Genomic DNA, 122,817 nt, shown 5'->3' on the forward strand with positions numbered 1-122,817 from the left:
AAAACAGTAACTGCACATACTATAAATAATCGCATATTCATCATACACCCACTACGCACAACATGTTTTATAAAACACATTTCTTCATTTACTTGCGAACGAATATCTAATTGATCTCCTCTATTCCTTCTCTCTTATCAGGAAAGTATTTTAAAGTAAAATATTAGACTCAATCACTTTAGAAAGAAGATTAAAAATCCATTAAATTGTGTATGCAAAGCAAGCAAAGATGCACAGTAAAGAGATCATATTTAAAGAAGCGATATATAAAATCTGAATTACGGCCAATCGTATAAAGTTTGAATTGATTCCTGTTCACCAATACTATACATATACGGTTCACTTTCATCCACCGGATCCAAACTTAGCAAACCATATGAATTTGCTGCTGTTTCCTCGGTATTTGAACTTGAAACTACAAAAGGATTTATGAAAAGAGATCTGAAGTTAAAAAAAAAAAAAAAAAAAAAAGTATTCCCAGCATATGAAACATTATAAATTGAATACTTACAGAGAAAACATAGCTACACTCTAGAAATAACTAAAAACACAAATAGTTTGAATTAACTAATTTACTAATTTAATTAACTAATCATAATTTGCTAAGAATACACTTGGAACAAGTAACTAATTGATCTTAAGCTACTATATATGCCGGAAAATAAAGATACGAAATATAAACAAAAAAGTAATAAAATGAACGGAATTATGTGAGTGATCTGAACAGAACATCTAGTGATGTAATAGCAATAACCGATCGTGCAAAAATAGAAATATGAATAATGCATTACTCACCTCCTTGCTGTGAAGGGCCTTCAACAACCATTTTCAGCGGAGAGGTATGTAAATTTCGTGGAGCGTAGAAATTACTCAATGTATTAACGGGTAAAATACTGGCGTTATTGTCGTTACTTGCTGAAAGCAATAATCAAAATGACCAATGCACTTTAAAAAATATCTATAAAACTACATCTACAGAAGAAAACTTCAAAAGTAAAAATAATGAAAAAAGTTGTAAACTTACGTCCTGGAATTGGAACTTGCTCTGCATCTCCACTGATTTCTTGAAATACATTGTTTGTCGACTGTTCAGACCAATTTGGCCGCTCTTCTTGTGCCAAAGCGTCATGTGGTTCTTCTTTCTGAAAAATAAATCACACCACATGAAATTCCTGAACAGATAACAAAACGGCTTTTGATGAAACAGCAGTGAATAAATTCAAACGATTAATCGATTATTATAGCACTGATATATTCAGCGGCTTCCAAGACAAGAATAAAAAATCACATATTTCCTATTTCTGAGATATTTTCCAAATGAAGCTAATATATATTATGGACAAACATGAAATGCAATCAAAACAGTTTCGTTCTTTAGACTTAAAATCAATACCTACCCTTGATTTTAATAACTTATGTATAGCACTGAAAAATGTGTTATCATTTGTCCTTTGGACTCCAATAGTAATTACTGCTTTAACAATCGTACTAATTTTGAATTTTCAATATATCATATGGAATTTTGAAGTTTCTTCCCATACTGTAACGCGAATGAAACGAAAAGTGGCTTATTTTGTATTGAAAACAAAAGCATTTGAACGCAAAAAAATCATAAACCAAAACGGGAGGAATCCAACTATGGAGTATTAATATTAGAAATAAGTGGAGAGAGAAAATAAATGTTCAGAACAGTAGTAAAACTACCTGCATATGAAACTGTTCGTTTTTTGGTGAAAGATGTGGGCAAAGATAGGCCTCTAGCGCTTCCTTTTGCGAATTCCTGATCATTATTTCGAATTTCTGCAGTAATCATATGTTAAACTGATAGTGGTTATGAAAATGCACTTGCAATTAATAAAATCCCAAAATTTTAGTATAAAAAGATTACTCCTGTTTCCACTGGATCTGTTACATCGATGGACGAGTATGAGTCCTTAGGAGCTTTGATTGCTATCAGTGTCTGATCAGACATTCCCGGCAACATGCGAAGATCGGCGTATTTCACATAACTGCAACAAACTGATAAAAACAATGTTTAAAAACTATGCAACAATTTGAAAGGTTGGAAAAGAAGTGAAACTGACTCAGTACATAGTCACTTCTTAATGTAACATGAAACAAAATATTTATGGTACTTTTGAATATACCTGTACACACGATCGGTTGGATCTTCTTTAGCTAATTTCAGCGCATTCTCAATACTTGTAATCAATTCATCCAATGATTGTTCATATTTATCTAAACTTTTAATCTCCTCCTTAAGCCTTTGTGCTTCAATTCCACGTGAACCAATTTCATCATTGCTCCTGAAATTTGTGTTCCCAAGCAGATAATTTACTGAGGATTGAAATGATCTACATTACTAGGCAAACTTTAGTCTCTTACGTTTTACAATTTAGGTCTCTGGGCTCATATCGCAAATTTACTTCTAATGAAGAAGATGAGAATTTTTCATTCATTACAATGTTCAGCAACGTACAATCAAAAATCGCTCAAATATCTCACTCTTTCTCTTTCTCTCATTTGTTCAATCTTTTGATTTCATACCATTATTCTGATCTAATTTCAGAATAAAGTACTTGCCTTATTTTCATTACTTTCATAGGGAAAAGAGCTAAAAATGCATATATTTCAAACCACTGAAATACTCACTTCCATCGTATACTGTTCTTCCCCATTTTCTCAATCATATCAATTCCTTCCAACACATTCGTTATATCATAAAGACGTCGCTTCTGCACGCCTAACCGCATAGCTGCTTCATTCAGATTCAGTAACTACAAATAAGACACAAAAAATACTCGTAAATATGATACAAAAACAGCCAGGCTGAACATTTTGTACTTCCAAATGTTATATTAAGTCTAACAGTGACAGCTGTTTGACATAAGAGATAAATGTCAATAACGAAAACACTCATTGAAGAAAAGCAAACAGCAATAAAACGGATTATAAAACTCAAAGTGAAAAACATGAGAAAAAGCTCACTCCATCTTCATTTGCTTGAGGTTGCAATTGCATGAATTTTTTCGTCAAAACTAACAATGAATTATCAACACGACAATTCAGCGGTCCAAACTGAGCGGCAGACAACGTTTCACCAGCTGTAACTATCAAAAATGAAATATTAAACACTTCTATAGTAACTGTATTTATATTAATTGTAAAATACAATAAATCAGTTTTGACCTTCAAGTTGTGTCTATAAGTTGGATATGTTTTTGAAAATTTCGAATACACATTTCCCCAATTTGAGATAAAAATAAACATTACAGGATATTCTTCAGTTCTTATCTAATACTTAATATAACTCACTCGGCATTGGCATTGAATATGAACATGGAAGCAAATTTTTCCATGATCGTTCAGGCGTTCTCAAATAAGGACTACTGAAGGGAGGTTTGAACTGGTAAGTATCTGAACGACTCGATAATTTACTATCAGAATATTCCTTTTTATTATCACTTAGATTTGATGAAGCTTTCCACATAATATCACAATATTATATTAGCAACACAAATAGAATACAGCACTACTAGCAACAAATACAGCACACATGAACTGCTCAACCGAAGTCGCTCAGCACAATCGATCACTGAGGAAACTTGGGAAAATAATCCTAACAATAGTGAGATGTGAGGTCTAAAGTTGTTTACCTGATGTGACATTACCCATTCTCTAAGCAGCTGTTATTATTCCCAAATGAAGGTACTGAATAGTTGTTGTGCACATACATACATACACAAGTGAACACACATATATAGGCATTATTTTCAAGTAACGACTCTTAAGATTGTCCTCTCTCCTTTTCCTTTCTCTGCTTACATAATGCATAAAACTAGCAAAACAATGACAATAAATGACACAGGACACAAAAAACAATAATTTCTCACCTGAATGTCTCTTTCGACTACTTGTAGGTCGAGGATGAGACTCTAAAAAGATACATTTAGGTTGTGGGTTTCATGGTTAGATATATGAAAATTTTGAGCAATAAAAATCATATGAAATGGAGTATGAGCATAAAGACTATTTGACTTTTGACCAGTTATATACATACAGACAAAACCTTGTTTTGAGCAAAGAATTTTGACATGTTCTCGAATAGTAATTAATTCAGTGTTTGGAGGGGAACTAACTACAGTGACTCACTTTGTATTACTTATTCTGCCTACTTATCTATATTAAAACTTGGCAGATTTTTTTTTCTGCAACTTACCACATTCCGACTGATGTAAAGCTTGTGAACTGGAAGAACCCTGTGAATCAGTAAACCGTGGAATCACGGGATTTGGTTCTGGATTTCCGACAGCTGTTGCAGTCGTCATTTCCGACTTTCGCCTCTGAAAATACGAAAAAAGTGGTTTTTGACATCCCTAAAGAGGAAAGTAAGCATGGTTTCCACAGTCACTAAAAAAGTAGTTTCTGCATTATCTTTTGAATACTATGTTTGAAATTTGAAAACAATACTTTCGATGTTGTAGGAATTGTTTTTTGCGAAGTGTAACGGTCAGAATTGGATATGTAATCACTACTCCATCCACCGTAATTGCCAACTGAACAACAACTATTTTGACCATCAGTTGACGATGGCATGAAACTTGTCGCAGCCAAATTGTTTGTCCATGAACCGTCTTCGGTCCTTCCATTTCTTAAAAAATTTCATACAACCTTTACATATAATTAGAAAATCTGTAAATAAGAAAAGTCATTGACTCTTATTCTATTGTTTTAGGTGCAACATATTTTATACAGCATAAAAATGATATTCATTGATTAAAATAATTAATAGGAATTGAAGACATAACCAAACCAAAATAATAGTGGGAAGTATTTTGGTAATTATAAAGAGATGAGCATGCCAGCTATTCAATAAAAGCTTCTAAATTTCTACATATGTTATAATGCAATTATTTTTTTTAAAAAAAAAGAAAAAAAAAATTGCATTATGACAGTACTTTGAAATCAGAAAGATAAAATCTCGCTAAATAGGGAAGATAAATAAAATATTCTTATAACCTGAAAAGCAAAGATAGAATCACATATTTCACTGCTCTTAAACGGAAGAAATAGATAAAAACATAACAATGCAATTTAACAAGATGAATCATTGGAGAGAATCGTGATTTACGAATTTGATTCCACTTTGCTAATTCATTTAGGAAATAATCCCCACTTATCTTTCTTTCATTTTCTTCCGTATATCAAAGAAATACAAAAAAAAAGGTATGATCATAGACGATTACGATTAGCTTTTGTTACTCTACCTACATTTTCAAATATTTTTGAATCATTAGCTGTAGAAATGATAGTTTAATTGATACAAGAAACATAAACTTATTCTTTTTCAACATAAATTTTAGAAATTTGATTGATATCTTAATAACTTACCCTGCAATGGAAAATGCGAGAAAAGAAATAATAAATGAACGAAAAACACAAGTTTCTTGTAATACAAATCATCACATACCTTACATTCATTCCGGAATCTTCATTAAGCTTCTGTCTAGTGACCGGACTACTACAAGCAGCACTTTTTGCCTGTAAAATAATATCATTGTGAATTTTCTCGTGTTGAAAATTAAACCATTCTTTGATCATTTCATTCAAATGTTCCTTTATTAAACTCTCGATGGTATACTTTATAACAAATTTCAAAAATGTAACTTTCATACAAACCCCTTCTAGTACTTACTTCCTTTACTGAATTTCTTCAAGAAACAACTTAACACCAGTAATATCAGAAAATGAAAAGTAAAATACTTCTGAACTCAAGCTTGTAACGTTGTTTACAGTAATCGATGAATTACTCGAAAGATGTCCAGTGAAATAATGCTGATATAAAGATGGCTGCGTTGAACTTGCAGCTGCCATGCGTCTATAACCTTACCAATAATTCATCAATTATTGTAAGTCACCTCATTAGAAGCTGAAATTTTATAAAAAAACTTTTACTTTTGTATGATGAAAGGCAAGATACGCTTTATAAACGTTTAGGGACATAAAAAAACTTCAGTGGAATAATTTTACTACTAATAATAATAGAAATAATAATAATAATAATAGAATAATAATAGAAATTTTCCATTACTGGAAAATTTCCAACAATTTTCCAACAGAATATATTATAAATAGTATCCATTAGATCAACTGATAAAGAAAAAATGATGAGCAGTGATCTACTTCCTTACATTTCATTATTTCCAAATGATGCAAATTTTTTTCAAATAATATTTCCATTTACCTACAACAGTTATGTCGAAATTTTAATATATCATGGGAGTGCAATTAGGAAAATGATTAATCAATATTAAATTCGATTCATTCGTTGCATGATATACTCAAATATCATTGCTAGAATTTATACTGAGAGGATGGTCAAGAAGTATCCTAAGAATAACTAATAATCAGCTTAGGCAAAAAAGATATACACTATCAATTGATATTACTCAAGATATATCAGTAATCATCAATCATTTACTGCCATCATTCCTTTATGAACATCAAATAAGCACTGCAATTTGAATTTGAAATCTGTTAACGTAAATAATCAATGCATTTAAACATAACACACATCAATAAATGAAAAATGAATGAACAATGAAGTTGCGCCAATAACGTATAAACGTGAAACAATAGTAACTGATAATATCTAACGAAAATTTTATCAATAATTAAACAACACAACAATCGACACAGATATGCATGAAATTGAAATAATCCTAAAAAATGCTTTCACTAACATTATTTAATTTTAGGATTATATCAAAAGACATACATACATATATACATATTTATAACGCGAAATGGGTAAAATTAAACATAAACACTTCAGTTAATTAATAAAATAGATCTATCATTAAAGGGTAGCATAAGTCATACTGGATATTAATCATCTGTTGCAATTAGTTTCCAGAAAAATCCTTCACTTCAACTTTGAAAGAATCATTTGGACAAATTTATTTATTTGCATGATTAAAGTGTGAAAGTGTGATGATTATAGTTTGCTGATAAAATACTAACACTAGAAGTGTCATTATCTGTCAACAAGTGAAAAAACAATGAAGAAAAAAAGCAAGCATTACACTTTAATTTTCGAAAGAATATCATAATTGTAAATAGTGATAATGATATTAATGATGACAAATTATCAAACTGTATGGGGGGAAATATGGGATATGCATAAGATATGTTAAGATGAATGATATCATCGTCTTAGAATAAACATTAATCATATTACAATACTTCAATGTTAATACTCTATGAATTGTATTTAGTTTAGTAATTATTACTATTATTAATTACTAATAATTACTTGTAATTATACTGAAGAACAATTAAACACAAAGTACAAAAAACCATTTTACCAGTTTGCTTTCCTTACCTTTAAGATTTATCTCAAGTACTAAGCAAGGTATCACCACAATACTGAATGGAAGTAATCGTTATAGGACCTGTTGCAGGTATAATTCCGATCTGAACAGCTCATCTTCCCCAGTATCCCTCAAAGCGGGTGGTAGTGGTAGTGGTAGTAGCAAGGAAGTAGCTCAATGAACTGAAATTGTCAACGAATGCCAAAATGCACCTAAAACCAACCCCTTCCCTCCTTCTGGGATACGATCGATTCCATTACGCCCTTCTCTCAGGAATAGTATAGTGTACATACATACACATACATTCACACGTAGACATACATACATACACACATAGGACACACACAAACACACAGACATACACACGTACATATATACACGCAAGAGAAAAGTGAGGAAAAGGAAGCAGAACGAACAGGTGAGGATGTATATATGAAGTGGAGATGAGGGATGGTCCCTTTAGCAATCGCATTTTACATGCGGCACTGTTACATTAAAGCTGCACGCTGAATCCCATACAATGCTATTACTTGAATTTACAGCTAATAGAACGTACGTATCGCTCCGTGTCATCCACTACTATGACTTTACTCTTCATGTTCTCTAGTCCTGTTAAATTAACTCATCCATCAGTAGTAGTTTAGATCGCAACCATTTCTCTCATTTTTAACTAAACGATCATTTGCAGACTGATAGAATATATCTTCCGGTATGGATGGATAACCCGATGCTTTTGTCCTGTCAATTGATTCATTTATCAATTGTTTTCTTTGGTTTATACTATACCAATGAGTGCAATCTACCATTTTGCATTTCTTTTTTTTTCACGTTTTCTCATTCATTCGTTATGACTAACCGTGATGCTAAGTGTTCAGCATATGTTAATTAATATTAAATTCAAGAGATATAAGAAAATCTTTGTTCGATTCAGATTGTTTCTTCTATTATATCACCATATGTAGTTGTCGTTTCAAAAATCCGTTGATCAGAATCACTTTATTACTGATTACTTACTTATCAGTTGCCAACTAACTGCTACCATATTTCGACACGTTCACTTAAGTAATAACTACCACTAGCAACACCTATAAACACCTATAATTAGCAAAGTGAAGCGTTTTTATGACTGATCTTTCCATGATCATTATTAAATGAAAGAGTCATGGATGTATAAGAGAATATCAACTGCTTTGTTGCAATTATTGCGTGATCACATTTATGCAAATATCTATTTATGTTTTGGTCGCTTAAACAACCAAGCGCATATTTTCGCTCCGTTTGCATGCCAAAAATTGTCAACATTGGAAAATTTAATACTTATTTGTATGATAAAAATTTGCGAGGCACTATTTGTCATTCAATGTGGAAAATGCATAAATTTACTACGTTTAAGAGATACTGATCGAAAGGGCAATGGGCTCTTCATATCCTCCATTAACTGACCCATTTTACCAATCACTTTACAATCAAACCATCAACGAAAACGATGAATATACCAACATCTAGTCTTACTAAAATAACTAAGTTACGAGAAAAGGTTCGTAACCCGTACTCGTAAAAAATATGCACCTAATAAAACATTTCAGTAGTAACACAATTTACAATGAAAATGTCATACATAATCAATGATTTATAATAAGTTAAAAATTTACAATGAAGGAATGAAAAAGACTATCGGTGGGGAGAATAACTGTTAAAGAACGTTTTTTTTTTTTTTAAGATTAATAGCAGCTGCCAGATGATATCACATACTATGCTATCAGTACTAGGATTAACATTATATTATTACGGATAGATAAGGTATAATTTGAAATTTCGACGGAAGTTATAATAAATTCACAATAACACAGAATTCCATTTCAAATACAATTTCGTACCTAATGACTTCCTATCGTTATCACTTAAAATACTAACTGGTACCATTTCCACTGCATCCCTCTAGTGCTTTCATACGACACTTCGTCAACAGCGTCCAGATTTCACCCCTTATCCATACAGCTGCTTTTTCATCAAGCTTTGCAATTCCTCGAATATAATCAGCAATTGACAGGCCTACAAAAGACTATCAATCGTTAAATTTGTCCTCGAAAAAATTGAAGAACTAGGATAAATTGAGTGGATTCATCAAAAACATTCATTGACTGTTATTGATAGATTAAATGCAATAGTCTGACGATTCCGGGAGAAGGTCACGATTGCCTCTCTGGCATAATCAGAAAAACTATGGTGATGATTTTTGATTTTATCAAAGGTTTATGTCACTATATGTTTCATGAAATACGAGATCCACTGTATATATATAAAACAATTCCTTACAAAATCAACGAAGTCACAAACCAAAATGATCAAATTCATCCATCCTAGAGAAACAACTGTCTTCTCTATCATGTGTTTTTGAGTCAATATCTTTTTGAGCTTTGTAATCTGATGACCTGCCATGTTTTCTTTTACGGCGGATTGGTAGTAAACTTGTAGAAGTACCGGGGACTGAAAATTCAGAGCACGATTCCTTCGACGAAATATTTTCATTCAAATTTTGTAGACCATTTTCTTCGTTCATCATAATGCAGTATCTAAATTTTACTAAAAAATAAATTTGGTCTCTGAATAATGCTAGAAAACTTTGACTCGAAACGACTCTGTCAACCAACAGTAAAGTGTTGCATTTTATTGAGACTTCGTAGATGATTCCCTATAAGTTAGCCATATTTCCTAATCAAAATGCCTATATATTTTACTGATGCATGATAAACGAATCATTTTTATTTCAAATTGTGAAAGAGCAAAATTTCTCGAAAAAATCAGGAATAAAACTTTATAATCTTACCGAGACTGCGGCAATTGCTTGTAAGGCATCAGAAATTTCAGTTCTTCGGAAAATTTGAATGATGGAAATCGGCAATCATTAGGCTCCATATTTCTGATTTTGTTGATAAATCGTACATACTGATCTCTCAAAGACTTCCACTGCCTCGCTATATCATCCGCTAAATACTATTTTTGTGCTTATTTTTAGAAATGGCTTTTAAGTTATATATTAATTCATAATCGTCCTGACTTATAGGTTTTCGTTTCGTTTCATAGTTGCTTCCTTATTTAATTACCAAAATTATCTATAAGAATGCAAAAACAAAAGCTTCTAAATCCTGGAATGGGAATACTATTCATCATACCATAAAGCGCTCGTATTTTCACGAATATAAAGTTTGACTTACATCAAATAATTTATTATACGTTTCAAAAGCTTTATATTATTCATATTTATCTATCAATTATTTTGAAGATACCATTCAAAGCATATCCCGTTCGATGATAGAAAGATTCAATGACTTCGTTCCTTTCACTTGCCGCATACTGTAAATCTCTATATTTTGGATGATTATGATCCCATAAACAGGGTCGTTTCTTCATTTCTTGTATTAAAATTTCACGCAGATCATCCGTCCATATTACTGAAAATATTTTTGTCAAATCTAAAAAATTTTGATTTGAGCTGATTTTTGATCATTTTGTTGTTTTTCACCATATCTGAAGATTTTAGCTATGCGATCTTTCTGTTTGGTGTATGGCTTTGTACACCCTCAAGTTTTTTATTAGCTCTCATCATTTCAAGTCTTCAATGAAAAACTTACTTCTTGCTTTTGCCGTCCGATCTTCTACAGCTGACGGTGACTTTGCACTTCCACCCACAACCACAACATCTAATAAACTTTATATTTGATTTTTAAAATGAAATTTGACAATAAAATCTTCATTGTTGAAATGAGTCAATCACGAATACTATTGATAGCATAAAAACAATAAGTAAAATACTGCATACCTAATTCAGGTTTAACAGATGAGTCCGATGTCGTGGTAATTAAATTCGAAGGTGAGTAAATGTGATCACTGAATGACATCGCTGTTACCGTAGCATGTTCGTTATGAGTATTAGCTGTACTATCATCAGTGTTGCCATAACTACGTTGGACCTGAAATTCTAATGAAAAAGAAGGCTATGTATACTACAGTAGACAGCAATTTCCCCTTTACAAACTTGTAAGTTGTAGATAGTACACAAGTGAATAAGTTTATTTCTTTGATCTAAATAATGTCTTTTATCAGGTGCTTATTTTATCAGAAAAAAAAAGGAAAAGAAAAACTAAATGAATTAAATGAGTTAACACTACATGCTCATGAAATCATATTTTTGATTTCACAACGGTTAGGTTTAAATATTCAAATTAAGAAAAATTCTTTTTCTCAACTTGAAAAAATTCTAAGCACTAACTGTATTAAAGAGGTTATAACATTTCATACATTATTAAACAAACGCAATAAAAAATATTAGAAAAGTAACCTTTTCCGTAGAAGCAAGCAATTGTTGTGTATTACTTTGGTCAGTAAAATTCACATCACCAGCATCACTATTATGCCAAACATTCGTTGAAACAGTTCCTGATTCTGTTCCACTTCCTGAATTTGTAGGACCACTGACCAGTGTAATGAAAGCGTTTGATGATCCTAACCCATTAGTCCACTGTAACGTTCGACCATTATCGGTCGCTTGTTCATTTCTGCAAAATAAAACAATGAAAAGTGAAATAGGACTCATAAAAATTCCTTGGAATATACTGAAAGCCATATCGTTCTTTTTTAGTTGTATTTTTTCCATTCTGTCTTGCTGTACCGGTTTTTGCCACCCTAAACAGCCGCAACAGTGCAAATAATATCCTCGAGTTCATGCGGACAACCGACAGAAGTGCGGATGTCCTAACGGTTAATGGCGTAAATGAATGCCACACCGACAGAACGAATGAAGTACAGAATATTTCAACAGGGGTACAAATACATATCCGATGTTTACATATGGCGTCAGAAGTTATGTGATTTATGCCATACGTTTGCTTATGGCATAGTGCATACAGAATGAACCGAAATACCGAGATTACGGGCACGACCGCACCATATATAAACCAATACAGCATGCAAACTCTTGCTAATTTTGTCGTTATTATATATTTCAGTAACTTCATTATGAACTTGTCTACAGTATTCTCTTGGTTTATTTCAAACTTCCGGTATCACATTGCTACTTTCATATCGTAATTTAGGAAATTAAACCGGATTACAACATAAATGTGAATTTCGATTTTTTACAAGTACATTTCTATAATAGCAGTTTTGATAGCAGTAACGATAGGATTAATGTGAAGTGACTGCAGTCGAAGATAGTAGTGAGATAGTGATTAGATAAATGAAGTCGTACAGGAGCACATAAAAATTAATTGAACTTACGAGGTATTGCCAAATTGACCGGCCCGTTCATCGGGAACTTTCCTTGTTGGCATCATCGAAAGCTAACTCACGCAGCAACAGCAATTATTATTAATAGTGACCTATAATAGTAATAATGTCTTCAAACTTTAAATTTCAAAAAGTTGTAAAATTCTGCAGAATTTTTAAGATTCACAATTAAATGAAGTCATATAGCCACAATAACAACAACAATATTAGTAGTAATAACGCCCATTACTACTAATACTGCGCAACCGCATACGCGACGCTGTCGCCAGCCGCATCAACAGCATCGCCATGACGCGTACGCTGCACACTGCAGCTGCATCGCTGCACGCCCAACTACCAACATTCCAATCGCAGCATACTCCGCCCTTCATTTAACGATTACTGGTGGGACTTAGATATGGCATTCAGCGTCCAAAACGCTTTTCCGAAAATAAAATTTGGAAATTTTTTCGGGATTTTGGCGGCTTCTTGAAATGGATGTGTTTTCACGTGGTTCAGCTGAGTCACGTCTGTACAGAAATACAATTAGCTTAACTAATTTATATATATAATTCAACAAGAGGTTTTGGAGTAACCTTCCCTCACACATGCATGCACACACAGTTCATTAAAATTCCGTAAAGGTCATAATTAGTTTTTATGATTCAAGAATGGCTGAAATTTATGAAAACTTGCGATATCTCAAATGTATAAAATGTAGCAGAAGGACTTATCATCATCGATGCGAGCATAAACTATTAAGAAACATAAGCGAATATTATCACAATGAGATGTCAGTTGATAGCATTAAACGAGATTTCTTTTCAGTAGCATTTTTCACCTGTAATTTGTCATTTTCTAGCATAAAAACAATGGAATCCACTTTACGAACGGTTGCAGAAAAACGTATATTATCGGTACGAGATGTTGAGAATGATAATCGAGATAGTATTGGACGAGAAATATCATCTTTGGAGCGTCTAATAGCTACCGGTAAAATCGTTAATAAAATTTAAATTTCATCTTAATTGTGTATAATGAGATTCTATCCCAGTATCTCCATTGCTAATTATATTTGCTTTATATCATTGCTTCTTTCTTCGTCTAATTTATTTTAGCAGTGACTGATATCGCATCAGAAATAAATAAGAAATATGTGGAATGCATACCTGATTTCGTTACAACTAATAAATTGTTAGATACAATTCGTTCCGCCTGTAGTATCGTAAATCATTCTGTCGATTCTATTGCTGATAATGTAGAAAATATGGCGAAGGAAATTGAGTTAAATGTTAGTTGTAAAATTGGCTATTTATTTGAACTGCCTAATATGAACATTCATGAATTTCATGTTTACCAGTAATTGTTAAGTTATTAATTGAGAAGCATATAATATTTTGAAGCAAACAAATGCATCATAAAATATAGCTTATAAAAATTATGGAGAAACAAAGTGTACAATTTAATGTCAAGTTATCTAGCGTCAGTTATCTTTCCAGGGATAGATTAAACATTAATCCTGCTTGATTCTCATTTCATTACCATTAATTTACTCCTGGAAATAGCGGAACTCTTTTACATGTTTTTAAAAGATTTATTCTTTAAGAAAAAAGAATTGGAACGACTAGAATCTATAAAAGATTGGAAACTGAAAATGCATTCGCTAGAGGAAGTTGAATCACTGATATGCCAATTATGGTATTCACCAAATGAAGAAAACTCTTTGGCTAACGCAGTTCTATTGGTAGAGTTAGAAGGGAAATTAAACGATATCTTGCAAGTACAATTTTTCACTTATATTGTAATAGGGACTTAGTGTTGAATTGAGAAATATAGGTATAGTCATCATACAATTTAATTAGAGTAAAATAAATTTACATTTCAGAGTTTAAACATAATTAAAATATCATTATTAGCAGTATGGCAATTCATATACTTCAAAATCTTTGTTAGTTTACCTTGATTTTCATAGATTTGGCTGAAGTTCTGAAGATACTATAGTCATGAACGAACACGAGAATTGTTTTCAATAGATATATTTATCTTCAAACAAAGTTGAATGGAGTCAGCATTACTGTAAAGGCATTTTTATATAAAACCGTCGTTGTTAATAATATGTTAGCTATAATAATTACAGAGGAATGAAACTGCTGATCAGGCATTCGCAGAACGCATTGGCCCAACATTAAAAACAGAAATTGTAACGCTGCGACAGAGCTTAACCTACATGTTGAACAGTTTCTGGGATCAGATATTTTCTTTGCGAGAGTTTAATAACAAAATTATTTTGCATTTGACGGTATCTAGCTGTGATGCTTTGAACGAAGTTTGTATTTCAAAAGTTTGGAACTCAGTTTTAATTTTTTAGGTCATAACTCGATTGTCGAAATAAATGGAGATTTTTTAGATTAATTCTAATTATGGTGTAAAACTGTAAAACCATTTTAAGATTAGTGAACATTTTATGAATTATTTTGTATCATTTATATCCATACTTATATTTAATATGTTGTTGCATAACGTTTATTTTGATGATTATGACAAAACATCGGAATGATAGGATGGCCCATATAGATTTTAAATGTAAAATTATTGCATGCGTTAGTAGTAGCTAAAATATGTTTTCCGTACTACTATTTATGAGTTTCAAAAGAAGCTAAAAAACTTAGGACTTATTCCTAGTGTTATTACTTTCTTCAAATAGATCAGAGTAATAATGTCCAAAAATATTTTACAAAATATTCTGTTTAAATGAATAAATAAGGGAATATTTCAGAAGTTGTCTGCAATGGATATTTTAAATTTAATTGATGCAAAAATTGGCAAACTATCATCTGCTCTGATGCACCATTTTTGTAAAAGGTTGATTGCCGCAAAGGATCCTACGGAAATTATTATTTATCGTGATGGCACTTCCTTCTCGGGATATGAATATGTGATACGGAAAGAAAAACCAATAGAAAACGAAAAGAGAAAACGCTCTGATCCAGAAAAAGTTCTCCGGTAAATGAAAAACGTCACTTTAAATTTATTTCCTAGAGATTCACTTTCTTTTTTGTGATATAAATTTGAAATATTTGCCCTTGCATAAAATCAAGTCAGATTTTTATTTTAAATCCCAGCTATCCGTGTTCGCGAAATTTCAGTAGTGTGCAGTATCAAAATATGGAGCTCCAAGGAGATATTTCTTTCCTCTTTATTATCAGTCAAATTGATTTTATGTGGGAATGAAATAAGCAACGGCGAAAGGAAATATTATTTTCTGATGCATTAAGTTTAAGATGCTCGAATTGCAGTGCAATGCTGGACTTATTCAAAAACTTAGGCAGAAATCTTGGTGCAATGAAAGTTAGTGGAAAAAGTATGGTTCAACTAATCGGTGATAAAATATCGAATGAAGTCGTCGAGTTGCTGGTGCATGAATGCCTTACACCAGCTATTCCCTACGATTCAAAAGATATACCAGCATTTGAGGCCCTTCTGGCATCGACAGATCAATTTGGCGAGGAGATGAAGGTTCATAATTTAGCTCCTTTTCCACTGTATATTATTACTTTAATTCTGACCAGAAGATGATTTATTATTAATTTTAACAGTTCTGCTTCAGAAACTAGGATTCTTCACAAACTTGACTGAATCGTTTCGGAAATTTGCTGAAAATTACGAGAGTACGTTTATTAATCGACGCTGCAGCAAGATTATTGACGAAGCACGGACTCTTATTGAAGCGCCATTAACGGAATTTGTTTCAGTATATTTTTGCATTTTGATTAGTAGATCTGATAGTAATAGATCAGAGATGTTTCTATAGAAATTGGTTACTATCATTGCTGACTTTGGTTTACAGGATTAAGTAATGATAACCATTTGTTAATGGATACTGTAAGGAATTCCACCCATGCTTTTCAGCTCTTCCTCCGTGTTATATTTCTGATTTATTAATTCTGGATTTGCACAAAAGGATCCAGAGATTTTCAGTACTGGTGATCCGAACTATCTTATAGGTTGGTAGCAGTTCGGATACGGATGAGGATGAAGCTGTTGAAGAATATGTTAAAATTGGATTAAACAAACCGACAGAAACCGATAGAAATGAAGAACATTATCCGAAACTGATGCGGTTGGTGAACTGTCAAGTCAGGTGCGCCATTTTATTTCTCTTCTAGAAACTTTTTTGAATGTTTTTGTTTAAATAGTATTATTGTATTTATTTTCTCATATGCATTACCTTTATCGGATATAGGGTTTATGTATTTGTATGTTTCTGATTCTATTCAGTTGTGCCGGTTCGTTGTTTTACCCGTTTTTATTGATAATTCGTTGGACTTCAGCACGTCATAGTCTTAAATCATGTAACTGTTATGTTTTACAGGATTATGAAATCATTAACATAACAACATAGTTGCACATATTTTAGTAAGACTGTTACCGAAATAGCAGATTTAATTGTAAAAACATTGGATGATGCAGCGAAAGCAGATTCTGCTTCAGCTATGGGTAAAATTTTACAAACAGCTCGTAATATAGTTGAACTCTATGCATGGACCGCACCTCGAAAGCATGACTCAGAAATATCTTCGGTCCCTGTTTTGGCAGGTTATAATTTATTTTTCAGTAATATCTCGTTCTTGAATATTGTATTTTACCAGAGTTATTAGATACTCATTGTAATTTGCTTATCGTTAGTACAGCCATAATCAGATATAATGAAATATCAGTCTCTCTGACACATTACCTCTATTGATGCGCTTGTTTGACTTATTGAGAAGTATCTTTTAATAACAACATCATTTTAACTTGATAAAATAAGTGCCGAATCATATTTTATATTTAGTCGTAGGTTTAGAGCGACTTACTTTACATCAACTTACTTCGGTGTAATTATTTGATTCATAGTGACTGAAGATATTGTTTTCAAGTTTTTCGAATCTTTTCTATCAGTCTTTTAAGAATTATGCATCAATTTATATGAATTTTTCCAGCAATATTTTACAATAATTGTTATTATATCTGCCATCGGTTAATGATTATAATAGTCGAAATATTGCCGAAAATGCGTGACACTATGCAGGTTACGTTATTACTTCATTTAGTAAATATTCTAACTTTGAGCTTTAATCCTCTTATTCTTATACTACCAACATTTTAGTCTACCTATAGTCACCTTGTTTTTTTTATTTGCGACTTCTTTATATGACCATAACTGAGCGAAATAAAGGAATAGAAGCAAATGTGCTTAAAAAAAGTACAACTTTACAGGCCAAAAATCTATCTATTTCCTTCACGGATTTCATTCCAAATCTTCGACAAATTGCTGCTGAAACAATGGAAAAGCAGTTAACACATTGTCGTCGTCAGATTTCTACTCTCTTGACGAATGACACAAGTTAGCATGTTTACACATTCTTTTTATATGTTGTTGTATAGAATATATTTTCAGTCCATTTTCACATCTCTCAGCGATTCAACAATCCAACCTTTTTTGAAAAAATTTCCAGTCTTTCTTGGCTTGGATGACGTTTCTCAATGTGAAAAATGCATGAAATGTTTGGATGGCTGTATGATGAATCTAGAGCAAATTTCTGGGATTTGGAAAAAGGTAAATTTATTAGCCGTTTTGGTTTTAACTACTCTTACTTTAATATTATTTGATTTCCAAGGAATATGTGCTACATCGCGGGTGGTGTTTATTCGTTACATGGATTTATAATATTTTAGAAGTATATTTCTAAACTGAAATGCAGTTTTTATAGGTTCTGACCAAAACAGTTTATGCGTGCTGTCTTGGCAATGTCATTTCTTTTTTTTTCAACACACTGATCAAAATGTTGTTGTCTACGGAGGATATTCGATCATCTGATGCTGAGCTAAGTGTCATAACACTGAGGAAAGTTTTGAAGAGATCGGAGATGTTATTTGTTGTAAGTTTCAGAACTGCGTCTATTTTTATTTGATCATCTGCGATAAAACAAGAAAATGCAAAATTCATTAAGTAATGCTAAAAATTTTTTGTGGGTGATAAACATCTAGTGACTTTATTTCTCAAACGCTTTCTAATTTTTTTTTTTGGTTTTTTGGTTTCTTTTTTTTGTCAAAAGTGCCAATAGTTATTATTATCGGAACGCTTAATTTTCAGTAATAACATTATGCTTTGATAAATTTATTACAGTAAAACTGCGGAAGTTTCATTTTAAGAATAGTTTCGTTGTCAGTGCTTAGTAACATTCGACACCAAGTAAATATTTTTTTAGATTGAACAGTCGAAGCATTCTCTCATTCATAAATATACCGGATCTTCATATTTCCGCATCAAGGAGTTATTGTTTTGTCTGGATTCATCTTTGCAGGTCTGCATTTTTAATTTGTCCTTATGACCACTTTTCATTCATATATGAATGAACGGATTGATAAAATTTGATCGACACGACCGCTGTATTTCGTCCAGTTCGTTAACATAATTGATTAATTTAGAATATTTATGATCGTTGGTGCGATGGAAAAGGACCTCTGGCACTGTGGTTACATGCAGATGAAGTGCGCCATTTGGTGAAAGCTTTATTCCAGAATACTGAAAAAAGAGCTCATGTGTTATCAAAGATTAACTGACTTTGTTAATGAAAGTTCAAGTGATTTAGGAAAAGTGGTTCCACTACTTGTGGGGCTATTTGGAATGTGATTAGATAATCAAACTCATGTCCGCTCTCATATCCGTTTTGTTGTATTTAATAATTGGAAGCTGTTTTTGATGAATCTTGATAATTTGAAAATTAACAGATTTTTTCTGGTTCATCAATAAGTAGTTTTCTGCTTACCATGCATCATTTTATGGAGAATGTATGAATAAATATTTATTGTCCATTTATTCAGTGAGGGTAAGTTGTTAAATGTTCAAGTATCTTGTTTTCTTGATTTGCTGGGAAAAGGGAAATGATGAAGATTTTAACTTCTGTACTTGAAGTTCTGTAATTTTGGACTTGGAAAAGGCTGTCTTTTGCTATCGGTCTGTGGTTCTTTGCATTATTTTAGGTTCACTAAATGTGATTATAGCTATCACGAGAGTAATATAAGTTGAAAACAGCAACTCATAATGGTATTAAGTCGAAGTAGACGTGTTACGCTGGATATCAAATCAGTAAGATCAGATATCTAATTGTTTAATCTCACCAAGCTTTTTTTTTATACTTTTGAGTTCATGTTTTTCCCGTTCTTTGCTTTTATTGGCGGTGCACTTTTGCGGCTATAGTAATTCGACATTAGGAAAATAGCATTAAAAAAAGCATTTAGTAAAGTGTTTGATGGAACAGAGCAACTAAGTTTATTTAAAGAAATTTATATCTTTGGGTCTTCAAGAATTGTTTTATATTAATTTTATTATATATATTTGCAGCTTATTGTGAATTGGAGGAATTTAGCTACGGCACGTACCGATCCTATTCCTACCTGCCGAACAAAACCATTGGAGAAAATTCGAAATATAGGTTTGTTTGTTTTTTCTTCATTTTTTCATGCAGTTTACTTTTAGTCTGAAGAAAATTAGTAAAGGAAATGCGACATGATCTATGCGATCGACAGATTGGCAGAGTTTTCCCAGTTGTTTAATTTCACAAAATTTCCAGGTATATCTGCTCATATTGACTCCGGAAAGACTACTGTTACGGAAAGAATTTTGTACTATGCTGGTCGAATTAAGGAGATGCATGAAGTACGATTTTAATAAAATCATTTAATTTCAAAGTCATTCAATAGTTATGTCGTACATTCTCAAAGAAACTGGTGTTTTATCTCAGTAGAATATGATGTATAGATATCTATTCAGTTCAATAAACCTTAAAGAATTTAGTAGCTCCAGGCATATTTTGTAAATGGCATATTTCCTGCTAACTCGTTTTTGCTATATGATCTTACATTGCTTGATTTTTACAGCAATATTATTCTGTTGAGATAATTTTCCTTCTTTGCAATTATTGCAGCATTCCAGCATCATGAAAATTACGACATAATTTAGTAAAATATAAACTGATACTTAAGAAAAAAAAAATAAAACACAGCAAATTCATTTCAGGTAAAAGGAAAAGATGAAGTTGGAGCAACAATGGATTTTATGGATTTGGAAAGGGAACGAGGAATCACCATTCAATCAGCTGCAACTTATGTTGATTGGAATGGTGTAAATATTAATATCATTGACACTCCAGGTTTATATTTCTTTTATTCTGATTGTGGATCGTGCACGAGAAGTGATTTTGTTTCTTTTCTTTTGATATATGGATTAGAACAGTGCAAATAACATAGGGATTGTAAGCTCATTCATTCTACTCCACATATTTGCAATCAAACCTTACATAACTGATAACACCGATAAATAAGATCGATTTCTTAATCTATTATACGGATTTGAATGAAATTAGGACATGTTGATTTTACGGTGGAAGTTGAACGAGCATTACGTGTGCTGGATGGTGCTGTATTAGTACTTTGTGGTGTTGGAGGAGTACAAAGCCAAACATTCACTGTCAATCGACAGCTAGAACGTTACAATGTACCGTTCATTACATTTGTCAACAAATTGGATCGAACCGGTGCAAATCCATTTAAGTATGGTGTTTTAAATCTTTTTTTTTTTTTCAACATTTAGGCATTACCTTATAAAAACATTGTGATTTGTTACAGAGCATTAAATGATATGCGAACAAAATTGAAACATAATGCAGCCTTGTTGCAAATACCGATCGGAAAAGAACACGGCTTCAAGGTTTATCTAGATCAACTGATTATTTATAAAACATATTGGCGGTAGATTTCTAAATGGAATCGATATTTTCCTGCTTTTATACAATTATTATTTCCTAAATATAGCATTAAGTGATTAAGTGGTATGATTTCCGTCGATCGTCTTTGACTGATTTTTGTTCTCATTGTATTCAGGAGTTCTTGGAATGTCCAAGACAGCACGACACCAAAATCAATATTCAGTAAAGAGATGCTTTTTGTTCTGAGTATGAAAAGACATCCCTTTATTATTCAACTTATAGAATATTTACTGTCACTTTTTTCTTTTTATACATTATCTCTTTTTGACCTTTATGCATTACCTTAAGGGTATCGTAGATCTGATCGACGAACAAGCAGTGTATAACGACGATTTGGATGGAAGCATATTACGAAGAGATGAAATACCGATTGAATTGAGGATGCAAGCTAAAGATATGCGTCAAGAATTAATAGGTGAAACGATCAATTCTTATTTCTATATATGTAGCCATTTATCCTAACTTTTTCATATGCTAGTCTTCCAAAATTCAATTCCATATTTTTATGATATAAAATGATTAGTTGTAAATAGAAAATTTCAACATTCTGTGTACAAGAATCTGATAATTCTTTTAATGACAGAACTCTTTACGCATGTAAAATACATTGTTGTTATTGAACTTCTACTTCTTTGATTTTTACAAATAAGGAATAAGACGTTGTTTGCTCATTTGTTTGATTCCTTGGATCAATGAATCATTAATAAGTCGTCTTGCATCATAAAATTACAGAATATCTTGCAAATGGTGATGATCTTATTGCGGAACAGTGGCTTGGTGATATTACACCAACTATGTGTCAAATTAAAGAAGCTATTCGTCGAGCTACAATCAAGAGAACCTTTGTACCAATGCTTGTTGGCACCGCATTAAAGAATAAAGGTGTCCAATCGATGATTGATGCTGTTGTTCAGTACTTGCCCAATCCATCAGAAGTGGTGAATCATGCTTCGACATTAAACAGAGTGTAAGTACTTACAAAATTACAAATATTAATTTTTAGGAAATTAAATTTAAAGTTTTATGGGGTTTAGAAAAATAGATTTAAGGTCATGGCTTTGAAATTTCTCTTTTTACTTTCACTTTCTGATTTATTTATTTTCGCTGACTTTGACTTGCTTGTTCTTTTCATAACTGTCGTTTTCTTAAGCTCTGTGCTGAAAGGCATTAATATTTTAGGACCAGGAAAGAGGAACAAATTGTGCTAAATCCAGAGCGCAGCAACAGTAAGCCGTTTGTTGGTCTTGCATTCAAATTAGAGGTTGAATTCTTCATATTTTTGTGTGATCATTTGATTAATTTATTCAAAACAGATTTAAAAATTGTTACAACAAGTTTCTATCTTGTTTTTCTTGCAAAAAATCTCGTTTACAAAAAAAACGAAAGCAAAAACAAAAAAAAAGAAAAAAGAAGTGACATTTATAATTAAGATATTCTATAGGCTGGAAAATTTGGGCAGTTAACTTATTTCCGTGTATATCAAGGGCAGTTATGCCGCGGTGATACTATTTATGCTTCAAAAGATGGTAGAAAAGTACGCGTGCAAAAATTGGTTCGAATACATGCCAACTTACTGCAGGTAAAATTTTTATTTTTTGGTGACTTGCTTTTTTTTTTGTAAAAAAGCCCTATGTTTTTTTTATGCAGGAAATCGATACTGCATTTGCTGGTGATATTTGTGCCACGTATGGTTTAGAATGTTTCTCAGGTGAAACATTTTGCGGCGAAAGTGATTGCGAGGTTTATTGCGTAAGTTATTTCCTTGCTTAAATGCATGTTATCTCAAATCCATTGTAGTAGAGAAGGTTATTTCACTTCTGCATATGCCCATTTTAAGTCTGAAGAATTGCACTTTTCAGGAATCAATGCATATTCCGGAACCAGTAATTTCCATGTCTATTCGATGTGTAAATAACAAAGATGGTGACAAATTTATGAAAGCTTTAAACCGTTTCACTAAGGAAGATCCAACATTCCGTAAGGAATATAATACTGAAGCGCGAGAAACCGTAGTCTCTGGAATGGGCGAATTACATTTGGTATACTTTCGAATTCTTTCATTTTAACATTTTCACTCTTTCTTTCAGTCCTTCCTTTTTTTCTTTTTTTCTGTTCTTTCTTTCCAGGAAATCTATGCTCAACGTATGAAAAACGAGTTTAATTGTCCTGTTATATTAGGTGCACCAACGGTTGCTTACCGTGAAACTCTTGCGAAGCCGTACAGGTATATTTAATTTTCACTCATTTTATTTTTTCCTTCATTACTCACCGAAATTACGCATACATGAGAAAATATTCGATTAGCAGTAGCAAAGGGAAACTATTTGTTTGGAACATAAAAGGAGCTTTCGACAATTTTCAATTGCAGCAATATCAGTTTTTCTATTAATATTTTTAATTCAGTATATTTGAATATTTTATATCGTCATTATATTTTGCTGTCGTATATCAAATCTATCTTTTAAGATTTTATTATCGACATAAAAAACAAACTGGAGGTCAAGGACAGTTTGGTGAAATTGAAGGAATAATAGAACCATTGCCACCGAATCGGAATATGGAAGTTGAATTTACTGATGAAACAATCGGGAATAACATACCGAAAAATCTTATTGTACCGCTGAAGAAAGTAAGTTTTACTAACTCTAAATTTAATGGTATATTAGTGATTGATTTAAGATTATAAAACATGTGATATAAATAAATTACGAGTGTACCATAAATGATTGATATAAACGAACGAAAGCTAAGAATAAGTGGGAAAAAGCATAAGCGGAAATTAGAAGATGAAAGTAGTTGGAAATTTTCAGGGCTTCAATATGATGTTAAATGAGGGTCCACTGATTCATACCAAAATTGCTGGAATCAAAGTTCGGCTTCAGGATGGTAAAACGCATGAAGTTGATTCGACTGATATTGCTATGATAAATACCATGCAGAATATGATGAGAGAAGGTTAGTAGTTCTGCTACGTGATTGATAGATATCCGATCAAAAGAATTGGTTCCTATTTACCGTCTTTTTTGAATCAAAATTTTCATTGCATTAGCTTAGTTCAGCATTTTGATGACAATTCATCACAGTAAAAACAGCTATTATAAATATTAGCTGTTACAACTGTTAGAAATCAAAATGTTTGACATATCATTGCGTTGTTACATTATAGGCATACATTTTTCAGCATTTTTGAAAGCTGACTGGAAATTGTTGGAACCTATAATGAAAGTGGATATAACTATTCCAGAGGAGTTTCAGGTAGCGTAGGCTTACCATTCCGATTTAATTTTTCTTCTTAGTTGTTGAACCAATTTCTGCAATAAAATAATTGATATGTTTAGAATTCAATTTCGAGCACACTGTCATCAGGTGCTATCCTGTTGGATTCATCACTTTCTGGTGGCTATTTGACACTAACATGTGAAGTGAGTTTGCATATGGTGAAATTAAGTTATTTCGTTTCATCAAGGTCAATGCAGAACATTACACAAATTTTGATTTGGAATTTGAAGATTGTTAAAATCTAAATTCTTGTTGCATTTTTGGCATTCTTTGAAAGCATTTTCTAGGCCCCGCTAAGATCAATGTTTGGTTACTCGACGAAATTGCGGACAATGACAAAAGGAAAAGGGGAATATGTAATGGAATTCGCCAGGTAATTCAAGCAAAGTAACACAATTTGTTACATTATCTATGTCCTTTACTCTAATAATATTCGGAGTGTAAATGTAAAATGGAAATATTATATCAGCTGGAAAAAAAAGTGCTAGTGCAGAGGTTTTTTGGAGACTGAGCAACATAGATATTGATCTTTCACCCTTTTCCACACGTGAAAGATTAGAAAGAAAGGACGAATAGTCGTAAATATTGCAACAAAAACTTGCAAATCCCTATTTTACGAGTAGTACCATTTTTTTTTTTTTTTTTACAATTACTGTAATATTACGAGCTGTTTAATTTTGACCATTATGTTGTGCTCATTTGGTTCAAAAAAGTCACGCTAGTCTGACCAATTAGTCCTACTGCCTACTATTATAAATGCAACTATCGTCGAGAATTTATTTTAATCATTCAGGTATGCACCATTGGCCCCAGATATTCAACAACAAATTATTAAAAAATGGAAAGAAGCGGACGAAAAAGAAGACGATAAAAGAAAAAAGAAATAAAAATAGAGAATAATATATTTTTTTGTTAATTGTAGATTTGAGTGTAATTGTTCTTAAATTTTTCCAAATATTATTTTTTTGAATCTGATAGATATTGTAATTTGTACATTCTCATATTTTTTGGTGTATTTATTAATGCTATGAAAATGTTACTGGTGAAGAATGATACGATTTAAGATATTCAACTCTTTCATTTTAGTCTATCAAATATTTCGAAATATTCTAAAAATTACCGGTATTTGATTAAATGGTAATCGATAAGATATAAAGTGGAGAAATAATGTGACATGTTATTGTTGTTATCATATGTTGATCTGTTAGATTAGAGGATGAATGTTCTATGTTATTTTTTTTCACTTTACAGTGGATTATGCATATTTTAGATGGTCAAATATTTGCTCAATCAGTCAATAAAGTATGTTAATGTTGCAATAGTTTTAGAACAGAATCTATCCATGTATTTGTGTGTGTGTGTGTGTGTGTGTGTTTGTGTTATGTATGTATGTGTATGTGTGTATATAATATACCGATTTCAAAAGTGCTCTTTCGTCAAAGTATTTCTCATAATGATACTTCTCATAATATAATTTTCTGGCCAATAAAATTAAGTATTTAATTATCCAATTTATTATTTTATAGTTCACTAGCAGTTGTAGTCTAAGTGAACAATAGATAATGTTAGCCTGGAAATGATTATGAATGATAGTTGATGATTTTCATAATCATTCATATTCATTTGATATGTTTGATTCCATTTTAGCGACGTATATCCAATATTCGTTTTGGACGATATAATTGCCAGATGTCGTATTTTGGCACAAATTCAACGACCATTTCATCTAAAACTAAATTACTGATTGTACTTTTTTACTGATTGTACTTTTTTTTTGAATTGCAAAGAATTTAAAATACTTTTTTTTTGAGAAAAATGTTCAAAACACGAGCAGTGTATGATCCTTAGAAAAAAAAATATTTCTCAGTTCTAGAAAAAAAATTTACTTTTTTTTAAAAAATACTTTTTTATGTGAAACGGAGAATATATTATTCTTTGATAGTGACATAAACATGACAATATCAAACGTTTGCTAAGAAATGAACAAAAAAAGAAATCAAGTAAATTCAAAGTTTTATCAAAACAACTAGACTTCATACATTTTATGACTGCTAAAGATACTATTTTGAAAAATTACAAAAAAAGGAAACGTCTCCAAATGTCAATATTTTGAATATATGCAAGTTAATTAGCCGATCTCACGGCTAATATAATTAAAATAAAGGAAAAACTTTTTTTTTCACGTTCAAGTAAAAAAAAAAGAGGAAATAAAAGTTAACATTTGTTGATACAAAGTTAGTGAATAAAAATTACCGCCAATCATATTAAAATCCATTGGATGAAAATCCGTGAAATCTGCATAACTGCTTCGCTTTAATGGTCGTCCAGGACGTAAACTGTTACCTGCAATTATTAGACAATTACCTGTAATATGGATAATATTTTCCTTTCCTTTTTTTCTTTTTGTTTTTTAAAATAAGTTTAAATAAAATACCTTTCCTTATGCCAATGTTTTTAACAGTTCGATTTTTAATCAAATTAAAAAAAAAAGTTTGATTAAAAATCTATTAACAATAAATGTTACAAAAAAAAAAAATTAAATTAATCCTTCAAAAAAAAAAGGAATTATTTAAGAATTGTTTATGTTACAGCAATTGAATTATAATTATTTTTCTAAATCATAAGTTTATGATAATTACTAAATTAAGTTAAGAATATTTTTTAATAATAAACTGTTTTAAAAGGGCAAAGAATTACTTCACTTATCTAATGTAATGTTGAATTTTGTTCTTACTATTTGACACTATTGCTGCATTTTGATTATGATTATAATTTAATTCTATTTGTTAAATATTACAGCATGAAATGCTACTATTTGTTGTACAAATATAAAACAAACGCTAAACCTCAAAAAGGAAGAAAAAAAAAACACTTAAAAGTAATCATATCACATAATTATCATTATAATTTAGTTTCTATCACTTTTGAGAATGAGCAAAGAAAAATTTTCTTTTCTTAAATTACTTGAAGGCATGCAGCGTTTCTATTGCAGTATCATTTTGAAAATACTCATTTTTTTAAACTATAATAACAATAACAATAATAATAATAATAATAATAGAAATAATGTTGTTTAATTTTAAAAATAAAAAACACACAGATTTCTACAGATGCGAATGATGATGCTTAATAACCTTAATTAAAAGCGTTCCATACTTTCTTAAAGTTTCTCAGTTATAAAATTCATGTGTTTTGTGGAATTTACAAAGGTTAAATGATTTCATTTATTAAGTTCGAAAAAAAATTCATTTATCAAACATTTTACAAAAGCTTGAATGAATTCTGTTTATCAAGTTTGAATCAAAATTTAAAAAGAAAAACTGATAACCTATATATTTAACTCTTTCCGCCGATAATTTAGGCTTCCATTCATGATCCAGCGGTAATCCATTAATGTTACTTGTGATGAAGAATAATAGAAAAACCGTTGACAAGATTTTTGCCATAAATATATATCAATTTTAGTAGAATTTGTTAATTATATACCCTTAAAAATTATTTATTGTATTATTGTAATTACAAATTAATCATTTTGTGTACGTGCGTGAAAATTTTCTTAAACGTACAATTAATTTGATATCATTTCTATTATTTTTCATGAGTTGAAAATTTAATTTACCATATTAGTATGCAATTTAATTTGCTTTGAATTGTTAAAAAGTAGAATATTTTTAATAATGAATTATTTATTAATAGTTACTTTTTTATTTAGTCAGTCAATTAGGAGTTTGCTTTTTGAAAATTTATTTATCACTATCAGTTTAAAATTAAAATATTTTTCGAAATAGACACCAAAAAAGAAGAATAAACAAATCACAAATGATTATAAAGATATAAATAAAAAAATGTAAAATAATCGAAATGATAAGAAGGAAAGCGCTTTCAATTTCCTATTTTTATTCGCATTTCATTTCACTTTCACTGAGCTTTGAAAATTTTTGCAGCAGTACAATTTCATAAAATTTATTTGAAATAATTATGAAAATTAATTGGTTAAATTTCTGTACATTAGGTAATTTCAGATTATCTTGCTCCATTCTAAATAATCAAAAGAAAAAAAAAAGAAAAGGAAAATGAAATTACGAATGTTACGAGTATTACTAAATTTATTCTATTAAATTATGAAGTTAATCGAAGCAATAATTGACGAAAACGAAAAATGTTATAAAAATATTTTGTTGACATCAACTAATGAGCTAACTATTTTTAAAATAAGTTTGTTTGAAATGACTGATATAGGAATATCATTTGCCTCTTTTTTTTTTTTTTTTTTTTTTTTTTTTGGTGGGCTAAAATGCTTAATCGTTTATGGCGTCATAATTTTACTTAAACATGCATATCTTAAAATTTTTTCACGCTTTACAAATTTGCTAATTGATAAAAAAAATTTTTTTCTTTTTAATCGAAACTGCCATTACAGCTTGTTAATAGATCCATTTCCTGAAATTTTCTTTTGAAAATTTAACACGAACTTTTATTATTATTGCAAACGGTTTTTTTTTTTTCTTACTGCTATTGAGAACATTTTAGTTGCATAAAATATTAAAAATTTCATTAGAAAAAAAAAAAAAGCACTGAAGTATATTTTTAAAAAAAGGACAAAAATTGTTTTGAATTCAACTTTAATTTTGTGATTTTAATTATTTCTTTTTTTTCCAGAAAAAAGGCGAATAAAAGATTAATATTATGTACAAATTAATGAACGCTAAAAGTATAGTGAAGCAGTAAATATATGAAATTTTTTAAAATAAGCTTCCCAAATTAATTACTTTGCAAGGCTTAAGCAGCGATATGCATAATTAGATTAAATTAATAATATATTATTGTTGTTTACAGCATAATTTATTCATAATATTCTAATTCTGCCCGAATATGAAGTATTTCTTACAGTATAATTGATTTTTTTGTTTAGATTTTGATTAATTGATTTCATCAATGATAATACAATAGTACCTGAAATGTATTATTTATACATACAATCTTTTTATTACTTTACCTCTGATTATTTTTTTTCTTAACCTTTGCACAATTATAATATAGATACAATTTTGCTTTTGTATACACATTACTAAATTTGAAAATTATTTTTTCCATTAAAAATATCAAAAACGTTGTAAAAAAAGGTACAACGATGAGTATTGCTGAAGAAGTTTGTAATCACTGCAAGAAATGTTTAATTAGTTGATAGTGCAAAAAAAAAAAAAAAATTCGGAATTCTTATGAAACAAATTGTAATTACTAATTTTATTAGTGCTAATTATTTGCTAATTTAATCTGACCAAATGGATGTTACTAATTATAAAGTAAAGTCCTAATTTTATTGTAATTCATAATATGTTTGTTTAAAATTTTGAGCTAAAATTACTCTAAATTACGATAAAATCATTTTAAAAAAAAGCCCAAAATATTTTTAAAACTAAAAAAGTTCACTTGAATTGGTTGGATGACTTTTTAGTTACACAATCTGAATTGGCCAAGATATCTGAGAATTATTGTGTCTAAGGAGTATTGCACAAAATACAAAAGCTGATTAAACTGATAGCTTACTTTAATCCATTGTTTACAACGAGTTACCTATTCCGTTTATTATCATCTCTTCTTCTACTTTTGTTTTCCAGATCGTTCTAACTGGTAATTATACCTTAAGCAAAGTTACAAAGTGATATCATATAGTCATTACATGTTATTACGGAAACTTGTGAGATGACCGACTCATTTATGATTTATATGAGTGAAAAAAATTGGGGCAATAAAAACAAATTTAAGTATTTCTTATTACTTATTTATTTATCATAAATGTCCACTTTTTACATATTTTTCAGTTACATTGACAAAATAATTAACAGAATTTTCAAAAGGAATTAGATAAAACTAATGAAGATTCCATTTTTTTTTTACTTTTGTTAATTTAATACTTTTCTTCCTACGCTGATTTCCACTGATAACAACTGATAACATTTAACGGATAATTTATCTTTTGTTTTGATTAATTGCATTAATAATAGCTACTTCATTTTGAAGATGGGTATTATAAGGATTTAGAACGAAATAGTCATAAGATTGACAGTTTAGATAAAATTACTCGGTTACTTCTACCAGGAAACTCTGCTACAATAATTTCAAATTCTAACCTTCTAACTAAAGAAAATTTAAAAATTGTGAATTTGTCAATATATACATGAAAATTTTGTTCAATGAAGGTATTTTTACTTCAATCCAATAAAGTGAAAACAATTATTAACTTATGCATTTAGCTATAAATTATCTTTGTTAGAGTCTGTTTATTGTTATCAAATTCAACTATTTTCGTTGATGTTAAAAAGTACCGATAAACTGTAATTATTTCATTTCATTAAACGAAAAAAAAAAATGTACCAAAATTATTTCTGTAGTTTAATTCCATCAAGAAATCTTCATTTCTTTTCTTGCTTTTCATTTTGCTTGATGAATGTTTTTGCAAAATTTCTAATAATCCAACAAAATCAATTAGTTACTAATTAATAAGAATTATTCAATAATGTAAATGTTACAAGCGAATTTTGATATTTATCATTGTCCATTCTTCTGTTGTTTGTACATAATCATTAGGAGCCAAAAATAGGTTTTGCAATTATCTTTGAATGTCTATTTAATTTAAAATTATTCAAACACCACATTACAGAATTGAAAAAATGCTTGAAAATGAAGCGAAACATCTTTTCACATTATGCGTCTAGTCAAAAACGAATTGTTAATCCAAGAAAAAACATTAATTTACTTGCAACCGTGTAATCTTTTAGAAAATATTTTGTCACCGCTGCACTAACAATGATTCAAAATATGTTAAATGTTTGTAATTCAAAATATCAAATATTGCTTCTTGTTTCAACTTTTTAGCACATGTTCTTTATCACCGTAGTAACTAATTACTTTCTTTATCACTTAAATCACTTGTGAACGCAATTTTTTAATTTAAAATTAAAAAAAAAAAGAAAAACTACCATTTTGCTTTCGAAATTTTTAACTGAAAATTTCACTCTTTGGAAAATTTTCGTCTTTTTTTCATTTTGTTTTTGTTGATGATAGAAAAATCTACAAGTTAAGATATAACAAGGTAATATAACTTCTTACATACTGAATATACCAATGAAATAATGGCTACTCAATATGCACATACATTTTACTATTAGTGAATATATCGTAAATACACCTATTACTCATATACAAACATGTTGTATCCGTTGATATATATAGCACGTTCATATATAAATAAACTTACGTACATCTTTAATATAATAAATAATCGAATTTTAAGAATAGAAGCATTTATTCATATATGTATCCGTTTGGTTTAATGTAATATTCGCATAATTTTTAAGATTATCAGCTAGATCTAATAATGATTATCACTTCGCCAAATTAAATTATGAATTAGATATATCTAAAGGGATTACTAAACTTGATATTTTACAAAAATAAAAACAAGAAAAATAAACAAGAACAAACTGCACAACAACACTCAATGTAAGTAAGTAATTGCATAACGAGATAAATCAATTCAATTTGCTTTCACACTTTTTATCCTTCATTTACGTCCATTTAAAAGTAAAAATCATTTCAAGAAAGGACATAAGAAATAATACTGGACCTAACGTTTGGCCTCGTGGCGCAATGGATAACGCGTCGGTCTACGGAACCGAAGATTGCAGGTTCGACTCCTGCCGAGGTCGGGGTGGATATACCGTTTTGTTGTGATTGGGAAACCCTTACTTTTCCCGTGTTTTTCACCCTGAACTATGATTTAAATTTAATCATTGATTATTTTAGTAGAGGAAGCATATACTCCTCTAAAGTTACTATCAAATAATTTTATTCGTTTAATTTCCATCAAAATATTCATATCCGATACGATTTGTATTAGTAGCCATATCGGGCCGTATTATATCGATGAGTGAAACGAATTGGTTGCTTACTGCGAGATTCCTTTTTTGTTCTCTTTTTATATGCTAACTATTATTTCTTGTCGTATAAATTGTTTATTCAAAGTTTTATGACAAGTTTCACTTCCATTTGGTAGCTTTATTTTTTGCATAATTGTTAAATCATCGTCAAATATCTCATGATTTGATTATTTATAAAGTTTTAAGTTTTCTTACAAATATAATAAAATGAGTAATTATTTGGCTTAAATTTATATAACTATAATAGTTTGAAAATAAATTTAGCTGATGTTTACATAGTGTATTCTATAGACAAAATGGGACATAGAGAAAAAAATAAGAGAAAAAGAAAACATGAACGTGAACGTGATAACGAGAAACGAAAGAAGAAAAAGCAACAGAAACATCATGATCATAATTCATCAAGCTCCGATTCTGATAAGGTATTGTTACTGTCTTGATCTGTAACTTCTTAATACGCTTTCGCTTTTTTTTTTCCTCACTAATTTTATTTCATTGTTAGCGTTAATTATTATTATAGATTTTGGTTTGGTTGATATGATAGATATGGTAGACTGTATTCTAAAAGTGACTTCCACAAAACAGACTTAATTGCATGGTTGACGTATAATACTTCTCATTATTTTTAGGACAATCGATTCGATCGACGTTTGAATGCATTACGAGAAGAGAAGAAACGAAAGAAGAAGAAAGAAAAAGAAAAGAAGAAAGAGATGGAAACTTCGGAGGAAAAAAAAGCCAGACGTTTAGCAAAAAAATTGAAAAAGGTTTTCTGGTTGTGATTTTCTTATCCGAGTAAGAAAGTGATTTTATTCCTATGAAACTTGAAGATCTCAAATCTTCTACGTTGTGAAGTGACACATTATCTGACTTTCACTTATGATTTTGAAGGCAGAAAAGGAGTCAGGTTTTACGTTCGATGATGAAGCCAAATATACTAACACAAATAATCCATTTAACGACCCAAATTTAACGTCTACTTTTATATGGACTAAGAAATTGGCAGCTGAAGGCAAGGCTGAATTATCCCTCAAACAAATTGAAAAAATGTGAGTTAATTGGTTAGGTTACAGTAAGCTCATGTTTCAGGTCATTTGGTTAGTTATTTATCTAAAGAAAGATACAGTTTTGATACAAAGCTTGTTAATTTTTATGCAGTTTTTGTACAAAGATTGGAACATTGGACGGTCAGTTATCATAATTAAACTTTATTTTTTCTCCTTTATTAATGTCATTCAATATAGGAATAGAGATCGTACTATGAAGAACTTAGCAGAAATGGAAGAGCTCAAACGAAATCGAGAAGCACGAGATGCGGCTCGGGAAGATCTAGAAATGATCAAAAGGGATGAGGAAAGACGACATAACTCGGACTGGTATGCAACAGAAGAAGGATTCTTACTTAGTCAGGCTAAATTACGTACACAGATCAGGCTAAAAGAGGGACGAGCAAAGCCTATCGATTTTCTTGCCAGGTGCTTTGATTTTGCCGGTTTTTACTGCTTCATTTCATATTCTGAAACCATTTTCAGATTAACTGCATTTTTTTTTCACTAATTGCTGGATGATATTTTCGTCAGCTGCTAGAGTTTTTCTTTTATCATTCTAATATTTATAGATATATTAGTTATGACAACGAAAAGATTGAAAATATAAAAGATGAAGAATTCGAGCTTGTTGATCCAGTAACTTATCTGAGGGGACTTAAAATTAGAGATCTGGAAGATTTGCTAGAGGATATCAAGGTATTTTCTGTCTTCTTAACTCCATTCGCTTTATATTTTCATAATCATTGCAATTTTTAGTGTCATATCTTATCGAGCTACCTAGTGACATCTTTTCTTATTTTTTCTGTGCTGCTTTTTTGCAGTCCTTTTTATAGGTTTATCGACGAGTGGATCCAACTGATAATTCAGTCTGGTGGACTGATTTTTGTACAGTTGTTCGGCATGAAATACGAAAGCTGTCTAATGATGTTAATTCAACTTACGCGAGAGAATCAGTTCATAATTCTGTGCAGAATGATATTACCAAGCTATTCAAGGTGAGCATGTTTTGCTTGTCCACAATTTTGTACGACATTATGACGAAGTGAATTATCTTTGCAAATTAATACATTTTTTGACAAGCATTTGGTAATGGCAGCATAGATTTTGGAATTTTTTGAGGAAATAAAATACCTTCATGTTGTTTGCTTTAATATATCACTTGCAAATGATTTCGGAAAAAAGAAAAATGATCGAGCAAGGGATAGCAATAAAACTGACTCAATACAAAGACTTTTTGCGAAACAAAATATTATCAAATAGTATTTCAGGGCAAAACTCATCAAGAATTAGCACTGTTGGAAACCCAGATCAAAAAAAAGATTCACAGTGGTGAACCTGGCGTAGATGTAGAATTCTTGGAATTTACACTACAGCATCTTCATGTATATATGGCAAAAGCTCGTATTCATGAGCAACATCAGGAAATATTGCGGTGTAGACTAAAAAAAATAAAAGAAGAGCAAAAGACTGAAAAGGACAGGCGTGAATATGAACCAGAACAGGTCTCCAGACAGGTAGTACTTAGTTTGATTTAATTTGTATTAAGGATGAATATCAGAATTTCTCTAATGAAATGATTCTAGGAACGTGGAGAAGGTTCGAATGGAGTGAAACAGTCAGCTAAGTTAAAAACACTGTCTGTACAACTGGATGAATTGGATGCTATGGACGATGATGTTAAAGAACAGCAATGGCGGTATGTTTCAATGAAGTTTGATTATGTTTCTTTGTTCTTCTTGAAATTGATATGTTAAACTGGAGGAAATAAATAAAAAGTATATTGCGCATCAAATGGTTTTGTTCATTGTAGTATTATATCATGATAGAAGTTGATCAGAGCCTATGATGGAATGATCAGTTAGAGGCTTCCATGAATAAATTTCATGAATAAATTTTATTGAGTACTGAACTGTTTATGAAAATTTTCTAGTACTGAAAAATCATAAGTGAATTTAGGCTTCTAACAGAGGACGAAATGGAGATTCTAACACTAGAAATGTATGAACGTGGTTTGTATAGTCCATCGTATGGTGACGAAAAAGAAGCTATGCCAGGTATCGAGATTTTGGATGAAGCAGAAGATATCCAGAAACGTGAGGAAATGATGGACAAAGCCGAGAATGGCTCTGCAGCTTCTACATCGGCTGGTCTATCGGTAATTTTTTTTTCAAATTTTTGTCAGGTGGTTGTTTAATATTTTTATCAGTCAGCAATGCTAAGAACGAATGATAGAGGCATCGCTTTTCTCTATCTGTTATTTTCAATTAGAAATTAAAATTGAGTTTAGTCTATTTCGTTACTTTGTTATTATTACTGTAGACGGCAGAAGCAGAAATGGAGTTGATAGCTCGCCGAGGCATGACGAATGATGAGGCAGCATTTTCTGTAGAAGCACCACTTGAAGCACAGACTTTTCTTTGGTCTGAAAAATATCGACCACGGAAACCAAGGTAATTCTCGCCCAATTTCTGTCGCATATTGGTTCTTAAAAAACTCGTTCTCGTTTGAAGTTATATTTTTCTTTTTCCATGAATTTCAAGATTTAACAGTTTCAAAGATATTTAATATCTTTAGTGGTTTTTATCTTACTAGGATTAATTTGCTTTTCACCTGTAAATCAAAGCTTTTCACTTGCAAAATTTGCTTGCCACATGTAAAGCTTTTGCGACCTTTTCAATTACAGATATTTCAATCGTGTACATACTGGATTTGAGTGGAATAAATATAATCAGACTCACTATGATATGGATAATCCACCGCCAAAAATTGTGCAGGGTTACCGCTTTAATGTAAAACTTTTTTTGATCAGAATTTTGAACTGTTTTTGAACTTATGTAGTCTGTTAAATTAACACCATTTAAGAGCTTTTTTTTTTTTTTTTATCAAGTTAAGATTAATATTAACATCTGGTAAATAAAATATGTCTTTACCATAAGAATGCTAGAATACTTAGTAATCTAGTAATATTATTAGATAACTTTAACATTGGCTTACCGAAAGTAATTTACAGTGCCATAATGGAAAATTTCTAGTTGTTCCGTTCATTCCGCAAACTAAATTAAAAATTTCGGATTGTTCTCTTTATCCCACAAACTGAATTGAAAATTTTACCTGAAAACTCTTTCTGTAATGCAAACTGAATTGACTTCAGATATTCTATCCCGATTTATTAGATGTCACAGAAACGCCTACGTTCACGGTAACACCATGCGATGACCCAGATTTTGCTGTGATAAGATTTCATGCCGGGCCTCCCTACGAAGATATAGCCTTTAAATGTGTTAATCGAGAATGGGAAATTAGCCATAAGCATGGCTACAAGTGTCAGTTTGTTAATGGTATATTCCAGTTATGGTTTTACTTCAAGAGGTACCGATATCGACGCTGATTGATAATTGATACAGTTCAAAATGTTTTCGAAATGTTTTATTTCTATATTTATTCAGCATATTTTCGCGATAGAACTTCCCTTCTTGACCTATATTTTGTTTTTCGTGAATTTTTTTTTTTCGTGAATTTAAGCATCAAATTGTTAGATTTTGATCATCAAGTACTTTGATTATTCTTTACTAAACCATAACAATTTTGTCTAGATACTGTTGTTGATGAATTCGTTTTATTGCACTGAATAAAATCAATACTAAGTTGAACAGTTGGAAATGAAGTTATCATACTGAAGTGCAAAAAAAAAGCTCATCATACATAAATTTGTCGCATTCGAGCATTACGTGAGTGTTCCGTGATGTCCACACGTTTCACATTTAATTTTCTTTCAGCTTTACATTCTGAGACGATCGAAATGGCCTATACAGGCCGGTGCAAATGATGCATTGTTATAAGGCTTGTCGCTAGTAAGTCATTCGGGGTTCGATTCTTGGGTGTACCAGTGATGAAATGACGTTAATCTGCTGTTCACGTAGTGATCATACGTTTGAAGTGAACGTTTGTCATAAGTCTGAGGTCGTATCATCCAGGGAGATTCATTCACCGTACGCTAAGTCAAGCTTCATTAAGAAAGGTTGGAATGAATGTTTGTCACGAATCGTCATGTATTACTTTCTCCATTAATTGCACATATCATCAGATCAAGCGTATTATCAGATAAGATTAAACAATTTAACACAAAAATAAATGAGCGAACAAAATGAAGTAAAAACGCAGAATTCATGCAGACAGTTCTTATATCAAAAAATTCTTTTATAAAGAATTTTGTATGAGAAAACGTTTCTGACTATTTCTATGTATTTCTGACTATACTCAAAATATTAGACCCCACATGCAATAAAAAAGTTTCAGCAGTTAAACTCAAACTGCATCCTGAGTTGAGTATTAATCTTCCACAAGATTTGAAATTCTGCGAAATTTTTTCATAAATCCGCTTTTTTATGTCGATTTCTTTTTTCAGCTGAAACATTTGGATAGTTAAAAATTTCTCCATAAGTCACAATAGCCCAATTACAATACTGGCTATACTAATGATGTGTAAATAGCGGTACTGCATTAGCAGCAACTTTTTTTCATTATAGTGAAAATAATTTAAACAATATTTTTCCAATTTATTTATTTATTTAATTTTATTAGTTTGTCACAGTTTAATTTCTTTACTTGTTTTTTTTTTTTTTTTTTTTTTTTTAATTTTCTTTGTTTGCTTATTTATTTATTATTTATTAGATAAATGAACCAAATAAATAAGTTACAAGTGCATGTTTTCATTTTACATTGTAAAATATAAATTTTTGTATTTTTTATCGCTGTATAACTGTTATGGAATAATTTGTTGAAAAACAACAGTGTAATTTAAATGTTAACAAAGATTTTCAACTTATTATTCCTAGATGAGTGAGTAAAGGTCAAGAAAGGTTATGGTCATGTTCTTTTAATAATTGATATAAATAACGAATGCAAAAATCTTGCGATTACCTATTAATTTCTAATGTATTTTGAAATTAGCAATAAGCGAATTTAAGCAAATTTCAAAGCGGTTGTTTCTTAAAAAATGACATATTCTGTATTTTTTTAATTTTTTTTAAAATAGTTATTATCTGAATAGCTTGTAAAGGTTGACGTTTCATAAACATATAGGATAAAAAGTTAAAAATAAAGAATTGATAAACACTTTACTAAAATTACTAGTATTTTTTATCGAAAGTTGCTCAACTTTAATTTTAGATTTCTGTAGGAGAACAGGGTGGGAGGAAAAGAGAGAGAGAGGAAGAAGGAAGATAGGAAAGACGACATTTATTTGAAAATAAAATAATGGTTATTTGGAATGCATGAATTTAGATAGATGCATAAACTGCATTTACTAAAATGCATGCGCTATCAAATCAAACTGATTTAATTTGTATGTTATAATAGTTATAAAATTTTTGATTAGAGTACAAAAGAAATTACTATAGGATAAGCAAATAGGAATTTAAAATTAAAATTTTAATTATTAAATGATTTATCAGCAACGAAAACGATAGTCAAACATTTTTTAATTTCTTGTCAAATTTAAACTGAAAGTGTCAACTTAATAAATGAATAAACTATGCCAAAAGAAAGCAGAACAAAATGAAAAGACAATAGAAGTGGAATTCATTTTAAAAAATTTTTTCTTAATAATCTATGAAATTTTAATTTTAGCATAGTCGTAGTAAAACAGAACGATTACTACGATATATTCTTCGACGACAGCAGTGTGTCATAATGCTATCTATGCAAATTATTTTCTTTATCTTAATTATTACTGTTATTTTCGCACAATTTCACAGTACTGCTAATCTTAATGTTTGTTTTATTGCATTTCCATTTTTTTTCATTTCGTTATTTCTAACATTTTTTAAAACACTTTTCTTAGAAATTTTAATTATTTTTAAGTTTTTAAAAAAATCTTTTTTTCTTTTTTTTAAATATTATTTTATAAAATCAAATGATATGTTAATTTTTTTTTTTTTTTTTTGCATATTAACGTTATTTCCTTCCTCTTTTTAATGGCATTTATTAATTATATTATTTTGAATATTAACCAATTTAGTTTCAATAAAGAAATAAAAAGAAAAAGTTAAAAAACTTCATTATCACCAATTTTTATTTTAGGAAAAGTATTTTCGGTTAATTCATGAAAATGATATATTAGTTCAGTATACAAATTTTTCGAACTTCTTTTCATGCAAATATTATCCGCCTACTGAATATGATATTGTAAGAAAAACTGCTCAATTTATATTTCTTAATTTCTAACAGTTTTTTTAATTTTACTATTTATTTTATACTCAAAATTTCCCAATAAGGATAATAAGCTTAATATAGGTAAGAAATTCTAATAAACTATGCTTAATTTCGATAGAGTTAGCATTGACGAAACATGCGAAACAATAAAAGTTTTTCAAAATATTTACATATTTTCCCCACTTATATATAAGTTCATAAAAAAAAAAATTCTTTTTGTAGAAAAATCATCTAAGTTTGGGAATAACTCATAAGTTATTTTTTTGCATGTGCAAAAAATTTAATCGGGTTTTGTTAATAATTTTGTTTAGTAAGAATTGAAGTGACTCTAAAAATTTTTGGAAAAAGGAATTTCAAAATGAAAGAATTTTTGAGGAAATTATCTTCGTTTTATTCTTTTTTTTTTTTTTTTTTTTTTTTTTGGGGGGGGGGGGGGGGGGGGGGTGAATTAAAATGGATAATTCTTTTTTTTCTGTAGTCAGAATGTGGATGGGGAAATGATGAATCGTCTTTTATGATAAGATTTCATCGGCGACGAACTGGTACACACAAATGCGCCTCACGGCTTGACATGGTTTATTTGTTTTTAATTTGAATCAATCAGTACTTTTTATTTATCTTATTTTGTTAATTTCATTTTCTCTTGGTTAACCCGAAAATTAAACTTATTTTACGAAATAAAACAAAAATTGCTTAGCTTAAATTTTCATACTAGACCAAAATTCTTTTTTAATTGTTTAATTTTCTTATTTTTTTTGTTTTTCTTGTTCATATGAAATTTTTGATATTAAACTTTTGATCTAACAGTTATAAAATTTTGGATACTATGAAATTTTCAAATTTAATTTTTTTTTTTTTAGAAATTAAAGTTATTATGGCTTGAATTTAGTATTCCAGATGATTTGAAATATTCAAAGCAAATTTTATATACCCTTCAAATATACAGTAAATTTAATTAATTTTAGATCCCATGTGATCTAAAATATCCAAAATCATATAGACTATGGCAAAATGCACTGAAAATAGCGGTAAATACAAGTGATTTCGTAAGTGAATATCGTCCCTGTCCAGGTATTTTCAATAATTCCATCGGCAAATATGGGATATCTCCACAAACTTCAGTTCTGGTGAGTTATTAGCTTTTAATTGCATTCAGCTACTCAATAACTTCATTCCACTTTTATCAATCAAAATTTTTTCCAATTCTCATTACACTTTCAGAATTATAAGAATTTAAAAAGTGTATAAGAGTAACAATTAGTGATAAACTATTAAACTTGTATGATTAATTTCTTATCACCTAAAGTTTTGTAATGATTTTTCAAGATTCTAAAATATACTGGAAGAATGGTAATAAACTTGCAGGCCCCAACAATCAGAAATATAGATCAATTCGGTAAAGGATTTATGCTTCGTCCAAAAGATTTTATTATGCGTTGCCCGATTTGCATGATTAGCAGTAAATTTTCTTCGTAAGCTTATTTGTGTTTTTTTTTTTTAATTAAATAATTCAATTAAAATGGAGAAGTATAATTAAATCAATCATTTATCTTCTCTTTTTTCCTTCTAACACCTATTACATAATATTGTAATTTGTGAAGTTCACTTTTCATTAATTACTTCTGATAAGATAACTATCAATCATTACTTCAACTTAATGCAAATATCTTCCTAGTATAAAAAAAAAAAAAAAAAAAAAAAAACAACTACATTCATTTCAATCAGAAAAAAAAGTTGATATAAAATTCAAATTTCATCTTATTAATTTTTAACTGTTCAATTTAACTCTCCAATTAATTTTTCAAAATAATATCGAACAAATATTTATATTAAATTCAAAAGAAAACGAAAGGAAGAAAATCGTCATTAAAACAGTCATAGTTGAAATTATTTAAAGAACTTTTTTTGCTAGTTATTTAAAATAATTTTTAGAATAGCTGTTTGAAATGTTATTTTAAATAATTCTCACATTCTTTTTTTTTTTTTCTTGACTCAAAATAGGTAATATAGGGAAGAGATAACAATGTTAATTAGGGCGGTAAATAAATTCGATGATAGGAATATGCGGAAAAATTATTGCGCACGAAGTATGGAAACACTACGAGAAGGTTGGCCACAAAAAGCTGCACTTTGTGATGAAATTGAAAATCATCCATTTCAACAATTTTGCAACACATATGACGCTATCATGCATAAAATGCATGATATCACAGCACCTATTATCAATAGTGAAGCCAATTATGATCAAGATATTGATTAATCAACTTTATCAATGATGAAAACAGTGAAACAAAAATCAGAATTTTTGTCTAATCATTTATCAGTATAAAGTAGTTATGATCACATGCAGAAAATACACAAATACTGTAAATGTTATTAATGCAATGTTTTTTTTTTTTTTTTTGCAATTTTGAAATCGTTTAATTTGAATATATGTAATTATATTCTTTATTATTACTTTTTTTCTTTGCATCCATAGATTTAGGACTACATATAAATTTGTTGAAAATGAATTTTAGACAACTGCTCACTGATTTTAGTTATCTAAATATTTCGTGCTAAGCAATCACTGATTAATTCAAATTTTTGCCTGATCTAAGCAACCATTGATTGAATAATTCAAATTATACATTTTTTTGACTTTAGTCAATTAACTAACTGATTCAGCCGCTACACTTGCTTAATCTTAGGTATTGTTTGGTTTAAATCAAGATTTACTTGACAACAAGTTATTCTTTTGATTAGTTAAATTGGATGATACCAAGTTGTTACACGAAAATAAGCAATGCTAATAGTAATTATAATCTTATTAGCATGACAAACTAATGTGTTAAAATTTAAGTAGGAGCTAAATAACAACTTTAATTTTAATCTGTCATCCCTTAAAGACTGAACACTACCACATATACGTAAGAATACAAATGGATGGAAGGGTACTTACTATCAATTGTTTTCGCAACGCTCCAGTTATCGTGATCTACTGTTATTGAATTTTGGCAAACTGGGACCAGTAGTTGCAAATTATCCCGAAAGCTTTGATGGCGTTTGAAGTAGAAGGTTAGAAGCTAAAGTTGGGGTTAGTGAGTTGGCTGCTTAATTTCTTTTTTTCTCCTCAGTTCAATGCTAATTTAATATCATTTGATTTAGAAACGGTATTTTTATGAACGGTTTGTAATATTCTTATTTTGTTATTTGAGTATTTTTTTCTATAAAGATAGCATACCAGGAGTATTAAAATTTCCAGATTCTTTAGTTGTAAAATTAATAAACTGTTGGGTTTTAGTAGTCGTTGGTATCTGAAATATTTCGGGGTATGGAAACGTTTAAGATTAATAAAAACTTTTGTAAATGATGTTTTGAGAATGCTAGTAATTCTTGTTTAAAGGATTCGTTGCATCTTTTTTTCTTTCCTTTAAAAACTATGTTTTCAAATATTTATAGGCGAACATGACAACAGTAACCATCCCGGGTTCCCTCGTGAACAAACGGAAAAAACACTTTTTGGGCATGCCAGCACCAGCGGGCTACGTTGCTGGTGTTGGTCGTGGTGCAACTGGTTTTACCACACGTTCCGATATCGGACCGGCTCGGGACAGTACCGACTTACCAGAGTTACCACCAGCTGGTCCGACAAAAAAGGCCCGCGAGGATGATGATGACAAGAAGGATGATAACGAAGATTTAAATGATTCCAACTACGATGAGGTCTAGCTAGCACTACCTAGTCTTTTTTGGCGAATTAGAAAACCATTAATTTTATTTTTTAGATGAAATATCCATTTGGTTGGATAGTGTTCTTGTTATTGTATTGAATAACTTTCTGTGAAATTTTTGTCTTCGTTGACAATTGGCATTCTTTATCCATGCTATTTATTGAATTTTAGTTTGAAGGTTACGGTGGGAGCTTATTCTCGAAAGATCCTTATGATAAAGATGACGAAGAAGCAGACGAAATTTACAGTGCTGTTGATTCTCGGATTGATGAACGTCGGAAAGAATATAGGTAAGCTAGCCGATTAACTGGTGGCTGTTAAGTTGCACTTTTCCAGCTGTCATTGATTTGATGGATTGATTGACATTCAACCTTTATGATTAATTGCAATTTGATTTAGAGAGAAGAAATACAAAGAAGCTATTGAAAAATATCGTAAAGAACGGCCAAAAATTCAGCAAGAGTTTTCTGATCTGAAGCGTCAATTGTCCAACGTAACGGAAGCAGAATGGTCGGCAATTCCAGAAGTTGGTGATATTCGGAATAAAGCGAAACGTAATCCACGAGCAGACAAGTATCTTTTTCTAATTTTTATGTAGAATTCTTTATATCAACCCTAATTCTTATTTTTTAATACTTCTTTTAGCACATCAGTAGAGGTTTTGCAAAGGAAAATAGAGAATTATTTAACGAATTATGGTTTTTAGAATTACTCCAGTGCCAGATTCAATAATCGCATCTGCTATGTCATATGGCCAGATGAATAGCCAGATGGACAGTCGTATTCAGTCAGGTCTCTTAACACCAATGGGTTCCGGGATTACTTCAACGTTTAATGGAATGACTTCTACCTATGGTAGTGGTTTTATGTCTACACTAAGCGGCATAAAAAGTGGTTTGTTAACACCAGGATGGAAAACCGGAATACAATCCGGCTCTTCATCATCTGCGGATCTTGATTTACGAAAAATTGGCCAGGCTAGGAACGCAATTATGGACATCAAATTAAATCAGGTACCGTCGATTTACGCAAGTTGCTAGATTCACCTAATATCATGCAGTGAGAGTATTGTTTTAAGATTCCATTCATTTGTTGTGCTTTATTGGTTGAATACCAGAACTTTAATTTTACTCCTGTTTTTCTGCTGAATAACATTTGAACATGGAAACGACATTGTTTCGTTTTATTTAAAAGAAATATATTTTATTAGAGATCGTTAGCTTTATTCTGTTTTTAAATGACATGCTGTTCATTCAGGTGTCGGATTCCGTTACGGGACAAACAGTCGTTGATCCAAAAGGTTATCTAACAGATTTACAATCAATGATACCGCAATACGGTGGTGATATTAATGACATCAAGAAAGCTCGTTTGCTTTTAAAATCAGTTAGAGAAACCAATCCACGTCATCCACCAGGTGAAACTGTCTTCTTTGTCCTTATTTTGCTCTCTTAACATTCTATGAAATATATTTTAATTATCTAATCCAAATAATACCGCACTGTAATAACATTCTTTCCCTTGACTTTTTCTACAGCTAATCGCAGGTACAATTAGGACTTAATCGAATTTTTAACTGCTCATTTAACCTCGTACAAATTTTGTTTTATCCATATACTTTTTATCTTGAAAATTTCAAATCAGTGTTGTTTAGCCTGGATCGCTTCGGCGCGCTTGGAAGAAGTGGTTGGAAAGTTGCAGGTAGCCCGTAATTTAATCATAGAAGGTTGCGATCGAAATCCAAAGAGCGAAGATTTGTGGCTAGAATCAGTTCGTTTGCATCCTCCGGATACAGCAAAAGCTATTGGTAATAAAGAATAGCTTTATTTAACCGATTTAAACTCTCTAGATTCATTCTTGAAATATCAAGATTCTTCTTGCAGTGGCTGCTGCCGTACGTTCATTACCAAATTCGGTACGCATATGGATGAAAGCAGCTGAACTTGAGGAAGACTTAAAAGCAAAAAAGAAAGTGTTCCGTAAGGCACTAGAACAAATTCCAACTTCGGTGCGTTTATGGAAAGCGGCAGTGGAATTGGAGGAGCCGGAAGATGCTAGAATTTTACTCACGAGAGCCGTGGAATGCTGCAGGTGTGAGACGAAATTTATCTGAATTTTTTTTAGAATGCTTTGAATTTTGAACTCTTTAGAAAATATTAAAGTGCTCCCTTTGATAGGGAAATTTCAGTACTTCAACAGAGCTGTGGTTAGCATTGGCACGTCTAGAAACGTACGAAAATGCGCGTCGTGTTCTAAACAGAGCGCGTGAGCATATCCCTACTGAACGACAAATTTGGATTAGCGCTGCAAGATTGGAGGAAACTCGGGGACAAAGTGATATGGTTGATAGGATTATCGAAAGGGCTATTACTTCTCTGAAAGCGAATATGGTTGAAATTAATCGTGAACATTGGTTGAAAGATGCCGTTGATGCTGAAAAGGTATTTTCCACTATGTTATGCATTTCAGTGTTCTGAAAATCCTTGTTTTTGCGTTAGAAAAGAATTGGCAAAAGAGACGTAAATGGATAATGGAGGCATTTTTAGGCTAACTGTAGACTCACTTCACAAGCTATCATTTCGCATGTTCTTGGAATTGGTGTTGAAGAAGAAGACCGAAAACATACATGGATGGAGGATGCGGAATCGGTAATCTTAGATATTTTTGCGATTGTATGTATCAACAAAAATTGTGTGAATATTTGATATCTTTTCATTTGTCATTAAAATTTCATAAATCTAGCATAAATTTCGGAAATTTTTAATTTTCAGTTTGTTGCTCAAGAAGCATATGAATGTGCTCGTGCCGTATATGCTCATGCTTTGCTTGTTTTTCCAACCAAGAAAGGTATCTGGTTTGCTGCAGCACACTTCGAACGCAATCATGGCACCACGTAAGTTTGTTTAAAGGTTGCATTGACTGGTCAGGTTAACAGACAAGTATCACACATTGAGAGGGATAGACTCTTTATTAAAAGGGAAAAAGCTATCGCCGGTAGTAGCATTTATATTTTAAAGCTTTTGGAATAGTTCATAAGAAAACTACGCAATTTTTAGGGAGAGTTACGATCAGTTGTTACAAAAAGCGGTAGAAAAGTGTCCAAAAGCAGAAACTTTATGGTTAATGTATGCGAAAAGTAAATGGCTGGCAGGTGATGTAAAAGCTTCTCGTGAAATTCTTGCAAGAGCTTTTCAGGTTATATTTTGACTCATAATAATATTAATAAGATTTATGATAGTTACTAATTTTTTCCATTACATCCGTTTTTCGCTATATCGATAGAGATTTTAAAGAATTTTTTAGTTAATCTGAAGTCAGGTAAAAATTGATATGTGATTTCAGAATAATCCAAATTCGGAAGAAATTTGGATGGCTGCTGTAAAGTTAGAATCAGAAAACAATGAATTCCAAAGAGCTCGTAAACTGTTAGAAAAAGCTCGAGAAATTGCTCCTTCTCCACGCATTTATCTCAAATCTGTTAGGTGCTATAATTTAAACTACTTTTAATTTCATGTTTAACACCATTATATTTTAGCTAAAATATTTATTGTCTTTTTAGATGTGTGTACATTTTGTTATGAAAACATGAAAAATTGTAGCTGCGAAAATCTGCTAATTTAAATCAGTTTTATTGATCGATTTTACTCGTTGTATTTTCAGATTAGAATGGTGCTTGAAAGATTTAATTGCTGCTAAGAAGCTTTTGATGGAAGCATTGGAACAATTTCCAGAAACACCGAAGTTGTATCTCATGATGGGTCAAATACTTCAGCAAGAAAAAAATTATAGTGAAGCGCGTCGGTATTTCTCTGATGGTGTAGGTTTTTTAGTATTTTATTTTCACTAGCTTAAAATTTCAGCTTTGTGATCTGTAACTTTTTCCACTAGTTTCTACTTCAAAATATTCCTTTTGGGACTTTTTTCAGGTTAAGCATTGTCCTACCTTTATTCCACTTTGGATCTGGTTGAGCCGTTTGGAGGAATCACAAAATCAGACAATAAAAGCTAGATCTGATCTGGAAAAAGCTCGTTTGCGTAATCCGAAAAATTCAGAACTCTGGTATATTCTATTTTTTTTTCAATTTTCTATGCAACAATAGAAACAAGAAAACCTTATCTGCATCCACTTTTTATGCTTGGCGTATTAAAAGAACCTTCCATAATAAGATTAGAGTTATTTGTGTTTAAGACATAAGGGTATTCAAAAAAGCGGGTTAAGAAAGCATGAATTTTTCTTTTCCACAAAAATTTAGGTTGGAAGCCATACGAATTGAGGCACGAGCTGGTTTGAAGGAACTTGCGCAAGAAAGATTAGCTCGAGCTTTGCAAGAATGTGAACATTCAGGTAGTCTTAGGCCTTTTGTCGGGTTTCCATTAAATCTTCGGTTTTTATTTACTAATTTAATTCTTTTCTTAAAATAGGTATTAGTTACATGTTGAGCACTTTCTGCCTAAATTTTTTCAGGTCTTACTGTCTCTTGTTGTTTTCCAAATAAGCAAGTAAAGCTTTTGTAAATAAAACTTTTTTGAATTTTTACGTTCTTAATTGATGCTTTTTAGTAAATGATAAAGAATAAAGGACTTCTAGAATTTTAAAATCATACGATTAACTAAATTTCCAAAATTAGGACGTCTGTGGGCAGAAGCAATTTTCATGGAAGAACGCCACGGTCGACGTACAAAATCAGTTGATGCTCTGAAGAAATGTGAACATAGCGCCGATGTTTTATTAGCTGTAGCGAAACTGTTTTGGACAGAACGGAAGATCAGAAAAGCGCGTGAATGGTTCCAGCGAACTGTCAAAATTGATCCTGATTTTGGGGATGCTTGGGCGTTCTTTTACAAATTCGAACTGTTGCATGGTTCACAGGTAAGTCTATAATTTAGTTGTTGAGAGTTTCTGAAACAACTGGGATACATCTCATGTTCAAAACCTTTAAAGGAAGAACAAGATTTGGTGAAGAAAAAGTGCTTGCAAGCTGAGCCGCGTCATGGTGAATTGTGGCAAGAAGTGTCAAAGGATGTGGAAAATTGGCGTAAACGAACGGATGAGATTCTGATTGAACTTGCTGAAAAAATGGATATTCCAAGATAGTAGTGACGTTATAATAACTTTTTATCATTTTTGTATAGAAGTTGAATGTCCATAAATCAGTAACACAAATTTAGCCCCTAGTAGAATATTGAATAATTTCGCATAATTTTGTCGTATAAAAAAAAAAAAAAACTTTGTTAAGTCAATTAGTATTATTTCTCCTAAGCTAGCTTAAAATTGTTTAATATGCAATTAAATCGAAAACCACTTCATACGTGCTAATATGACATAATGACGTAATGAAATTATTCATATAAACGATTTGGTCATTTCGTCCATTGCTATTACTAATGTTTCAGTTTCTTTCCCTTTTACCAACCTTAATTTGCAATATATGCTTAGTGTGTTCTGATTTATTCTATATATTTGTTTATCGTTGTTTTTGTATCCATTGATTTTTCTTGTATGTTACGTGATCTAATTTCGTATTAAGATTAAGTTAGTTGGACTCAAGTCAGATCTTTTAAAGTTTAAATTGATTCTCTTCAAACTTCAAATCAATTTTATTGAAAGAAATTTCCTGTAATTCAATTTCGAATCCTTTCAATGAAATTAATTTGTTTGTGCTGATAAAATCAAGTAATTTTCGTTTTATTAATTAATGTGATAAATTGTTTTCGTATTTGCTTCTCATGTATACCTTTTTTTTTTTTTTTTTTTTTTTACATCAAACAGTGAATATCTACTGGTCCAGTCTTTTTTTTTTTTTTGGAACGATAGATTTAAATATCTATAAGGAGATATCAGTTATGATTTCCACTGGTGTTGGGGTCAACTTTGCTATACGTAATGAATGTTAAATGAATAAAACAGACGGAACTCAGTTTTGCCCTTTGGTGCTTACTTCAATCTTTTCATACACGAATAAATTATTTAATGTAATTTAAATATGCTTATTTACAGCGAGTAAAACACCAATGGTTTTCTGTTGTAGCGAGATGAAATTCGATAAATTTATTCAGTTTAAATTAAAGAATATTGTTTAACATTCAACCATATTTTCATGAGTGTTATGAACGTTGTTGATATTACAATACTTCGACTTCAGTCCGATCTCATTGAAGTTCCAATGTTTCTCATCATACATTGTAAATTTGATTTAGCAAATTTCAGGCATTATGCTTCATAGGCATATTCACTTGCTATTCCAGAGATCGAACTTTCTATCACTGAATAAGAATTATCGACTGATTGGTTGTAATTATCATAATTCATCGCAGTTCTGGTGTGCTTCAAAAGTGGAAGAAGGAAGTTCATCGGAAGAGAATGAAAGAGTAGAAGAAGCTGTTGGTTATGCCTATAATACTGTAGAAAAGAAAAAAGGTCTTTATAAGCCAAAACATACATTAGAGGAACAAATAGCGTATATGAATAGTAAAGGTGTGTTTCTTTTTTCTTGATGTGTGTAAAAAATATAACGTCAGTTTTGTTTCAAATCAGTACATATCGATTTAATGGGAGTGAAAATTTTTTCTGTTTATTTTTAGCATAGAATGGAGAGTTTTTTATGTTTTCCAGTATATGCAGATACGTATAAAGGAATGCCAGTTTATCATTCCTACAGACGAAATTTCAAGGGACAAGCTATTTTTATGCCAAAGCCTCGGATGTTTTGTATTGACAAAGAAGGAAGGTTCAAAGTAAATCATGCATGCCCAATCTGTCGAGATGAATATTTATTCTTTGATTATCGGGTATTTTTTCCTTCTCTGGTCATTATTTATGTTTACGATGTATTAGGATGAGTTAGATATAACATAATTACTATTTATTCTCTGATCAACTTTTTTTTTTCATTTGTTCTGTGATTGAATATAAATTCTAATTAAGGCATCCTGAATCAGCATAAATTAAATAAACGATTTTAAAAAAAAAAAAGATTGACTTTTGTTTATGAAAGCAAAAATTGAGTCTTCATTTGAATTAACTAACTAGACTTACTAAAATTGTACTATAGAAGGTTTATGATAATTCAATATGCTAAGCTTTATACTGAAATTATTTTTGCTTTCCATTATAGAATGAAATTCCATTATAGAATGAAATGTGGTTTTTTGCTTGATATTTATGGCTAGTAGGAGATGCAGAGTGAGCAAAAAGAAAATTGATCACAGATTCCTGTTTTTTATTTACAGTATTAAACATTTCAGAATCCTGCTTTAATTCTACAATTTCTTTTTGACCAGACTGATCGTATATTACCTCTCAAAAAGTTGGGTCTATGTTTTGATCAATATGCGCAGCTTCGGGCACAATTGTTAAAAGCAAAGGAGCATGGTTTGTTGATATTTCACAGTGTTTCTTTATTGCTTATTATTATTATTATTTTTTTTTTTTTGCATTAAATGGCATGGAGTAAATTCAGCACTTCGAGAAGAAGAAAAGTTAAATTTGGACTGAGAAAACTTTAAGAATTTACTGCTGAACCATTTCACTTCTTTTTGTTGATTTTTGAAATAGTTTTATTTTTATAAATTGAACTTCTCAAGGTTGAAAGAATTATGTATAAAGCAGCTACAATAATAATTTAATACTTGTGATTTATGCATCTCAATTTGAAAAAAGTTGATGGGTAAATATTTTTTGGGATGATAACAAAAGCTGCGAAATCATGTTTTGTTTTTCTAATGTCACCGTTCATTTCAAATGTGACAAAAAATTTAGGTTGCAAAGTAAATGAGCAGTAATTCTAGTGAAGGTAACTATCTTATGTGAATTCTTTATAGGTTTCATTAAGTTCGCTGTACCATTTCAAAATTTCAACTATAAGAAGTGGTACCCATGGTGGGATAAAGAGGATGACCATGTATATGTTCGTCGCGAAGTACCGGTGGATGAAATTCATAAACAGCCTCTGGTAAATTTCCCAGTTCATAATCGTGATTACAATAATGATTGGGATCAATACTGGTTACGGTATGATGAATTTATACAACGATCCAAATAAATGTTCAAATTTCATTGCATGTGTACATATACGAACCTGATGCTATTTTATGTTTATTTAGCAAGATGACAAAGTTTAATTCACAGAGTTCTTCAATGTTATATTAGCTCACAACATAACTTACAACTTTAGACATTCTTCGTTTTGATTATTTTCGTATTGTTTGGGATATCTTAAATGGTTTAACATCGTTTTAACCCACTCTGTACGGAATAGTATTTCAAATTTTTTACAACAAAGTTATTTGAACATTTGGATAATGAACATAACAGTACTAGTTATAAACTTCACATGACATACTGTGATGTGAAATCTAATTCATTCAATATTCGGTTGTGAATCAAATCCAAATTTTTTGTATATTTCTTCCAGTTTTCTAACAAATTCGACCTTGCTTGTTCGGTATTCGCCACATGCAAGAACCTGAAAATTTCTAAAATTTAATTTAAATTTGATCTCATTTAATTAAATTTTTACATTTTTTGCAAAACTGCTCTAGATATCTGTTAAATATTAATTGCAGAATTTTTACATCATATTCCATTAATATAAAGAATTTATTGACAATTCCAAATTAGTTCTAATTAAATAATTTATAAGATGACCCACATGATTGACAAGATTTAAACTGTCAGTAATCAGGCGACAGCTGCCAAATGCATTTCTGTACCTCCTTTCCACCTGAAACAATTGATTTAATCAATAAAAAATGCATGACATAAAAATAATAATTGATGATAATAGTAATAATGGTAGTGATGGTAATAATAGTAATAATAATAATGGTAATAATGAAACAATATATATTAATAAATAATAAAACATTGGCAACAATAAATAATATAATGTTAACGCGTAATTGAATTTGAAGTTACACCTTTCTGAGTTCTTTTTCGTCAAATGTCAAAATTGATAGAACAACGATACCTGGAAAATTGACTGTGTCCATTTTATTAATTATTCAAAAATTCAACAACCCCTTTGTATAAGCACAAAGAGTTTAAGTTTTGAATTTTTGACTTCATATGAATTTTTTATTGGCAAGCAATAGTGACGTGGGGAACATCGAATTCATTAAAAATGATTGGACGTATTTTAAATTGCGCAACAATATAACATTTTCAAAATATGCAAATACGTTGATAATTTCAATTTCAATATATTGTGAGAGTAACAGGCAAATTGATGGTTTACTCGAAATTTTTTGGTTTTTTTAAACATTGAAATATTACAAAATTGTTATAAATTGATAATTTATAAATGCAAAAATTATAAAAATCAAGCAAAAATGAAAAACGAACCGTTTTTGGTTAATGCTTTCTTGACAATTTTTAAATTTTGTTTTAGCATGAATGTTTCAACTGGACATATTACATCAGCAATAATTCTGTCATAGCAAGCATCAATAAAAATTACATCGTATTTAGGTTCACCTTCAAATTTTATTTGTTTTCATTTTGATGTAGAACTATTAAAATATTAACATATATTCAAAATTAGAAATGATAAATAATAATTAAAGTCTAAGGATAAATATAATCTTTTTCAGCGAATAATTAAACCTTTCTAATATTTTTACTATTGTCTTTATATATATATATATATAAATTAATTATTAAATGTTAAATGTTATAAAATCATGTGAACTTGAAATTCGCTGCAAATATTGTATTCCATCTTCAATGATAACTCTTTGGTAATTATCTTCGATTAAACCAAAATATTTCTTGGCTATTTCATACATTCCTCGCTCCAATTCTATTGCTGTTATATTCATCTGAAATTTTCTTGTTTTCAAAAATTTTAATTAAATTTTGAAGGATATTGTATTTTTTAGCAATGGAATGACTGATGGGAACGGACAAAATCGTTTTTGTTTTTTGTTTAATGATATAATTAATTCATTCAAGTGCAATTTTGAAGATCAACTTGAAAATTTTAAGAGTAAAAGCAGATAAATCTTGAAATACTTAACGTTTCATTTAGTATTTTGCAATGATATACTTACAGTTCATACTTTCAAAAATCTTCGTTGCTATTATTGGTTAAAAAGACGCCACTAAAAACTGTCTTGCAAAGTCGCAAAAATTCCGTAAACTTTAAGTTATCAGAACAAAAAATTCAGATGAAATACTTATTAGAATGGTGTTTGAATAATAAACATCACAGATTTTAAATCTTAAAAAATTAAATTCTTATTTGTTGAGGAAAAAACAGACAAACGAACAGAGCTAAAGATATTATGCAGGAAGCTGTTCAAAATTCCGGTACCAAGACCAATTTCCAAGATATTCCATATTTTGCCATTTTTCTCCAATTCTATCGCTTCAAGCGCAAATGGTGCGACAACCATTGCTTGAATATATGGAATTAAAATTTTTGAATGATTCAGTGGTAATAGTGTGGTGTCCACTTTTGTTGCATTTTGTTTTTCTGAAATAAAAGTGAAAAAAAAAAAAAAAAAGAAAATTATTCAGTGATTAAAAAGTGATTATCATTTGCTAAATGTAATATAATCATTTTATATTACCGATAGATGCGAAAAGCGGGAATGAATGTAAGGTGTAAACAAAAAAAGATGAAAAAAGTTAGATCTCATTTATCTCATTTAGATCCTATAAAACTTTAAAAAACGGACGAAAATTAATTTTAGTGGTTATGAATTAACTTAGGTATAAATCAATGAACTATAATTTCCTACCTGGTGATATTTCCAATACCATACTTGCAACTGCAAATGGTCCTATATCGGTAAGTTTTAGAACTCTTTGAATAAATAAGCTGTAAATAGAAGCTGCATTAGTTAGTCTTTTAATTATACTATTGTGGTAAGATTTCAATTGTCCTTTGAAAATAAAAGTTAAAAAAAATGTTGTTGTAAATTAACATTTCAAATTTCATAATTAATTTCAACTAGCATCAATCAGATGCCATTTAATGCAACAGCATAAAACTTGAATAGTTTGAAGTTCAAAACAAAAAAAAAAAAAACAAAATTAGTTTTAATGACTATAAACAATATTGATTGGTTGTATTTAAAGAAAACAATAAAGCGATATACCTTCCATCGTATTCTCTTATCGCTATATCCTCAATTCTGCGATGTCTCCCGTTGATTAATAAATCATCTAATAAGATTACTTGGATAAATTGGTTGTTATTATAATTTTTATCACTGAATACCAAAATGCATGATGTGAGAAGCTATAAATTTTTAAGATTTCTACAAATTTTTAATTAATTTTAATTAATAAGAAAATGATTTCAGTTTTGTATAATGATCATAATTAGGGGAAAAGGATAAAAATGAAAGCTGTGAAAAAGAAAAGGAAAAGATAGAAAAATTGAAATTAATTATGCATGTTTAAATAGTATTTCATACAAATTTAATCACATTGAGTGTTTTTTTCTTTAAAATAGATAAGTATTACTACTTGCTGATATTAGTTTAAAGAAATCTTTTAACAAATTTCATGTTAATTGCAGTGTGAAAAGTGTTAGGTTACTATTTCAGTTAGAATTAGGAATGAAATTCTTCTCCTTTTTTTTTGACTTTTGATTATTCGGAAAAGACAATAAAATTAAACTAAGGTAGTAAATTTGCTTATCCAATTCAAATTTATTATGATGCAAAGAAATAAAATCATGCGAAATGGTTTTTCAGATTGAAAAACTATGCTTTAATGTTATCAGATGCAAAACTAATTATTTTAACTAAACCTACTAATTAACATTAAATAACTAGATTGACCTTAAAAAAGAAGCATCATCTGAGAAATATATTGGAAAGCACGAACAGCTCTTACCATACTGATCTGCACCTAATCTTTGTTAACCTATTTATATTTTACACGTATCAAAATTCATTATTACTTTTCCGATAATTGTAACTCATTCAAATGTTAACCAATATTTTTAATTACCAAAGATAGTTCTCCGCCAAGAATAGTACACTAAAATTTTTTCGCTCTAGTTCTTATTTTTTATAACAATAAATAACAATAAAAATTAGTTTAACTAGTAATAGCAATAGTAGTAACAACAACAATAATAATAATAAATAAAAAATAATAAGTTTGATGACTAATTTAATTATCTGATAACCACTGCTCCATTTAATTCAAGTTATCTGATTATTACTGCAAAATTATAGCAATAAAACAAACCACTGCATATGTCCACCAAAACATTATCATTTCTCGAATATCGACTGTAACAACGCTGGGTAAAATAATTGAATGATTTGATTATTTTGCCTTCAAAATATTAAAAAAAAAAAAGAAAAATGAAACGTTTAATAGTAAGAAAGAAGCATTTTATCAAGACATTCATCAACACAAACCAATTGAATCGTTGTTTTCTTTCCTTTTTTTTTCTTTTCTGAAAGATTTTTACAAACAATCATTTAATCAATCAGTTTTTTCCAATCATTTGATCAAAAGGAAAAGAAAAAAAGAAAAATGAGTGCGTTGCGTTTGTCAAAACATTCCTTAAATGCGAAAATATTTTACACAAAGAAGCAGCGTATAACATTAATTGTTAATTTATTAATTATTGCATTAACTACCATTGACATTAAGTATGTTTATTGCATTCGTTTTTCTCACATTCTATTAATTAATTTTTTTCTTTTGATTTTTTATTTAATTGCAAAAATTAATATAATTGAAAATTATTATAATTTTAGATGAAATCATTTGAAATTTGTTACAAACATTTCCCAACATTCTTAATTGAAATTTTTTAAAATTTGTGTTTCTTCAATACTTTTTAATTTAGAATTAATTTTAGATTCCATATAAAAGTTGCTACTTTGCTTGATGAAAAGATTTTGCAATATTTTGCTGGTTGAGATTGACGTATTCAATTAATTGGCAGTAAAATAATTTGAAATGATTGAATTAATTGATTTCAAAATTGATTATATCAGTTACTTTATTTTTCGTGTCATTTTTTACAAATTAGCTTTCTATGACAAATTAAAAACAAAATATTTTAACATTTGTGAAATGTATTTTTCGAAATCATTTGCTCCATACTCCATTTTAATCTTTGTATATATATATCACATTTGTCATTTCTTACTTGATTATTTCATTAAAAATTTTAATTTTTTCATTGATGTATTTGACGATTTTAGAAATTTCTTTTTTATATTATCATTTTCTTTTACTTTTCCACTAATATTCCCACATCATTTGCTTATATATATATTACTCAATGAAAAAACTTGAAAAAAAAGAAAGAAAAAAGAGTTGGAAAAGCAGAACTAAAGAACAGACAAAAACTTAACATTTATTTTTTGCAGATATCACAACAATTGTATACCATCTATATTTATCAATTAAAGAATTTGAAAATAATAAAACTGTTTATTTTCTATTTCAAAAAAAAGCTAATTGAAAAGCATACTGAAAAACTTTTATTACTTTGAGCCTAATAACAGTATAAGAAACAATAGACATAGTAAGTACTTAGGTAAGTGTCGTAATTTTTTTTTTGCCTTTTGAAAAATTCTAGCGATTTTATAGTTTGTAAAAAATCACGAATTGTGGGAAAAATATTTTTTTTGACTTATTTTGTTGTGAATATGGAAATGATTATAACATTATAGTAAGAGTATATCAATATATCAGTGATTGAATCATTACTTTCACAAAATTGTTCCTCTTTAAATTATATCCTTTTCATCTTTTTTTTTGTTTAAATACAAATTGTTGCAATCTTTGCAGATTAAATTTGCCATAATATTTTTTCATTTTGAATTATTAACACTTTTGGATAAGATTTTCTAATATAATACATTTATTACTATTAGTATTACTTTTTATTTTCATTATTATTATTAATCATTACTATTATTATTATTATTGTTATTATTATTATCAATATTGTTTTTGTTATTATTATTATTACCCCATTTTGTTACTATTTTTTCTTGTTATTAATGATTATCTGATTTTGTTTATATTTTAATTTGTTTTTTGATCGATATTTTAACAAATATCAATCAGATTGCTTCAAAAAACCATTTCAGCTGGATAGAGGAAACTAGCAAAATAATCGCAAAAACGAAAGGAACGAGGATGAAGTGTAAATGACGTGAACAGCAACATACTACTTTAAAAAAAAAAAAAGAAAAAAAAACCACATAACACGAATCAAAAGGAAATGAAAGTATTAGAAAATAAGGAATGGAAAACAACTAGGGCAATTTTTTTTTTTAATTTATAAATAATGCTGGGAAATCAATTCGCCATCGCAGTAACATAATGATAAAAAGTGATAAACATCTTTTTTTTTAAATTTGGCTGTCAAAATTACATTTATTTAATAAATTGGTTTCAAAAAATTTTGCAGCATTTAATAAGTGGATCAAGTTTCCTGATTTTTCTTCCCAAGAAAATACCATTACAATATTACATATGTAGTCTTTTTTTTTTTGATTTCAATAAGTACATTATTAATTTTGGAAAGTTTAAAATTTTTAATTAAACTTTATTGTCTTCTTTCAGAACTTGAAGAAGTAGAATTAAAGCAAATTAGTGCATTTTTCTTCATTCTAAATTTTTAATAATTCGTTTTTTTGCCTATTATATTATTATGAAATTAAGTGCGTTTCAAATATGGTGTAGATATAAGCTTTATATAAACGCAATACTTCAACGTAACTCTTTGACGTAACGTTTTATCACTTCATTAAACCAATTTTCAAAACTTTATTGTTATAGAACCATTGTTACTATTTTAATATATAATTACTGTAACAAATTTCAAAGATTCTGGAAAAAGTTTAAAAATAATATCAAATTCAAAGCAGAAAGAAAAACGATTGTTTAAATCAAAAGGGAGATGTAAGAGAATGAGGAAAGAAAAAGGACAAACCTTAAAATTCCGCCATTAAATTTAACTTTTATTATTTTATTAAAAATATTTCGAAAAAAAAACTTGGCATCATATAAACAAGAGAGAAATAATGAATTAAATTTTAATGATCTAACAAATATGTCAAATTATTTCAAATTATTGTCGCAATAATATAAATAATTATTTGCAATTAAATATTAAATTTGTTTTTCTTTTTCTCAACAGAGGATAACAAAAACAGCAAAAAATTCTTTATTCTTTAAAAAAGAATTTAAAAAAGAAAATTTATTCTTTAAAAAGAAGCAGTTTTTCAATTTGATATAATGAATAAATTTTTAATTTAATTGTTCAGTTGAAACGAAATCATTTTGATATATTTTTTAATTTCCAATGATGTTGCTAGCAACAATAAACAATGTTAATTAATGTTAAAGCACAAAAAAGGGAGCAGGAAATTTTGAAAGGCAGGAAAGTTTCAATTCGATTGTTTACATTTTTGTATAAAAGTGCATTGTTTATGCAATCAACATTTTTTATAATTTTTGCATATTTACAGTTTTTTTTTTTTTTGTTTCTCAAAGCAACCAACAAAATAAGATATCTTTGAAATGAAGAGAAAGATGGAAATAGTTTTTTAATAGGATTTCAAAATAAATGACTATTAGTCAATTACTGATTAAACATTTTAATAAATTACTGCTTACTTATAAAATAAATACAGAGAAATTTATAATTGTTGCTTAGTTGATAGACAAATGACAAGAATATTTTTAAATTTTGGTATAAAAACTTAAACTGATAATAATAATATGTAATGCAAGGAATCATATTTTATTACCAAATAATTATGCATAGTAGTATATTTTTACTAATGAATTTTTATTTCAAACTTTTCAATTTCAATTTTATTTCTCCTCGATTTATTTGTATTAATGCATTCAAGCATATTTCTTATAATCTTTCATTGATTTATCATAAATTTTAATTTAATTTCAATAAAGATTGTTACCGACAAATATGTTTTTAACTGATTTTATTAAATATCACTAATACTGCTAGCATTTACTCATATGTCATTCATAATTTTTTTATTTAATTTGGTTACTAATAATACAGTCCTCAGAGCGATATTATTTATTATCATTGCTGCAATAAATATTTGATTTGCAATATTTAATTAAATATTTTGACTCATAAATTGTGTTCTGAATACATTAAAAAAAGGATTAAAACAACTAGATTAATTTATTTATCAAAATTTTCCAAATTTCATTTATGAACTGCAAAAGTTTATTATGGTAGCATTAGCAAAACTATTTTGTCCATCAATTGTCATGCATACCTAAGAAGCGACAAACATAATTACCAATGCAAAAAGGTCTATGCACCCAATTTTTTGCTTAAATTTACCTACTTTTATTGACTTTGAAATGTGATTTAATTCAATTAATACATTATGGTACTCTAACGAATAACCCAAAAATGAATTATTATTGCATGAGAATAGAAATTGGATGAAGTCAAGAAAAGGAATTAAAAACGATTTCTCATGGTTAAGTTAATAGTTAGTTAAAACATTTTCAAATACTAATTGTTAAAATGGTCAAATTTCACACCTAGTCTAAATGACCAAATTTATGAGTTCTAAGTAAGTATAATTTACAATACACGATTTACAAATTTTATTAAGTAAACATAAATAGGTTTTATTCATATCTGTTTCTAGCGTTAATATTTAACAAATGTCTAATTCAATAATTCGGTTTTTTTAACAATAAATAATTGCTTTTATTTACTGTAATAGAAAAAAAAAAATTTCAAACAATACTTTGTGATTTTAATCATCAATTCAAGAAGCTCACTTTATCATAGTTTATCAATTTCATCACTCTTAAATCTCATCATTATCATGTCAAAATGGTTGTGGTCTTTATCGCTCGCATAAATTGCTTCCTATTTCCACTTACGCTTCAATTATTGATTGCACCATAAGCATATAATTAACATTTCTTAATTCTATAAGAAAATGAACCTAATATAATATTTATAGTAAAATTAGTAATTATAAATTTATATTTAAAATTGGAATAATTTTTTTAATTCAAAAAATAACAAACAGAAGGAGAATATTTATAATTGTGAAAAATGAACAATTTAATAAATCTTTTTATTAATTATTTTAAATTGATCTATTATAAATAGATAGCATAAAAGATAAAACGTAATTATTTCATTAATAACGCCTCTAAAAACATTTGCATTTTCATCAAATGTAATTCATTATAATTGTTTCATAATGATTCATTATTTTTTTTTCCTTCGTTCATTGTATATTGTTGCGCCATAGCTCTAATATATAGGCCTTATAAATGTTTGTGATATCAAGCATAATAATAATTCGCAATAATAGCAATAATAATAATCACAGTAATAGTTATGGATGATGATAATAATGATAGCTATATATGTGAATTATTAAATATTATTACTGCACACGCTTTATTATCATTACCTTTGACCTCAAAAAATAAATTAAATTAATAATGATTTAATAATAAATAGAAAATTAGTAACAATTAATGATAATAAAAGCTAAGTAAATATGATTTTGAAATATATTACTCTTTCTTTCGCTCTCCCTCACTCTCTTTTTCTTTATTTCATCTGTTTGATTATTAATGAGAAAAGGAAGAATCTTTCAGTATTTTTTTTTTTTTTTTTGAAATAATTTTAATAATTACAATCGCAGTTTTTTCAAATCAAAATTGCTTTCTTTTTTCTCTCAAAATCAGAAAAATAAATAAAATTTAGCTTATTTATCTTAATCGTTTCCACTAATAATTCATTTCATATTTTTACTAATATAATTTTAATACATTATGGTACTATCATATCTTTTATCATATCATATGGTTTCTTCAAAGATACTTTCTCTTATTTATCAAATTTGATACATCACATTATATCATATCATATCATCTCTCTTCATTGCTTCTTCCCAAATAATCTCTATTTCATTTTCTTTTTCAGGCAAAGAAAAAAAGAATTGTAAAAGTAAGAAGACGAATGATAAAAAAGAAAAATAAAATTAATAATAAAAAAAAAAATGACAGAAATTTTTTCTAATTTTATAAAAAAATTTAATATGCTACTTAATATAAATATTTTCATCTTTTTTCTTCTTTTTCTTCTTTCATTGATTGATAAATAGCAAAAACAAAATATGTCATTTTTGATCACTGGTATTTTAAGAGGCGCTAATTTGACATCATTGCATCAAACGTTGATGCCGCACAGAAGTAAATAATGTAAGCCCATTAGCGCTCAACTACAATATCACAAAATAAAGTCTTCAATTATAAATGCCGCTAAATGATCTCTACAAAACTATTATCTTTTCTTAAATTCTACTCCAATACCTATTTTCTTTTTATTGCTATTGTTATCGTTGCTACTATTATTAACACTGTTGTTGTTGTTATCGTTGTTGTTGTTTGGCGGTAATAGCATAGTAACACTTAATGATCAATGTCATATAAGTCTGTAAAATATCGCAAATATAACTAATTTTTTTTTTTTTTGAGTTAATAAGTAATAATATGCAATCCCAAGGTAAACTTCAAATAATTCACTTGATTTAAAAACCTATAATATTTTAATGCCGTTGATAATTCAAATTGTTTACTACTTACAGCTTCAGAATTAACTTAATAAAAGGAGTGTTATCACCCATTTAACTTATCATTATTACTGACAGCGCAAAATTTTTTAAGAAAATTTTAAATTTCCATTGAAGATTGACTTTTCGCATTTTGAAATGGATTACAAACAAAAAATGTTTATTTGGTAATATTTTTTTAAGCTTTAATTATTTGTAATTAAATTGATTGTGATGAGATATTGTTTTATTTCTTTACTATTATTTAATAATATTCATTTGGACTTAAGATTTCAGTCATTTATTAAGTAATATCTAATTATCAATGCAAGCCTTAAATGTTTATCAGCACGAAATTTATCCATAATTTAATTATTTCATTAAATATGAACATCATTTTTTTCATATCAGAAATTATTCCTGTGAATTTTCATGTTATCAGATATCATTTTGATAAATTGCATAAACAATTACAATTCACTAATTTTTTTTTGTTTGTAATTAAAAAATATTAGGCGATAGATTTTCATAAAGCATTTGAAAAAAGCTAATATTGAAACATTAATCGCTCAGAAAGAAATTTGTTGATTTCTTTTATTTTTATTTAAAAAAATTTTTTGTGGCACTTATAAACAAATACATTAATTAATACATAGCATTAAATGAAGAAGAGAGAAAAACTTACAAAAAAAACTTTCTGATTTGCTTCAGTTTTTTTCCTCTCACTTTTAATTTATCATTCGCTATTCAATTCAGATATATTCTATTATTCATACAAAATATGATATAAATCAAATAATCTACACAATAAAAAATGAATAATAGATGGTTGGATTAAATAATTTTTTAATGTGAAATAATTATGAATTGAAAATGAAGTTATGCATATATATATAATTTTTTTGATGTGACAATTTTTATATGGTAGCATTTTTATGAGGTGAGAGAGAAGAGAGAAGGTCATCAGCAATCAGAAATTATAAATTACAATTCAAAATGCATTGAATGGAAATCTTTTTTTAATTATAATATGATAAGAAGCTGATTTTTTTTCTTTGATAACAAAATTGATCATTTCAAAAAAAAAAAAAAAGGAAATAAAAAGAGGAAAAGAACAAGAGTAGGTCAGAAGAAATGAAATGATGACAGGAAATAATTAAAAGTTTGAAAAACAATAAAGTAACAATGGCGAATGAAAATTTGGTGACAGCCTTCAGGCCATCTGTGGTCATCACAATAATCCTTCATTCTAATGTCATTAATTTGCATGCATCTTTCCTTATCAGCTTTCTGATCTAAGTAAATGTCCTCTTAACACGAATATGTGAATTGTTGGACGACGGGTAATGTCAACAGGTGTCATATATACCTGTTCATTAATTGCACAATACAATGACAATCGATCTTATTAACAATTTTCTTTTTCTCTGAAATGCATTTATTGTTAATTTAATGGTTGAAATATTTTGCAAATTGCACAAATATTAATGTTAATTCCAAGTGGAATAATTTAACGAATAAACAAATCAATTCTCTGATTGTTAATTTTTGCATAAAAATGGACTTTTATAGAAGTGATGATGCAATTTGAAATAAATGGACTCTTGCAGAAGTAAGAAAATGATAAAATTTAATGGATAAATTTAATTAAAAATTATAAACAGCAACAATCAAAAATTTCGGATCATTCGAGTCAAATTTAAATTCTATATATACACTATAAGGTAAAAGTAATACAGATGAGGTAATAAAATTGATACATTTATATAAATATAATGATGTATCGATCATTTAACGACAGTTTACACAACTTGATTGCAAATGATGTTCCCATAGATTTTTTTAAAACTTTATCCTACAATTTGGTATTTCACTCTGGAATTTCTTTTTTTCATCTTTTTTTTCGATTAAATTAATTTTCAGATCCTTAAAATTGAAAACAAACTGCAAAACAATTTAAGAACTATCATAATTTGGTTGGAATGAAATCATTAAAATTGAAAATTATTTATAAGACGAATTGATAGAATCATAATTTGGGTAGGATGAAAAAAAAAAAAGAATGGAAAACGAGACGAAATAATCTAATTAACTATGAAACTAATGCAATGAATCATTGAAGTAAATATGAGACGGAAAAATGAAAATAAATACTTTCGGTATTTAAATGCTATACTCTTCATCTAAAAGATTGCATAATATGAATCGATAGAGCAATTTTGAGCGGTCAATAAAAGGTAAAAAGGTTATTGTTTAGCAGTAACTGTCGAATTCATCTAAAATACAATTGTATTGTAATTAATTTAATCAGTAATCATAATTAAATTTTCGCCTATTTCCATTCTATTGTATTATTTGTAGTATTTTTGCTAGATTTCGAATTTTGCTACTGGAATTAGTCAAAAAATCTTAAGAAATGAGCCTTCCATGTTCTAATTAATAACACGTTTATTATACGATTAATTTTAATTCAGAGAAATAATTAGTTAACAAAATTTGTTCCAATATTTTTTCAAAATAAAAAAAAGAAGAAGAAACTAAAAATTTAACATATGCAAGCATGTAAATTAATTATAATTATTTCTGTTATCAAATATTTTACTTTTCAAATGCGTCTATTAATTTCAAGAAAAAAATGCATAAAATAAAACTGAGAAATTTATTCAAATTTTGATTTTTTTTTTCTAATACCTATCAATTAATTGTGGTAGACTAGAATAATTTAAAATTTTATATAGAAAAAATCAAAATTTGTACCTTTTTTCTTTCTTTTTTTTGAAAGATCATTCATTTTTTTCCCAAGAGAAAGTAATGACTCGTTTTTTTTTCCTTATAGATACCGCTTTAAAACGGATAATTATTTTTGCACCTGTTTTTGATGATAGCATCCCTCACACAATGTACTCCTCTCTTTTTTTTTCATACCTATCTATTCAAAATGAACCATTTCAGCCAAAATATTTCGTGTCATACCAATTGAGCTTTAGTAACTATTTGTTGTAAATATGAGAATATTTTCCTCTTTCTCTTCCATTTCTTTAGTTAACTTTTGGTAGGATGTATATATGTGTATGAGGCGGAAAACGGTCTTTAAGTCATTTTAATTATTGCTATATCGGCACTAATTGAGGAAGGTTAAAAGGGCATAAGATGATGACAAAGAAAAAAATGGCGGTATTGGTTAGAATGAAATGAAATGATGAAAAAAATGGAAGTATGCAACAGTTTGATTTCTTGATCATCGTTATTATTACTGTTATTTCAGCATTATCATTATATATCCTTAATTAATTATAATTAATTTGACGAATCTAATTGGTATTTTCTTAACCTTTATAGGTTTGGAAAATAATTGATGATGTTTTAGAATATGATCAGATATTAAAGGTCATTAATTTTTAAGAAAAACAATTATTTAGTGGATATAATGTATAATATGGACGCTGTTTTTTTTTTTTTTTTTTTTTTTTTCATTTTTTGTTTTGATAATAAAAATTGATTGGTTAATGAATTTTTTAAAATAGATTTATTTTAATATATCTTTTTTATTTGTTTCAATGAATCATGAACTATAAAATATATTAATATAACTTGCTCAAGTCAAAAAAGAAGTGCATGAATTTTCAACAACCATACAAAAAAAGAACGATTGAAGCTGATTAATTATTAAAATAAATTTTTTTAAAAAGCCTTTCAATTTACAATAATCAAATAATGTACATTTAAATTTGATCTTCATTGATACTGTGGTAATTCTTGAATGGAATTTTTTCCTGTTTTAAAAAAATTAAAATAAGTTGATGGAGAAAAAAAAACTTTTAATTAACTCGTAATGATAATAAATATCAAAATACAACGATAATTTAAACATAATTAAACTAGCTAATATCCGACGAAAGAAATAGTATTGTGCGAACAACATTTCCTGCGAATAACGAGAAATAAATAAAAAAAGGATGAGAAAAAAACAAAAATTAAAACGAGTAATCATGGGCATATTATTTACCAATTCTTACATATTTATCGTACTCTATAAAAATAATTGGTGTTGTTATTATCATTATTATTGTTTCACTAATAAATGGATTATAAACAACAAGTAAATAATATTGTTATTCTTATTATTGTTACTATTATTATTGTTACCATTATCATTATTGCTATTACTATTATCACTATTATTGTTATCATTACTATTACTGATTTAGTAAAAAATGAATTGCAATTAATAGTTAACGAATAAATAAACATTATGAAGCTTTTATAAATAAACGAAGCTTTTACCTAAAAAAATGGAACGTAAGTGATGAATAACTAAAGATTAGAAATAAAGTTAAAGTGTAATTTAATAGGTGAATAGATGGTTAGATAGCATAATAGTGTAGCATAACAATTATCACAACCTTTCATTGGTGTATATATATTATTATTAACTCACTTCATGTTTTTACTCTTCAAGGTCTTTTTCTTTTTTTTTTTTTTTTTGTTAACTTTCATACCATCACATACTTCCTTCTCTTTTCTTTTTTTCTACCCTCATTTTTACCCATTTTCTCATCTACGATTCATTTACCCGTGATTTTTCTTTCTTATTAGTGAAGAGAAGAAATATTTAAAAAGGTCTTTCATAAAATATAGCTCGTATGAACCAAACATTCCATACTATATAAAATTTCCTTTTTCTTTTTCTTTTTTCTTTCCCTCACTTAAAATTGAAACAAAGTAATCACAGGAAAATAAAGTTCATTCATTGTCGGAAATAATTACTACAACAGCAATTTTTATCATAAAAAACAATAATAATAAAAATGGATGGAAAAAAAGAAGCATTTGAAAGATAAAAAATTACTTTAAGAAAAGTGGAAAAAAGAAATAAAATTCTTTAAAAAAATTGGAAAAAAAAGAAGTTATATATGTCCAGTTTCCGGAAAATACTCATTTTCAAACCGAAAATTATATACTAAACGATGGGAAGATTGTAAAATTGCTCAACAAATTTATTATCACTTTTGACAATTTTCCTTTTCATCAGTCTTTCACTCTTAAAAACGGAAAAAACGATAATTAGTGCGAATTAATCGATTCCTTTTTAGCACTTTCATTGCAAAAACAATAATAGCAGCAACAATAACAGCAATTACTACTACTGCTGATGTAACTGAAAATTTTTTATTTTGCTGATAATATTTAATGTTACGGTGCTTTTTCTTTTTGGCAATAATACCAATAAATCAAAAAAAATCAGTAATGGAAATTGAATATTTAGAATGTTTTTCATTGAATTTTCATATGTTTGACAAAAGTGAAAAAGCGAAAAGTCTGGTAGATTGTTAAAATTCGTGATTTGTTTTAGTTGAATATTATTGATTGAAATAAAAGGAAAGAAACTAACTTGTTATCATCATCACTAGCAGTATCATTACTATTATCATTGTCACTATCGTCATTATTGAACAAAATATCCTTTAGTCAGTTTCGTATATCAGTGGCTTTCAAAAACACTAGTTTGAAGTGTGAAATTACTAAAATCTGAAATATTTTCAAGAATTGATCTAGGAGTACATTGTATGTATTGCATGTGTATGTGTAGTCGTGTCTGTGTGTGGGCGGAAATATATGTGTTAATGCATATGCTTACATTTGTGTGTGTATATGCTTCTATGTTGTTTATATGTATGTGCGTATATCTATGTATGTATGCTTGCATTTATATATGTGTAAGTATGCAAAAGTATATGCATGTATGTGTATGCGTAGATTTCCGGAATAAAAGAAAAAAAAATTAACAGAATCAGTAAATATTTAGAAAAAAATGAGGCGAAAATCTCAATTGTACTTGATTAGAAAATAAAAGAAATCCAAATATTCATGCTATTAGAATTGTTTTTAAAAATTAGCGAAGAGAAATCAAGAAATACCATAAAAACTGTTTTTCATTACGGTAAATGTACAATTACGGTAAATGTTTATTTAGAAAATAATCTTCATCCATTTTTTTCTTTCACTGAATTTTTTTTTTTTTTAGTCTCGTTTCTAATATGTAATACAACGAGTTAGGGAGAAAAAGGGAAAAATGAATGCTTTTTTTTATATTTACTCAATTTATTCAACCACAAAATTAAATGAAAAAAAGTAGGTGGAAAATAAAATATAACATTTAATATCAACAGTAATGATTGAAAATGATTTTGCAATAAATTAACAAAAAAAGAATTTAATAAAATGAAAAAAAAGCCTTTTTTTCGAATTATTTTTAAATCTTAATTCATAATTAGTAATATTAAAAGTTCAATAATTTTCTTTCGTTTTCCCTTTGTTCCATTTCTCTCTATCTTCTTACCTGTCCCAATTAAATCTTAATTAATAACTGTATAATGTGTTAAGGTGTGATATGTAAATGGGATGATATATTTGTATGTGAAACATATATATATATATATGAAATATATCTTTTGATGCCCTCTTGTCCACCTCTGTCTCACCTACGCCTCTCCCCGACCCTCTATAATTGGATTTTAATAATACCACAGCACACCTCGATGGGCGCAATAGTGAATCTTGCCATTCACTGATGCATGTGCATCTCTGTGAGTTAATGTACGTAAACGTACGTGAATGTCTATGGGAAGTTAGTAATGTGCACCCCCGCATTTAATGATGGTTTCGAGAGAGCTCCACCCTAAAATGAACAAAACAGCCAATGAGAGACATTATAATGGCTGTTTAGTTCCAAAATGATGGCAATCAAAGCTATTCGTTGCCCTATTAGATGTGCGCTACTGTCGTCCAACCCCAAAACGTCCTCTCTCAGTCCCATTACGGTGACTTGATTAGCTTCTCTTCAAATAGCATTCTCTCCTTCCCTCTCCCTCTTTCTCTCTCTCTCTCTCACTCATTGTTCATATCCTTATTGTACATTGTTGTTGTTGTCGTTATTTTTGCTGTCGTTGTTGTCGCTGGTCGTTGTTTAAAGTATATTTTATGTTCTTATCTGGTATTTAATTACTTCATCCGGATTTTTGTTATTTATGTTCATAAATGCTAAAACATACTTATGAATAGTTAGGCTTTATTTGTTATTTCCTTGATAAATTTAAATCTTTAAATGTTTCTATAAATGACGATAATTCGTTGTTTTTGAAAATTTCTAAAGTTTTTAATAAAATTATTTGACTTTTACCAGAATACCAATTCTTCAATTAATAGTATTAATTGAAAAAATTTTCTTAAAATCTCTTCTCTTTCACCTCTAGATTTAAATTTTAAATAAGACAAACTTCTAACTATATTGTAAATATCTAAATAATTTTCCTTATCTTCTCATTTATTATAATTTCCATTCGATTATTGTTGAAAAAACTAAATGGTAAAACAGGTAGGCATAATTAATTGCTAAGTTACTCATTATTTCAGGGATATGTATATATACTGAATAATTAAATATGAATTAATATTGAAAACTGTGTAGTAATTCAATAGGTTGAAGTATTGTAATTATATTTTAAATGTTGACGTGAGAAAATGAAATTATCTCAAGCAAGTTTGAACATTTTATGAGTAAATTTTTGATTTCATTAAGAACGTGCAATTTTCACTTCAAATAATCTTTCAGTCACTAAATTGAAGGAAAAATTATAAGAAAGCATTTTTTGAAATTAATTCCTAAATAGTAAATTTTATTCACCTTAAATTGTCTATCATTTTCTCATTCTTTTTCAGTTTCTAATCAATTAGTTATCATTAATTTAAAATCAAAATTACATTTAAACTTAAATGTTCCTTTCCTTTATCCAAGTGTAAAAAATAGTTCAAATGAATTCGCAAAAATTAAATTCAAAAATGTACTACTAAAAAATTTTTGACTAACAAATATTAATTTATAATTTCATCAGCTTCTTTTTCTTTTCTGTTTTGTTAAATAATGTGATTATTTGATTTTTGTGAAAGTAAACATTTTTAAGCATTATTTTTCAGTGAAAAAGAAGTTGATCTGATAGCTAGGAGTTGAAAAAAAGAATTCAAAAATGATATTCACAAAAATTTTGAAAATTGAAAATTTTTTTAACAACTTGTAATAAATTGTACATCTAATAGGTTGATATGATGATTCTGAGTTGAGATGATAGATTCTGGTTGATAACTTTTTTAACAATAGTTTATTATAGATAATAAATATATATATACAAAGTTAAAAAATGATCACAACTCTCAGCTGAATGATAATAGCGGAGAGCAGGGGGAGTTGATTGAGGAGAAAGAGGAAATAAATGACTGTGAGAAGTGGAATGTGATGCAAACTGAGCAAAATAGTGCAAAAAGCTCATAATTAAACTTGTTATCAAATTATTGGTTGATTTGTTAATTCAAAAAATGAACAAAGCAAAAAAAGCAAAATTATGCTGCAAAATTTACTTCAAATGTTTTTCAAAGAAAAAAATGTCAACCATACATAATAGTTGTCACTTGTAAAAAATACCCATCATTAACTTGAAAAAAAATTGACAACTTTTCAGTCAATTTATCATTTATTAGCATAACCTGTATTGACATATTTATGAATATTATGATCATATAAATGAAATATATAATGTAACCAGAAATTTTATTGATTAGTTAATTTGTTGCTATCCAATCATTTAAATTTTAACTCATTTTCCTTGCAAAATAAAACAAAAATAACAAGAAATTAATATTGCTAATTGTCTTTTTTTTTAAAAAAAAAATTTTATCCGGCAAAAATAAAATTAAGCAAAAGTTGTAATTAATGAAATCCATTAATAATAATAAATTATATTTTGAAACAATGCTAGATAGAATTTAAAATAAAAAATAAACACTAATAAATCTGCATATAACTAAATTTTAATTTAAAGCTCTAGCAGGATTGATTTGATTTAACAAATTAGTTTTAAAGTACAATCCAATGAGGAAATGATAAAATCATTAACTCAATAATTATCATTCATTCTAATTAGCCTACTTTATTTCCAAAGTGATCAAATACTACTGTATCTGATGTGTTCAATATTGCTACCATTTCAAAAAATAAAAAGGAATGAAGGAAAAAACACTGTAAACAAATTGTCTTTCACATTTCGATGACTTCCGAAATTAATTATTTTTTATCCATTTTCATTTCTTCATTAATTTTTTTGAGCTTTTGTTTTTGTAAAACTTTTCAAATTCACCACTATTTAGTGTGAATTTAATTCATAATTTATCACTTTATAATCAATGTTAACTTCTATCAATTATAAGTGTAATCAGTTTTTTGATAAAAAATCTATTAAATAATAATCGAATGTAGAAATTTTGATCGTTGCAGAAGGTAATGAATCTATTGGATCCACGACAATTAATGATGAATCCGTTTGCGTACAGTGTGGTGGATCCGGCAACGATAGCACTATTAAGTACAACATCCGGCACACAAAATAGTAGTGCCGGAAAAATTGTCACTTCTGCTAATAATTTACACAGCAGTAATACTTCTGGTAATAGTAGCTTCCGAATTTCTGATATTCTTGATTCAAATGATGAAAAAGCAAATACAAGTGGTGAAAATGGTTAGTATTAATTTAAAAAGCAAAAATTCTTTTTTTAAAATATTTCAATAAAAAATGCTCAAATTATTTAACAATTCGTTTTTAATTTTAAGAATTTGTTACTATAATTTTTTTAGTCCTCAGAATAATTTGTTTAAATATATTTTATAAACTTTTTAATACATTTGAAAAATTTTGTAAAATTTTGCTTTTTCTATTGAAAAAACAAATGCGTAGATAGAAATAAAATATTTGCAGTCCTGTAAGGTTCAAAAAAAAAAAGACACAGTTAGTGAATTATAATTGTTTCTGTCTATTTTATTGCTATATCAATATAAAACTATTTTAATTCAATTAATAAAAGCAAAAAAATATTGTATATTTCAAGAATTTATTTATATTCACTTTACCGTAATTGCAATTTTTTTCTATTTCCAGAAATCATTACTTTGCATTAAATAAGCAAAATATTTGTCATATTGTTTCTGTTGTATATTAATCAGAAATGTTAAGCTAAACAATAATATAAACAGGTAATAATAATTTCATTCATCTAACACCTGTCTTAACCATTCACTATATTATCTCACCTTTTTAAGCATGCTACAAATTTATTCATTTAATCTGATCTTTTCAAAATAAATTTAAGATAATTTTTACAAAATTTGCTTAAATATAAAATAATATTGATAAAGACAAAATAAATTGTTAAAAATGACAATTTTTTTTATTACGATATTATATTAAGAAAGATATAAAGTGGAAAAGTGAAAAAAAAAATTGATAAAAATAATGATTTTTTTTCAAGAAATATTAATTATGTTAAATGAATGATATAAAAGCAATAAAAATGTAATAACTTATCCTTAATTCATTCTAACCGTAATCATAATTTAGTGGTACTGAAGCGGAAAATATCTCTTTCCTAATTTCATCTACCTTTTACCTGCTAATTATTATTAACAAAACCTTTTTCCTTTTTTCTATCCTTTCAATTTATTTATTTTTTCTATCTTTCAATAATTTACACCTCACCTTTTTCTTTTTTTTTCTTTTTTCTTCTCTTTATGTTTCTTATTTTCTGCTTTTCTTTTTAATCAATCTATTTCTAGTAATAACTAATTTATAAGCTGTTCATTACAATTATTAACAATTATTGCTTGTAGTCGGCTTAAATGGATTATCGAAATTGTAAATCATTGAGCGCAGATGGAAGATTGGAAAATTAGGGGATGAAATAATCTTTTTGAAGGATGGTGATATTTTTATACGAAAGAGAGGATTAACATGCTTTTAATCTAGGATTAATTAATGAAAAAAAAAAAAAAAAAATAGCTATTATATGGAAGAGAAGAGAAGGGTGAGAAAATTATGGTAGTTATGAAAAAAAAGCAAAATAATGGTAAGATGAGAGATAATGTTCAATGAAGATTTAGAATTGATTATGGATTGATTAAACGGATTATTGAAAGATGAGATTTGCTCATTTAATTCATTACTCATTTATTAATCACCAACAAAATACTTTTTTAAGCTATTGTCTTGTCATGTGATTCGCTTGTACTATTATTATTATTATTTGATTTGTTACCATATCAATTCTACGGTTCTTAGGGATAATATCGAATAAATCTGTAGTGTGTGAAGTAGAGAGAGAGAGAGAGAGAGAGAGAGAGAAGGAGTAACAGGGAAAGAAAGAAATGAGAAAATGTGTTACACCGGTTGAATAGAAAAATGCAAGAAAGAAGAAATATGGTTTGTCCACTAAAAAAAAGCAGAAAACTTAAAAAAAAGAGATTTTAGGCAAAAAATTACTTTTAATTTAAAAATCATTAAAACCGAAATTTAACTTAATTATAATAATTTTTTCCTAGTATTTATTTATTTATACAGTTTTTATTACCTGATTACATTACCAGTTAGAAATTTGTCAACCAATAACAAATAAATATTTTTCAATTTTTTGAGAAATTTAGTAGTTAAGAATGATAGTAACAGTAACAGTAGCAGTAATAATAATAGTAACAATAATAATAACAAACTAAAACACGTAGAGCAGATAAAAGTAAAAGCACAAAAATGAAAAGGATAGAAAAAAATTATTTTGTTAAAAAATGAAAAAGTTAAAAATTCAAAAATAGGTGCGGTAATAATACTTCAGCACGTTGCTAATTCTTTTTTTAATTTCTACTAGCTACTTTTAAAAATTTTTCTAAAATTAGACAGAAAGAAAATAAAAGCAAAAGATAAAAGAAAATTTATTTCCATTGTTATCATTATAATCAATTATATTATTTAATTCAGAATTATCATCATTGGGTGAGGATGAACGAAGCGGGTCAACGGAATCACATCGTTCTGGTTGCAGTCCACATTCACATTCTTCAATTGGATGTGGTAAAAAAGCTCGTAAAGCACGAACAATTTTTACTGATAAACAATTACAAGTATGATATGATATGATATAAATGATTTTTCTAAAACTCTCTAAAACTTTTACAGCATTTTTTAAAAAAATTTGTAGAAATTAATTCTTTAAAATTTTTCATTTTCTTTTTTGTCTTTTATATTTTAGGAATTGGAAGCAACATTTGATAAGCAAAAATATTTGAGTGTGCAAGATCGAATGGATTTAGCCCAAAGAATGGGTCTTTCTGATACACAAGTAAAGACGTGGTATCAGAATCGTCGGTAATGGATTTTTTTTAAAAAAAAAATATTTTTTTCCTTTCAATTTTTTGCTCCTTTTAATATTCTTTCTCTCTTTTTTCAGTAGCATTAAAATGATATCTATTTAATAAATATTTTTTAATAACAAAAATTTTTCAATGTTTTTTATTATTACGTATTACCCACATTCAGTAAAAATTAGAATGAATTGAAATCAAATTGCATTAAATTTCTTTTTATTAAATTATCATTTGTAATGAAAAAAGTTTGGTGGAATAATGATCAAAAAAAAAAAAAAAAAAAGAAGAAGGAAAAAGATTTGAAGTTAAATGTTATACATTTCTGAAATGCAAAAAAGAAAAAAAAAATGATTTACTTAATCGCTAATTCCTTAATTCATTGACTTCATATTTGTGTATCACATTTCAAATTATCATTTCTCCTTAAATTATCAAATTATGTATCGAATTTCGAAGAAAAATTAATTAAAAACACTCTGAAATTGAATTTCAATTTGTCCTCCCCACACTTTTACTACCGTATTTCTCGGAAAAAACTACTGTAAATTTTTTTTCTAATTTTTGTTTTTTATTTGTAAAATAATAACTTTTCTCCTTTTTTCCTATTTCTATCTCTCCTTTTCTTCAATCTATTACTTTGTTATGATTTTTTAAGAAATAGTGTAGAAGAGAGAAAAAAGAGAGAGAGGGGGAGAAAATGACATGAAATTAGTGCAAGGTTGAAAAGGTAATTAGCAGACTTTAACACCCTAAAAATGCTCATTGTACCATAAAATTGTGAACAAAAGCAAAAGAATGGATTAGAAGAAGAGATATGTTTATATTAGCAAAGAGTGGATGACAAGAGGGACAGAAAGAATTTAATGTTTCGTCTATTTCATGGTACCATCTCTCTTTCATTTTGTTCCCCTAAAATTCAACTTTCAACAATTATTTTCTCCTGCTTCCTCATTTCGCTCACCAATAAATTATTTGTTAATGTAAATTTAAAGCATTCGAGCAAAAATTCATGTTGCTTTTTATTTCATGACAATAGTTCATTTTCGTAGTTAATAAAATCATTAAAATGTGTTCAAAATTGTCATTCCTTTCCTTCTTTATCTATTTCAAAATAAAATTTTTTTTTTAAAAAAAAGCGATTGAAAAGGAAAATTAAATTTCCAAGAGCAAAATAAATGATTAATTTATTTCTACTTATTAATTAATTAAAAGAGATAAACACATTTTCACATTGCCACTATTTGTATAGTGTGTGTTGCATTGCTATCTCACATATTAGTAATTATAAATTGTGATTTTATTTGTATAATAAGACTAAAAATCTTGAGAAAACAGAATTTTTTAATTTCACATTCTCATTGCAAATTAAATTTAATTTATAGAACAAAATGGAAAAGACAAGCAGCCGTTGGAATGGATCTGTTGAATGAAGCATCAAATGTCGCTGCAATACAACAGTTGTTGCGTACTAATCCATATTGGGCCAACTATATGGCAGCTAATGCGCTGAATCATCCAAGACTTTTTCCGCTTCAAACGTCATCGCTTCCACTTGGCTTATCAACCGTTGCAACTCCTAGCAATCTGCCCTCTTCCACATCATTTGTACCACTTGCCATACCAGCGGCAGCGCCATCATCACCAATTGCGCCCTCTTCAACAACAACAAATACGGTGATTACCGGATCACCGATAACATCTCTACCACTGGCAATGTTTCCATTCCAAGTACCCACTTCAAGTTTTACCCTAAATCTTGTCCAAAGTCCACCAATATCAGTATCAGTGGAAAGATCGAAAGTAGAACCATCAAAATCAACAACACCGCTAAATAATATTGAAGTGAAATCACCTGAACTGAAATGATTCTTTGTTTCTCTCTTTTTTTTTTTCAAGTGAAAAATTTTTTTTCCTATTTTTTTAAATAAGCATTTAATTTGTCTCTTTAGATCATTCCGTATAAACCATTTTATTCCTTACTGAATCTTATTATTAATGTCACAAAAATCGATTTTATTAAATGTTCTACTGCTAAAACATTTAAACAATTATTGAAAAAACTTTAAGAATTAAAAAAAAAAAAATATTTGGTATATTTTATAATTTAAATTACTATTAATTTAATTAAAAAATAAAAAAGCTGATGTGTTAGCATACAAATATTCCAATATTCCTTTAAAAAAGTGTTATAAATTATGTTTAGAAAAAAGCTAAAAAGTTACATTGATTATGTAATTAATTAAATGTTTTGCAATATTTGTATCTTATATTATCCTTTTTTAACTTCCGATTACGTGTTTATTTTTAATTTTCAACTGTGATTTTTTTTTAAAAAAAACAAGCTTCATATGCTTTAGCCTGCACATTTAATTTTGTTGTACAAAATTATGCACAGTAAGTTGAAATAAATTCTTTTCTTTTTTCCCACTTTTACAATATTTTTTGCTTTCTTCCTTTTTTTTTTTTTTATTAACATAGCACAAAAATACAATGAGTAAACTTTTTATGTTTATGCTAATACAATTAAACAATTACACAATAAAAATACTGCAACCAAGAAGTACTGCCAATAACATTGCATATATTATTAGTATTACCAATATTATCATTAATGCTAATTATTATTAATATTAGCATTATTAGTTGATTATTATATGCATGTAAATAGGACAATGAAGAATTTAATACGTTTTAATTACGTTTACAACTTTTAAAATTTAATACGTTTACAACTTTTAAAATAATGTTTTTATCAAAAAACAAAAAAATTTTTTAAAGAAAAGAAATGAAAAATTTGAAGAAATATGTTCTAATTTAAAAAATCTTATAAACTGAATAATATTAATATGCTTTTCATCCAATGGTGTGCTATATTATCATTTGAAAATTTGCAAAAAAAATGATGCATCTGTCGACAGACGGTCGATTAAATTTCATTTGCACATTCGTTCGTTTGTATCAAAATCAAATTAAAGATCGGTAAAGGTGAAAGTAGGAGGGCAGATGGATGAAATGTTGTTGCTAAATTATGTGTTGCGATTGTCGCCTCAATTTTTTTTTCGTCTTTTTTTTTGTTAAAATTTCTCTTTTAAAATAGAAATTGAAAAATAAATTTCAAAAAATGTGAAGTAATAAGCAAGCAATTAAATATATTTTTAATCTTATCTCTTCTCAACAGCTATTATTATGTATTATTAGTAATTTTCTATTTTAAAGGAGAAATTTTATAAGTCATTCGTACAAAAAATACTAAACTGATATTTGTGAAATTATTTAAATTTACCAGTATTTTAAATGAAATGACATTTTTTTTCTTTTGGTTCAGATTTTATTTAACAATATTATTGACTGTATAATTAATGCAAATAATTCATAAAGAATTTTGTAACGTTTTCAAAAAATAAATTTTTTTACTTGAAAATATTCCATAAGCCATAAGCTATGCTATATGTCATAAGTTATTGCAAATCTTGTTTATTATAAATTGCTATTAGTATTGTTTTATAAGTTATAAGTTAAACCTGTAAGTTATGGAAGATATGTGATTTTTTCAGTGATTAAGCAGAATTTGTTGACATATTCCCAATTGATTAATAATTTAATTATTACTAATTTGATCAGATTACGAATATAACAGTATTGAAAATATTTTCCCATTTTTGTGTATTTCGTAAAGTGATTATACAGAAAGGTTTTATTTCTCCTTCTTTCTAATAAACAAACTGAATTGTTATTTGAAAAAAAGCAAAAATCTAGCAATTAAACTTGTTAAGAATAAGATTAAATACTTTTAACGATTGAAAATATAATTTAATAATTGAAGAAAAAAATTCTTTGATATATAAAATAAATACACACATAGCAATTTCCCTTTGATTTTTTCTTCACTTTGTTTTTCTCTTTTTTTCATTTTTTTTTTTTCAAAATATAAATAATTAAATTATAAATATAAAAATGACATTATAACATACATTGAATCATCATAATATCAAGTAGTATATTAAAATAGGTTATTAAAAAGAGGAACATACATAAAGAAGGAGAGAAAGGAAGAGAGAGAAAGAGAAATAAAGAAGGAAATGAAATTGACATTGAAATAATAATAATGATAATAGCAACAATAACAATAATATTAATTAATAGTTGAGGTTAGATAGTAGTAATACTGAAAGTCGATATCATCATTGTCCTCTACTGTCCACTCATATTGTCTTCTTCCATCTAATTCTTTTCCAATTGTCAGTATTACTACTACTACTACTATTACCAATTATTGTTATTATTATGTTTATTGTCATTATTATTATTATGTTTATTGTCATTATCATTATTACTATTATCATTGTCACTATTGTTATCATTATTATTATTAATATTAATATTATTATTGTTATTATTATTATTACTGTTACTGTTACTATTATTATCATTCTTAACTACTAAATCATTTCGATTTGAGGAAAAACGAAAATTTTGAAGAAATCCATTCAAAAATGCTATTGTTACAATAATTACTACTAAATCATTCTTTGTCTCTATTTATCTTCTTCTATCTATTCATTTTCTTTTTTATTTGTTCATTTTTAATTCAAATTTATTAAATCATAATTATCGTTAGAATGCTAATCACTTGTCCTTTCTCTCTATACTCTTACTTCATTTTCACTTCCGTTTCTTCTTTTTCTCTTCCTCTCTCTCCTTCTTTCCCTGTTCTATCGTTAGGACAATTTCCTACCATTTCTTGAAATCTTTTCATTTGGACGAATACAGCAATTTTTGCATCAATTACGCAACAAATGCGCAAATTGTCATTCATTTTATAGGGACGAAAAGAGAGGAAAGAGAAATAGAGCGAGAGGGAGAGAAGAAAAGGATTATTAGCATTTTGCAAGGAAATAGCCAATGTTATTAACTTTTCCATTGTCATCACAAATCATATCAATTGTCGAATTTCCTTCTAATTTCTCCTCCTTCTTTCTTCTCTTTTACCTCTCTCATTCTCTCTCTTCTCTTCCTTCTTTCCCTTTGAAATTTATAATAAAAGGATTAAAAAAAAAAAAAAAAATTTTTTTTGCTAATCATAGCGAATGCTATTGATTACATATATGTTTATAATGATTTTATTTATTCTAATGTGATTTGAAAAGTGGATTTATAGCCTTATAAAACTTAAGGATAAACTTACGAATTTAATAAAATTTAAGAACACATTTCTATATTTCAGAATGATCAAAGGGACATGGAATAACGTCGTGCATGTCATATTGATTATTGCAACATTGATGTGTGATATAATCATAATTTGTTAATATTTTATTATTTGTTATGGGTGGATAAGCTCATGGCAAATACCAATAAATGTTATGAATTTAATAATTAGTAATTTAATAATTATTGTATTTGTCAAATAAGTAATTCAAAGTTTATATAGTACACTCAAAACATAGACATAAAAAAAAATCATATCATAATTTTAATTCGTTTTTTTATTTGTTGTTTTCTTTATTTTTAATTTCAAGTAATCACTTAAGAAGCCCATGTAACAGTAATGCTAACATATATCTAGACAAAATGAGTTGGATACAACTGATCTGTCCTGAAAGAATCATATAATCAATCATAATGTTTCTGTTGAGATAACTAACTGTTTGGATAGCTTCAATATTGATTATTTGTTAACTTATTTCTTCCCTCTCTAAAAAAACTAAGTAAGCATGCAAATAAATAAATGAACAAATAAATAAATAAACAATGACAGCGGAAAAAATACGAATGTATATGCAATATTGATATAATTTAATACAATAGTAATAAAAGTCATAACAGTGATAATATTAACAGTAATAATTATTATTACTATAATTATAATTATTGTTGTTATTGAAATAATTCTGTGTGTTCTTTTTATTATCATTATTGATATAATTATTATTTTATTGTCTGTAATAATAGTCATTTTTATTAAATAAGCAAAATAAATTATGCAATAATTCTCCTCCAAATAAATTGATTTGAAAGTAATTCAATCAGTCATTAAATGGAGTCACTCAACCAATCACTTCAACCAATTTTATTATTTAAAAAGAAGATGAATAAAAGAATCATGTTTTTTTCCTATTCTTTTTTTGAAATATTTTATAAGTTCTAAATTCGATGATATTTTGACAAAGTATTAATTCGTTCCTTCTAACTCATCAAATGATTTCATATTTGTTTAAAATTGACATTTATAATGGATGATTCATTTATTTATTCATTCATTCACTTCATATATAACATGTATGATCTAATTTTAATAGAATTAATCTTAAATTAGTGTAAAGGAAAACTATAAATGAAGAAAGATGAAAAGAGGAATAAATGAATGAAAAGATGAATAATATATTGTAGGATAAATTATCCATGTATCCATTTGTTTGAAATTGTGTAAAGAATTGAATAATGATTGATGAAGAGATCGTATACCAATTGCGGATAACATTAATGCATCAAATATCAATCAGAAAATGAGACAAATGCGCTTTGGAAAATTCAAATTATATACCTTTTGTCATTTTAATTCAAGAAATGGACAAATTTGATTCACTTCATCTCTCTCATTATCAACTCTGTTCACATTTAAATTACATACCACTACTACAACATATTTACTTACATATATATATATACAAAATCCATTAGAAAATTTAGAAAATTTTAGCAATTTTCTCTCCATTAATTTGAGAATTATAATTTTTCGCATAAAAATAAAATTTTTACACAACAATTTTGTTTGGTTTTCTATTCCAAAGATAGCATTAAGCATAGTATCATTTAAGAAACTTTAAATTTATTTATTTAGGTGAATAAAAATACTACAAATATAAGGAAATTTCGCTCAACACACATTTTTATTAAAACTTTGTTTGAATGACTGATGATAATAATGATGATGGAGATTATATTGAAGATAATTGTGTTATTATTGATGATAATGATGACGATGGCGTTCATTTGGATGATGATTGTGCTGATGTACGACGATGTTAACTATCATTTTAGATTTAATTGAAAATTATTGCCAACATACGGTAATAATTAACCTTATAATTTTCTTAATGTACATGAATTATTCTTCATTTATGTACACCATATCGTCTGTTTTTCTGCCTTTTTATCTATTATTCTTTCATTATAATGATTATTGCTAAAGTATTATTTTGTATATTTAATATTGCTAAAACACTACTTTGTATAAATAATATCACTAAAGTATTGCTTTACATGTAGCAGATGAATAAAATAAAAAATGTGACTTAAAAGAATTTCATTTAGAAATAGTCACATGAACATTATGAATCACAATTCTTCAAATTACTTAGTTACAAATGAAATGTGAAATATTTAGTAATAATTAAAATGATTGATAATACTAGTTCTAAATTTTTGGTACTTACGTGCCTAACATGTAAAAAAATGTTGATTTTGGTAATATATATATAAATAGATTGCACCTTTTTGGTTGATAAAATAATTTAAACAGCTCAAAATTGTGTCAAACAAATGATAAATTTCTCAAATGATGATGGTGCTGTTATCAGTGTTTTATTAAATCGATCTATGTGATTTCATAAAATCTTTATATAATTATATGATAAATAGATATGTTATCACCATTCTCATCGCTGTGCGATTGTTTGGTAATACATTAAACAGGAGATAATAACTGATACTTATTGAAATTGTGGCGAATTGCAAAAGAAAGTGGATGACACTTTTAAGCGGTAATACGAAGAAAATTGGATTAAAGCAGATTGCTTTCAAATGCATTCCATTTATCTCAATTTAAAAACCCTCATTTTTCTTTGTTTCTCTCTTCCACTTTCTCTCTCCTTCTTCCCTTTCTTTTTCTGAAATGAAGATTTTTATAATCAAACTAGTACCATAGCCTTTCCTATCTTCTTAATTCGCATGTCCTTCCTTCCATCCATCCATCCATTCGTCCATTTACATTCCATTCTTTCTTCCATATACTCCAATTAATGCTTCTACCATTTTTATCCTTTCAATTTCATACCCCAAAATTTAATTCAATAGCGGAATTTTGCAGCTCATCACCTCAAATATATTTTTATTCATCAAAATATGTTTTCTGGGGATTTCCGTCTAAAATGTTTACAAAAAAAAAAAAAAAAAAAAAAAAAAAAAACGATGAATGAACCACTTCATTTATCCTCATAGAATAATAGTAAAAAAATAATAAATTACTAATAACATCACCAATAACAATAGCAACGGCAATAACAATTATAACACTAATAGAGCAACAATAGCAATAATTAATAATACTGCTAATTAGTAGTAATTGTGATCAGCACATACACTAACTCAGAAATTGTTTTAAATTCAAGTTCCTTGTCAAAATGAACAAATAATTCATGTATTTCTTGCATTTTTTTCTTATCAGTAATTCAACAAATATAAAACCGTTTTTACAATACATTCAACTGTATTGTTTAAAACAAAGAAATAAGAAAGCGTAAATTAGAATTGATTTGAATATTAGCTTGCCTTTTAAGAATCTTTATCAAAAATATGAAAGCAATTTTTTTCAGTGGCTGTTTTACTTCCATTTATTAAAATATTCATCAATTATATTCCATAAAGAGTAATTCTATTCCATTTGAGAGAAAAAAAACTGCAATACAGCGCAAATTAACACAATTGTATATAAATAAGAGATATGAATAGTAAGGCGGCAAGACTTGTTCTTCAAAGGTAATTCGAAGGTAATAGGTTAAGTGATGAAAACTAATGCATTTACACATACACATATATATGTATGCGCACAACATAATTATATCTGTATTTTACCTGTGGTAATAAGTGGGCTACTTCAAGACCGTGAAAGAATTTAAGTGGAGGTGTCAAATTGCGACATTAAGTATTATTAAGTAGCACTTCAACCTATTTCATTTATATCTTACCGAGAGTGAAAAAAGGCATGTAAAGTGACCAGTAATAATATTTGAATTGTGACCTAGAAGCTAATTTCAAAAAAAAAAAATGTTGCTCAAGCATATATACCCCAGAAAATTGAATGGTATTAACAGGTATTTAATTAAATAATACTAGCACTTTTGAAATGTTCAAACTTTTTTGCTACATTCTTCAAGTTTCTTGTTTGCCAATTGTCAACAGAAAACTATTTCATTGAATTCATTGGAACGTTAATTGGAACTTTAAAAAATCAGTAAATTTTCAAAAACATCAAAAACAGTAAAAAGTCAAATTTAAGAGAATAACAAAATTTGCATATTTTGCAAGTAAATTTGAAAATAGATGCCGGCACAATGTAGGAAGAAAAACTATACCTTTTTTTAATTTCACCTTTGTTACCACAATTATTGTCATTACTTTTGTTTTGTTAGCAGTATTACTTTGTTTTGTACATTTATCTTTTCTTCATACATAAAAAAGCTATATTACTAACTAGCAGTAAATAAGAATGAAATGAAATCAAAGTGATGCAGTATTTTTTCTTGTAAACTGCATGTAAACTAATTGTATGTTGCATGCATTTTCATACAAAATAGTAGTAATTACTAAAATATATTTTGTTATGCTCATTTATTGCAAAAAAAAGAAAGGTGAAAGTTTTTTTTATAAATGAAAAAAAAATTACAAAATAGTGCGAAAAAGATGACAACATGCTATTATTAGTAATATTACTGTTAATGGGTTTATTTAATTCGCTTTCGCAAGCAATTTAATTCTATCATTTTTTCCCTCACTTTTCTCTCTCTCTGTCTGCCTCTTTCTTCCTCTCATTCTCTTTTCTCTCTCCCCTAAAATTATTGTTTCAACCAATTCAGTTCATTTTTTGAAAATCATTTTTCCTCCTTATTCACATGCAAAATTACATTCAAATGGCCAAATATTCTCATTACCACACATATAAAAATGAAAAAAATTAAGGTAAAAAATGCTTTTTCACATGGAAACAAAACAAAATAGAAATAAATATGGGAGAAAATCGGTAAAAATTTGTATTTTTATCGAATAGAATTTTTTCTCAGAAAATATACCTTCATTAAATGACAAATGAAAGAGAGAGAGCAACAAATGTCGAATACCATGGGAATAATGGTAACAGCAATAAATACAATAAAAATGACGATAATAATAATAATAAACTGATTTTTATCAACTAATTAATGAATACAAGCACTTGATGACTATTCCAATTCAAATTTACAAATTATAGGTTCCGTAATTTTATAACTGTTATTAATTTACCGCAATTTCTTCAAAACATTTGATTCTCAAAGTTTTGTCTGTTTTTTTAAGAAAGGAAAAAATGAAAAAGCGAGAAAATCCTGAAAGTCTTATTTCGCTTATTAAAGTGCAATCATTAATATCTAAGTATTCTGTTGAAATGAAAGTTTAATAATAGTTTATTTAACCATTACTTACTTGCATAATGATATTTCATTATTTTACATGGCTTATTACGTATGTTACATGCAAAACTCTAATTAATCATTAAAACTGCATATTATAATTCCAAATTAAGATACTGAAATAAAAACAATTAATGCTGTACTGTTAGTACAATTAGCTATGATCACTATTATACATCAAAATAAAAATGCTTGAAATTTTTTAATGAAATAATTGAGCGAATTTTATTAAGGTAAAAGTGATACAAATATTGAACTAATAGAATAATTCAAATTAATTCAATCATTTGCCACATATATTATTGTTATAAATTGACCATCAAGGGATGTTCTAATAACTCTCAAATATTCATATGAAGGACATTTCTGGATTCGCAATAAATCTTAGCAATACTATTATTATTATTATTCATGTTATTATTATTGCTATTATCATTATTTTCTACTGAACGAAATAAAGTGATTAAAATAAGGGAAGGAAGGAGTAATTTGTGAAATCGCTCAGCACATTTCAGTAATAACTGATAAGGTCTGAAAAGAATATTGAAATGAGAAATGGAAGAAGAAAGGTAGAAAAGTGGATGTGATTGAGATGAGACATATTCTCATTGATTAAAATTACGGTAATTGTTTAATTATTGCATTTTTTTATTTGATAAACTATTATTATTGTCACTATTATTACTATTATCATTTAGTATTATTAATTATTATTAATATTAATAATATTATTATTAATTTTCGCGATTGTTGTCATTTTTCAAAATTTTCAAACTCTCAGTGAAAAGCAATTATCAATGATCAGTGGTTCGATAATTATAATCCCATTATTAGAACAAATTCTATTGATAGTGAATGTATATTAGTGACAGGTCGATTGATGAATGGAAAATATTTGAGTAATAAAAATTCAATGATGAGGTGAAACTGGGCAAATCAAACAAATTACTGAAATTACTGAAGGAGAAGAAGAAAGAATAAAACCAAGAAAAGGGACTGATATGAAATTAACCGTTTTCATCTTTTTTTTCTTTTTGATAATTATGAACTTTACAACTTGTTGAAGAAATTTTTACCAGAAAATTCACTTTTTTTTTTCTTGAGAAGTGAAATACTTGAATTCTGGTAAATTTTGGAGATCGTTAAATTTGTTAAACTATGTAATAAATGAGCAATAAATGGGATATAACATGATAAATTAGGATTTCTAAAAAACAATTTTAGAAGAAATATTCTAAAGGAAATTTTAAAAAGACGAATAGTTTTAAAGCTTTGTTTTACTACATCTAAAAATTTTTTAATTTAATTTTTAGCGATGAAAATGCCGACGTTTTTCTAAATGATATCAGTTCTTTAAATCAGCAATCTTTTTCACCTTACTATTTTTTTATTTTATTTTATTATTATTATTATTATTTTTTTTTTTTTTTTTGTAGAAAAATAATAAATATTGAGCACTTTAATGTAAAATGTGATTATTATAAGCAATATTATTGTAATATAAACACCAATAGGGAATAAATCTGATTCAAGGCGAAAAAAGAAAAAACTAATCAGTCAATTTCAATTATAATATTATTCATTAAGTTTATCGCATGTAATTCAAACATGTTATATTCATGCTTAAATTAAATTTACAGTTATCAATAGAACTGAAAGATGAAAAGTTTAAAATTTAAATTTTAAAAAACAATTAGAACCTCAATTATTAACTAACATCATCTTTCACTTATAATTTTATGCCAGATCTTAGACATTATTGAGGCAAAAATATCAATTGTAATCACAAAAACTCATCATTCTTGTAAAAATTTTTACCCGAAATTAAAGTAATTATAGGTAACTGGATTATTTACTTGCCTCCTATAAGTAATAAACATGATAAATTAATAACAGAGAAAGAAATGAAATAAATACTTTATACCTTCATTATTCGACTTTGTATTATTCTTTATAATTTATTAGATGATGCCAATTAACTGTTAACAACTAATTAATTAATTACTAAAAGGAGTTAATTTATTGAATATGTTATTAAATAATCCGAAATTATGAGTGCAGGATAATATGAAAGGAAAAGATGGAAATACATACCAAATATCTTAATTATGTAGGTTGAATGATAAGTAAATAAGAAATGTAAGAAAATTTAACCAAACAATTTTCATCATTCAAAATAATTTAAATATAATTATCCAATTAATCTGTTACCTTTACTCTCTTCATTCCTCTTCTGTACATAAACAATTTGTAAATTTAACTTAAAAAAATATGTTCAAATAATCATAAATTAATTTATAAATCCAATTTTTTCTTCAAATGAATGGTTAAAAAATCGATATGAAAACACAAAAAATTAGTCAATTCTTTGTTTCTCTCTCAGATACGATTCATTGAGATAATTGATAAATAAGAGTTGTGGGAAAATTTAATGAAACAATTTTTTTTTAAATAATTTCTGTTTATAGTAATGAAATTTTTTTCTATCTAATATTTATTACCAATTTTCTACCTATTCTTGGTTATAGTCAAATAAGAGATGTTACTGTCAGAGTTATCAAATGAAAGACGTTATTGTTAGTTAACTGTAGTTTTTTTTTTAAAAAAAATTGTTATTGTTAACTGTAGTTTTCAAATTGAACTATATGTTTAGTCTATAAGCTTACATTGAGCGTCATCTAAGGTGGACACCACTCCCTATATGGTCTGGTGGCTAGGGCTCATGATCTTCACCTACGTGACCCCGCATCGATTCCGCCATGGGCTATTGTATTCTTCCCACACATTCACAGCTACCACTCATTCTTTAAGCATGACACTTCCCTGTTGTTAAAACAATGGATTAAACGGCCAACTAAGTTAATTAAGTTCTGGAATGGCTTACTTTTTTTGATCATATAAAGTAGTCAAAAGTGATTTCAACTTAAGCAATTAAACCATTAAATTACTCAGATATATTTCATTACGAGATGCATATACCTTCCTTAATTACTTCTCATAAACTGAAATATCTGTAAAGCGATAGTTACAACATAATAGTAATATTTCCATCCATTCCTTTATTTAGCAATTAAATAAACATCTTTACTGTCTTCTTTTCGACTGCATTTGCATTTTTCTACCTTTTGCATCAAAAAGCCAACACTAGTCAATAATTATTAAACTGAAAGTAATTTGACTATTAAAAAGAAACTTTTTAAAAAATTTTTCAAATGACCGATGCATAACTATATCTAACATTTTTTCCTGAAAAGTTTCCAAAAACTTTAAGCAGTATATTTAGTACAGCCTCCCATACATTTCATTCCCCTTATTTCATCGCATCGTTCGTCAATCGACAGCTTTTGCCAGCATCCAATTTCTTTGTTGTCTGAGTATCGACATAAAAGATAATTCAATCGGTCTGATGTATCATTAAATCTTTAATATGAAAACTTACACCAAAGCTATAAATAACCATATCTCGCTTTTCCATTTCAAAAATATACCCAACATTTCCATTGGGAGTGGCAATTACTCGCGTAATTTAAAAAAAGCATCTAAAAAATAATTGTACAATAATTTATTTGTACAAACAATTCTTTTTTTTTTTTTTTTTCAGACAAAGAATAAGAATCAGTACATATAAGTCACATTAGCTAATTTTTACGAGGACTTTTATATTTGTGTTTCTTCCTGTCTTCTCTCTCGCATCCACCTAATTGAGGATGGAAATTTTGAATACTTCTTAAAGACTACGAAAAAGATACGACAGAAACAAGATTTGAGGTTCATATTAAACAACGAATTAACAATTAGTAAAATCAAGAAACTCATCAATATCTATTAAGCGCGATGTCAAAATGAAGTTCCAAGTGAGTTAAGAACAATGTGTTATATAGTTAAAGAATGGTTAAGCCTTTCAACATAGTAAGGTAATCAAATTTTGAATGATTTTATGATAAAAATCAAACAATCAATGAGATGGAGATCAATGAGCAAGAAAGAATTTATGTGTCCAAGCTTAATTTAATGATGCTTTCAATTTCAGTCGTTTCTGGCATAGTGTAAAAAGAAGATCACGAGCAGCCACTGGAACACAACCGTAACTGATGCCATCAAAACAAAACCTTAAATTATACACACTCAATTTCGAATCCGTTTTCATTTCTTGAAATAGATATGAACAAGCAGTGAATAATGCTCATAAGATATACTGCGATATACTCATAAGATAAAAACAACTATCTGCCTGATATCACTGTGCAAAATAATAAATGAACGACGCTGAGAGTTTTTTTTATAATTTGAAAAATTTTTGAAACCAATAAAATGATAACCTCTTCTCATGACCATTTTCTTTAAAAACAAAAACTTTCGGATCGTTAGAGGATATTCGCAGTTCGAGAGCAATTTTTGGATCATTTAAAATGATACGTGTCGGAACTTGTATGCCCTAAACAAAGACAAAAATTAAGCATTATATATTCATCTTATTTAAAAAACTCACTTCCCAGATAAACCGCCTGACCAATCCTCTGGTATACTCAATATTGTGTTTATAAAACTAATTGGCACTGCAATAAACTTACATTTTTATTAAACTGACCGCGCAAGATGTACTCTCCTTCAGCAAGCATTTGGGGTCGATGGCGAGGCTAAATGTAAAACAGGTAGATTTGAAAGCATCGAACAATAACTTACAACTACGAAAAAAAAAAAAAAAAAAGTTGAATATTGATAGATATGGAAGAACGAACCAACTGCAAATTTTCGGGTGATGAGCTAGTTTCTCTAGTTTTCTGAACAATTTCGACATCATTATTTGAAGTCTAAACAAACTGTAAAAATTAAACGGCACAAATGCAAACCTTTTCCTCAATTTTTAAGAAAAATTTGAATCTTTCAACATTGCAAAATAATCGGAAAAAAAAAATCGGCATCATCTCTAACTATAAAATGTTAGCGTCAGAAAAGTGACATTGCCATTATACTTTCTGACTATGTATATATTATGAAATATTTCGCAATATTATGTGCTTGAAATAAAGTATAAATTTCTTTCTATAAGACGCACGAAATGAAAGAAAGATAAAAATAAAATAATTCAAGAAGAAATTGTACTAAAAGCAAATTTGCACTAGACACCGATGGAACATTGCGGGTGCGAAGCGGTGCACGACGCTGCTGCATTGGCATGCAATCCGTTGACTGACACTTCTTGGTTTGTAATTGAGTGGGAGCGTTGAATCTTTCCGAGCTCATATGATTCGCTTGCTTTTCCGCCAAAATTTTTTCTCTCGGTGTTTCCGTCATTTCGTTTATACTAAATTGACTGAAATGATTTATTCATTAATTTCACTCAAAGAGCAGCAGGGACAAAAAATAGCAAACCTGTTATTCGAGAAGTGAAACGGAAAAGATTTCACGGTTTTCAATGGAGCGCTCTCCAAGAATGTCTCTAACAAAAGTGCATCGGTATGTGCACATTCGAACATACACCTTTCTTCTGCAAATCAAAAGATAAAGTTTATATGATGTATAAATCAAACTTTATTGGTTGAATATTCCTTTGATAGATGACACACGAACTGCTAACACAGGAAACGTAGAAGATATACAGTATAATCTTGTAATTCAAACATTATCATTCTTCACTGCAGATTTAAAAAAAAAAATGCAAACATTTCACAGTGTTGGAGGAAAACAAGGAAGAAGACAAAATTTCGGGCATCAGAAATGATCACAATAGGTTTGTGATAGCTATGTCCAAAACAGGTTAACATTAATAACAAGCAAGCACCTTACAATTCTAAAAACTTAAATAAACGAACGGAGAAAAATTGCTCCATTTACTAAAAAAATCTCACCATTTGATAAAGATGCGGGAGTCTTATTATTCGTTGTAACAACAATTGATTTTGCATTTTTTTTAAGTATAGCCAACCGTCCTGCAAAAAGAAATGCTTACATCATTTTAAATTCACTAGGAAGGTCTCGACGAACGAAGAAAAAAAGAACCCCTTCATCTCTCAAATTCCAAATTGCATTGTTTATAATTGAATTACTTTCCACATTAGTAATTATTTCCCATAACAAACAGATCACCGAATAGCAATATATAAGTTATAGAAATCTGATATTTTTTTTCCGAATAAATGCGTGAAACCTCAAATTTAAATAATTACTAGAATTAACCTAAAAGTTGAAAAACAATAGCGCATTTTTATATGAATTATATGACTATTGTGTCAGAAAAGTGTAGATCTAGTCAAAATTTCATCACTTATTCCGATATGAAGACCGACATGAAATTATAATGATTATTATCAAAATATTGAGATCAATTTTGCAATTTTATATCCCTATCTACTTATGCAATTAAAGACATGCATTATTATAGGGTAATCTTCCAAGGAATATGTTGAAAATACTGAAATATGTACCATCTTGAAATTTGATTCGAAAATCGCCATTTTCCATTAACCGAGCAGTGCTATCACATGAAGGTTTGAAGATAATCTTGACAACGCGTGCCCCTAACGTACTAATCTCATCCAGAATCCTTCTATATAACGCCAAAGCAATCTCATCCACTTTATCGACTTTGTACTGCAGCTGTTTTAAACTGCAAATGAAAACTAAGAAATGGAATAGGGCGATTGACACTTATACTGTGCATATGTGTATCACGGTATATTCAGAAAATCAGACAATTTTAATAGGCTACGTAAGCAAATTTTTATTATACCTATGATAATTACGATGAATTTTAGAATCAGTCAGATGAGGAAGTATTTCCTTATTTACAGAAGAAGCACATTTATCTGGCTGATGGAAAACAGAAAAATTTTGTGCTCCATTTGTTGTTCGTTTTACTGTGGCAATCCATTTTACCAGTATCTCATCATTTATAGAGCCGTTCCGATTGACTGAACGGCTTCGATCCCGAATAGTCGCTTCGTAAACGACTGTCCCATTTTTTTGAAGTGTAAACTGCAATAATTTTAAAATAAGACCAACTAAATAACTTAATGATTGAAATATCAAAATTGAAATCGTATTCGAACGAAAATTATTCAGATTCTAGTGAGGTATTTGGATATTACGCAAATGTAGTCGACAAGTTAATCAAACTATATAAGTTGCGCTTATAACTCCGAATAACTATGTAAATCGCCATTTTCCATTCCATGAATACTATTCGATAGAGCAAAATGTTTCTGTCGCTTGTGAGATAACATTTTCTAACGACTATTTAAAAACCTACTAATCATTCGTAGGGCACAAATGTAAAGCTAATAGTAGTAAGAAATAGTAAGCACATCATCTATAATAAAAGAAACATTACATCTTATTAATGTAAAAAATTCAACACATGCAAATAAATCATAAACAAAGATAGAGATGCTCATTTCATAAAAAAGGAATTAGATTTAATTTACCCTTCCCGCTTTTCGTACAGTCTCAGAAGGCGTCAAACGTGACACATCAATTGGCCATATCAGTGAAGCAGTTGTTTTACTTGAATTGTCACCAAAGCTTCCCTCCATCTGCTTCAGATTGGCACCCACTGGTGCAATAAGCGCAGGTCTTCGTTTTGCGCGTGATGACTGTCGCATACCATTGGACTCGTATACGTCAGTCTCTCTGCAACTGATTTAAAATATATATATTAATTTTTTTACAGAAGCATCCTTTCATAGAAGCGTGCGATCTTTTGAAAGTGACAAATAAACTAAGCATATAAGAAAAAGCTTAAAAAACAAACTATGTATAACAAATTAATACTTCATAGTATTTCACGGAATTGTATTTTTCATTTCTTACCTTCCATACCTTTTTTCCAATGACTGTCGCTTACCACAGTGTGCGCATTGATTTTCCAAATAGGTACTATGTCGACAACTTGTTATACCAACTGATTCGCTACGATGGTAATCCAAAGACGGTCGTCGACGATACTTAAATTTCTTTAGATTAAATTATATTAATCATGGTGTATAGAGGATGGAAATGAATCTACATCCTATCTAAAATTTAGAGTGAATTAATAAAGAAACGAAACTTTACAATGGTAAAAAACAATGAAAATGATAAAAAGCAACAAAAAATATAGTCCGTAACATGACATGTTAACAGAAGTAAAAAAACGAACAGGATGACCACTTTCGCTGCTTTCAAATGCAGAATCTTTAGTCATACGCTTATATCCACTAGCCATTGGTCTCGCCGAATGTGCTCGAACAATTACCGGTGAAATATGCTGAAAATAGTACAAAAAGTCTCGATATCAGTTGCAATCCAAATATTGTATATGTTGCATTTGCTATTAGTTAAAATCTGTGGTGTCTGAATACATTTAATCAACCGACCATTAATCATTCACTATAAAGAATAGGAAAAAATTGCTGTTGAAATCATAAAAATACAAATACCACCTTACCGCAGTTTGACAATCACGATAAATGATTCTCTCTTTCGATACTTCTCGAGATCTACTTATTGGAAGACTAAGTCCATCAACTTTCCTCATAAAATCACTCATTGATATATCTTAAACGAAGTGAACCATACATTTGTTTATTGATGTGGCAATGTGCATAACGTGAGAATGACTGCGTATAAGTGGAAATGAGATGAACAATCATAATAAATACAGTTTGTCTAACTGAAGATCTTGGCAATGACTGTGTTGCTTAAAAGCACTTAAAAACAAGCTACCTGCAAGAGAAATACGTCTTTCTTCATTTGGATCCATCATACTTTGAATGAGAGTAGCACCTTCTAACGAAATTGTTTCCTTGAAAGGATTCACTTCACAATCTCTCGGCGGATCATACCCAGTTAACATTAGATATAATATTCCACCCAAAGAATAAACATCTGCCTTTTGATTATAGTGCCGATTATACACTTGCCTACAATCTTATATAAAATGGAAATAGTTTTTTGCAGGCAACAGATCTAGATTTCTTAATCAAGATCTAGTAATAATAGAAGTTTTCACGTTGTTTTATGCACTTGGACTTACTCTTAATGGCAATTTCAAATTTGCAAAAAAATTTTTTGATTATTTATTTGAAAAAGAACATCGTAATAGTACAATAATACTTCACAGTCCCATCATTCTTTAATTAGTAAGCTTACTTTCATAAATCAGAAAATTTGAGGGTTATAAAACTAATCTGCAGTTAAGATATTAAAAAATTGATTCGCTTACGGAGCGATGTATCCGGGAGTTCCAAGCATTGTCCTAGCAATGTCACCTTTCCGGAATTTCGTCGCAAGGCCAAAATCAGCAAGTTTCTATAACTCATAACATGTTTCTATATTAAATCACTCAAAAATGCAGCAGTTAAAGATAAGCATAATAAAAAGGTTTAGATAATTCAGCAGCATAACATGAAATCCATTAAAACTCCACTTAACCGATATTTTAAAAAGATTTGTAATCGTTATTACAGGCTGAATATAGCAACCACAAAATTTTAATCTGCAAAACTTACGACAAATAATTTATCTTCTCTGATCGATGAAATAAGGACGTTCCCGGCAGAGATATCACGGTGTATCATATTACGTTCATGTATATACTTCACTGCACTTACTAACTGACGAAGAATATATGCCGCTGGAAATATTGTATTTAAAATCACAGTGTAGAGTCGTAAGAATAATAAATTTTATTTCCAGATCAAAAATTACGACGAAACATAAACGACAGTCGATTAGAATTGGTTCTATGATATGCATTAATACTTCACAAGTTTGCTTGAAATTTCTATAAATAGGTTGCGCTGTATTAATACCTCAAAGAGAATTAGTAGAAAATCTCACCTGAAAAATCAGATAATCTTCCATTTTGTTTAACGTAATCTCGTAGTGACCGATGTTTGCAATACTCCATGATTATATACTGCGCACCATTTTCTTGGAACTGCTCATAAAACTTCACGATATTGTCATGGATAAGTCTGGATAAAGCTTGTAACTCTAATTCGACTCGAAACGTTGCCGCTTTTGTGATATCAATCTGAAATACTATTTATATAATGAAGAGATAATAACATTACACATTTTAGATAAAGTAAAAAGATTTTTCCTACCTTTTTGATTGCGACATTTTTTCCGCTCCATTCTTTCCCTTTGGCAACACATCGACCACGGTAAACGACTCCAAATCCACCACGTCCGATTTCTTCCAGGTCATCGTACTCCTAAAACAAAATGTATCTTTTTAGAAATCATTTCTAAAGTTTGAAAACTAGATGGTAAACAACAGATTCTTTGGTATCTTAAATTACGTTGTCAGGCATTTATAGAACAAGATCATTAATATGATGGAATGACTCAATGATCCTGGAACTGCAGCTCGCTCAAAAAATTAAGAATTACAGCGCTGATAAGGAAATTAAGACTCAAAAAGCATACACGTTGCAGACGATTCATTGTAATGACTCAACTGCAGCACATGAGAAAAAGGAGAAATATAACCTGATACTCTGAAAAAATATTTATGACATTTACGAACAAGTTTATCTACCTATATTTATTCACAATGTCGATTTTACGTCATTGTTATTAGGTGATCGCATAAGATTTATATCCGATGGCTATAAAGATATGATATGTATATATCTGGGCATTTAAATTAATAAATAAGAAACCGTTGAAACTTTAACTTTTTTTAACCTTTTTTTAATCATAATTTACCCAAAAAAAAATTGAAATTTTGCCGTCTAATTTTTCTTTCCTTTTTCTAAAATTTCTAAAAGTTTATCATTCTGCAATTTTCGAACTCTTCAAGTAGATTACTACTATTACATTTAGAAAATGTTATTATTCCCTGCTTTTACTTCATATAATCTATTTCTCATTCTCAAATAATTATGAAACCTTTTTTTTTTCCTAATATCCAAATAATCATTTAAAAATCCTTCCCATAATTTCCCTAATATCTAACAATCCAAAATCTTCTTATCATATCATATTAATAACCTCAAATCAAATCAACTCCTCCGACCCTCCTAATGCTAACAAAAATAAAAGATGGAATGGAAAGGCGCCTTCTTCAAACTTTAAAATTTTAATCTAACACCTCTATATGCAAATCGACATCTCAAGTTGTAATTATCTGCGTGTGAAATAATTTTTTTTTTTTTTTTTTTTGAGAAATTTCAAATACGAAACATTACACTTAATACTTCCTATAAAACGTTGGTCGGAAGCTAACATTCAGTTACTCTTCACTAATCAATAAGAAATTCAAAATCTGACAAAAAATTAGGCGGAGTTCTTCATTAATATTATCGATTTAATGACAAGTTGAAAAAAAATCAATAGGAAGAGTTTTGCTAAGTGAAAAATTTCCTCCGAGATAATTAGCATTTCATATTCTTAAAAAAAAAAGCACCATAAAGAGATAGCACCGAACAAACCAATATTTGTGATCGGTTTTTTTTTTTTTTTTTTCTTTAAATTTATCAGTTTAAAAGACAGAAATAATGAATGAAATTATCAAAAATTCCAAACAAAACAAAAGATATAAGCAATAGATTTGTATTAACAAAATGACCTAAAAGTTTCTCATTTATATTGCAATCTATATAATAAGAAATAAATTGTTTCAAATTTTACAGTGAATAAAATTGAATTATTCATTTTTTATTGCTGTACATTTTACTTTTACATTGCTATAAAATTTTAATCAGCGTAATTCTTTTTCTGAAAAAGGAAAATTCTCTTCTTAATACAAAAAATTTAATAAAAATTTAAAAATAAAGAAGAAAAGAAAGGAATTTTAGTATTGCTGCTTTTTGCATTTTGCTTTCGTTCTTCTTTTGAATGATAAAATTTTGTCCAAAAAATTGCTGTTTTTGAGTATTAAATGCTAAAATTTTATTAAAAAAATTCTTAAATTTCAATATTTTTTTATTCCGTTGATCAAGTCTTATTGGATATTTATTATTTCTAATGTATATTTTAAACCTTATATAAAATCTATCGTACAATCTCTGAAAAGTTGATTGCAAATATTGTGCAAAGAAAGAGGGAAATTTCTTTTGTAAACAACCCTGTCCGCCTCAGGAATTGAACCTGTGCCCACTAAAGTAGACTGTGGCCTGAACGCAACGCCTTAGACTGCCCTGCCAGACAGACCCGTCCTCATCACCAGATCCAATTGTTGAGATAGTTTATAAAATTTGTTACCTTCTTTTTCCTTTCCAAATTTACGAAAATATAACAGTTTAATTTACAAAGACTATGTTTTTCAGCTTAGAATATCAAAAATTAAAATTTCCAAATTGGAATGTCAAATTTTTTCGAATTGAAATACCAGATTCTTTTTATGATTTAATGAATTATTTCATTTTGTCTTCTGTTATTGACTTTTTTTTTTTTCTATTAATGTAAATTTTTTGAACAAATGATTAACAGTTTAATTTACTAAATCATATTAATATTTGCAGAATAAAATATTCGAAATCCATACGAATATCTTATGCATTTATAACACACAAATATTTAGGTAAAAATGGATTGGTGAAAAAAAATCACACAAATATTTGAAATATAAAATAAGAAAAAATATTGTATAATATACTGCATTACAGTTGTTTGTAATTAATAATGCATTAGTGAGGATTTTTTTTTTTTTAATTTTATACATGCTTGCTTTAATGCTATTAAACATCAATTAATTTCAATAAATACATAAGTGATGGAATACTTGCGAATATTTCAAAGCATTGCTAGTTTGAAAGTTATAGCTTATGTGAATATATCAAAACATGCATATATATTTTATTTTCAACATGTAAAATAATCATAAAATATTATAGTATTAGAACATCATAGATATATGCAAATATACAGTAAGTACTATAAATATGCAATAAGCACTAGATCTAATAATTCTCAAATTCTCTTCAATCTATTCTCAAATTTCCTTCAATCTATTTTTAAATTCTTTCTGTATTGTTATCTTCAGCAAGTGCAGCATAGAAACACTTTTGAGAACAGTATCGTCGTTGTCGATGACATCTAAACTGACCAATTTGTTGTTCCAACATACCGCAATAAAAGCATAATGAATATCCAAATCGTTGCTTATCCTTAATGAAACGATCACCAAAGATTACAATTGATCCTTTTGGACGCCACACATTAATAATATGCCGATCAAAATCAGTCATTACCCATGTTCGATTTCCTAAAAATAATTATTTTTGAAGTTAGAAAAAAAGATTAAAATTTCTTCCTTTTTTTTATATAAACAAAAACTAAAAGAAACCAAAAGTTTTTTAGAGCCTTTATTCTTACAAAATAGTCGCGAGTGCTATTTGATTATTGATGTTTCCAACATTGCCTAAATTATCGATGCGGTTCATCCTTTAATGATACATATTACAATTAATCTAAAGCCTTTACGATTGAATAACTTTTTATTAAACTAAGCAATTTAGTCATTAATTTAAGCTAGTTCAGTAAAATTAGCTTAGATAGGCAAAAAATAAACATTATCCATTTGGTTTTTTTGATACTTCTAAATTTTCGGCATCCAGTCATTTCTAATCTTGTATTACTATTAGTAGGCCAGATTTTACCAAATGTATACAAAAATGAGCTAAGTAAGCCTGGCATTAAATTAAATTGTAAATAAAGTTTCTTTCGGCTTCTATCTTCTGCTCATTTCTTTACTTCTTTTAAAAATGCAATTTCATTTAAAAGAAAGAATCAATTAAATTTATACCTAAATTTAATTAGGCCATTCATTAAAATTAAAATGTTTATCAAATTAATATGACAAATTGATCGTATAGTGTATAAATTCTGATCCGTTTTGTTTAATTAATTTCAACAAAAAGACTGTCGGATGCGGTGTGGAAGAGTCGAAAGTGCTGTCAGCGGAAATTATTACTGAATTCATAAAATGACAAATTTAAGCATTTATGATAAATTGAACTACACTTGGACTAATTTTGTAGGTCATAATCAAATAAAGACACAACATCATGCTTCGTTTACAGATCAAAAGAACTATAAATAAGACTAAGTCAAAGGCTTTCATTTTCTAAATTTCAATAAAACCACCATTAGATGTGATATGTAATGAGAGAAAATGTTACTATAGATATGATACGATCTTATAGTAAACGTCACCGCTAAAAATTATTAGAAAACAAAATAAAAAAAAAATTGCTGTGTCCTTGATAAAATGAAGGAAAAAGAAAAATCGAATATATTAGGAAGAAAATTGAATTAATATTAAACGCATCACATTTAATTAATATTTCATCAAAATATATCTAATAATAATTATAAATAATAATTACATAATACTATAATGAGGCAATATTTGAGTTCATTATTAATTTACATCTAACTTTACACATAGCTTTTATATTTCTCTATTCTATTAAAAAAAAAAAAAAAAAGTCATAACTGGCATATGCTGAAATATGCAACGATTAATTCAAAATTTAAAGGTTATATCATTTTTTGTTCTAATCCTTTCTTATGATATTACTATGAAAAATTATTTTCGTAATAATTTATTAGTGTGTAGTAACTATATAAATAAAATGTAACTTTAAAGTATTGGCTACATTTTTCATATATTACAAATGATATTGCAAGAATTGTATGATAAACCTTTAAAAAAATGTTGAAAAAGGACAACACGATCATCAGGTTGCCATTCCGGATCCTCTTGAAATCGGATACTTTTACGTTTTTTTATTGAAAATTTCCATCGTTGTTGTAATATCAAAAATATATGCATGAATATAATATGAGCAATAATTTGAGCATTTGCAACACGATATGTTCCTCTATCCGGTTCCCCGTAAATCCTGAAAAAAAAAAAAAATATTAAATGTATAAATGTTCTGAAAATAATTTAAAATACTAAGCAAGAAATAAATAAAATAAAATCTCTCTAAATTTAATTCTCGAACATTTGGAAAAAAAAACAAAACAAAAAAAACAAAACAAAAACAAAACAAATATATTAACCTGATAAAATGATTGTTACTTTTAGGATCAACAAATGGATTATATTTTGAAAAGCCATTACTGAGATCGTTAAGAATTGTAATTACATTTGGATAATTAACAATAAATTCCAGATCAATTAAAAACTAAAAGAAGAAAGAAATGCATATATTAGGAAATTTATACATGAAGAATTTTGCTTGAAATGAAAAATGTTTTAATTTGAAATAAATGATAGATCAGTTGAAATTATTGATTTCCTAAAATTATTTTGATAAAGTTTGTTGAATGATCGAATTATTGATTAGGTCTATTCTGAAAGTTGTATACAGAAGCAATCGATTGCTATTATCATTTTTGCCTTACAAAGAAGAGAGAAACAGAAGTAAAAAATTGATTTTTTACCCATAAATTTCTGCAATTTATGATTTGGTATTTTATGTTCAGTTTATGTTATAACAAAAATCACAGTCATACGTTTGTTTCCCTTTAAATTATTCTTCAAAGTTAAATTCATTTTACATATTTTATATTTATGAGCAAAACATAGAATTTAATCTAGTAGAAATACTCTTTCTGTCATTTCTTGAGAACTTTCTCATTTCAAATACTCTATGATCCTCAGTTAATTTTTTATCCAAAATTTATAACTTTTTAATAGGTATTACCCTCTTTTAATATCCTACGCAAACAATGAATAATTGATAATATATATTTCATTTCTTTTAAAAAAAAAAAAAATTCTGAAATGGCAAAAAAAAAAATTTAAGAATATCATGAAGAACTGGTTTATCTTTATGTAATGAATAATCGCTGTTGATTCATCAGCGAAGAGAAATATTTAACAAAGTTGATTACTTTATAAATAAAATGATCTTTTTCCTCTTCAACTGAATCTTTTCTATTTTTTTTTTCTTGCTTAAAAAAATTCTAACAATAAAATTGAGTGATGAAATGGTAGGAAAAAAATTCAGAAAAAAATGAAAAATAATTCCTAGTCATCGCTTTAAATGTTTTACTTTTTATTTCAAATTATGAAAAATTTTAAATTACTAATGGAAAAATTCTTGACAGTAATTATTGATGATTTCAACATGAATCATTTCCATATAACTTAAGATAAAAATGTTACTTGTTTTTTCTTCAATAAATTTTTACTTCATTTTTTTATATATAAAAATTGCTCATGTGTTATAATTAATTAATTTGAAATTTATTCCAATTGTATTTATTTTAAATTTACTTTAATTGCATTGACAGTTAAATTCATAGTCTAGGCAAATTGAAATTGGTTTGAAAGTTTAATTTGAAAAAGAAAAAAACCAGTCGAATTAAGCTTTGGATTTAAATAAACTATCAGTTCAGTTTGAATAAATGATAAATAACTAAATTAATTAAAATAATTTGATAGTACATAATACGATGGATAAAAAATGAATTGGTTAATTTGATCCCTTCCAAATTTTGCCTTTTCAATGACAACCTCTACTTATTTAAAAGAATATTGAAACAATTACAAAAAAAGAAATCCAGTTGTAAGCTCAATTAATTTTATTTCTTAAATAAGGATAGATAAAAAAAATGGTTGACTGGTGATTCATATCACTTAGAACAAATTGTATATCTTTTTTTCTCCTTCCTACTCTTCCTTATATTATTTCTTATTTAATTTTAGTAAGTTACCTTCCGTTTTTTTTTCTTTTCAAAAGGAATAATCCTACTTTTTTTTTTTAATTTCTGATTGTTGTTTAACTTGTTTCAGTTTTATATTTATTATCAGTGTGTACTTTGTACAGTACCAATTTTATTTGCGCTCTTCCTTCTTCGCTTTTTTTTTTATTATTTCCTATAAACATTACTTTAATTTTCTTTATTTCATTTTCTTACTTCTTAAAAGAAAAAGAAAACCATTTAGAATTTTTTTAAATGACAAGTTTTCACAGAACAAAGATTGCCTGAAAAAAAAAAAAATTTTTTTTTTCAAGAATTTAGTTTTTTCCCTTTCTCAATATTACCGAAAAAAGTTATTACACCTGTTGTATAGCATCCGTTACGTTTGATTCGACAAGATAACGATGAATAATAATAAATGCATCATCAGCAAGAAATAATTTCTCATCATTATCTTCAATATAATTTGCAACGTAACCACGTACAGCGATAATAAGACGTGACCACCAAATTTTTGCTAACTGATTACGCATCTAAAATTTGAGAGAAACATTTCAATACGAAATACAATAAATCCATTTTATATTCATAAACTTTCATTTCTTGTTGGATTAAATTCGCTTATTTTCTTTCCTTAAAGACAATTTGAATGATAATAATATAGAGAATTCATTATAAAAAATACGAATACTTCTGCCCACCGAAAAAAAAGGAATGAACCATTTAGCAAAAACAATAATTGTTTGATATTAAATATTGCTTCTATTGGATTAAAGGTAGATATTAAGTAAATTATTTAGATGTTAAATGCCTAAAGGTAGAACTTTTACTTTATACCTGCTCAAATTCATCTGGCGAAAATTGTGCAATCGGTAATTTAGGTACTATTAATTGCTTGTTTTTAGGAAATAATTCCAAATCTTCCATCGAAATAGGCAGTAGCATAGTTTAAATAGCAAATTACAAGTCTAACTAAATAATAGGTATAATATTAATCAAAATAATAATAAGAAAAGAAAAACAACAAATAACCATTTCATAATGAAATTATTTAAATCATTTCAATAGGAGATAATAAACACTAGTAGAAATGAGTTCAACTTTATGATATCATACGATATGAAAGGTCAAGATTTTCGACCATCAATAATATCATCAGTAACGAAGTTTGTACCGAGCTATTACTGGCAGTCACTGGTGCGCCTCAACGATGATGACAATTTATTGAGAAAGCGCAACTGTCTCCAACCGGGTCATCACAACAAATGTGTACCGTCAAGAAGGCAAACAGACATACGCATTTAAATACATACAGACATCAAATCATCAAATTTCCTGAAAAATCCTACTCGAATGACTCATCGCTATGACTCAAAAAATTCAGTGACAAAATTACACCGTTTCATTCCATAACCTGCAACTCTCAGTTAAACAAATGTCCAGTGCTGTCCAATAATTAACAATGATTAATAAGTGACAATAATAAATTAATAACAATAATGATTGATAATTTAGTGGTGATAATAATAATAATAATAAACAATAAATAATAATAGTAATAATAATTAATAATAATAACAAATAATAAATAACAGTAGTGATAATAATAATTAATAATAACAGTGATAGTAATAAATACAATAATAAGTGGTAATAATTAATAACTTAATAGCAATAATAATAAACAATAAATAAATAATAGCAACAATATTTTAACACCGTTTATTATCTTTTAGCATCCTTTAAAAAGTACGAAAGGAAACGAATTTAATCGAAATCCAAATTAAAATCACCTTGATAAACAAAAGTATTAGCTGATTACGAAAATTCCACCAAATACATTGATATCACATTTCATTTCATTCCCTTTACATCTCCCACTGATACAACAAACTTTTATCATACTGAAAATTATTAGCATAAAACAAACAAGCACTAACAACCCCATAACCAAATCATTTTATCTTCATTACTTCGAAATGCATTACCACTTTTTTTTTTTTTTTTTTAAGGCTATAACTATAGTCCTACACTTAAATCAAAAACCAGAAAATGTATATTTCAAGAATCAATAAACAAAAAAAAAGAAAAAAAAAAAGCACTTCTCAAATTACAGCCTCAAAGCAAGCCTCACCCCATCGCAGTAAAAACATATGTTCAAAACTGGATCCACAAACTTTTTTCCTACCGTAAAATAATTTCACTCTAAAAAATAGTTCCATTGGAAATAATTTCACCACAAAATATCAATTAATCCTACTGCAAAATAATTCCGTCACTAAATATCTATTAGGAATAACAGAGGAATATCAAATACAAATATAAAAATATCTTTACCAACCTATAAATAAAAATCATATCAGATACAAATTCAAATTTCTCTTTCAATTACGCATTGTTGACAACAGAATAGTTTTTCCATACGATGAATGTATATAATATTTGTCTTTCATTTAAAAAAAAAAAAGACAAAACCAATAGTACGTACTAGAAAGCTTGAAATAAAATATTTTTAGTGCATATATCTGATCCAGATTTTGAGGTAAAACATCACACTACGAGCCTTCCTTATTTATGACAATGTAGAGATTTTCTAAAATTCTGGAATAGAAGTACTATTCTAATTTTTTAAACAGAATTAACTTGAGAAGTATGCCCTTCAATATATTATTTGATCATAGTTTAATACTCAACAGATCTTAGACTCCGCTAATTAATAAAACTAAAGCAATAATTAAAATTTTCCTATTAATCAGCACTGAAATCTAAGTGTCACACTACGAGTGTCAAAGTACGAACTTTTCTAATGAATTAGCATTCCAGATTTTTACTTCGTTTAAAATAAGAATGTCCAAGATATGTAAAAAGCTATGTATTTAAGATAAAGCATCACTTAAGGTAGTTAAAAATTCCAACACAATTCTTAAAAAGAAACAACATGCAATTACAACGATAATTTCAAGATACATGTAAATCACGTACATGATAAATTATATTTCTCTTAAACATCAAGAAGAGATGGGTAGAAAGCACTTTTTCTCAGAAACTAGTAAAGGAACTGGATTTATATAAAGTTTGAAATGAATGAACGCTAAAGCGGCAAACAATAAATACGAACCAAACAAAGAGGCAGATATAAAAGAACAAGATCAATCCGATCCGTTATCTCATTAAAATTTTATATTATCATTAACAGGGATAGAATATATTTAAGAACTTGCTAACAAAGCTCCTTCTCCATGTTCCTTTATTCTGAAATTCAGAAATGCATTTTATAAATCTCCAGATCTAGAAAATACAATAAAATTATAATTAAGCAAGAAATAAAACAAAATTTATCACAGTCAATATTTCCCTGATATAATTTTACGATTTAAATAAACTCAAAAATAATAATAAAAAGAATATTTGCAAACAATCTTCTACTAACACATATATTAAGCAAAATGCAGTGAAGTTCGGAAGTTCTTCACTATAAATGTTATGAAAAAGTGAAATAAGCATCAAGAATTCATGTCGTAAAATGAATTTATGTAAAAAAAAAAAAAAAGGGAGATTCAGATACATCAATCCGGGGAATCTTCAGCCTTCGTCCTTATGCAATTTAAAAAGTAAAATAATAAAAGGGAAAGTTTATGATTAAGAAGTACGACCAGAAAAACCATTCTCCACCAAGATTTGACGCGCCAAGTTACAAATATGTCGAAATCGATCCGGTCCGAGATGTATACCTCCGTACCAGCGGGTAATGATCACTAGTACATTTTTGGCTTTCATCAATTCCAGTAAATTCAATAATTTGGCACCTGCACCGATCTCACCATCATCCTAAAAACATACTCGAACTATTGGAATAATCAGCATACTTTATGAAGATGACAAACAGATAATTTCGTTAACATAATATAATTATACCTAAATTTGCTGTACATTTTTCAGAATCATTCGCTCCACCAAATGTTCCATTTTCAGTGATGGACATCAAAAAAAAAAAAAAAACTCAAAGTGGTTAAAATCAAACCGGAAAAAGGACAAAATTAAAAAGCTTACATTGCAGTCATGTTGTTTTATTAAGCGGCCACTTAGATTTTCTTCAATTAACCATGCATACATATTGTGTGTTGCTCTTGCAATTTTGTTGTTTTCCTTCAACTTATTAAGCACAAGTGTAACCTGCCGAATGAAAAGATTTGGAAAATAAGTTGAAAAATTATTTTAAAACAATCAAGCATGTAACACGTGTCACATATGTCGACAGATGAAATTAACATCCTTACAAACCGTAATTCATCGATGAAATGAAACAATTACTGATAGTTCAGCGTTTTGGAAGAAACTACGAACGACTATTTATAATGATGAACAGAAAATACAAGAAATCGAACATATGCATCGAAAAAGAGTATAAAATTCACTTCATTTTTGGAGAATACTTGTGCAACATGCGCTTGAAACGTGCTTTTTCGATCAACCATTGAATTACCACTGATTATGGTTGGAATGCATGGTTGGAATGATGGTGGTGAGACAACTGTACTAGGAGATGAGGATTCATATTCATCAATTGATTTCTCCTTCATACTATTATCAAAATCAGCCAGATAATCATTCAGATATGTGATCCACTCATACAAAACCGGTTGGCCCACATTTTTTGCATAAATTTCATTCATCGAATTTTTGACCTCTTCTTTCTGGTTTTCTGTTAATGATGGACCGCTAAGTTCGAAATATGGTGGCGAACTGAAGTTCAAAAGTCATTTGTCATCTACATGCGTACAATCCATGGATTTATCATGAAGAAATTGATCATCCAAAAAAGTTAACCGGTTTTTTAGTCTAACACAAATTTTAACATGCGCAAATCTAATCTGATAAATTTACCTCTCCGTAGATGACAGAAAAGGAAAGTGGCTGCGTCAAAAAATTCCTCCAACCATGTCTTTGAAATAGAGAATTACTTAACGGTCACAATGTACCTAGTGTAAGTTACCTAGTATGTAAGTCAAGGTAAAAGATTGAACTGAATGATCTAAATTAACCCAATTTGACACATAGCTCAATTACTACTAAAATAGTAGTTCTATATGAATTGTTATAAAATTTCACCTTGTTGGATAATGTTTAGGAAGGCAAATAGTCAATCGTACATCATTAAACCGTACACTGAGTTGTGAAGATGATTCAAAATGAATTAAATCACCATATATCGATTCGATAGATTGAATTTCTTCAAGCTGTGCTTTTCTATCACATTCGCCCATTCACGTTGTTTAGCCGTTTATAAGGTAACTGACTATCACATTACTGTTATGCACAACAACTGGTAATGCCACCAAATTTTCTTTTGGTTGAAATCTAAAACTTAACTCAGTGAATTCATCATAAACTAACAAATGAAAAAAAAAAAAAAGCAAATATATGAGCATTAAATAGATGTCGCGTAACGTCACGTAATGTGTTGGCTAAACATAAGTGCAAATGTATGATATGCCACCCAACGTACAAATCACAGACTTTGTATGAACATATCAGAAATATGAATATGTCAAAAAGTAAACAATGACATAACAAATAACCTAAATACTCAAAACATTAAAACTCACTCGGAAAGAAAATCACAAAATAACGAAAAAAAGCCGAATTTTGGAAAGAAACTTGGAGTGGCGCGCTATGCAACAATCATAGACCCATGCCGTTTGTTATTCTTAACTGTAGCACAACAAATGGCATTCATATTTTAAAATATTAATCTTGAAATGCAGTTTAGAATGAAATTTTAAGTTAGATATTTGTTGCATTGAGAATATTCAGACAGAAAAACGAATTAAAAATAAGAAATGATAGGGAGAGATGACAAAGAACATGTTGTAATGATGATATACTAGAAGAAAAAGGGGAGTGAAATAAGATTATCGAAGAGTTTGTATCTTTATCCGTTTATTTATCTATTTAACAAATATCTACAAAAATTGAAAATACGCTTAAATTTGTGTAAATCACAAATACATCATATCATATTCCTAAAGAAATTGTTAGAATATAAATGAAGACAAGGAGCAAACAAATTTTGAAATAAAAAAATATTAAAATAAATAAAAATTTTGATTTAAATGTTTATTGGCTATAAATTAATTCACCTTTATGAAATTTGTAAAAACTTCACTTATCTATGGATTATGGAAGTGATTCGATATGATGCACAACTGATAATTCTGCAGATCTCTGCTTCAATTTTTTTCATTATAAAATAAAAAAATAATTAAATCTTTTTCAGTTCATCCAAAAAACAATTAGTTAACACAAAGATCTATGTCTCTAATATTTTTTCGGCAAAGTAAAATCCGAAAATTTACAAATAGAGCGCTTTCGTCATCATAGCGCTTTATTGAAATGTTTGTTAAAAAGACAAAATATCCATCTCCTACGGTATTTTTAACTATGAAATAGTAGTGAAGATATTAGAAAGTGACCGAAATTTAGGAAGTTCCAAATTATGTAATTATAAATGAGTTAAAACTCATGAAATTTCATTTGAAGTTATTTAATGTATGATATAAGTATATATGATTTATAATGCTTTATTACCAGAAAGAAAAAGGCAAAAGCAAAATTCGAGAATTTAAGAATGAAGCGCTTTCGTTTTCATAGCGTTTTATTGAAATAATCAAAGTGAGAAAATTCATGTCAAAAATAATTCAATTTCTATAATCTTCATCTAAAAAAAAAAAAAAGAAACGAAGAAGGGAGAAAAAAAATAATGATAGTTACTTATTTTGCATTTTTAGTTTATTCATTAATGAGAAATGATTAATCAATAATTATCATTCGTAATAAATAATATCCTTAATGATGTAACCGTATGTGGTAAAGTTTATATAACAACAGTATTAGAAATATGAAAAAGTAAAAATTTACACAATTTTAATTAATATTTATGATTCAGTTCTACACAATTTTTATTTGCATTTTCAATTAATAATAGCAAAAAAAAAATTAACAAAAATTTGAAAAGAAAAGTATTAAAATATAAGGAATACACTTCAAAAACACATTACAGTACTGATTTTTAAACTAAAAAAAAATGTTTCACGTCATAATTTATCATTTTATCAAACCAAAATGTCTCATATTATTAGATCAAAATAAGTTATTGAGGTCGAAAGAGATGAGAAAAATAATATTGCTGAATATCATAATTGGTAAATGAAACATCGTTTCGCATTTCTATATTAAATTGAATTTAAAGTTTTTCTTCAAAAATAATTGAAGCAAAAAAAGGAGAAAAATTTATAGTAATTAGACAAGTAAGTAATCAAGCAAATAAGTAAAAGTATGCACATTTATACAGAAGATTTGCAAATATTTATTAAATTAAATTTATAACAAAAAAATGAAAAAAAAATAAATCAAATCAGGTTACAATTATTTAAAACCTAAAAAAGGCCTAATAGCATTGTAGTAAATAAGCAAAAAATCTTTCACTTGTTCATTGTCAAAATATCCCTCGTGCCGACAGGTACTGCATAAAAAATCAGGTGGAAATTGTTGTTTTGGAAATTCAGGATCTTCCGTATCCTGACCGCGAAGACGAGCATTAACGATATTGTGTGCTTGCCACAAATACATGAATGTATCTTCCGGTTGATGCACCTAAAAATGTTTGCACATAACATTTTTACTAATATTACTATGGCTATCGTTATTATTAGTATTATAATTACTATTATTGTTATTATTATTTCTATTAATATTATTCCATCATTATTATTACTACTATTACTGCTATAATAATAATAATTATTATTAATATTATATTATTTTCCATTATTGATTATTTTCTTTTCTTTAAGAAAATGATATACTAGTTTGATTTCTGCTTTTTAAATGATAATATTTGTTAATGAATTTTACAATTGAAATGAACAAATTTTACTAATAAAATGTGCAAAGTTTTCGAAATTGTTAACTTATACTTATTTGCTTCCTGCATATCTCTAATTAAATGAATTTTAGTTTTATTTCTTAAGATGTAAATTGTGCATTCATAATAATAATTAGCAGCAATGTGGAAAATGTATCGCTTTTAGATGTATTAATGTATTAAATTGAATATTTATACTGAGTTATAAATTATATTGTTTATAAATACACAAATTGTATTGAGTGCATTATATAATTTTTAGATGAAAACTCAGCATGAATTTAAATAGCAACATAAAAGATCTAAATTTGTTTCTATGAATATTTTTCAAACCTCACCAATAAATATTTTGAAACTCTATCTTTAATTCAATTTATTTCTTACATTGTTATTATGAATTCTGTTATCTTCCTCATTCATTTCATTCATCTCAAAAAGAGCTTTTTTTTTCTCTCCCTCATCTAATTTTCTTTGTATGAATACTAAAATTTTCAAATCCTTTCGCATTTAATATTCTAAATTTCTACTAACTTGACTTTCCATAGGAAATGTTTGGGTTGTCATTCGAAGAAAATGTTCACGACAATGCTGACAACCGAAAAAATTGTTTATCCAATTTCGAATTGCTACCAGTGGAGTTATTGGAACAAATTTCGAATCTGAAAGTATTCCTAGATGTATTAATGTATCAAATTAAATACATTATATGATTTCTAATAATATAACCTTCACCTCTAACATTTATTTGATCATATATATATTATATAGACAAAAAAGCCAAGCAAACAAATAGTTAGTATTTCTAACCATTTAAACCATTTTTATAAGCTTGAACAGTAAGTGCATGAAATGTTGTCCATAGGCCACAAGAATAGCCTCGAAATTTTGGACTTGAACCAGCACAATGTTCCCAATCAATTTCTACCGGAAAAGGATAACTGTTCTCTGCCTGAAAAATACTTCACTAATAATGTTTAATTATCATTGAAAAGTTTATCATCAATAATCAAATATTTTTATAACCAAATATCAACCACATTTATATAAAATAATTTTTTTTATTACTTATCAAATATTTCAAAATTTTCTAATTTGATTTTTAAATTCTTGAATGTAAAATGCAATCAAAAAATGGCAAAATGATAGCACTTTCATCATTTTTCGTTTTAAATTCTTTCTTTCTTAACTTTAACTTTCAAGTTCATATATATATATATATATAACAGAATAATAAATGAAAAAACGAATAGGTCTTACCTCTAAATTAATGAATTTTTTCTTATATTCCTTAATTGGAATCACATCTTTCATCCCCTTTTGATCTAAATAATTGCGCATTTTCTCGAACAAATGAACTGCTCGTTTGCTTTTCGATAATTGCTATAATAATGAAGTAAATTGCATAAATAAATTTAAAATTGATAAAAAATTGTTTCTCATTAATTCAATTATTTAAATTAGATTTATTCAATAGAAATTGTAAATATCTTCCAAGAAAAATTAAATTTAAGTAATTTTTCCATTTACTATGAATTTATGTTTACAACAACTATTTACCTTATTTTCGTCAGTAATATTATAATAAATTGTTTTTGTTGGAAAATTCTGAAATAACATTTATTAATAATTTAATTATTTTCTTTTTTCTTTTAAAAAATTTTTTATCAAAAAAAAAAGGTAAACAATGTTTTTTTTTTTTTTTTTTTTTTTTTTTTTTAGAGATATCAGTAATTGTAGAAAAATTGTTGTGCAAAACTATGCAGTGAAATTTAAAAAATAATTTATAAATATTTAAACACTTCAGTAATCAATAGAAATTAAGAAATGCTTTCAGAAAAAAGGAAAAAACTAAATAAGAATAAGCAAAACCCTTGCTAAACAATTCTCTACTTGTTAATTTATTTCTTCACTTTCTTTTTTTTCAAAAGAAAAAAAAATGGAATTAAAAATAATTTGTGAGAAGAGAAATAAAGAAATATATATCCCTTTCCCTCTCCCTCTTCCCCACCCTTTCTCTCTTTATATATATATATATTTAAAGAATACTTAATAAATTTTTATTGCTAAATTATAATTACCATTACTTAATTACTCTTGTGATAAATGATGATAAGTTAGAGTAACCTTAGCAAGTACATCGTAGAAATCACGAATGGCTGTTAGATTATTGCCCATAAGGTATTTACCACTCCGTGTTACTTCATCAAATAACGCATATCGCATAGCTTTCAACATATCTGCTTCAGATACGAAATATCTTTGACGACACCTGCATTAATTAACACTATAAAAATAATGTAAAAAATTATTTCAACAATAATTTTCTTATTTTCCCGAAAAAAAATGTTCTGAAAAAAAATTTTTTTTCGGTATTTTAAAAATTTACTTTACAATATCTTTCTCGCATATTGATTGATTTTGCCCAGTATTTTGTATAATTTCATTTTTGCTCTCTTCATTAGTCAGAAAACTTTCCAATTCATTGAAAAATAGTCGTCGCAACCTAAATTTATCATTGATTGTGAAAATAAATCTTATTTGATCAATTTTTAAAATTATTGATGAAAACTGACTTAAAAAAAAGAAGCAAAAAAGTGGAAATGCAGGACTTATTTTTTAAAAGCTATTAAAAAGTTTATTATTTATTTTTGTTAACTTTTCAACCGTTTTATTTTTTTTTTTTATTTTTTTAAAAAAAAAAGAAAAAGTTTTCTGTTTTTTTTTTGCTTTTTACTTGAACGTAATTACAAAAATTGATAAATGCACTTTTTTAAATAACATATTTTTGCAAAAATTTTTCCCATAATGTGAATCTTTTTTACAACTTTTACAATACAATAGAAATTTTAAGAAAAAAATCAAAAATCTTTTAATATTATTTCAATAAAATTATATAATGTAAACCATAAAAAATTTTAACTTTATAAATAAATCACTCTTAATTATTAGTTGTTTGGAAAAAATTAAACTAACAATTAAATTTCAAAAAGAAATCTTCAAAAAAATTTTTAAAAATAAATAAATAAAAAACCCACTCAGCGACAAACAATGGTTTCATTTGTTCACGCTTAAAAATTGCCATTGATGGAAAATTTTTAATATATAAGGCATCAACAAGTGAATGATTCTTTAAACATCGTCGTACTGTCAAACGATTATTGTATTTAATCACATCAAGTATTAACTGAATTAGTAAAAATTTAATTAAATTAATAAAAATTCAATTAAAATAAATTAAAACACAACTAAAAAAAGCAATGAAAAACGCTGCAGAAAAAGTTATTGGTAAAAATTATTAGCAAAAATAAAATTAGAAAATAAAAATTTTTGTATTTATGAAATAATTACATAATTTAAAGCATCTGTGATAACTTTATTTTTTACTACAAATATTGCTTTCCGATATTTTGTTAGTAATTAAATTCACCGCATTTTATGTTTAATTATCATTGAATGCAATCAATTAAATTAACTTTACATGTCCTTTTTTCTCTTTTTTTTCTGCAGAAATATTTAAATTTTGGATTTAATCCTTTAAAAAAGATTTCAAAAATAATAATATCTTTTTTGAAACTCGTTCTTTCTTTCTTTTTATTTTAAATTATTTCTGTTTATCAACAAATCATATTACTTTAGTAGAAAAAAAAATTATACTTACCTGTGCACCAGTAAGTGATTCTATTCCTTCTTCAAAAACAATTACCAGCAGTTGCACTGACTTATCAAAATCACTCCACAATTCATTGTATTTTTCAAAGCTAAAACAGAATTTTTTATTTAAAAATTATGAATAAAAGATTTTTGTTTTATTTAAATTAATAATAAGAAAATTGAATAAGACCTACAGGGAAAAAAAATAGTATTAGACGTAAATATGAAACATTACAGTAGAAATGGTATTAAACGTAAATATGTGAAAACATAATGGTATTATTTTTTATGGTTACTGAAAAAAGAGATGCTAATAATATTTTATACTTTCGTAAAAAATCAAAATTTGGCCAGTTGGATGGTCGATTTATACTGTAATCGAATAAAATCATTTCAGTGATTAAATCACGCATTCCACGGACTGATTGTAACGTTTCAATTGGTATCGCATTGTTTGGGTTGTTTGAATTTTGTGGGAAGTACTGTAACAAATAAACTTTAAATTAAAAAATAATTTCACTATAATATAAAAAATGATTGCAGAATGGGACGATTCACCTTTTTTCAGTAAATTTTTTTTTTTGCTGAAAAAGAATGTATTTAACGCAAATACGCGGAAACGTAATTCTATAAAACATTATCAGTGTTAGAAAAAAAGAAATGATAATAACCTTAATATATGGAAAAAATAAAACATTATTTGTTTGACATGCAATTTCATTAAGTGGATCAGCGCAATTTATCGCAGCTAATTGAACCATTTTATTCCATCCGTGAATATCACGAGCTAGTGATTTGTAAGTTTGCGCATATGTACGGCAATGTCCGCACCAATCTAAGTAAAACTGAAAAATTACTGAGTTTTTTTTTTTAAAGAATTGAAGAACTTTTATACTTTAAATTTTGGAATTTTTTTTTCCGACAAATTACAAGAAAAGAATGACATTTTATTAAATCAAATTTACGTAAATTACAAATAATGTCCGTTTTCTTTTTTATATCCTTTATTTTTCTTAATATTTATTATTTCAAGTTCATATAAAAAATTCAATTTAAAAACTTAATTTGGCTTATAAAAAAATTTAATCTTTTTTAAATAAAACCTATTTTTTTTTTTTTTGAAATTAAATTGAAATCAGTCATACTTTTTGAGGCTATTTCGAATTACAAACAAACAAATAAAATCAGTCAAATTAATTAGATAAAAAAATAAAATAACATCTGCTATTATTATTATTTTAAGAAATAATTATGGTGATATAAACTGAATTTTTTTCCATTTCATAATTTTGTTGTAGAAATCTTTAATTTTAATACATCACACCATAATTTTTAACATCTTGGTTTCAATTAATTATAATGTCGAAATTTATTTCTTTTGCATTTGCAAATTAGCAAAAAGTTCAAATTTTTTTGGTAGATAACTTATGCCAGTCCTACTAAAATATTTGTTTGATTATTATATATTTTGCAGAATTTAATGTAAATTATCACATCAATTTGCATAAATGACAGTGGCTAATTTAAATGATAAATGCTAATATATGATGACTTAATAATAGCATTATTAAAACTAAATTTGTATCAAAAAATGTTTTCTCCTTCAAAAATCTACTGAATGTAATAACAAAAAATAAAATTAGATGGAATTAATTGCTATTGTGATAATATTTTATCCAAAAGTTTTTTTTTTTTTTTTATGATATAATTTTCTAAATTTAATCAATGAATATTTTTATTGTTCTTCTATCGAACTGCAAAATTTACTTCTACAACATAAGCAGTGCAATTATTATCATAATCAGCTGATGATAATGATAATGATAATGGTGAATGTTGACAAAAGACTGTGTCATTGAAAGTCATATCATCGAGTTGTATGATCAAATCAGTTTTCGAATTATACAAAGTTGGATTGAGTGCGGTTGGTTCTCGTCCCATAAATGCAAATTCGCTTGATGCAAATTTGTCAAAAAAGTTGGGCAGAAATGCTAGTAATATATTCAATAATCGAATCATTCTGAAAAATAAAAATTTTTTTAAAATTCAATGAAAGTTAGACCTTTTTATAAATTTTTCATGGGAACTAAAATATATTTGTAAATATTGAGAATGATTAGTTATAAAGTTAATAACTGAAAAAAAGAAAAAAATAACATTCTAAGGCTAAATTAATTTAAAAAAAAAAAGAAAAAAAAATGCAACATTCTAACTGATACATACATTTTGTTTCTTTCTGCTATTCATCTCATTAAAATTTTTGCTTCAAAATTAAAAAAAAATGTGATAAAATTCATTTTTAAACTAAAATTTTGCACTTTTTATCATAAAATTAATTCAATTTAATTGAATAGACTTTATGACAATGAGATATTCAAAAAATTATTTCTTAAATTGAATTAACTGAAATTTTAATAAGAGATGTATCGTAAATAAAGTTGCTAAAAATAAGCTAAACACGTTTATTACTTTTTTGCATCAGAAGTTTTCTTTTCATTTATAGGCATTAATTTCCAACAAAAATTTAAAATGACAGAATAGAATTTTGCTATGACAATATTTTCAGCATTTATTTGTGATATTCACAATTTAATTGCTTCATTTCTCATACTAACACAACTGGTTTTTTCTTCGGTAATTTTTAATTTTTTAATTGATTGATTTTTTTAACTGATTCGAAATGAATGATTAAATGATGAGCAAATCATCATACAGTGAGCAATTTTATGATAAAGAAAAGTTTGATTGACTTAAAATTTTTTTTCTCAAAAAAATTCGAATGGTTATTGTTAGCACCAAAGTTGATATTTTTTTATGCCGTAGAATTGCTTCATTTCTGATAGAATTTTGTTGGTTTAAATCATTCATTTTAAAATTGTGTAAAAATCGTTTTAAGAAGAATTAATATATGTAAAAAATGTACGAGAGCTAGAAAAAGTATGAAATTTAAACGAATTTCGGCGGCAATATTAAATTAAAATGAATGAGAAGAAAAAAAAAAAAAAAAAAAACAGAAATGAGTGAAAAGCTTCAAATATGATTAGTACCACTTGTAATATATTAAAGTTAGGACATTTTACAGTCAAAGCTCATTAAATAAATTTGATAGATTATGGAATCGATAAGTACATCGCAAATCTTAGTAAACATTTTTGAATAGTGTTTTAAAAACAAAAAATGATACTAACATTAATTAACAATATTGATAATAACAATATAATAATAGAAATAATAGTAATAATAATAAAATGTCAGCAATGACAACAGTGATAATAATAGTAATAGAAATAACAATAACAATGGTTATAACAGTAGAGAGAAATGAGATGACAATAAGAGTTTAAAGATTAATTGAAACTGAATTATTCATTAACTAAGTACAGAAATAAAATACTTAGAACAACGCAACATAACAGTGCATCGATATCGAAACACATAGAAATAATAATTTTGCCCAAAGCATAAGAAAAATCATTTGATAAATGATCGTCTCAAATGCTCATAATCTGGTATTCAATTTCCCATAACTTAAAAAAAAAAGAAATTAGAAAGAAAGTCTGTGGAAAGTTTCCAACCGACGAAAAAAAAATTTTTAACAGAAAATTTTGTTGTAACAAAAAGAAAAAAGTAGAAAAATCGTGCAATTTTCTCTTTCATTTGATTTGATAAAACGAGTTTTTCTCAATTTTTAACAATCAAATTTAAAATTTTTATTGAAATAAAACTGAAAAAAGGTTTTGCTTCCTGTTTTTTAAATTCGAATACAGTAATATAATAAAGCTATATCAGACCTAAAGTAAATAAGTAATAGAATGATGCAATATAGCATTATTGATTAACTTGTAAGAGTAACTAAGGAATTTACTAAATAAGCAACGTATGAATAAATGAGTAAGAAAGAATGGATCAAATTTTCAGAAATTATTTGTTAAGTTTACTTTTTCAGATGAGTAAAACAACCATGCATTATTTTTCGAAAATTCAAAAAAAAGAAATGCAATTTCAAAATTAGTAAATTGCGGGTTAAATTCCTAAAACTCATTTTTTTTAGCTGAACAAAATTCAGAAATCGAAAATAAATTTGATCATTTTAATTTATCTCTTTGGTTAATCCTTGACTTATTGATCAAATTTTCTTTTGCTAATTAAATTTTTTCTCTTATTTTTCAATTAGTTCAAAACAAAAAAAAAAAAGCAAAATGAGAAATAGTTTAGTTAAAAACTTTTTGTTAAAAATGGAAAAAATACTTTAACCAAATGCTAAGAAAAAATTGACACATAATTCTTTTTCAGCCCAAAACACTAAATTTTTCTTTTAATTATAGGTTTAAAAGTAATTTAAAATAGCAAAAAAAGAAACAAATCATTTTTCTACTTATTGATATTTGGCGAAAACTTTATTTTATAAAGGAGAGTTTAAATATGATATGCAATAACTGACTTTTTCGAATAAAAATAAATAATCCTTTATATATGTTTTAAAACAATTTTTCCCAACTGTTCATAGCACTGTAATTTTATTTAAAAATAATAATAATAATAATAAAACAGAAATGATAAAGATACTGAAAGAGGTAACACAAATATCGTATTTTCATTTTTTTCTCCGTTTAATTCATTTACAATAATTTGCTAAAATCGCGGCGGTATCTTTCATCATTTATATGAACAAGAAAAAAAAAGGAAGAAAATTAAATGTTTATGAGATAATTACACTGTTAATAAGAATGGATAATTGATTAATGAAATATATCAATAAAACAACAATAACTTTGTTCGTGGAAAAAATTTTTTTCTTGTTAAACTTTACCAAAGAATGGGAAAATTTTTTTTTTTCTCTTTTTTGTGCGCTGATAAAAAATATGCACAAAAAGTTTTTCCATAACAAAAAAATCGAATATTGAAGCATTACAAGAAGACAAGCAAAGATAGAATAAGTTATCATATCACACTAATCTTTTTGGTATCTTTCTAAAATACTGATATCAAGATTTTTTGATTAATGAAACATTAATAAATGAAACAGTGATAGCAAAATAAACAAAAACTTTCTTTCTTGTTTTATTTTTGCATTTTTTTTTTTCATTTTGTCGTTTTATTTTTGCAACAGCTCAAAATGCTGATGAATCAGCTGATACTAACTAAACTAACTTATCAATCAAATATTTCAATAACATAGAAATGAAATGAATTAAAGTTTGCTTTTTTTTTGCTGTTTGCAATTACTTTGAAACGAAAACAATGGATTTGAGGATTAATTATAAATTTAATAGCAAATGTTTGAAGTGGAATAATTATTGCAACTATATATGTCATTGCGTTAGTATTTATATTTTGAATAAATCAAATTCAACATTTACTGCTTAAATGCATAGAAAAAAATTACTGTTATTATTTTTATTTCTTTGTGTCATTTTAATCTCACAAATAAATTGAAATATAAAAAATTTTACTTACTAACTTCAAAAATAAATGTCTAATTAGTATTTCATTTGTATAAATTATTTTATCCACGAAGGTGTACTACATATTTCAACTTATTTTATTAAAGGATTTTTTTGAATATAATATTTCATGCAATAATTTGTGAAAAATTAACATTAAAAAATTATTCTTTATCTCAGAATTGATATATTTTTCGAAAAATCGATTATTAATGGATAGATCGATTAGCCTTACTACTTTTAATAATACTGTAGGAAAGGGAGAAAAAAAAATGAAGCTATCGGTTGAAATGAAAATGATATTAATAAAAAATAAAATTAAATTAAAAAACGACTTATTCAATAAGTGTTTTTAATCGATTCAATCGATGATTATGTTGAAATTTTAAAAAAATCAAAATTTTTTAATTTTTTCCCTAATTTATTAAGTTAATAGGATTTAGAAATATTTTCGATTTTTTTCCCACTCGTAAATGAAACATTTTTTTTTTATCAACAAAAGGCTATTACTAATAAGTCTAAAAATACATACAGAGAGACACTTCACAACGCACTGAATGTGAGGAAAGGATTATATAAACAGGAACTAAATAGAAAGGCAAAAATAGAAAATAAAAAACGAATTGGAATTGAATGAATGATGAAATTCTGTTTAAGTAAACAAATATATACAAGAAGAATTTTTATCACTAAAAAATGATTAAATGATAAATAAATATTATTTATTGTTGCTGTTAGTATTATTATTGTTGTTGTTGTTGAGGAAATAATAAAAAAGCAAAAGATAGGAGGGAAAAAATAACAAATATAATGTTTGTTGAATTATTTATAAAAGAGACACAAATAAAAAAAATTGAAACGTATCAAAATATTTCAACATCCAACTACTACCAGGACCACTACCAATGAAAAAAGATTAATAGAACCACAAAAGTTAATCAAAAAGTTAAAGCATTATTAACTTGAGGAAATGCTATCTCTGGGGCACCTAATATAACAGGTAATATTCAGTTACCAAAACCACCAATTAAAATAGGCATTACTATAAAAAAGATTATTAAAACACAATGTATAGTCAAAACAGAATTATAGACTTGACCACTACCAAAAAACAAATAGCCACCAGGTCCAGATAATTCAAAACGAATAATCATAAACAAAAGAGATCCGCCCAAACCAGATCAATAATATAATAAGTGCCAATAGTATTATGATTAACAGTATTAATAATTCTGTGTTTTAACACATTACCAAAAGTCTTACCATAAAAAATATTCATATTAAATAACAAAAACAAACCAAAAAAAAATTATAAACTATAAAACCCAATGGTAAACAAACAACAGCCCGGCTATCACAAACATACCTAACTTTATTGCCTACCATAAAACAAACCATAACATAAATAGAATAATAAAACGAAACTAAATAATAAATAAAAAGAAAAAAAACACTAAAATAAAAAACAGAACTAAACCAATTTAATATTAAATACTCAGAAAAAAAAGAAATAGAACTAGGAAAACCAAAATTAGAAATCATAGTTAAACAAAAAATCAAACAAAACAACAAATTAATACTAAAATAACCTCGCAAATAATAAACTAATCGACTTCTAGCAATATGATAAAACTCACCAATAAAATAAAATATCAAAACAGAAGTATATCCATGAGATAATATCATAATTAAAGCTATAGACTTGCCGTAATACAATATACTAATCTCAGATAATAAAACAAATCCTATATGACAAATAGAAGAATAAGCAGCCAAAGACTTACAATCACTTTGAAAAATACAAATAAAAGAACAAAAAACTATCCCAATTAAAGAAAAAAAAATTAACAATATTAAATAAAATGTTTGCAAATAAATCCTAATGAAATTAGCTATTTATATGAATTATCAATTGTTTATCACTTTAGCTAAAATTTCACCTCAGCTTAATTATTTTATCTATTGCATTTGAACATTCGATAACATTTGTATAGGAAGAGATTAAAGAAAGAATTTAAAATATATTACATGCAGGAAATATTCAATTTCTAAGTGGAATGAAAATTATCGTTTAATATTAAAAGTTAGATATAACTTATAAATAAAAACTACAGATTATAATCATTATAACACCATTGTGATGATTGAATGTCGTGACACTTTGTCACTCAAATATTTTGTCATATTTAAATTTGTATTTTGAGATAATTGTAAACATAAGCAATTATTTACAATTACTTATTTCTACTCCAATTTCTCAGTATAATTCATTCCATTTTATTTTGCAATTATCTTTCACATTGATGATATAACTCGTGCGCACATGTGTAAACTTTAGCAATACTTGAACAGCTTATAATGTTTACTTTTGTGCAATATTAGTGACAAATTATTTATATCATTGGGAAATTTTAAACAATATTTTAAATAAATTCAAAATATATCTGCTGCGATTATATATTGAATATATTATTGAAATAAATAAATATTTGTAATCTTAAATTAGACGTGATGTAGATGAAAATTTGATGATAAGCAAACTAAACAAATGATAAATTATACATTTTTATACTTTTTAACAATTGTAAAATTTATACTTTTTATCAATCGTGATACTTAATTATAATTTAAAACACTAATTAAATAAACAAAATTTTATACATTAAGTAAACAAAAAGCAACAGTGAAAAAAAAAGGAATGGAACCAATAGAAAATAATTTAAACATCATCTGGAAAATTTCTATTCCTAAATCACCATGATAAATTAGAAATATCATTGTATATTAATTTTCCTGAAACGGTTTCCTGATATGTCAATGCGCTTCCTATACGGCATATCAATGGAATATATGTTATTTTGCCCATTACCATTTCTTTAGAATTTATTAAATGCAATAAATTTGCATTATATTATTCGATTATTCACTTATTCCACATGACTTATTAATTGAATCGATGACTGCAAATGGAAAAAAAAAAAAAAAATTGAAATATTGATTTTGAAGTTTTTTCTTTGCAAATGAATATATTTTAGAATGAATGAAATTAAAGGATGAATAGAAATTATTTAAAAAAGAAGTGATTTCAAAACAAAATCTTAGTCTTTCTCTTTGCTTGCCCAAAAACATTGAAATTATTATTTCATAGAATATATTTTTTTTCAAACAATGATAATTTGCATGCTGTGGTATGTTAATTAAAAACCCAATAAGTCAAGTTTGATTAATGCTTTAAAAATCGCACAAAGGAAAAAGACGAAACAGATTTTAAAAAATCCATAAAAGAAATATATTTTGCATTCATAAACAAACAACTAAACTTTGTTTTCTTCAGAATTAAAAACTGAGAGAAATAAGTAGATGAAATAGGTGACAAAAAATAAACAAATAAAAAAATAGTAATAATTTAGACAAGTAATAGTAACATGTTAGCATAATTAATAAATAAATTTCCTCTAAAATTATTTGCAAATTACTTTTTCCATTCTAACATATTTAATCAATTATTTTAATAAATTGTAACAAAAAAGAACAAATAAGAAAAAAAGAACTGAAGTAACAATAATAAAAGGAATTTTTGTGCAAATGTTGTAATAAAATATTTGTCATTGTTGAAATATCAAAATATTTCTCACATTATTCATCACTCCAATTAATGTCTTAGTACACATTGTGAACAAAACAACAGCAAACTAATTAATATTTATAGTTAATTATAATAACTGACAAATTAATTAAAAGTTTTTCCCTAAAAAAGAAATAAGTAAAAAGCTTTCAAACAAAATCAGATTTTCATCTATCATTATTCAATCTTAAAATGTTACAAAATTTAAAAAAAAAAAAAAAAAAAAAGAAAAAAAGAGTTATTACATTTTATTATGTTTTTAAGTCAATGTAATAAATTTTGTTTCCATTTTTTTTGAGTTCAAAAAACACATTTTTTTTCCGTAAAATGAAGAAAAATCTTCATTTTATTTTCTATTTTTATTCAATGCTTTTTTTTTATATTTTTTATTTATTTTTATTCAATTTTTTAACATTTAGCTAATATATTTATGAAATTAAAACAAAAAAAAATAAGAAATACAGCAAAAAAACTTGATGAATGTATTATTATATTATAATTTGAAAATGGTTAATTGTAATTTTACCAGATAATGAGTAATTCAAACTGAAATTGAGAAAAAGTGATGTGAAGCCTAGAGAAGATTAAAATTTACTATGTAAAATGAATTTAGTATAAAATTATAATACTTGATTAG

At 27.6% G+C, this 122,817-nt stretch overlaps 15 protein-coding genes and 2 non-coding genes across 29 annotated transcripts; 9 read left to right on the top strand and 8 right to left on the bottom strand.

The window, feature by feature from the left end:
* Window positions 1–278: 278 nt before the first annotated feature.
* On the bottom strand, window positions 279–5,874 carry Bma-efl-2 (transcription factor E2F3, putative; the record flags this gene model as incomplete). Of its 4 annotated transcripts, XM_043074912.1 has the most annotated exons (14): window positions 279–415; window positions 796–915; window positions 1,025–1,142; window positions 1,705–1,800; window positions 1,889–2,009; window positions 2,148–2,306; window positions 2,653–2,777; window positions 2,989–3,104; window positions 3,316–3,417; window positions 3,894–3,935; window positions 4,220–4,343; window positions 4,471–4,651; window positions 5,471–5,541; window positions 5,764–5,874. In XM_043074912.1, 14 exons carry the CDS (start codon window positions 5,872–5,874, stop codon window positions 279–281), a joined length of 1,623 nt encoding a protein of 540 aa, XP_042930846.1. The 4 variants fall into 4 exon arrangements, with proteins under 4 accessions (XP_042930846.1, XP_042930845.1, XP_042930847.1 ...); XM_043074911.1 differs by lacking the exon at window positions 3,316–3,417; XM_043074913.1 differs by lacking the exons at window positions 3,894–3,935; window positions 4,220–4,343; window positions 4,471–4,651; window positions 5,471–5,541; window positions 5,764–5,874 and having other exon boundaries at window positions 3,316–3,328.
* A 3,408-nt stretch (window positions 5,875–9,282) lies between these two features.
* Window positions 9,283–12,706, bottom strand: Bm8911 (Uncharacterized protein; the record flags this gene model as incomplete). Its single annotated transcript, XM_001891565.2, has 8 exons — window positions 9,283–9,425; window positions 9,711–9,946; window positions 10,201–10,360; window positions 10,661–10,825; window positions 11,006–11,074; window positions 11,194–11,344; window positions 11,713–11,929; window positions 12,651–12,706. 8 exons carry the CDS (start codon window positions 12,704–12,706, stop codon window positions 9,283–9,285), a joined length of 1,197 nt encoding a protein of 398 aa, XP_001891600.2.
* Window positions 12,707–13,510: 804 nt separating this feature from the next.
* Bma-czw-1 lies at window positions 13,511–19,244 on the top strand (the record flags this gene model as incomplete). 2 transcript variants are annotated; one of them, XM_043074915.1, is made up of 15 exons in its annotated part: window positions 13,511–13,631; window positions 13,757–13,929; window positions 14,245–14,418; window positions 14,776–14,964; window positions 15,415–15,641; window positions 15,935–16,154; window positions 16,246–16,389; window positions 16,643–16,779; window positions 17,056–17,234; window positions 17,621–17,709; window positions 17,898–18,024; window positions 18,137–18,237; window positions 18,392–18,559; window positions 18,890–18,985; window positions 19,110–19,244. In XM_043074915.1, 15 exons carry the CDS (start codon window positions 13,511–13,513, stop codon window positions 19,242–19,244), a joined length of 2,280 nt encoding a protein of 759 aa, XP_042930849.1. The 2 variants fall into 2 exon arrangements, with proteins under 2 accessions (XP_042930849.1, XP_042930850.1); XM_043074916.1 differs by lacking the exon at window positions 17,898–18,024 and having other exon boundaries at window positions 18,079–18,237.
* A 481-nt stretch (window positions 19,245–19,725) lies between these two features.
* Window positions 19,726–25,614, top strand: Bma-gfm-1 (the record flags this gene model as incomplete). 2 transcript variants are annotated; one of them, XM_043074917.1, is made up of 19 exons in its annotated part: window positions 19,726–19,770; window positions 20,026–20,116; window positions 20,255–20,340; window positions 20,701–20,833; window positions 21,047–21,233; window positions 21,309–21,390; window positions 21,737–21,863; window positions 22,181–22,415; window positions 22,628–22,709; window positions 22,890–23,027; window positions 23,096–23,197; window positions 23,308–23,487; window positions 23,575–23,672; window positions 23,915–24,077; window positions 24,259–24,403; window positions 24,630–24,703; window positions 24,787–24,870; window positions 25,015–25,100; window positions 25,521–25,614. In XM_043074917.1, 19 exons carry the CDS (start codon window positions 19,726–19,728, stop codon window positions 25,612–25,614), a joined length of 2,232 nt encoding a protein of 743 aa, XP_042930851.1. The 2 variants fall into 2 exon arrangements, with proteins under 2 accessions (XP_042930851.1, XP_042930852.1); XM_043074918.1 differs by lacking the exons at window positions 19,726–19,770; window positions 20,026–20,116; window positions 20,255–20,340 and having other exon boundaries at window positions 20,731–20,833.
* Window positions 25,615–26,370: 756 nt separating this feature from the next.
* Window positions 26,371–28,173, bottom strand: Bm8912 (Uncharacterized protein; the record flags this gene model as incomplete). The annotated part of the gene is made up of 3 exons (XM_043074919.1): window positions 26,371–26,453; window positions 26,981–27,070; window positions 28,056–28,173. 3 exons carry the CDS (start codon window positions 28,171–28,173, stop codon window positions 26,371–26,373), a joined length of 291 nt encoding a protein of 96 aa, XP_042930853.1.
* A 4,190-nt stretch (window positions 28,174–32,363) lies between these two features.
* Window positions 32,364–32,436, top strand: Bm14561. Its single transcript has one exon. It is a non-coding gene; the product is annotated as a tRNA-Arg (tRNA).
* A 527-nt stretch (window positions 32,437–32,963) lies between these two features.
* Bma-cacn-1 (CG1676-PA, putative) lies at window positions 32,964–37,104 on the top strand (the record flags this gene model as incomplete). 2 transcript variants are annotated; one of them, XM_043074920.1, is made up of 12 exons in its annotated part: window positions 32,964–33,089; window positions 33,297–33,434; window positions 33,559–33,716; window positions 33,912–34,142; window positions 34,286–34,412; window positions 34,550–34,711; window positions 34,985–35,230; window positions 35,300–35,412; window positions 35,673–35,871; window positions 36,036–36,166; window positions 36,400–36,505; window positions 36,868–37,104. In XM_043074920.1, 12 exons carry the CDS (start codon window positions 32,964–32,966, stop codon window positions 37,102–37,104), a joined length of 1,974 nt encoding a protein of 657 aa, XP_042930854.1. The 2 variants fall into 2 exon arrangements, with proteins under 2 accessions (XP_042930854.1, XP_001891602.1); XM_001891567.1 differs by lacking the exon at window positions 34,550–34,711.
* A 470-nt stretch (window positions 37,105–37,574) lies between these two features.
* On the top strand, window positions 37,575–37,702 carry Bma-mir-5864. Its single transcript, XR_006228153.1, has one exon. It is a non-coding gene; the product is annotated as a pre-microRNA Bma-mir-5864 (primary transcript).
* A 2,741-nt stretch (window positions 37,703–40,443) lies between these two features.
* Window positions 40,444–42,189, top strand: Bm8913 (Uncharacterized protein; the record flags this gene model as incomplete). The annotated part of the gene is made up of 4 exons (XM_043074921.1): window positions 40,444–40,503; window positions 40,895–41,056; window positions 41,295–41,401; window positions 41,988–42,189. The coding sequence occupies 4 exons, from the start codon at window positions 40,444–40,446 to the stop codon at window positions 42,187–42,189; spliced, it is 531 nt and encodes a 176-aa protein (XP_042930855.1).
* Window positions 42,190–43,376: 1,187 nt separating this feature from the next.
* Bma-prp-6 (U5 snRNP-associated 102 kDa protein, putative) lies at window positions 43,377–48,737 on the top strand (the record flags this gene model as incomplete). 2 transcript variants are annotated; one of them, XM_001891569.1, is made up of 17 exons in its annotated part: window positions 43,377–43,634; window positions 43,814–43,932; window positions 44,042–44,215; window positions 44,349–44,655; window positions 44,900–45,059; window positions 45,297–45,449; window positions 45,526–45,733; window positions 45,831–46,083; window positions 46,189–46,290; window positions 46,414–46,535; window positions 46,699–46,837; window positions 46,985–47,124; window positions 47,303–47,459; window positions 47,569–47,702; window positions 47,896–47,987; window positions 48,271–48,512; window positions 48,585–48,737. In XM_001891569.1, 17 exons carry the CDS (start codon window positions 43,377–43,379, stop codon window positions 48,735–48,737), a joined length of 2,913 nt encoding a protein of 970 aa, XP_001891604.1. The 2 variants fall into 2 exon arrangements, with proteins under 2 accessions (XP_001891604.1, XP_042930856.1); XM_043074922.1 differs by lacking the exons at window positions 43,377–43,634; window positions 43,814–43,932; window positions 44,042–44,215 and having other exon boundaries at window positions 44,386–44,655.
* A 1,118-nt stretch (window positions 48,738–49,855) lies between these two features.
* Bma-mrps-18B (LP10852p, putative) lies at window positions 49,856–51,684 on the top strand (the record flags this gene model as incomplete). 2 transcript variants are annotated; one of them, XM_001891570.2, is made up of 4 exons in its annotated part: window positions 49,856–50,117; window positions 50,256–50,431; window positions 50,888–51,014; window positions 51,464–51,684. In XM_001891570.2, 4 exons carry the CDS (start codon window positions 49,856–49,858, stop codon window positions 51,682–51,684), a joined length of 786 nt encoding a protein of 261 aa, XP_001891605.1. The 2 variants fall into 2 exon arrangements, with proteins under 2 accessions (XP_001891605.1, XP_042930857.1); XM_043074923.1 differs by having other exon boundaries at window positions 50,265–50,431.
* A 318-nt stretch (window positions 51,685–52,002) lies between these two features.
* On the bottom strand, window positions 52,003–55,874 carry Bm6362 (Uncharacterized protein; the record flags this gene model as incomplete). The annotated part of the gene is made up of 9 exons (XM_043074924.1): window positions 52,003–52,107; window positions 52,294–52,365; window positions 52,562–52,611; window positions 52,986–53,117; window positions 53,332–53,461; window positions 53,912–54,117; window positions 54,386–54,465; window positions 54,746–54,888; window positions 55,851–55,874. 9 exons carry the CDS (start codon window positions 55,872–55,874, stop codon window positions 52,003–52,005), a joined length of 942 nt encoding a protein of 313 aa, XP_042930858.1.
* A 15,666-nt stretch (window positions 55,875–71,540) lies between these two features.
* On the top strand, window positions 71,541–76,310 carry Bm2536 (uncharacterized protein; the record flags this gene model as incomplete). The annotated part of the gene is made up of 4 exons (XM_043074925.1): window positions 71,541–71,775; window positions 74,059–74,201; window positions 74,330–74,445; window positions 75,827–76,310. 4 exons carry the CDS (start codon window positions 71,541–71,543, stop codon window positions 76,308–76,310), a joined length of 978 nt encoding a protein of 325 aa, XP_042930859.1.
* Window positions 76,311–88,889: 12,579 nt separating this feature from the next.
* Bma-zyg-1 lies at window positions 88,890–95,317 on the bottom strand (the record flags this gene model as incomplete). Of its 4 annotated transcripts, none has more annotated exons than XM_043074929.1 (19): window positions 88,890–88,995; window positions 89,206–89,321; window positions 89,458–89,523; window positions 89,626–89,697; window positions 90,014–90,191; window positions 90,260–90,374; window positions 90,736–90,816; window positions 91,312–91,493; window positions 91,617–91,861; window positions 92,311–92,515; window positions 92,696–92,829; window positions 93,024–93,131; window positions 93,312–93,421; window positions 93,590–93,786; window positions 94,089–94,174; window positions 94,375–94,499; window positions 94,706–94,901; window positions 94,975–95,085; window positions 95,300–95,317. In XM_043074929.1, the coding sequence occupies 19 exons, from the start codon at window positions 95,315–95,317 to the stop codon at window positions 88,890–88,892; spliced, it is 2,451 nt and encodes an 816-aa protein (XP_042930863.1). The 4 variants fall into 4 exon arrangements, with proteins under 4 accessions (XP_042930863.1, XP_042930861.1, XP_042930860.1 ...); XM_043074927.1 differs by having other exon boundaries at window positions 89,990–90,191; XM_043074926.1 differs by having other exon boundaries at window positions 90,014–90,200.
* Window positions 95,318–97,830: 2,513 nt separating this feature from the next.
* Bm1872 (putative 24.1 kDa protein C01C10.2 in chromosome X, putative) lies at window positions 97,831–102,481 on the bottom strand (the record flags this gene model as incomplete). 2 transcript variants are annotated; one of them, XM_001893760.2, is made up of 5 exons in its annotated part: window positions 97,831–98,081; window positions 99,524–99,723; window positions 99,887–100,011; window positions 101,899–102,069; window positions 102,374–102,481. In XM_001893760.2, 5 exons carry the CDS (start codon window positions 102,479–102,481, stop codon window positions 97,831–97,833), a joined length of 855 nt encoding a protein of 284 aa, XP_001893795.1. The 2 variants fall into 2 exon arrangements, with proteins under 2 accessions (XP_001893795.1, XP_042930864.1); XM_043074930.1 differs by lacking the exon at window positions 102,374–102,481.
* Window positions 102,482–105,175: 2,694 nt separating this feature from the next.
* On the bottom strand, window positions 105,176–106,800 carry Bma-impt-1 (Uncharacterized protein; the record flags this gene model as incomplete). Its single annotated transcript, XM_043074931.1, has 4 exons — window positions 105,176–105,364; window positions 105,587–105,709; window positions 105,952–106,279; window positions 106,646–106,800. The coding sequence occupies 4 exons, from the start codon at window positions 106,798–106,800 to the stop codon at window positions 105,176–105,178; spliced, it is 795 nt and encodes a 264-aa protein (XP_042930865.1).
* Window positions 106,801–108,961: 2,161 nt separating this feature from the next.
* On the bottom strand, window positions 108,962–115,130 carry Bm7853 (the record flags this gene model as incomplete). Its single annotated transcript, XM_043074932.1, has 12 exons — window positions 108,962–109,189; window positions 109,992–110,119; window positions 110,268–110,409; window positions 110,718–110,840; window positions 111,018–111,065; window positions 111,585–111,729; window positions 111,847–111,963; window positions 112,496–112,644; window positions 113,119–113,218; window positions 113,439–113,593; window positions 113,783–113,956; window positions 114,879–115,130. 12 exons carry the CDS (start codon window positions 115,128–115,130, stop codon window positions 108,962–108,964), a joined length of 1,761 nt encoding a protein of 586 aa, XP_042930866.1.
* Between the last annotated feature and the right edge of the window lie 7,687 nt (window positions 115,131–122,817).

The sequence above is a fragment of the Brugia malayi genome, assembly GCF_000002995.4.
Source record: "Brugia malayi strain FR3 genome assembly, contig: Bm_v4_ChrX_scaffold_001, whole genome shotgun sequence".
In the NCBI taxonomy this organism is placed as follows: domain Eukaryota; kingdom Metazoa; phylum Nematoda; class Chromadorea; order Rhabditida; family Onchocercidae; genus Brugia; species Brugia malayi.